The following is a 144,179-nucleotide window of genomic DNA, read 5'->3' as shown; positions in this document are numbered from 1 at the left end:
ACACATGAGCATGGTTTAAGGGGAAATAAATCTGCCAAAGAATCTTCCACTGCCCAGGTCTCCCTGCCCAGGAGTGTCTCTTCAGAGGCAGCCACTGTTACCAGATCCTCATGGACGACGCTAGACATCATGTTGTAAAGCTCACATGAACAGGAACGTACTTTGCACACTCTTTCAGACCTTGACTCTTCACTTAGCAGTATGTTTTGAAGACCACTTTGTATCAGTGCACCAAGAGGGTTCTTATTTTTTCATGAATGGTATTCCATGGCATGGATCCACCATAAGTGGTTCAACCATGCCCCTCTTAATTGATACATATGTTGTTTTGGGTCTTCTATTGTGAAAAATAATGCAGCAGTAACTTTGGGGACACATGGAAGCACATGACAATATGATAATTTCCTAAAATTGGAATTGCTGATCATTTGCTATCTCCATTTTTGGGGTAGATATTGTCAAGTTGCTTTTATGGACGATATAACAATGTACACACCTTTCCTTGTTTCTCTATGCTCACCAACTGCAGAATAGTATCAAACACTGTTCTCTTACGATCTGATCATTGAAAATGTGATCTCTTGATTATGATATACATTTCTCTTATTAGACATATTTTCTTTTTGGGGGGGGGTACTGGGGATTGATCTGGTGATTGTCGGGGGGGGGGGTACTGGGCACTCAACCACTGAGCCCACATCCCCAGCGCTATTTTTTATTCTATTTAGAGACAGGCTCTTGCTGAGTTGCTTAGGGAGGGCCTCACTAAGTTGCTGAGGCTGACTTTGAACTTGAGATCCTCCTGCTTCAGCCTCCCAAGCCACTGGGATTATAGGCATGTGCCACTGCACTTAGCTAGGCACTTATGCTCAAATGCTATTGTATCTCCTTTTCTGAGAGTTTGGTTTTTATAAATGTTCATTTCCAGAATCTTTCTAAGATTGTTAAAAATATTTTTGGCCTGGCATGATGGTGCACACATGTAATCCTACCTACCTGAGAGACTGAGGCAGGAGGGCCACAAGATCACAAATTCAAAGCCAACCTGGGCAACACAGAGAGACCCTGTCTCAAAATAATTTTTTTTTTTAAAGTGGGAAGTGTAGCTCAGCTAGAATGTTTACCTAGCCCATGTGAGGCCCTGGGTTCAATCCCCAGAACCTGCCCCCCATACACACACATACAATTAAAAATTTAACAAATTTTTTTTCTAGAGTTTAATGATTGTCTTTTTTATGTTTAAATTTTGCTGCTTTGGAATTTTGTTTATTTTTTTCATTTTGGGGGGTACCGGGACTTGAACTCAGGGGCACTGGACCACTGAGCCACATCCCCAGCCATAATTTGTATTTTATATAAAGACAGGGTCTCACTGAGTTGCTTAGCACCTTGCTAAATTGCTGAGGCTGGCTTTGAACTCATGATCCTCCTCCCTCAGCCTTGTGAGCTGATGGGGTTACAGGCATGTGCCACCACGCCCAGCTTGGAATTTATTTTGATATAGTTCAAACTGTATTATTATTGTCATTAGTAGTAGTAGTAGTAGTAGTAGTATATTATCCAGTTGTTACAACACCATGTTTTCTCCAGTGATTTGAATGATGCTTTTATATTTATATTAGATTCATTTTTATATGTTTGATTGACTGCTGGACTGTTTTTTCGTTGAGCTGCACTAGACCTTTTAATTAGTGGAATTTATTTCCCATTTAACTTTCACAACCAATCCTGAATTGGACTTCTAGTACTTCAGCTCCCAAGCTTTGCTCATCAGTGATCTTGAGTCCTGTGGCTGACTCTACACCCCATGCACAGGTGGAGAATCCACCATTCAGAGCCTCCTGATGGTCAGCGAGATACCTGGGCTGGTACCACTTCCTCCTCATCCTGCCTCTGTGCTTGTCCCTGCTAGCTCACACCTCCCAGTCACTTAGTCAGAAACTGCAGAACTTAAAAGGTAAACTGTCCACTAACCCACAGCAAATCTTATGGGATTAGTGACCCAAAGTGAAAAAACAACAACAAAAATCCTTTTTAAGGGTTTTATGGTAAAGTAATTGGTGATTCAGTCAGAGTACAGGCCAGGCATTAGACCCAGGACTTCCCATGCATGATTCTGTTGATGCTCACTCCAATTCTATGACATAATTATCCTCACTGTTCCACTTTACAGATGATGGAATTAAGGCTTAGGAAGATAAATAATCTGTCCAGGTTCACATAACTAATAAGAGTGGAAGTGCAAAGCTTTGATGCAGATATGCTCTTGATCTACTTTGATGAGTTCATTCTGTGCTTGTGGGCATTCCTTCCTGGACTTATTCCATAAATATGTACTGAGCACTAATAGTAAGAGAAACCCCATCTCCTGGTAGGATATGCATGAGCTTAGGGAAGGCTTTCAAGTTTATCTCAAGCATATTAACATATGTAAAATGGCTTTGTAAACAGTAAATAAGAGCAAGGGAGGGTGAGGGTGTGTGTTGAGGGAGGTTGGTCACAATGTTCCCATTGGCCCTCTGGCCCCTGGCTCACTCTCCTACCACCCTGAAAGTATCTCTGGTGTTTCAGTGTTGCTTTTATTAAACCTTCAATTCAGCATCATATCCCAAAGCAGACCTAGTCCTTGACCCAGGAATCTTGGAATCTATTGGAAAAGAAAAACATTCAGAAAAATAGCGATCCAATGGTGTTTATATGCTGTCAGGGAGGCCAGCCCCAAAGGGTTCTAGAGTCTGGGATGCTGGTGAACGGGCTCCTTACCACCCCTCATAACTGTGAGGCCAGGATGCTAGTAGTAGGGTTTCTGTAGAGAAGGTCAGATGATTCCCCTGGCACCACTGATTGGCTACTGAGTGGGTGGTTTCTAACAGCAAATGACTTCAGTCATCAGGAAGGAGGAGAAATTATACTCTACCTATTTCTTTCAGTTTCATTTTGTATTCATTTTAAAGTCTACATTCAAAGTCTCCTGGCTCCCACCTTGCTCTCTAGACCCCTGAAGAGCACAGAAATCCCTATGGACTCCCCCAGATCAGAGACTCAGGAAAGTGGAGAGGAAAGAGCCCTTTTTCTAGGAAGAATGAGTGGCTTGGGTGACTTATTGGGAATGAAGTTGTCAATGTGTGACAGGAAGTTCAAAATTCATCTTCTGAACTGGTGGTTCACACACAAACCTCTACCAAATTAGCCTTGAAGGGAGCCATTTCTTGTTGGCCCCAGACTCCTTAGAACCACCTACCACACTGGGAACCAGGTTCCTTTTCAGGTAAAAATTTCTATCCCTTACTGTCTCTCTTCCTTCATGGCCCTGGAGAACAACAAATGTCTAAGAGGCACCAGACATCTCCCAAGTTCAAAATAAAAAATCAAGAATGGGCCTCTTTGAGAAATAACAACTTGGGAATGGAGTGACCATGAATGGGAAGAAAGAACAGTACTAGGAAGGACTTAAGAGATCATCCTCTCTCCCTGCCCCTCCACTCCCCATCCTCACCAGCTCGCTCCACACACAGTTTGCACAAAACCGACTGAGGCTGAGAGGGGAGGAAACTTCTGGAGCTCACACAACTAGGAAGTAGAAAAGTCATTAAATAAAACCCTGGGTCTCAATCCTCCTCCACTAGACTGTCTCTCACAATGGGCTTGAGAAAGCAGCTTCCCATAGGAAGCTTCCCTGGTCCTTTCTCTGAATGGAATGCATTATGATCTAAGGACGAGTAGAAAGTGTCCTGGCCTAGAAGTCAGGAGACCTGACTGATAGAGCTTCAGCAGCATCCCACCCCACAGACAGACCACCCACGTCTGCCCTGGCCTCCTCTTCATGAAGGGGAGCCATGGAGCTCTGAAGTTTCTCCTGTTCAGACTTCCCAGGTTCTGTTCTCCCAGGAGGGCTGAGACCTGTGGTGCTTGTCTTACAAAGGGAAGGGAGGGCACACTGGTGCAGGGGACTACTCGACAAGACTCAGCTGCCATTCTCAGCACTCCTCATGTGTTATTGAATCTCTGCTGTGTGTGCATTTCTTCCACAGCCCAGCTTCCAAGAGGAATGCAAGTTCAGAGAAACCCTCCTGCCCAACAACTATAATGCCTATGAGTCAGACTTGTACCGAGGGACCTACATCGCCCTGAGCAAATATGGACGTGTAAAGCGGGGCAGCAAGGTGTCTCCAATCATGACTGTCACTCACTTTCTTCCCAGGATATAAGGACCCATGAACAGGGGCTCACAGGTTGACAGCTATATATCTATTCTATTGGAATTTTGCACAAGTGAATGATTCCCTCTTGTTCCCCATGACTTCTGAATCAGGCTTATCTTGTGCCTGGGGAGACCTGGGTTTGTTTCCTTGGCTACTTGATCCCATGGCACTTAACTCACCCAAGTGAGGTGTTGCCACCAGCATCTTAGACTAGTGATGAAGCCTGTGCTTTGACCTCACCTGAGAAGAGAAGGTAGAGATGACACTTGTGGAATGTGACCATGTGCACAGGAAAGGGCCAGGGTGGGAGTATGTGTGTGTCAATGTATATCCATACATCTCTGTATATATTCTCAGAGCAAAAGTATTTCAAAGCATCGAGTTTCTTTCCCCTGGCCTCATCGCTGCAGGAATCTGCCTGCAAGAATGTCACCTGTCAAGCCAGAAGGATTGATCTGCTCCCATTCTGCCTCTTTCCAATCATCTTTTCATTCAGAGGCCGCTGACTGCACAGGCGACACGGGTGGTTGGGAGCAGCTGTCCTCTGAGTGCAAAGAGGGCAGGACAAGAGGGTGTAAACTTTCAATGCCAACCAGGAAAAGAGTGATCAGATGCCCCGAGCTTCATGCCTGTGGGGGTTCTAGGGAAACTGGGATGCATCATTAAAGCAAAGGGGTAGAAGGGGGTCACCTTCTTGGAAGAAAGTGGCAGAGCAGTGCCCAGGGCAATTGAACAAGGTCCACTGGAGGCATCAGGAGGAACTGGGTGTTCTGTGGAGAGCTGTTCTGCCTGGAGGACTTCATGCTGTGTGTGCTCCAAGAACAAGTAAGGGCCAGGCTGCCTGCCCGTGACTTTTCCTCACTTTGAACCAGGTCTTATTTTAACCTCAGATGACAAGGATCCTAATAATGGCAACCTCTTTGGCAAGGAAGGGGATGCAAAATAGGGCATGAAGGAAGTAGAGAGGCTTTGGACTACAGATGATAATTCCTCTCCAACCATGTCCAGGAAACTCACCCAAGTTCTCATCTGATACTCTCACTTCCTTCTCAGTCGTCCTCATCTCGCGTACACGCAGCACCCTGGATGCAATAGAATGGGCCCCATGACCTCCAGAGTTTGCCCCCTGACTCCCTACAGTAGAAGAGGAGTGCTAATCCTGGGAGATCATGCAGCCAAGCTGAAGTGGCTCCTCGCTGTACCATGCCTTCTTGCCTCCTGTCCTTTGAGAGTATTTAAAGCAGAGGTTCCCCAAGTGACTATAAATGTGGTCTGCCTGGAGCCTTCAGATTCCTGAACCATTGGAATGTTCCTAAATCTGAAACCAGAGAGAGCTGTATCAGAGTGCAAATATTTTCGGCATATGTGAACCATCGAGTTACAAAATGACCTGACACCCTTTGCTACTCTCAGGGGCCCCGGCCTGCAAGACAATCCCTCATCTGTTGCAAATACCTTCATCTTCAACATACCTCTCTATTCGTAGATGCGTGCAACTATAGATAGATCAGGGTGAGGGATTCTGAGTTGAAGATGGAGGTTGGCAATCCCAGGGAGAGACACTGAACTGGCTGCCTCCTCTACTCTGCAAGGATCAGGGTGGACGTGTACTGGGTAAAGTGGTAAAGGCCATGGCAAGGTGAGCTAAGATTAACAGACAGTAGCGGCTAAGCAGCATGTGTGCATGTAATCAAGCCTTGGATAGAAACTAGAAGGAGCTGGATCTTGGATCGAGTGGAAGGGAGAGGAAATCAGTCCATCTTGACTGTCATAATTTTGAAACGCAGGTCTGCTTGGAGGCAGGAGATCAAGTTGGTTACTTTTTAAGAGATCTTGTCCAGTGTAATCAGTCTCTTTAACAGAGCACATCAGAAATGAAGGCACTAAGGACCTAAGGTGCATCTGTATTCCTGATGGAACTGGGAATGTAGGATGGCTGGATGGATGTCTATACCCATTTTCCATGCTAGGTGTGAGGAGAGGCCATGAAATATAGGTCCAGCCACTATATAGTCATACCAGCACACTGATTTTCTGTGACTGACACCAATTATGAGAAGCTGGGCATCCGGTCCAACTGGTAACCAATATGACCTGCATCATACTAGTTTTTAAGTATTTTGAATATTATCTCTGAATGTACAGATGTATGGCTGATGCTTTTAGATTTTTCTCATGCAAAATAATTCACTTAAGGGCTTTCTCTTTTACTTATAAGGGACTTAGGCTTAAGAAAAGTCCCACCCACAAAAATTGATGAAAGGATATCAAAGGGCATTTCAATCCCTTTTCTCCTGCTACTGTGCACAAAGTGTGGAGAGTTGGTTTGTACCTGGTCAAATGTCCACTGAGTCCCAGACTCAGCTGTCAGCCCCACTGGATTCAAAAGACTGTGGCAGATGTTACGATAGGCAGGGGAATAGAGTGAGCCCAACTTTCTCACTGAGGATGTTCTAAGAATGATTTGGGTCATCCCTCCCCCAAATCCTGAGCAAATGGACCTGGTTTATAGAGTTTTGTAGCTAATTGGACTCTCTTCTATCCTGAACCTTCTCTGGCAGCTCCATGCAAACTTTGGGTTCCAAGAGCCAAGAGGCTGACTTATACCCTCTCCAAGAGCAAATGAAAATGAAGAGAAGAGCATATCTACAAACACTTGAAGATGGACTTCTCAGCTAGGAGGAGTTTAGCTCCAAAGCAAGTAGGGAGTCACAGGACCCTTATAAAATCTCCATCTTCTCCAGGGCAATGGATGGACCTCCTAGGAAACAAGAAAATTCTAAATGTTTTGTTCAAGTTGTTGATTAGGTCTGTGTAATCATTCAAAGCCTTTTAATATCTTTTCTTTTTCCCACTTTCTAAACATTTTTGAAACTCCCTTGAAAAACCGCATATGATTTTGAAATTAATACCTTATCATTATCTTCCACAGCTTTCCCCTCTACCACCATGTCCCACAATACCTCCAACACACACACACACACACACACACACACACACACACACACACACTCTCACACATATATTCAAGTCCTTGGTCAGGGATATTCTAATGGCTTAACAAAGACAAAGAACATTTTCTCTTGTTATCTGATTCAGGATAAAAACATTTCTCCTTTTTAGACATATAGTCTTCTCCCCACACCAACAATCCAGGCTTGAAATTCACTCCTGTCCCAAGTACTATCCTGAACATTTTGAAATTCTCTTTCTTTGCAGGCTTTGGGCCCTTTTCTATGCTAAGACCTCAGATCCTTCAAGTGCTCATTCTATGTAAGTCCTGAGGGAAGGAGGACATGTCATTTCTCTTTCTCCCAGTGTCTGACATTCATGGCCTTTGCTGTATTATGCCACAGTCACTGGGGCAAATGTAGCTACCACATGAGTTGTTGGCCCCCAAAACACCAAATGTCCCCTCTTCCCTTTATTCTCTTCTACTTTTTATGTGGACACAAACTAGAAAACTCCTACATCTCTCTATCCCTCTGCTTTTCCCCAAAGACTCTGGGCCAGCTGTCACTGAGAAGGTTTTCTCTGCCACTTGCCACTCTCAGTCTGCCCAGTGGGTCTGTGGTAGTTGCTCCTTCCTTCCTTACCTACAGGAACCAGCCATCCCCTATGTCACTGCCCCCAAAGGCCCCAAAGATAGGGAGGTTCAGGACAAGGCCCAAAGGACATATACAAATACTATGTGCTTACACCTGAGTGGTCAATTCCTCTTCCCAGAGCTGGAGAAGGACGTGAGTATGCCCCAGTTGGATCCTGAATCTAGTGCAGCATATGGATAGCCAACATAGAACCATTCTTGTATACCTCATTGAACTACTGAAATTCCAGCCCCAAACAGCTGTGTTTTGATGTGGTTTTTCTCTTTCTGTACATCGTTAAGTACCTCAGGCTGGGTCCCGGTGCAAAGCTGTCCTTAAACTTGGGTACAGCGGATAGGAAAACCCAGAAGCTGTTCAGTCATGTGCTTGTGAAATGTGATGCTTCTATTTTTTAATATGTATGTGCTATGCACAAACCATATCATGTTCCAGCAAAAAGTAAAAGGTCTTTTTATACGTTTCTCTAAATTGTTTCACTCCACCCCTCCTATTAAAACTGACAACAAATTTCTGGATTGTGATTGATTTTTATCTTAATTCTCTTCCCTATCTTGGGGAGGCATGGACAGGGAAAACAGAAAGCATAGACCCCTAGTGGTGTTGATTATGAAGGCAGGCAGAAGTTGCGGGGTTCACTTAGACTACCAGTCCTACCTTACAAGTGGGGAATCTGGCAGAGAAGGAGGAAGGAAGCAACTCAAGGCCCCAGGGAGGCCGAATCCCTCTGCCCCTCTGCCTTGTTAAGAGTCAGAAATATGTATTTCTTTACCAATAGAATTCATTCATCATTCATTTGTTCATTTATTCATTCATTCATTGAGAAATACTCTGATCCCCTCATTCCCAAATTGGGCTAGGTTTGGGGGATACATGACTGAACAAAGTAGACACAGTCTCCACCCTCTTAAAAAAATCACCAAGAGCATGTTATCAGTAGATTTCTAAGGCCCACTCCAGAGGCCTTGGATCGATCATATGTGGGGCCCAGGAGTCCCCATGAATAACATGCACACTCAGCAATTCTGACCATGAAAAGCACTATCTAGTGGGAAGCCTGGAAATAGAGAACATTTGAGCTAGGAGAGCCTTTATAAATTATAAAATCTTTTCACAGGTTAAATGAAGAAGATCAAGGAACTTAAGTAACTCCCCCTCCCTTTACATATCCCTTCTTGAATCTCCGGTCATCAGACCTGTGACCTCTCTGCCATGTTCCTGCTCTGGCCAGTCGTATTTCTACATACCTCTCTGCCTCCTCCTGCCACTTCTCGGGTAGACGAACATGTGCCTTGAGCTGAGCAAAATGGGTTCTGAATAAATCTATGTGCTCTTGGAAGAGCTGCCTGGTCCTTTGGCCTCTGCATCTCATTCCTGTATTTATTCATGCAATTCATATTTCTAAACTCCTCCAGTGTGCCAGCAACCATGCTGAGCCCTTGGAATATCACTGTGACTAATGATATATGGCCTCATAGTCTGACAAGGAAGATAGATAATTACAGCAAAGTGTGGTGAATGGCATCAAAGAGGAAGCTCAAGAACAGGGTCCTAACCTTATCTAGGTGGGTAAGAGACTCCATCCCAGAGAAAAATGAGCTCTGAAGGGTGTCAGGCAGGTTTGGGGTAGTAAGTTAAGGCTGAGGCAGGGGAGGAGGAATGCTCTGAGAGAGGAACACAGCAGGTGTTTGAAGGTGTTGCTGAAGGGAGGGGGAAGAACATGGTACCTTCAAGGATCTAAATCGGGGCCATTATTGCAGGTACAGGGTGCAGAGAGCTGGGCAAGATGGGGCTTGAGATGGGTGGTGAGCAACTGCCATGGAGCATCTGGTAAGTGAGGTTAAGGTGCTTGAGTTAAAAAATATGCCATCTCATAAACTTTATCAAATGTTTTGAGTAAAATTACTAAATTACTAAGTTGTGTAAACCATCACAAACATTTTTGTTACTCCACCATGATCCTTCATGCACATTTAATCGTAATCCCCCACCTCCCCTTGTTTGCCCCAAGCAACCACCAATCTACCTTCTATCTCCACATTTTACCTTTTCCAGGTATTTCATAAAAAAGAATCATATAATATGTGATGTCTGGTGCCTATTTTCTTTTTCTGAGGAGCTTGAATTTTAATCTAAGAACAATGAGAGGCCCCTGGTGAGTTTAAGAAGTTAACAGGACCAGACAGGAGTTTTAGAAAGGTCATTGGAACCGTCCCATGCTAAATAACTTGGAGGGATGAGCCTGTGGGCAGGCAGGACAATCAGGCAGTTTCCATTGGTGTGTTCCAGGCTGGGTAAGATGGCGACTGGATAGAGTAATGACAGAAGAGTGGAGAGAAGCCTGAGTGGTCACACTATATTATCCTGGCTTAGAATGCAACAGGAAGCCATTCTCAGAATGAAAACTCAAACACCTCTGTATTATTCAGCTTTTCATTGCTGTAACCAAATACCTGACATAAACAACCTAAAGGAGGAAAAGTTTATTTTAGCTGATGGTTTCAGTTCTTGGTCATTTGGCTCATTTTTCTGAATCGGAGGTGAGACAGAACATCTTGGTGGAAGAGGTGGCAGAGGAAAGCTGCTCAGCTGATGGTGACCAGGAAGCAGAGAGAGGGGAAAAGGAGCCCAGGACAAGCTATAGTCCCCAAGGGCATGCCCCCAGTGACCCACTTCCTTCAACCAGGCCCCACCTGCTTTAGTTACACCATCTCCCAACAGTCCATTCAAATGATTCATCTACCAATAGATCCATCCTTTGATGAGGTCAGAGCCATCAAAATCCAATCACTTCCCCAAATTCTCATCAATGAACATTGCTGCACTGGGGACAAAGCCTTCATCACAAGAAACTGTGGGGCATATTCCAGGTTCAAACCATAACAACCGCCAGTTGACAAGGTGTTCATTAAGAAATAAGGGCTTATTTTTAAAAGATATTTCAACATAAAACTTCAGAACTCCCCCCCCCCAAAAAAAAGAGTTTAGTGCTTAGTATTTTTTTTTTTGAGAGAGAGAGAGAGAGAGAGACGAGAGAGAAGAGAGAGAGAGAGAGAATTTTTTAATATTTATTTTTCAGTTTTCGGTGGACACAACATCTTCATTTTATTTGTATGTGGTGCTAAGGATCGAACCCAGTGCCCCGCGCATGCCAGGTAGTGCTTAGTTTTTTAAGAATCAAACAACAAGATATTTCATTTGTTGAACATTATTATGGAGGTTTCCCTGAAAGAAAGGAGGGAAGTTGATGACCATGGCCATTTGGGAGGCCCAGCTCTGTGGGCAGAGGGTTCTCGAGGCTAGCCACCTGAAGTGTTCATTGTAAATCTCAATAATTAATCATTGTTATTTTTACCAGCCCTGCCTTCTGGTTCTGGGGGATCCCTCCATCCAACAGGCCTGACAAATATCCCCTGAAGTAAGAGTACTTGTTTTCAGGGGCCACAGGCGGTTGCCTCTCTCCTAGAAGGAGTTTGGGCTGCTGGAACAAGGAACAGGGCTGGGGTGACGAAACAACAGACACTGATTTTCTTGTAGTTCTTGGAGGCTGGGCACCTAAGATCAAGACCTGTGGGTTTCGGGTGAAGCCTCTCTTGCTGGCTTCAAGACAGCCACAAACTCACTATGTCCTTAACAGTCTTTCCTCTGTGTGCAAAAGAGAGAGGGCATATGCTGTGGTGTCTCTTCCTTGTCTTATAAGGTCATGATCCTAGAGGATTAGGGCTCTGCCCTAATGGCCTCCTTTAACCTTAATCTCCTCCATAACAGCCTGTTTCCATTTACGGTTGCATGAGGGGTGAAGGCTTCCACGTATGAATCTGGGAGTGGGGGATATAAACATTCCATCCAGAACAGTGCCCCACTGCCCTCTGGGGAAGCCTGAACCAGTAGTGGACATATTTATCAAATCTTCACAAGAAGCCCTAAATTGGAGGCCCTATTCTTTTGAGTCACCTGGTTGATGTGGCCATCTAAGGGACATTTGTCTATGTCATTTTTTTGTCATCATGGCAGGGATAAGGAGTGTGGGGGGCTAATGGCATTTAGTGGGGATCAGCTAGGGATATGGCTGACCATCCTCTAGCAAAAAGAGTTATTTGGCCCTAAATACCAATGATGCCAAGGTTGAGAAATCCTGCTCTGGGAGAGCACCCACCTGATTTGGACTGAAATTCTTGGATGGAAGAACTTCTCGTTGAAGCCCCAGGCAGGGAAGTAAAGGCTGGGGAGAGAAGCTTCAGATGCCACTGTCAAATCCCCCAAAGTCATGCTGGAAACGTGATGAGGCAGAGGGTTATGGAGATCTGTCCAGAACACCAAGTTGGAAGGTGAGAAATCGTAAGAGCCAGTGGAGCAGCAGTGACTGGGGAGAAAGGAAGCGAGGCCGACACCCCACCAGGCTCTCCCTCTTCTTCCTCACTGTCCAAGCCATGTTCTCCACCTCCAGGCCCCATCCCACCTCCATCCCAGGCAAGTAAAACGTCTCTTCAGAACTTTAGCTGGTATCACTCTTACCTGTAATCTTAATGTCATCATTCCACTGTCAAAGAATGCTGTCTGTTTTCCTTTCCTTAAGATTATAACACTGAAACATGTTCACGGCAGAAGATATAGAAAACCCAGTGTTATGTTTTGGATCTTAAATGTCCCCCAAAAGCCCATGTATTGAAGGCTTGGTCCTCGATCTGTGGTACTATTGGGAGGTGGTAGAACCTTTAGGAGTGGGGCCTCATGGAAGTTAGGTCGCTGGGGACATGCCCTGGAAGGGGGTAACTGGCCCTGGCCCTTTCCCTCTGTCTCTAACTTTGCTTTCTGCTACCATGAAGTGAATCAGAACTCCTCTGCTTCCATGTGCTTCCATCATGATTTTCTGCCTCACCCCAGTACCAAAAGCAATGGGGCCAAGCAACCATGGACGGAAACCTCTGAAACTGTCAATCAAAGCAAACCTTTTCTCCTTTAAACTGATTGACTTCAGGTATTTTGTCACAGCAATAGAAGGCTGACTGAAACAACCATAAATTTAAAAATAATCTCATCACTTATAATCCCACTAGCCAAGAGTGCTGCTAAAATGTTGCTGTTTCCCTTCAGTCTGTTATGTATCAAACAAATTTAGTATGTAAACCAAGCACAGCTGAGGGATTTTATTGCAAAGCAATAAAAAGCTTCTCTCTCATGACTCCTTTTAAATTTGCTCAGTCAACTTAGTGTCTCTGAATGAAAGCTTGGGAATTCTCAAGAATAATCTGGACACTCATAGATAATTGCAAAGACATAGGGTCATTTCAAGTTGCAAAACACAGTGGCAATTTATAAATTATAAATATAGGTCACAGAATAATCTACACTTGGGTCTTCATTCAAAGGTAAGATATTTTCCCTCTCCACTCCAGCAGGGATGAAAGGAAGGTCATGGTCACTCTCTTATTTCTTGCTCAATCATCTCCTTCCAACCTCCCTAATACTGTGTCTGCCTGTTGAGGCTGCAGAAGGGAGGCCAGGAGGAAAGGTGAGTAGAGAAGTTATCACCTGAGGGAGCCTGTGATAAGATGGCTTTGTGTTCTCTGGGCCAACTAAATGACTTAAAATGACTCTCTCTTCTTAGGAGCTGCTTTAGATTTTTCAGAGACCCTGCATCTCTGGAGACTTGATGGCTGTAACACCAGACCTCATGCGTTCATCTCCCATGGGGGCTTTTGCCTACTCCTTTCCCGGCCCTTAGAAAGCCAGGAGTCTGCCTGCAGCTTCTCCCTGCACATCCAGCTACCTCTCTAGGCAGGTACTGAAGAGGGTCTCAATCCCCCTTTCTCTCATACATGGCCCACACAAAGTCCCTGGGACATGCAGAAAAGCCTGGCTCCCACAGACTCCAGGAATGAAGACTGAGCCCAGAGCAGCAGCAAGCTGCCCTTCACTCTCAAGTCTGAGGCAGCAGGAGACACACCTCTCCAGTCTTGGAATTTTCCAGGTGAGAGTCACACAGCCACCCTCTGTGTCAATCAAACTCCAGGACACATGCAAAGCCCTGCATGGAATCTAACTGAAGTCCCTCTCTTGGCTTGTGAAGGTATTCCAATCCCTCCCAAAAGTCCCTTAACACATCTTCCTCCACAAAAATCAAATCACCTCTGAAATCTTCTTGTCTGAGCCTTGATATAGGTGAGACTCTTGAGTGTAGGTCCATGATGCCCCTACCCCGTGTTCTATGGCCCTTCTCCATCGTTGTCCATTCAGCCCTGCTCCATCTCTCTCCAGGTTTATCTGTGAATTCCCTCTGAACTCCAATAGCTAAAGGAAAATACGATAGTTGAAATTTCTATGAGTTTCTATTTATTTTTAATTAGAGGGAATTGTGACAAAACAACAATAAATGAGTAAAAAAAATGAACCATAATTCTTTTTTTGTTTTTAAATTTTTTAGCTGTCGATGGACACAGTACCTTTATTTTGTTTATTTATGTGGTGCTGAGGATAGAACCCAGTGCCTCACACATGGGAGGCAAGTGCTGTACCACTGAGCTACAATTCAAGGCCCTGACCCATAATTCTAGACCTGAAAATTTTAAACCCATAAACAGCAGTTAGGGGGATGAAGGAGGAAAATAGGCAACCAATTTGGGGAGAGAGTAATAGAAAACAGTATGAATTATTTTTAACCCTCTTAATAGACATAAATGTACATTTTCCTCAATAACACAGCTATTTATATATATCGTATTATATTATAAAATGTTATGTGTTTCTTGGCTGTCTAATAAAATTATGCTTTGAAAACTAAAGATGTAAATGTTTTATAAAGAAGAATAAATAATAGGCAGCAGGAAAAGCTATATTTCCTGTTATCCAAACTTGTGTAGAACTTCAAGTTTCCCCCAAATTGTTCTTTCTATGACTTTCTTTTAATTTTCCTCCTATGCTTCACATTGTTGCTTATTTATTTATTTTTACTAAACATATTTCTATTATTCTACCTTGGTTCCTCTGTCTCTTAGGATAGTTGTTTCAGCCAAAAAAGGTGTCCAGCCTGCCACACCTGTCTCCCAGAGGGAACCATGAGGGCAACCCCTTAGGAGAGCTGTAGTGCTGCCCCCTTGTGGTTATTTCCTTGCTAATAATGACTTCATCACTAGATTCCAAGAAAGATCCACTGGATACCAATCAGTACTCCCGACTTAGATGCTAATTTTAAAAATGAGTAGATCAGAGTTCTTGCTTGGAGAGAGGTCACCAAGCTGCATGGACAACCACCTTCCAAGACGAGCCTCTTTAAATCAGAATACATTTGAAGTTTGCTTTTGCTCTATTGGGGATTGAACCCAGGACCTTGCATATGCTAGGGGATCTCTTTAACCCTGAACTCCATCTTCAGCCATTTAAAATTGATTTTGAGACAGGATTTCACTAAGTGGCCCAGGCTTGCCTCAAGCTTGTGATCCTCCTGCCTCAGCCTCCCAAGTAGCTGGAATTACCGGCTAGTTAGAATACATTTGAAGTTGCAGAAGAAAAAGTGACTCATTGAAGAAGGGAGCTGGGTCTACAAGGATAAGCTGGAACTGCAAGAAGAACACTTCTTCCTCTTCACAGAAAGAGGAAGAATGGACATTCTAAGCTAAAGAGCCTGAGTACAGACCCCAGTCCAGGTATCAAAATATAAAGTGAGTTGGACTTAGTGGGAGGGTTAGAGTAAGGACCTGGGAGGCAGGCAGGTGGGAGTCAAGTCTTGGGTGTGCCACTCAAGAGCTGCATGGTCATAGGAAGTTATCTAAACTTCAGTTTCCTCTTCCATGACAATGGAGATAATAATAGTGCCTATCTCATAAATCCTTTCATAAGTATTGGATCAACGTTAGTTGCTCATGCGAAGGCAGGCAGGTGTTTTAGAATGTGGACAGAATGGATGGGTGTGCAGGGGTTGCAAGTTGAAGACAGGTCTTGAATGCCAAGCTAAGGAGTTCAAACTTATCTTGTAGATAGTGATGAACTGGTGCAGATTTTGCCATAAAATAGCATGATGGACACCTGTAAAATCCCAGCGGCCCTGGAGGCTAAAGCAGGAGGATCATGAGTTCAAAGCCAACCTTAGCAATTTAAGAATCCCTAAGCAACTCAGAGAGACTCTGTCTCTAAATAAAACATATTTTTAAAGGGCTGGGAATGCGGCTTAGTTGTTAGGTGCCCCTGGCTTCAATTCCCAGTACCAAACAAAAACAAAAACAAAAAAACATAAGCTGGAATACTATTTTAAGAGGAGAATCCCGTGAGGAGGATAAAATATTGGAAACAAGAAAACTTCTAATTCACCAATTAAATAAATAATTATTTTCCACAAATTTCTGGGCAAGTGATTGTGAAGAACAGTGTATAAGAGATGGAGGGAGAGCGAGCGCGCATGCGCGGGAGTCTGCCCACTGAGAGCGCTCACTCTAACAGAGCGGACTCATCCTTTGGTTCACACACAGCAATCAACATCCGGGACCACTGGCAAAGACACCCACAGGGCAGGACGGAGACCAGTCCTGGTAAGCAAGTCACACAGGCTCTTTGGGCTTCACCTTTTTAATGCAGCTTATATCCCTTACCTGCCTACCACACAGAATCAGTGTGAGATTCCAATGAGATGATGTTCTGGAAGGAGGTTTGAGAAGGGTAAATCAGTCTGGAGGAAGAATGATAATGAATTCTTGCAAGGGTCCCTTTTGATGATGGGTTCTTAGTGAGATCTTGGAGGCTGTCCCCCAGAATTCCCTCCCTTGGACTTGATTTTTCCTCAGCTCCACATGGTTAAAAAAAAAAAAAAAAGACTGTTCTTTTATAATAGAAGCAAACAGAGAGCAGAAAGGAAAGGAAAGGAAGGGAGAAGAGGGGGATGTTTCTCTAAGTGCCAGGCACTTTCAGACCTGTCAATCAATGGTTCTCAGTGGAGCCTTTTGGCACTTTGGGAGGATGCCACAACGATTGGGGACACCACTGTCATCAATGAACAGAGGTTGCAGATGAATGCAGGACAGTCCTCCAGTATGAAGAATCATTCTGCCCAAATGTCGTGTAGGTGTAACACCTGCTTATAATTCTGAGCCTAGAATCAAACTCTGCTTTACATAAAGTAGAAGGCATTTTCTCTATCAGTTTGCGATGCATTGAACTCTCCTTCTAGGGTATAAATCCAGAGAAGACTGTATTTTGTTTTGTTTGAAACTCTTGAAGAGCTCACCATTTTGGAAATCACGCCATGTTAATGCCAATGGTGGCAACAAGTTATCAGGAAAACTACAGAAGCCCCCACACCCACGGCAGCTGTCTCCTCTCTCCTGTTTCCTCTCTCTGTCTCTACACACACACACACACACACACACACACACACACACATCCACCTACTTAGTTAACTCTCATTTCAAGTATCAAAAAGACACATAATTTTCAGCTAAGCATTTTCTTGCTCCTCTTAAATCCAGATGTGTTTGTGTGTTTGGTGTAACTAGATACAAGAGTTCTAATACTCCACTATCTTTTAATAAAGCTGTGTCTAGGTGTTTAGACACTGAAATATAGAATATTTTAAGTTACTTTCCTGTTATTTCTCCTACAGTTAAGGCATCTTATTGACTTTTAAAAAATGATATATGTAGGCAAGTTCTATCAATCGTGAGTTTCACTTTAACTAGTAAAAATGCCATTATGAAATATTTCTTATTAAAAGTGCTGTTTGAGAGCTGGGCATGAAGGTACACACCTGAAATCCCAGCAACTGGAGTTCATAGTCAGGCAGAAGGATCCCTACTTTGAAGCCATCCTGGGCAACTTGGCGAGACCCTGTCTCTAAATCAAATTAAATTAAAAGTCTGGGGATAGAGTTCAGAGATAGAAAGCCTGGGTTCAATCACCAGTGCTGATAGATAGATAGATAGATAGATAGATAGATAGATAGATAGTTTGGGTGACAGGGGAGAGAGTTACCATGTTAGCTCATTTAACTAGTGAAACCAAAGCTTGCAGAAGCCCCTGGAGATCTGTGACCACAGCAGATTGAGAACTGTCACTGAAGTATTTGCCCTGTGCCTCCCCAGCCTGGCAACTGCCTTGTAAGGTCCGTCTGAATAGCAGCTAACTCTGTCTGGTCTGAATTTAGCAAAGCCCGGGCACCTAAGCAAGAAGCAGGGAGGCTGCCGAGCAGCTGCCAATCACAATTCATGCTCTGTCTCCAAAACCCCATATTAATCCATGACCCTCCTGTGCTGCTTTTGGGTATGGGGGAAGTTCCCAAATCACAAAGCAAAAGTGATGTTCTCTAGATGGTTCTTCCTGGGGATGATGCACAGGGCTGTGGCAGCCAGTGACCTGAGCTGAGTTGCCTGGGCTAAATTTAAGTGCCCTGGGACCCTTCGTCCCCCAGGATCCCTCTGGTGTTCTGCCCCTCACCCCTGGCATCCTGGTTTGCAAGGAGATGCTGTATTTATAGACCATCTTTCTGAGAAGTGCTACAAGCTCTTTTTGGTGATTAGCTCATTGTGGCAGGGGTGGAGGGCTATGTTCCTCTCCCTGTAAGGCAGAGGAATGATCCCTGAATGGAGGCTGAGAGGCTCAGGCTCCCAGAGGCTCGGCCCACAGTGTGACCTCAACTGAGGCACTTGTCCCTCTCTCCATCCTGGCTGGCACCGACTCCTTGTCCCTACAGCCTGGACATGCAGCAGCAAAGGAAAGCCTGAGTTTTGCCTAGGTTTCCATATTCTTTATGCCTGGGCCAACCCGGATGTGAGCTGGCTGACATTACTCTGGAGCTCTTTATGGGGCCTTAGACTGAATTTCTTTTCTTTTTGTAATTGTGATAAAATATACTTTTTTTTTTTTTTTTTTAAGAGAAGGAGTCTTGACATGTTATCCAGGCTGGCCTCAAACTCCTGGGCTCAAGTGGTTCCCCTATCTCAATCGCCTAAGTAGTTGGGACAAGGCTCAGGCCAACAGGCCTATGGTTTGGGTGTGGGTGGAGTGTTCCCAGTGGGCCCGTCGTGATTGAAGTTTTGGTCCACATGGGGGTGCTGTTGGGAAGTGGCGGAAGCTTTGGGAGGTGAACTTTAACAGGAAGTCCTTAAGGTCATTAGGGCGTGTGACCATTTTGATAGGGGATTGTTATAAGAGGAGCAAGCCTGGCCCCATATGACCTCGTTCTCTCTGCTGCCATTTGAGATGGGACTGTTTGCCCCATACACGGTCCCTCTGATGTGCTGCCATCCGCCACCCTGTCCAGAGATGGAACAAAGGGGGCCTCTCCACTTTGCCTGATCTTGGACTTGGAACCTCCAAAACTGTGAGCTAAAAAAACTTGTTTTTCTGTATAAGTTAGCTGCCTCAGGTATTTTATTGTAGCAACACAACACTGCAACTGCAACAGTCTAGCGGCATCGAGTACACACGAAGTGTGTAACCATCATCACTATTTTTCCCCATGACTGGTTCATTATCCCTGACTAAAGCTCTGCACCCAGTAAATAGTAACACCCCATTTCCCTCACCCCAACCCTACCCCAGGTAACCGCCATTCCATGTTCTGTCTCTGTGAAACTGCCTAGTCGAAGCACCTCATATAGGCAGAATCATGTATTTTTCTGTTTTATTTCACTTAGCATAATGTCCTCAATCCACGTTGTCCCAGCAAACTGAATCAGCAAGCTCCTCTCTCCTTTCCTCCAACCAAACCCTCCCACCAACCAAACCCTCCTTCCTGGAACAGGTAGCATCCCCTCCCACACACAGCATTGGGAGATGCACACTTAGCTTATCGACATACTTTGGATTTCATTGAAAAACCAGCCTCTACCTCAGAGCAAAGCCTGTCCAAGGAAGGGGGCATGACCCTTGTCCTTGGAAAGACCCACAGAGCACTCCTAGGCACATACTCACCCTCCTGAGTTGTTTATCTACAAATAACAGGAGAGATCTGCTGCGCCAGGTGTCCCTGACTCAGTCAGGCTAGGTGGGGATCCATAGCAACCCCCTAGCAGCCACCAATCAGCATGAGACAGGGAAATACCTGGGATGTCAGATGACCCTCTCAGTAGTTTATGGTGTTGGGAAACCATGTAGTTCAGCACGTACTCCCATCGTGGCTTAAACTAATCAGTTCAAATGAATCCCCCTCTTGTACTAACCAATCACCCCTACAACTTGTTCCCGCCAGTGAATGTGCTAATCAGGTTTTAGAGTTGTTTTATGATTTTCCCGCGGTGTGTGATGATTTGCTAAGAGATGCTATGATGTATGTGGGGGTCCCTGCCTTCTCCAAAGAGTTTATAAAACTGCTGTAAACCCTGGGCTCGGGGCCTCTCATAGTCACCAGTTGCTGTGTGCGCGCGGAGGACCGAGCTAGCTCGCAATAAACACCTCTTTGCTGTTTACATCGATCTTGGTCTCTGGTGGTCTTTTGGGGGTCCCAAATTCGAGCATAACATCATAAAGTTTATTTTCAGGATCCTCAAACTCCCAGGCCATGTGTCTTTCCATTCTCCCATGTAGGGTTCCCAGATCTGGCAAACAATCATGGAGAACACCCAGTGAAGATTTCAGATAAACAAAGGATAATGTTTCAGTATAAGTATGTTCCCATGCACTGTCACTGTCTGAGACATACCAAGATCCGTGTGGAATCCCACGGTGTCTGGTGTTTTACCTGCCAGCCAATCCCAAAGCCCCTTTCATGCCCTTTGGAAACTTCTTGCCTTCTCCTCTTCTTTCCCCCATAACCCATCGTACAGAGGTAAATGTTATTTACGTTGATTATCGTAATCGGTGTAAGCAGGGTGAGTCATAAGTCCGTATCTCAGCTCCACACCCAGCTGGCAGGAGAGCAGCTGGTTTCCCTGAGCTTCTTACCTCCTCTAAAAGGAACATCACCACCTCTACAGTGCAGATTTAAGGAGCCACCCTAAATACCTTGACATACCTTTGCTATCACTGGGAAGTGACAGATTCCACTTACCCTAGCCTCATCCAAGTTTACAGGAATTATTTGCTTAAGTAATGGATGAGAACAGTAAGACAGGGCATGTGGGGGCCCTGGAATTCTTAGCCACTCTGGGCAGCCTCCTGACTCTTCTGTGTGCAGTGTCCATAGCTGCCTGGGAGTGTGGGCGAGGAGAGGTCGGAGGACTCCGGGAGAGTCTCATGCACAACTGAAATGCTTCTGTCCCCACTCTGTGTCAAGAATATAGAGCCACAAGGAGCCCTGCATGAAGTCAGACAGGACCCAGAAATCACCCAGGCTTTTTTCTCTGCCACACTGACCATGCCTGACCATGCCTGACCATCCCACCCTGCCACCTGCCCCCCATTAGGGTCTCCAGCAGAGGGAGGAGCAGTAGGAGACTTGCCTGGTCGCCCTGATGCTAAGTCACTTGCTGGAGGCATCCTTAGGCCGGGGCTCTTGGCATTTCTGCTGAAGTCTGGACCATGGAAAGGCCAAGGGCTCAGGGAGGGTGCTCAACCCTCAAGATGGGGACATCTGGCTCAAGGAGCAGGTCCTCAGCAGAGCGTGCATGGGAGGTATTTCCCAGGCAAAGGGACCATGGTGGCTACTGGAGTGTTGGAGGTTTTCACAGGGAGACCTCCTGAATGGACCTCTATCTGAATGGACCTCTATCTGAATGGACCTCTATCACTGACTGACCTTGCCTGTGGGGGCTTTGCCCAGGTTTCAGGGTGGGCCTGGTCTAGCCCCAGGGCTCACAATTCAGGGCCGGAAGAATGAGTCCACAGGAGACACCCAGTGGCCAAGGCCGGATGAGCGGAGGAGAGTGAGAAATTTCACCTTTGAGGACAAAATTTAAGGGGGTGTCATATAATCAATATAAATAACATTTTGGTAAAAAATTTTAAAATAAAAATTAAATGCATAGTACTGCATAATACAAAATGTCCGTTTTGAATGAATACAATAGGCAATCTGATTTTTCCTTTTATGTCAGACCCCATATTATGTCAGACCCCCCATATTATGGCTCTTCAAAGCCTGTTTCTGGTCCTGCTGGCCTTGCCAGTTACTCTGCCATCTCCCCTTTCTCCAGAACCTCTCTGACAATCAGTCCAGCCACCCCCCCGCCACACAGCTACCAGGGCCAGTCCTGGCGTCTCCCCACTCTTGAAAGCTAGCGTCCTGTCAGGCAGATACGGCCTGCATTCGGGTACATCCCATGCCGTGGAGAACTCTTTCTGAAAGGGTGATAGGGAGAGACCCCATTGAACTGTGTGGATGGGCTCACTTCCACCAGGAATCCCTGCTACCCCCATGGCCACCATGATTGGTGCTATGTCCTCCGTGCATTCGGGGCTTCTGGCAGCCTCCTCTTTACCTGTCTGTAGAGTCATTTGTGTATCTCTGACCAAGAAGCTAAATGAACAAGAAGCACTGGGTGGAGGTTTAAAAGCCCACTCCAGGGCCAGCTGGTCCAATGAGCCACCACTTCACCATGGCCAAGCCACCCACACCCCACAGCTCAGATAGGGGACCAAGGCCTAGAATTCAAATCCTAAACTGCCCAGCATCTAGAATTATTGCTCATTGGTCTTCCTCCCTTCTTCCCTCCCTGTCCCTGAATGTGTGAATGTGTGTATGTATGTATGTGTGTGTGCGTGTGTCTCTCTCTCTCTCAAACACTCTTAATTCCTAATACCTGGCAAGGACTATGCTACATACTGGGGATACAAGACTGAACACTAACAATCAGAATCCCTCTCTCAAGAAGGGACTGGCTAATGAAGGAGATGAGAGACATGTACACCCAAATCATGTACCCAAAATATGTCCTCACAAAGAGGCAGCTGGCCACACTAGGGTCTCCTGAGCAGCTGGAAGTGTGGAAGAAGACATCCCTGAGGAGGGGGGTTGGCTATTGGTTGGGGGAGGGGAGAGATTCCAGGTGGTGGAGTAGCTGACTGTGTTTCCCAAAATGTCTATAAAAGTATCTCCCATGTCACAAGCTCTTGCTATCATGTGACATTAGCATTCCCCCCCTGAGCCGGGCACAATGGTGCACACCCACAATCCAAGCACCTTGGGAGGTTGAGGCAGGAGGATCCCAAGTTTAAAGCCAGCCTCAGCAACAGCGAGGCCCTAAGCAACTCAGTGAGACCCTGTCTCTAAATAAAATACAAAATAGGGCTGGGGGATGTGGCTCAGTGGTTGAGTGCCCCTGAGTTCAATCCCTAATCCCCCTCCCCTTCAAAACAATATTCCTCCCCTGGGATATTTACTCTTTCTACTTGAAGTGACTCAAGGTGGCTTTCAAGGCTGTTTCTTAAACAGCAATACAGCTTCCACTTGGGACTTCTGGGATGCCGCCTCCTGAAACTCAGCCACCATGCTGTGGGGAAGCCCAAGCTGCATGAAGAGTCCACGAGTAGGTGTTCTGGCCAACAGCCTCGTGGAGGTCCTGCTCACAACCAGAATTGACCACCAGAAAGGTGAGGAAGCCTGTGAGGTGTCTGCAGCCCCAGCCATTCCCTGACTGCCACCACATGAGAAACCCTCAGTAAGAACCTGAGCTACCCCAGGACCTGTGAGATGTAATAAAATGATGTCTTGCTTGAAGTCACTAAATTTGAGGATCATTTGTTTGGCAGCAATAGTAACTGGAATGAGTGAGAACAAGTCTGTGCAAATGCCCTGTGGCAGGAGAGTGACTACATGGTGTGGAACCCAGGGGAATGGGCCTCCTCTCGGTCTTCTTCAGTATAAGGAGCCAGTCCTGTACCCAACTCGTTATCTCCATTCTGCCCTGCACCTTCTAAACTGGCCACTCCTCTTGTATTGCTCTCTTCTTGCTAATGACACCACCACCCGCTTGGTTTCTGAAGGCGGACTCCTCCTCTTCTTTCCATGATAATAAGAGCCACCGTGGAGAAAGCACCCACCCTGTGTCAGGCATCCTGTGATCATCATTCCACTTAATTCTAATAGCACCCCTCTAAGCACCACTGTCCCTCACACCTTCGCAGCCACAGTGCCCTGCTGTGCCTCTTCAGGCCCCGATGGGGACATTTGGGATGGTGGCAATCATTGCTTAACTCTTCTCCCAGACTTCTCCACTGTTCCCATGCAGTTCACCTCAGGCTGCCACCAGGCCACATCTATAGAGTGAGATCTAAACTCCCTCACAAAGTGTCCTAGCTACTGTGACCAAATGACCCAACCAGCACACTTGTGGAGGAGGAGGTTTATTTGGGGACTCACGGTTTCAGAGTTCTCCGTCCATAGAAGGCCAGCTCCATTCCTCAGGGCTCGAGGTGAGGCCGAAGGAAGCAGCTCACATGATGATCAGGAGAGAGTGCACTAGCCAGATACCAATATATATACCTCCCAAAGCCACGCCCCCCCATGAACCGCCTCCTCCAGCCACCACTCAGTTAATCACATCAGGTTAAGGCTATGATCCAATCATTGTTCCTCCAAACCTTGCACTGTCTCACACATGAGCTTTTGGGGACACCTCACAACCAAACCATAACACAAAGCTAATCTGCTTTTGCAAGCCCTTCACATGTTACCCTTGGAGGCTTTCAATATCCATTCCCAAGCACTATTCACATGGAACTCACCATCCCCCAACATCATGCCCCTTCTAGAATATTCTCTCCTTCCCAATGTACTCTTCACAATTGCAGCTCCAATGTCATTCCCAATGGGAAGTCTTCTGTTCTCAAGGCCTCCAGTCTGGGCCCCCTGCATTCTCTGCACCCATTTCTCACACTGCACTATAATCACCTGTGCCCTTGACAGATTTTCTGACCTGCTGTTGCTTTGAGGGCAGGGACTGAATGTAATTATCTTTATATCTCCAACCTCAAACCCATTGACTGACACAAAATAGGTGCTCACTTAAAAAATTTCAATGAAAGAATAAATGAATAGATGGACATACTGGGAATACATAGGATTAGCTAGAAAAGTAGTTGGAAATTGAATGATCTGAATGAATTACATAGAGGCCTTTTTTTATTTGTTAAGAGATTTAAACAACAAAGTTTTTTGTTTGTTTTTGAGTGAGTGGGCTCAGTCAAACAATGCCTACTGCTCAGGCAGCTCTGGGTTCTGGGCATTGACTAAGTGGACCTCCAAGTTTTCTAGTTCAGGCAGCCAATGCCTCGAAAGCTCTCATCTAAGCCTCCTGAGACCCTTTTGGCTTTTCTCCAGGGAACCCTGGAGGGAGGGCCCTTCCTCCACCGCCTGCTTCTCCCCTCCCCTTACAGTAGCTCTGAGTGATTGGACAGGAAGCTGCTGGGGAGAGCCCTACACACTGCATGGTCGCCTGCTGCTGGCTGGCCCACAAGATAAACATCAGCCCGATTCCTGTCACCTTTGGTCCCGTGCTGTGACTTATCGTAAGCATTTCTCTTTCAGCCAAATAACAGTTCTAGGAATCAGGCAGAACATTGAATCCTTAGGCTGGAAAAAACCTACAGGGTCAACAAGCCTAAATCTCCTCTCATGGTTGAGCATTCCCAGAACACCTGCTCTGCTGTTAGATCTTTCAGGATGTTGCTTACAGCTGCCTGGGCCTCACGCTCTGGAAGTTTCTCAAGCAAAAATGTTCACCCACGGCCAGCATCTTTTTCTATTCAGTTCAGTCCATCTTGGTTGTTTTCTGGGTGAAGGGGCATGCTACAGAGAATAGTGCACAGTCCCTGCACCCAGGGAGGGGCCAATGCATACATGGGCTGGAGGCCAAGCCCAAGAGACAGACCACCTGGCCCAAACCCTGTCTTTACCACTTCCTAGTGGCCTGACCTTGGGCAAGTCAGGTCACTTCTCTGAGACGCAGTTTCCCTATCTGTAACACAGTGAGGTCATTAGTAGCTGCCCATAGAGTTGTGGTATGAATGTGCAGGGAAAGGTAAATACATCGAAAGTGCTTAGAACAACGCCAGGCACACAAAGAACAGCCAATCCGTGGCTTTCATTACAACCCCTTTGGGCATTTGGACAAGTCCAGACCAGTGATGCTAACTAACATAAGTAGCATCATAAGTCTTTTTGCATATATCCTACACTATAGAAAGCAATTTATATTTTATCTCATTCAAGAAAATTGAGCATGAGAGATGATAGCAATAATAATTTGCTACCTGAATTAAAGGTATAGCGCTTAGGATCACCTTACAATCAATCTAATCCAATCCATCATTTTTGCAGAGATAAATGACATTTAAGTGATTTAGCCACATCACATCTCACTACCAACAAAAGTTGCAACCAGATCCTTGTTCTTCTGACTCCTTCACATCATGCCCATTTCCCGGCACCATGAGCATTCCTACACGTACAAGCACTCACGGCCACAGCAGGACAGACAGAGGTTCTGCTGCGGGGTGGGAGGTCCGGCTCAGTGGTAGAGCCCTTGTCCACGTGCACAAAGCCCTGAGTTCCAACCTCAGCACCAGCACAGCGGGGGTGAGGGGGGACATGAAATCCCATTAGAAAGAATCCTTTTTCTTGTTCTTTCCTTGGTGAGAGTGGAAACTCAGAGTGAGGTGCCTCTGTTGTCCAAGGCCTGCAGAGACACTAAAATAAGTCAGACCCCAATCCCAGCAAAATCCACATCTTAAAAGCCCTGATCAGCTAATTCCCACTCAGAGTGGAAACACTTCAAACTGAATTGTACAGAAAAAAAAAAAAAAAAAAGGTTTAAGCTTTGTTAGGAGATTCATATTTTGTCTCAGCCCCGATATTTATTGGCCATATGATTGTGAAATTTGCTTCACTTCCCAGAGTCTCTCCATTTTGACATGTTTCTCTTCAATTCATTTATGCAGTTTACTAAGATCTCACTTCGTATTTCTTTTTGTGATGCTGGGCCACAAAGCCCAGAGAACACAGGGCCTCCTGCTTACTAAGCAAGCACTCTACCACTGAACTACACCTCTAGCCTGCCAAGACCTCATTTTTGATAGAAACCAGAGTGTCAGGAAACAAGTCTTCTTTGATTTATACAGTGGGAAAGTACATTTGGGAGGCACTTAAAAACAATTGGAAAAGATAAAATGCTTAGAGTATTTAGAGTGTGCTTATCTGTCCACTTAGTAAGTATTCAATAAACATGTCAAATTAATCAATTGAAGCCAGATGTGGTGGCCCACACCCATAACCCCAGCAATTTGGGAGGCTGAGGCAGAAGGATTGCAAGTTCAAAGCCAGCCTCAGCAACTTAGTGAGGCTCTAAGCAATTTAGCAAGCAATTGCTAAAATAAAAAAAAAAATTAAAAGGGCTGGGGATGTAGCTTAGTGGTTAAGAACCCCTGGGTTAAATCCTTGGTACAAAAAAACAAACAAACAAAAACCCACAATTGAGTGAGTGTTGGAGTGTTTGATGTTTTGATTCTCTCTGGAAGCAGGAACTTAGAAGATTTATCAATCTATTTATTCAATCAATCTAAAACATACATGAGGTCTCCGTGTGAGTCTAGCTTTGAGCTGGGCACGCTGAAAGGAAGTCGAAAGCTAAGTCCAAACCCTGGAGGGGTTTACAATACATTTATGGAAACAAGACATGAAAAGTCAATCACTGATACAGAGATTGAGGAGTGCCTAAGGAGAGGTTCAGAGCTGAGTGAGATCCCTGTCCAGCGGGTAGCACTGGAGGGAAGTACAGGCTGGGCTTGTGCGTTTGGAGGAGGCTTCTTGGCACACCTGAGACTCGAACTTGCTCCTGACAGGGAAGCAGGCTTGGATGGGAGGCAGCATAGGGGATCTGGGAAAAAATTCTGGGATGTGGGAAATCACTCAAGTATGGAACGCCAGAGAGTCCTGCTTGGCATTCCAACTCTTGCTTTTAACTAGATGGCTTTGGACAAGTTCATTAAGTCTAAGTGTTGGTTTTTCCCACTTATAAAAATAATAGGCACCTTGCCTGGCTCACATCAAAATCCTGTAGACAGAGTGACTTAACAACAGAAATTTGTTTCTTTCAGAATTCTGGAGGCTGGAAACCTGGAACCAGAATGCCAGCATGGTAGGGTTCTTAGCAAGGACTCTCTTCCTCGTTATGTCCACAGAGAATTCTTGTGTCCCCTTCTCTTTTTATAAAAGGAATTAATCTTGTGCTGGGGGCTCCACCCTCACAACCTGATATCACCCTATCTTCAAACACCATCACATTGCAGACCAGGATTTCAATACATGCGCGGGGGAGGGGGGGGGCGTACAAACATTCAGTTCATAGCAATAACAGCCTGATTGCAAGTGGTTGGGAGGATTAAATGAGGCAATGTATATCAATCACAGTTCAAGTGATAACTTTGGCTGCTCCTATTCTGACACTCCAGAGGCAGTAAAGCCCACGTGGGTTCAGAGGTGGACCCTGGCTATCTTGACAGGCAAACACTGACACTATCAGAGCAGGAGAAAAGCTACCCCAGCACTGAAGCTTGGTGGTTGCTGCTCAGTAAGATCTGACAGCAGCTCAAGAGAGCTCAGAAAGTTGGTCTTTACAAAAACAGTTTTATATAAAGTGCCTTGGAGGGCTGGGGCTGTGGCTCAGTGGTAGAGCACTTGCCTAGCATGTGTGGGGCACTGGGTTTGATCCTTAGCACCACATAAAAACAAACACGTAAAATAAAGGCATGCTGTCCACCTACAACTACAAAAAAATTTTTAAGTGCCTTGTATAAAAGGCAGACATCTGGTAAATAGTTTGGGCAGATGAATGATTGAATGGGCTAGGGAATTATTTCTGAGAGTTCCTTGATTACCTGATTAACCAGATGACCCAACCTTTAAAAAACTGATTATGAATTTCTGCCCAAACTACTTCCCAGAGTCACAAGAGGCACATTCATGTGTATACTGCCATATGAAAAAGACTGAAGATGGCAAGCTGGCCCCCAGCCGAAATTAGGATCCCCCAAATCTTTAAAAAAATAAGGGGGGGACACCCTCGACTGTCATCAATGATAAAGTAAGCACAATTCCTCAGTATCCTGCAGTGGTCTCTTACAAACTGGAAAGGAGACTTGTAATGCATATACTTAAGGTGTCCAATAGTCAAAGCACTGAAAAGTGAACCTTCTCATATGGGACCACAAAGGTCATCTGAGTCTGGGTGTCGGCCCTAGCTGCACATTTGAATCACCTGTGAAGTTGTGCCAGCAGCTTTCCATCACCCTGCCGAACACCTGAGATAATTAACTCATCAAAGGAAAGGCTTATCTTGGCTCACAGTTTACAAGGTTCCTGTCCATAGCCAGTTGGCCCTATTGCTTCTGTGCCAGTGGGGAAGCAGGACATGATGATGGGGACGAACAGTAGAGCAAGGTCACTTACATCATAACCAGACACTAAAGGGAGAAAGAAGGGACCAGAGTCTCACAATCCACTTCAAGGACACGCCCCCAGTGACCTGAGGACCTCACACTAGGCCCCACCTCTTAGAGGTTCCACCACCTTCTGTTAGTGCCAATCTGGGGAATCAAACCTCCAACACAGAGGCCACTGGGGGACATTTAAGATCCAAACCATAGCAGGGGCTCTTTCAATATATCAAAATATGCCTGGAGACTACCTGAATCATTTCTGGATTCTGAATCTACAGTCATTTCTGAATCATTCACCTGAGGTGCAGCCTGAGCTTTGTTCTATTTTGCAATTGCCCAGGTGATCTAATGCACAGTCTTGGTAGAGAACAAATGATCTCCGCCAGTTCCCTCATTTTGCAGATAAGAAAACGGAGGCCCAGAAGGGACACATCAACTTGAGGTCACTTCTGACTATGCAGGGACAATACTGCTTTTCAGATCTCACAGGAAGTACATCTGGTTCCCACATGTGAGCCATAAGGCAGTGTGCTGGCGCTGCCCCCGCTAGTCCCCATAATTACCTCATAATGAGCTTCAACTTCCTTTTTGAACTCAAGGGAATGCTGGAACTCTCCTGCCATTTCACTCCTTTCCCCTCTCTGCGGCCTCAGGCTAAATGTTACCCTTCATTTCCTCAAGTCCTCTGCATGTAGACAGGAGGGAAGAATTTGGGACTAATTTATCAATACAAAAAAATCTGGAAGAGTTCAGCATTTCCCCTCTCAGCTAATAAAACGATTCCACCCCAAATGCCAAAGGTTTCAGTCAAGTGTGTTCACAATAAATTAGTTCAGTATTTAAGACTTTCTTCATAATTAGTCCAGATTATTACAGGGTTTTTACGCCTGACTGTTTTTAAAATGACCAGAATGACAGAATCTCTCAGAAATTATCAAATATACAGAAGTCAACACAGCTCACTGAACAATCAAAACTGAGAACAGCCCATGTTAACCCAACACCAACAAAATCCCTCTTTTATTCACTTTAAATTAACTGGTCCTCTTTGTTGGCCTCCATTATGATTTAAATATCTCCCAAAAGCCTGTCCTAAAGGTTCGGTCCCCAGCTAATGGAGCATTTGGGTGCTGCAACCTTCTCATCTCTCAGATGCACAGCCATTAGTTAAGGAGATACCGGATGGATGCTCGGCTATGGAGGATAAAGAAAAGACAAACAGACACACATAGGGAGAAAAAGCTAGGGCCAGGTGGGTGGCCAAGCCCTGGTGAGGCTTGGCTAACTCAGAGCTAGCTCAGCAAGTTTATTATACAGGTTTTATCATTAAAAGTTTCATTGTTAGTAAGTTTCAGCAAAGCAAGCAATCTGAAGGACACAGGACTCCAGAGACATTAGGGTCACCTTGTTTTGCTCAAAATTCTCTATCCCTGGGAGAAGGTGCTGAACTCAAGGCCTCAACTGATAGAGCCATACATGCAGCCTCTCCTAGCTGGTGTTACCATAACTACTGGGGCATCTTGACCTGCACCTTTCCTCAGGCAGCTCCCAGCACAACTGCAGCCATGAAAGTCAGGCCATGATTTAGATCACTGCTCTCTGCAGTTGGGGGCCATCAAACATTAGTAGGTAGAGCCTAGTTGGAGGCAAACTCTCTCTCTCTCTGCTTCCTGGCCACCCTGAAGTGAGCAGCCTCCTTGCCACATGCTCCCACTGCCATGATGTTCTGCTTCACTGTGGGCCCCAAAGTGAATGGGCCCACCATGGGCTGAAACCTCTGACACCATGAGTCAAAATAAATTGTTCCTCCTTTTAAGTTAACTCGGGTATTTTTGTCACATTGACAGAACGCTGACTAATACAGTCTCATACACAGCCTCCATCCTATTGATTCTGTTGAAAACTTCACATTGGCAAATGTGTGCTTCAGAGTATCTTCTAAGGCTTTTTAAAAGTGGTCTCAAAGTTTTGTATGTGTGATTTCTGAAGTTTCTACTTTTCCATAATTCCTGATTCTCTTCATTAGCAAGAATTTATAACCAGTCAGGTTTTGCAGTACAGCCGTCAAAGCCTCTGGATGTGGCCTCTTTTTCCTCTCGTCTTGACAATTCGAGTCCTTCCTGAGTTCCAGAGACTGGTGGACTCTGAATCACACTCCAGGGTCCCCTGCTAACTAGCAGGAGTGGGGAGAGGGGGAGAAAGCTGAAGTAAGGGAAAGGGAGGGTGGTCAGCAAGACCCCTGGCCTCTGCTCCTCGGCATGGCTTTGTTTCCCAGGCCAATTGCATCTGTGCCTGAACAGAAACATTTTCTGAGAAATGATCATCATTGCTGTCCTCCTTCCTGACCAACTTTGGCAGATGCTAGCCGGAAACTAGTCTTTTCTACTCTTTACCGGAATGGTATCCTTGTTGCTCTTTCTGGAAGTTGCATGTTATTTATCCCTTGCTCCTTCTTTGCCTAAACAATGAGCCTCACTCAATGAGCTGCATCCACTCCCTTAGTCCATTGGTTGAGTAAACATTCACTATGTGCCTCTGTGTGCTGCCATCAGTGTCTATATTACGGAGGGAGACGGTGCCCTTGTCTTCTAACAGTGGTCAGTCTTAGCAAAAAGACAACCCAAATAGGGTTGCAGATTAACATGTTATGTATTAGCTGTCTCCATGAAAACATACCCAAATAATTTTGGAACATAAAATTATACTACAGGGACACTATCTCAGTTTGTTCTTTTTTAAATTTCAGGAGGAAGGTAACTTCACCAGTACTAGAGAAGAGTTCTATCAGGTTCCAGTGGTCCTTCTTGTCTTCCAAATTCTCATTCTTTGAGACTCTGCTTCCACTTGAAAGAGAATCAGAAGAAAAGAAATGAATATCAATAAAAAGACAGGGATATGATATGATCTATGCCTACAAAACGATTAAGTATAATTTGGGTAAACATGGACTTTATCTAGCAAATCTCAAAATATTAAAATTTAAGTTTCCCTCTCAAAACTCATAAAAGTTCTAGAAAGTTTTTAAGTAGAAGAGCTACCAAATTGTACACAGGTGGTGAATATTTGGTGTTGCCAAATGTCGATGAAATCAGCAATATGATTAGCACTGAGAAAGAAATTTCAATCAGTTAATGAATGAGTTGCCACAGTGGGAATGTTGGGGGTTCCTGACATTTGTGGCTAACAGCCAAGAGAGTGATGCATCCTCGCCTGGTTTCTGCTGCTTACAGGGACACCAATTAGCTGTGAAAACTCAGACAAGTCACTTCCCCTCTCTGAGCCTCCACAGCCTCACCTGCAAAATGAAGGGTCAGCCTGGCGGAGCTCCCAGTCCCTTCATTATACATTCTGAGAAACCATCTTTTGGAGCTGTTGGGAGAAACAGGATATAGAACTAACCACCCTCAGGTCAGATGTCACAGGGTATTTCTGTTCTGAAAAGAAACCTTTGGTGAATCACTTCATAAAGAATGTGTTTGTCTTCTGCATTGGGGTTTCTGTATGCTAGTTTATAATTTCTTTTATAAACTATATAAATATAAGCACTGAGAAGCTATGAAGTCCACAAAAAGTCAGAGGAGCCTGGGTTAACCAGGAGGGTGTCTTGGAGACGAATCTTACCTGGGTCTGGGAGTGTGAGCCACACTATGGAAACGAAGCCAGCACCATGTGCCCCACAGTCATTAAGGACACAGGGCTCAGGCCAGTGGGTACCACCATCTCCCAAGGATAGCCAGCACAAGCAGCAACCTATTTGATGTCGTGTAAAATGGGCCAGAAAGGACTCTGGGTGTTATGGTTTGGATGTGAGGTGTCCCCCAAAAGCTCATGTGTGAAATGATACAGGAAGGCTCAGAGGAGAAATGATTGGGTTGTAAGAGGCTTAACACAATCAGTGAATTAATCCTCCATAGGGATTAACTGAGTGGTAAATGAAGTGGTAGGGTATGGCTGGAGGAGAGGGGAATTGGGGCATGGCTTTGAGTGACATATTTGTATTCAGCAAGTGGAGATTCTCTCTCTCTCTCTCTCTCTCTCTCTCTCTCTCTCTCTCTCTCTCTCTGCTTTCTGATCACCATTAAGCCGCTTCCCTCTGCCATACTCTTCCACCATGATGTTTTCCCTCACCTTGAGCCCTGAGGAATAGAGTCGGCCTTCTATGGATTGAGAACTCTAAAATCATGAGCCCTAACATAAACTTTTTCTCCTAAAATTGTTCTAGTTAGATCTTTTAGTCACAGCCGCAAACCAACTGGCTGAAACACTGGGCTCCCCTCTAACAGCCAGGTCCATTCCTCTTGCCATCTTGCCCCAAAACTGTCCCACCCATGGACTTCTTGCTATGCTTCATTTTTGTTTAAGCAAACCTGAATGAATGCTTTTTGTCACTACGAGCTGGATTTAATTTGCCTCTTGGAGGGCCCATTCATTTCCAGTCCCTGTGGGACCAGAGTTCTTCACTTCTGCCCTGTTTCATCCCCAACCCCCACCATGTGCTGCAACCCAGATGGGCAAGCCCAAACAAAAGTGACCACAGCTGGCTGTACCTGTTGGTGGAGAAAAGCAAGCAGGTTGTGAGGTCAGAAGGAACCAGCAAGTTTCTTAAACCATCTAAGTTTCACTTTCCTCATTCCTGTAAAACAGGAATCACACTATCAATTCAGGGTTATTGTGAGGATTAAATGTGATGATGAATGTAAAATTATGTAGAAAGTGGTTGGTATTATGTTACTCTGTACTGGAAGACATTTGCATTTTCCCAGAAGTCTGCTGGAGATAGATCCTTGTGGATTTGGACTGAATGTTTGTGTGCCCCTTCCATTCATTTGTTGAGATCTTAACCCCTGTGTGTTGGTGATGGTATTGGGAGGTGGGGGCCTTCTGGAGGAATTAGGTCATGAGGGTAGACCTCTCATGAATAGGACTAGTGTCCTTGTAAAGAGACATGAAAGTCCGCCCTCCCTCTCTCTGCTGTGTCACATGAGGATACAGTGAGTCCTGGCTCTCCCCAGGACCAAAACTGCTGTACCCAGATCTTGGCCTTCCCAGTCATCAGTGCTGTACAAAACAAATGTGTGTTGTTAGCCACCCAGCCTATGGTGATTTGTTACAACATCCTGTGCTGTCTAAGATACTTGGTAGGAAGAAAAAATGAATTTTTAGTGGCCATGTTCAAGAGGGCCAGTGGAAAAGCTTTAGCAACCACAAGATCATGGATTTAAAAAATAAATCATGGCTCTTCTTGGCCAAGATTAGGGTTTCTTAGGCAATATAGTCCCTTAAAATTTATTAGGCTTTCATCATTTCTTCTGGTCGGTTCTATAGCTCGTGAAACAGGGGTCTCCCGATTGAGGTCTTGTGCTCTACCCATCTCCCACTCTAACTTACTAGTTTTAAGACCTCTGCCCAGAGGCAATCCAAATCGTATTCTCAGGCAGGGAACCACCACCTCCAAGCCAGTGCTGGTCACAGCCTGTGCAGGGTCAGGTAGAGACACTTATAGGAAGGTGTTTGAGAGAGGCCTGGCCTCTAAGGTTTTCTTGGCCCTAATGTCTCCTGGAGATAAGATTCCTGCCCTCTTAGCTTTCAGTGGGGCATAAGCTTGTGTTTTTCTCTAATTCCTTTTGTATAAGACACACAGGCCACAAAAGCGTATCCCACACAACCCCAGCATCCTGAATAGTCACCATTTCCCCTAATGCTCTGCTCTGGGTAGGTATGAACGGTCCCAGGGATCAGCTGAAAATGGCTGGATTCACAACCACATAACGCGGGGCCACCAGCTTCTAGCTGGAGCAGCAGGGGTCTTGACTCTCCTTCCTGGCCGCCACACCCCCTCAACTCACCCCATGCCTTATTTTAGGGCCCAGCACTGTGGCACTCTACTTCTTCATGCCACAATCTTTTCAAATGCCCTCTCCAACTCCGACGTTGACCTCGCACCATGAGAGAGCCCAAGTTTGAGGCCAAAGCCCGGCTTGCCTGCTGGTCCCCCTACTTTGCCCTGGTGATCTACCAGCTGCATCCTCAGGCCAGTGGGAAGATAACTGTGGCATTTTCTGATGTCACATATGGACACAATAAGATCTTTCATACGTTTTTCTTTGGGAGTAAGAATTTTGCCAATGCCCCATAGCCTCTCCCAGTGCTTCACAGGACAAAAAGTGGGCTCTGTGTCCCTTCCTAAAGCAATTACCAGAAAAGGCAGCAAGATGGCCATGAGAGCTTTCAAAGTCTGGTTTGGGGCCCTCTAGAGTCTCCGACATTGTTTTCATAAAATGATTGCCTCTCCTCGCACCCCCACCATTTCCTCAGAGTGAGTTTTATAGATACTACGTGATGGGTGATGACACAGGACACCGAATGAAGAAGCAGATGTGAAAATCTAGCTGTCTTCTAACAAGTCAGATATTAAAAAAGACTTGAAAAGTGTAAAATGATGCCACTCTAACTTACTAAGATTTTTTTTTCTTTTTAGTTTTGGAAAATACAGTTATTTTTATAAAAATGTATTCACTGGTTAATACTTATTGGGCTTACTATATCTTTGTTAAATAGTTTTAACAGATGAATGGATAAAGAAATTGTGGTATACATACACAGTGGAATATTATTCAGCCATAAATAAAGATGAAATTATGGTATTTTCCAGCAAATGGATGAAACTGGAGACTATCATGCTAAGTGAAATAAGCCAATCTCAAAAAACCAAAGGCCAGGATTTGCTAAGAGATGCTATGATATATGTGGGGGTCCCTGCCTTCTCCAAAGAATGTATAAAACTGCTGCAAACCCTGGGCTCGGGGCCTCTCAGCATCACCTGTTGCTGTATGTGCGCGGAGGACCAAGCTAGCTCGCAATAAACACCTCTTTGCTGCTTACAAAAAAAAAAACAAAAAACCAAAGGCCAAATATTCTCTCTGATATGTGGTTGCTAACACACAATAAAGGATGAGGGAGGGAAGAATAGAAGTTCGTTGGATTAGACAAAGGGGAATGAAGGGAAGGGATAAGGGATGGAAATAGAAAAGACAGTAGGATGAATTGGACATAACTTTCCTATGTTCATACATGAATTCATGAGTAGTGTAACTCCACATCATGTTCAACCACAAGAATGGGGTCCTAATTAGAATAAGTTATACTCCATGTATGTGTAATATGTTAATAATAATATACTCTACTGTCATGTATTATCTAAAAAGAACAAAAAATAGCTTAAAATGTTCTCAGTTTTACAGTCAAATGCAGAAAATATGATATAATCCACATAAACAAAATTGCTTTGAGTTTCTCAATAAGTTTTAAGATTGGAAATGGGTCTGAGACCAAAAAGTTTCAGAACCCTCACTCAGATCAATCAACACCCAGCCCCTGAGGCTGTAGCCAGCATCCCCTAGAGTTCTAAGGCTTCAAAGGAGGGTTAAATCGGGGTCCTAATGAAATTAGTAAGGGTGAAATAATTACTGAGCAGGAAACCAACAATGCTCACTATAGTACACAATAATTTTTAACTGAACTGAGAAATGAGGTGTTTTGCCCAAGGTCACACACAAGTACTGGTAAAATCAGGTCTTCGGACTACTGGTCGAAATTAGTCACCCTTCTGACTGCCATACTTTCTGCAAAGCCACATTGCTTTCTTGCAAAAGGGCTGAAAGTTATTTAGAATTTCTAGTAAAGTTGGAGTAAGCTGAGCATGCTCATAAAATGCTGGTCAAATTACAAATGGTACAGTCTTTCCAGAAAGCAATTTGGCAATATGCATCAGGCACTTTAAAAATGTTCGTATCCTTTAACCCAGTAATTCCATTTCTAGGAATCTACACAAAGGAAATAATCAGAAATGTGAATAGAATCTACGTATGAGGATACTCATCAAAATGTTATCTTCAATAATGAGAAATTGGAAACAACCTGAATGTCCGATAATGTGAGAATGGCTAAATGAATCCTGATGAATTAAAAATTAGTCACCCTTCTGACTGGCTGTTTATAGTGGCTTGAGATGGGAGATGAGCTAAGTGTGAATATTTTACAACAAACATATATCTTCAAAAAATAATGAAAATAAACATATAATTTTGACTTTGAAAGAACTTAATGACATGGGAAAATCTAATATGGCATTGAGTAAAAAACCATGGCACAGGGGCCTAGTACGTGCAAGGCCCTGGATTCCATCCCCAGGACCACACACACACACACACACACACACACAGCCATGATAAAATACTAGGCATATAATAAAACATCACTAACATACCTGTGGGAAATCTTTCTGGAAGGAACTATTCCAAAATGTTATCATTTGCCCATTATCTCTAGATAGAAGATTATTCGGGATTTTGCTTCCATTCCCTCCCAAATATTCCAAGGGTCTAGAACAAGCATTCTATGCCTTTGTAATTCTGGGAGGAAAGAAGGTTATTTAACGGAAAGATTGGTGAACGGGAGGGAAATGAGAATGTGGCAAAGCCCAACATTGCTGATTACCAGGCAGGGAGAGGGGAGCAGCAGCCGTGGCCCACCTAGGGCAGACACTGTTGGTTGCCTTGCTGGTGAAGGTCAGTTTCTCAAGCTCCAAGAAGTTCTAGCTCCAAGAGAAACACTCCCTTAGGTTCCCTGTGGCCAGAGGTGGTCACGTGGTATACTTCTGGCCAAGGAGACAAGAGCAGAATTTTACTCAGGGCTCTAGAAAGCAATCCCTGCCTTGTTTCCCTTTTATTCCTGACTTACAAACGAATATGAAGGCGAGTACAGTGGCACATACCTGTAATCCCAGGGGGTGGGGGTGGGGGTGGGGGGGCTGAGACAGGAGGACCGCAAGTTCAAAGCCAGCCTCAGCAAAAGTGAGGCGATAAGCAACTCAGAGAGATGCTGTCTCTAAATAAAATACAGAATAGGGCTGGGGATGTGGCTCAGTGGTCGAGTACCCTGGGTTCAATCCTCAGTACCTTCACCCCCACTCCCACCCCACCCCCCAAAAAAAGGAATATGAAACCTGGCACAAGAGCAGCCATCTTTCAAACCTCAGGTAGAAGTCAAATAATCAGTGATGTAAACCCTGACATGGCTTCATTGAGTTGATGAACCACCACCAACATTATGTGAGAAAATACCTCCCTCTGTGTTTGAGCCATTGTGGTTTGCTGCTAATTGCAACCAAATGCATTCCTGATACACCATCAAGCAGGAATGTGGAGAGGATTAAGAGAGACCATGCATATGAAAATGTTTTGGAAATGGTAAAATATTATCACACAAGAGAGATAATGACATCCATCAAAAACAACTAGTGCAAAAGAGAAAAAATTTCTCAAGACAGTTGTTGGGAATCTGAATGATAGATTATCTCCTTTGCGGAGGGGTGGGGGAGTCCAACCAGAGAATGAACCCAGGATGCTTAACCACTGAGCAACATCCCCAGCACTTTTAAATAATTTATTTATTTCAAAAATTTGAGACAGGGTTTCACTAAGTTCCTTAGGGCTTCACTAAGTTTCTGAGGCCGAACTTGTGATCCTCCTGCCTCTATCTTCTAAGCCACTGGGATTACAGTTGTGCACCACTGTACCAGGCAAATTATCTCCATGTTGTAACTGACTATTGGATATAGACATGCAGAGTCAGGGTGTCAGGGTGCACTTCTCTGCATTAAATCTAAATATCCTAACCACATGGCTATAGATAAGACACTTCTCTTTGGGCCTCAGTTTCCTCCATCTGAGAATAGGATTGTTCCTCTTAGCCCTCAGATATTCCATTCCTGTTCTGGCTCCCAGATTCCTGAACTGAAACAGCAGGGTAAAGGGACAGAGTTGCACCCCACAGGGACCACAGCTCAAGTTCTACATCTTCCCCAACAGTGCTAATGTCAAATAGTCTGTTCCAATGTCCCAACAAGTATGTTCATACAGTATAGATGATGTGTCTTGATGTTGTTTCAAATATTGCTGACTGAAAACACTGAAAATCTCTATAGAGAGACACTGTCTTGTGCGTAACTAGAATATTGAATGTGCCTATGGTCTATTTAAAAATGTTCCTATTGCAAGGCATGGTGGTAGAGGCCTGTAATCCCAGCAACTCAGGAGGCTGAGGAAGGAGAATCAAGCTTGAAGCCAGTCTGGGCAATTTAGCAAGACCCTGTCTAAAAAAACATAAAAATAAAAAAGAAAAGGGGATGTAGCTTAGTGGTAGAGCACCTTGGGTAAAATCCCTTGAACCACAAAAACAAAAATAAAAAATAAGTAAATAATTAAAATTAAAATGCTCTTGTTTAAAAACAAAACCTTCCCCTGCTTCAGGTTCTCTTTAGCATTCTGAGATGAAACTGACAGGAGGCGGGAAAAATCCTAAACATCAGTGAAGCACGGCCAGGAAATGAACTCAGAAGCTGTCGTGAAAATTAAGCTTGCAGAGGTCGGATTTTTGGTTCCACTTGAACCCACTGGGCCCTGACCCTTCTCCATATCCTGCCTGAAATGGTCACATGAGAGCTTCAAGAGCTGAGACTATTCGAAGTCCCCTTCCTGGGGCTCTGCCTCACATCTAGTGTGTGTCCCCATTGGAACAATGTCATCCTACAGTCCAACTTGCCACCTCCGTGGCCAAGTTCAAGAACAATCTGTTTCATATTTCCACATGATATAAAAATGGCTGAGGATTTTAAATTTTTTTTAATTGCGGGGGGCACCAGGGATTGGACTCAGGGGTGCTTAACCATGGAGCCACATCCTCTAGGCCTTTTTAAATTTTATTTTGAGATAGGGCCTCGTTCAGTTGCTAAGACTGGCTTTGAACTTGCAATCCTCTGGCCTCAGGCTCCCGAGATGCTGGGATAATTTGAAGATTTTTTTTTTTTTTTAACCAAATGTAAAGAAGTGTTTTAGGATGGTCTGACTTAAAATATCGTACATACTAGGGTGAGTCTTTTCCTGTTACCTTAATATTCAGGGTACAAAAAAAGGGTCCAGAAACCCTTACAATTGAAAGGAAATTTAGATGAGTCAGGGTCAAACACACTCAGCCCCCACCACAGGCTTCAAAAAGGCAGCCAAAGCAGCCCCTCCACCAGATGCCGTGCCCTTCACCTCCCCTCCCAGCAACATGGAAGAAGAGGCAACTGGAAGAAAAGGGAGAAGCCACTGGCCTTTCCTGGAAGGCAAGGTACACAGAGAGAGGGGAGGAGGACCCAAAGGCCCTGAGGCTCAGGGAGAGCAGCTCATATCAGTGAGGTCAACCAGGAGGCCAAACCCCTTCCACTCCCAATTTCACTCCAGGCTTTTGCTACAGAGTCCCAAGGCAGTGGAGATGGACACTACCAAGAGCCAGAGTGCTTGAGCCCTCTGGAGTCTCTAGTTCAAGGTCACTGAGCATTCTTGTTGGTGTGGAGGATTTGTTTCGAAAGTAAGCTCCTGAGGAGCTGAGCACAGAGCCATCATGGCCCTTCAGGATCCCTAGGAGTATACCATGTTGGGGAACAATAGGCAAGCTATCACCAAGCCCGACCCTGCCAGCTCTTTTAGCATAGTCATGCTCTGGGGGAAGTGTTCAGTGTCAGGTGAAATTTGGTTTATGTTTAGGAATCATGCTATATTTTTCAAAATGCAATTTTAAAAAATGCTAGAAGGTGAACTAAGACTGATGGAGTTCCCAGCAAATTCTTATTTCTTACCTTTTCTGACACCAGAGAAAGTTACTTACTTTGTGGAGAAAAGTGGAGAACTTCATTCTGCTTACAAAATCGAGTGCCCATTCCTGATACGCACATTAGGGGCCTTAAGAATGTGGCAAACCAAAACACAAGCATGAAGAATTATAGACAGGGTTTTATTCCACAGGACTGTTCAAAAGAAAGATGGCAGATTATATCAGGTTGTTCAGGGGTCATTGTCTTAATTACTCTGAGCATTAGCTCACCCACCAATGGCCAGTTCTCCTGGGCTCCATCACCAGGACTACCCTGATCTAGTTATTCCTGGGAATAGTCCTGTGCAAAACCTGACAGGCCTGTGCTTCAATCCCTGCTCTGCATTTACTAGCTGTGTTTGACCTCAAGTAGCTCCTCCTTCTCTCTGAACCTCGGTTAACAGTATGATTAGCAAAATTAGGAAATTGTGGGGTGCATGTGAGAAATGCTAATGACCTTATTTTTCATAGCATACATTTTCATAGCATAACATATATTTGGTTACATATATGTGTGTGTGTATGTGTGTACACCAATTATATATATGCAATGTTCTAACCTCAACATCTTCATAATTTCATAATCTATTTTCTTTAAATGTGAATTTTATTGCAACAACATCTCTTGTTGAAACACATTTGTCTAAAATTTACCAATTCCTTCAGTTTGATTTCCAGTCCTTTTTCATCTGTTGAATCCTATGAAGTTTAATTAAGCATTTGTGTTTTTAAAATGTTATATGATCCCATTTTAATAAAAGTATTTCTATTAACTTGTCTACCTATTTTTTGGTCCATCAAGATGTACATAGACACACCAGAATAATGTTCATTCAAGGGTAGATATTTATAGGTAGTGAGTTGTTTATCTTTCTTTTGTGTTTTTCTTTCTTTTTTTCTACTTTGTTCCTTTCACCTTTTTCTTAAAGTATCAGTAAGCACTATTTTCACAAATAATGTTATTCAAGAAAGAAAGAGACCAGAAGGAAGTGCACTAAGCTGTAATCAAAGAATTTTTATGTTCAGAGAGATCATGATTTTTTTTTTAATCCCTCTACTTTTATTTTTTTTAAAGTTGTCCATTTTTCAGATGTCAGCTTAACCATTGTTATTTCTTCCTGGTCCTTCACTGACCCCTCTGTACGGGACCCATTGCCTCACTTTCTCATGGGTCTTTATTCTACCCCTGCGATAGCGTTTATTGTGACATGTGATGTTACTGATATCTTTCTTCCCTGATATGTATTAACCACTTTGAGAGCAGAGGTCTTGCTCCCCTACCAACTCTCTCCCTCTGCCCACTCCCTCTCTCCACCCCCACTCTTTTCTCATTTTAATGCTAAAATACCAAAAGTAACTCTACCCCATATTTGTTAGGTTAACATACATGCTGAAGTTGTATCACAGAGCAAATATTACAGCAGCACAGCAAGTGCCTTTTATTTTCTAAGTTGAATTATTACTTGAATTATTTTCTAAACTTATAAATTGAATCCCCTGACTTACCAAACCCATTGAGCTGTAAGGTCTGTGAACAGTTTAAGGAGGAAATAATTTTTAAATTCAGAATGTAGTCCCTGGCTTCCACTTCTCTGCTTTAAGAAGACAGTCAGACATTGGCCCTATAAGTCCTTCCAAAGCCAAAGTCCCATGATTAGAACAAATGAAATAACTGAGGGTTGGTAGTAATATTTCTCTAAAAATTTTCTTTTTGTGATCTAATAACCACAGCATTTTCCTTTTAAATTTGTTAACTAATTGGCTTGGAAAATCACCCTCTATCTTTCTCCATCATTGTTTTCCCTCACTTTAAAAGAATGCCCACATGGGAGTAGGAAAGACGGTGGAGTGAGATGGACATCATTACGCTAAGTACATGTATCAAGACACGAGTGGTGTGACTCTACTTTGTGTAAAACCAGAGATATGAAAAATCGTGCTCTCTATGTGGAATATGAATTGAAATGCATTCTGCTGTCATATATAACAAATTAGAATATTAAAAAAAGAATGCCCACAGTGTCTGGTTCCATTTTCTCCTTTTTCCATTTGTCTCCATTTATCCTCCACCCAATTCAGTCTCCAATCCTATTCCATTGAAACACCTCTTTGCAAAATCATAAATGGAAGTTTGCAGATTCTTTGGTCCCATAGTTCAGATCTCCTCCCTAAAGCATTTGACATGGTTGATTGGGTCCTCTTTCTGGACATCTTGCTTTCTACCCTCCCATTTTCCTCCCCCCCCCCCCCCATCATTGAGGATCCATTCTGATCTCTAGAGAGAGTCTAAGACTGCTCTTGGGACATGGAATCTGTGGAGGAATGGAGTCTCTTAGAGGAATGGAGTAAAAAACAAATGGCTTCTTCCTCTGAGGGGTGTTCTGATACCAGCAGCTGGGGCTTTTTAATAGGTAAAATAAATTATACATGAAAACAGTTTATGGATTAAATCTTACCACGCCCTCTTTTTAGCCACCAAAATCCCTTTTAGCCATCACCTGGCGCTTGAGCAACTGCACAGGAATGTCTAAGACAGTAGTCAACAATAAATGAAAAGGACAGAAACCCAGAAATATATTTCATATAGCATCCTCCCCCCCCAAATTTTAAAAACCTTTAAGCTAAAAGCAAAACCAAACTAGTCATTACTAATCTTAAGAAGATAAACTTTGTGAATGATGAAAAAGTTAATGAAATGAATGAAGCATTCGCAAATATACGAAAGGGACCTGCACACATCTTAATAGTCCCTTCTCATGGACCTCTGCAGAAAGAGCTGATTACTCAACAGCATCCTGGAAGTCAACTACTTAATGTTGATGAAGCTGTAAGATCAATAGTTCAGTTGTGATACAGTGAGGATGTATCAAATTCCCCCACACCAAAGACCAATAGATTAAATGTTTTAATTTTAAAAGCCCTTTTATTCCTTTCCTTCCCTCCTTGCCCAGATAGAAGCCTACTGGGCATGAGAGTTAGAGTGGAGAAGGAGGTGGCTAGATCAGCTCTGCCCTTTATTTAAAAGTGTTTATTCATCTCCTCCTTTGGCAACTGTGGAGGTAAGACCCCAAGGGTTGAGACCAGGAGGAAGCATGAGGAAAGAGGCTGAGAGGAAGCTGCCTTATCAACATCCCAAGTCAATCATGGGCCTTTTGGACTCAGCACTGGCCAGGCCAACTCACCAGTGTGCAAGCTCCAGCTGAAGGCAAAGACGGTGCAATTCACAGTGGTTGTCTCCTCTGTAGGTGCTTCCTCCACCGCACTTGAAGCTCCTCGAAGGCAAAATGTCTTTCCACCCATGGACCCCTGGATGTATTACAGCATCAGATATGTCAGGCATTCAATGTGTATTCGTTGGATAAACATTCACTTTGCCTCACCTTGAAAGACCTTTATGGGGTGGGAGTGGAACTATGATATGAATGTGCACACATGTGTTTTTTAGAGATTGTTAGATGCTTTAAGAAAATAAAAGGAATGACAGGAAATGTTGAGTAGGTATTACGAGCCAGTTACTTTGCCTAAGAGACATTCTATCTTCATTTTATAGACATGTTCTCTAAGTTCTGAGAGACCGAGTATCTCGTCCAAGATGACAGCCAGTTCTACGGTTCAGATAAGTGTTCCCTAAAAGCCCATGGTTATAGGTTTGGTCCACAGCCTGGGGTGCTATCAGGAGACAGAAGAACTTTAAAAAACAGGGCCTGGTGAGAGGTCTTCTAGTCACTGGGAGTATGTCCCTCAAGGGGATATTGGGACCCCAGCCCTTCCTCTTTCCCTCTGTTCTGCATCCTGGCTGAGAGGCAAACAATTTTACCATACGCTGCCACCATGATGTGCTGCCTCGCCAGAGGCCCAAAAGTAATGGGGCCAGCCAACCATGGGCTAGAACCTTCAAAACTGTAAGTCAAAGTAAACCTTCCTCTTTATGGCATTGATTACCTTAAGTATTTGTTACAGTGATGGAAACCTGACCAGCACAGGGCAAGTAGATGAGTATGGGCAAAGAGAACTAACACATCAGACATGGAGCCAGAGCCCCCACACCATACGACCCATCAGAAGAACACTGGTCTATTCCACATCCCTTCAGGATTCCCCAGCTGGAATGCACAGAAAAGCAGAGCACTGGACCCAGCTCACTGGCTATGAGACCTCCAGTCAGCCAGTAACCTGTTCCAGGTCTCCCTGCTCTTGTGCATAAGTGAAGGTGAACGTACCAGTCTTGCCTCCTTACAGAGTGATGAAGTTCAAGAGTGTCTTTGAAAGACAGCAAGGGAGTGAAAGGTTCTCACATGGTGCCAGGTGATGGTGAATGGATGAATTCCTCAAAAACATAGGGATTCATCTAAAGAAAACATGTGTGCTACCAACACTCTGTCAGGAAGCTGCATGGAGCCCTTGGACTGGGTAGGCTGGGTGGGAAGGCTGCTCTGTGAGGTGAATTGGCCCAATTCTGAGGGAAGAGAGCCCCATGTTATGAAGAAGGAGAAAGAAAAAAGGGAGAGGCTATGGCTAATGGTAACCTCAGTGCTGGTAGAGAAGACAGTAATGTGAACAGAGGTTGAACAGAACAGACCTGTTTCCTGGAGTGGGAAATGTGAAATGTGAAAGAATTGGACGTAAAGAATAATCTGTCGGGCTGGGGATGTGGCTCAAGCGGTAGCGCGCTCGCCTGGTATGCGAGCGGCCTGGGTTTGATCCTCAGCACCACATACAGACAAAGATGTTGTGTCTGCCGAAAACTAAAAAATAAATGTTAAAATTCTCTCTCTCTCTCTCTCTCTCTCTCATTCTCTCTCTCTCTTTTTTTTAAAAAAAAAAAGAATAATCTGTCACTGGGCATGCTGACACACCTGTCACGCCAGCTCCTCGAGAGGCAGGGGCAGGAGGATTACACTTTTGAGGCCAGCCTGGGCAACTTAGCAAGACTCTGTATCAAAACTAAAAAAAAAAAAAAAAAGCCTGGGGATGTAGCTCAGTGGTCAAGGGCTCACCTAGCATGTGTCAGATGCTGGGTTCCATCCCCAGTACCCAAAAACAGAAAAGAAAAAAATTCATCTTGAACTGTACAGCTCCTGTTTCCATAGCAGTGTCACATCTATGCTCATTTGTCCTCATGAGCCTTCAAAGAAGACTGGGCAGAAGAGACTGTCCTTACTTGACAGACAGGCCAATGCAGGACACTGAGAACACGAGTTTAAGTTTACTTGGCCATTCCACAACACCAGCCAAGTGGCACCGTTGGGATTTGAACCCAGGGCTTTGTTTTTATTTTCTACATTTTTTATTGGAGCATCAAAATTGTACATAATTGTGGATTTGCTGTTACATCTTTGTACTTGCACACAATACAGCAGTATGATTTGGCCAACATCACTCCCCGACACGTGCCCCCCTCCAGCTCCTCTTTCACCCCCACCCCACCCCCACCGTCCCTTTCCTCTATTCTATTGATCTTCCTCTGGTTTTCATGAGATCCCCGCCCCCCACCTTTCCTTTCCTTTTTCCTCTCTAGCTTCCACATGTGAGAGAAAACATATGACCCTTAACCTTCTGAGTTTGGTTTATTTTGTTTAATATAATGTTCTCAAGTTCCATCCATTTTCCTGCAAATAATTTCACTATGATATTTTTGTTTTAGTGCTGAGTTCAGTGTTCTTTCCATCAGATCAGACTAAGGGAAGAATTCATTGTTTCATTTACCGAATACTTTCTAGGCACCTAAAATGGATCAGGCATCAGAGATAACTCTGGAATAGCAATAACCTTGAAAGTCACCTGCAAGGAATTCTGATAGGAGGTGATGATAGGAGGCTGAAGTTTAGAAAAGAGACAACAGCAACAACAGTAATAATAATCTACTCTATACCAAGCAGCTCTATGTGACCTCTTCACATGAGATTAAGTATTCTATGGCAGATTATTAAACTCTCCCCACAACTTAAGGAGACTGGTACAATTTTATTATCTCCATTTTGCAGATAAGGAAACTGAGGCTCAGAGAGGTGATGTAACTTGACAAAGATGGCCTGTGTGCTGTGAGGCACAGCTTGACCCAGAGCCCACAAGGCTATGTTAACTCTCAGCCTGCTAAAGAGAAAAAAGGTGCTCCCCAGGGGAAGGGCTGCAGAGCACAGAGCACCGCTGGGTGCCAGGAGGCTGAGCTCTGTCTCCTGGTGGCCACCAGCTCTTCCCATGCAGCAGGAGCATCCTGTCTGTTCCCCACCCCCACATCTCAGCAACTCTGACCTCCAGCAGGCCGAGGGGGTGCCTGCCCCCGGAAGCCCCAACATCCTGCACTCTGCTGAACCCACAACGTGTCAGGCCGCCCGTCCCAGCTGCGGCACACAGACGGCCTGAGCTGACAGGCTGGGGCTGAATTACTGGCCCCTCAGCTAGAAATAGCCCTCCGAGAAGTGTGTGGTGTCTACGTGTCCACAGAGAGGGGAGGAGGCAGGACAGGGGAGCCAAGGAGTCCCAGGATCCTGAGATAACATGAGTCCGGATGTGCAGTGTCCCAAACACCGTAGGCTAGCCCAGGTCACGGGCTCCAGGGAGGTGAGTGGGAACCAGGATGTCTGTTCCCCGACGTGGGCTGCGTGACAAGCCCCAGGCATCCTGAGAGGGTGGGCTGGGTCCTGATGGGCAGCCTTGGAGCGCCAATCAGATTGGGCAGCCTGTGTGGGGACACACACACACACACACACACACACACACACACAAGGTTCCTCTTAGTCCAGTTTCTATTGTTCCTTCCTTGGGCAGAATCTCAGCTTTGGAAGCATGACTGATCTCTCAGACAAAAGAACACAATGGGAGAAGAGGGGTAGGAGCAGTCCGCAGAGCCTGCAGGTACAGTAACTCAGGGCTCCAACCACTGCTGCTTCTTCCTCCACCTAAGGAAGACACATTCAGAGCTTACCTGAGGAGCGCTGTTCCCAGGGCTGCGAATCCCCTGCCTCCTCCCTATCACGGCCCTCTGCACAACAGGTGCCCAGCCTGGTGACTTCAGCACTGAAGATACATTCTTGAAACAGGGACATTCACAGACCAGGTGTCCTTGATAGAGCTTGAATTCAGAGAAAGAAGACAAGGATCACACTAAGTGTGTGACCTTGGTCAAGTCACAAATTGCTCCTCAGTATCTTCATAGGAAAGATGAGGATCCTTAATATGTCGTGGGTTCTGGAGAAAAACCAAGAAGAGACTGCATCTGAGGATGTTCTACAAAGAGCATGCAGCTAGAAAGTTCTTTGTAAATGTGAGACGTGATGCAAAATGGAGATAATAAAATTGTACCAGCCTCCTTAGATTGAGACTCCACTGAGTCTCACCTACACCTTGGCTTTTCACTGAGTGGAACAAACATAACCCCGTTCTTATCACCCAAAGAGAATCTTTTGTGAAGACTTTCATGTGGCTGGGTCTCCCCTGCCTGGGGATACACATTGTTTCATCTCCCATAAGCTGCAGAGGCTGGAGAGGGATTTCAGTAAGGAGGAGGCTGTGAGCAGGAGAGGGGAGGAGGGGAGAAAAGGAATTGAGGCTGCCGCTACTGATCAGTTGCAAGTGATCCTTCACCCTTCACTCTCAAGCTCTTCTGTGATCTTGCTAGTGTCCCCAGTAGAAGGCATCTGAGGGTCCTCTTCTTGTCCAGGCAAAACAAGCTTCTGGTTAGGGAACCAAAGGCGAGTTAGCAATACCACGGATTCTGCAAAGTTACAGAACTCACTCGCATTTCATTCTGAAATGTCTGGTGGGAGTCTGTGTTTTTAGATTTACATTTGAGGAAATTTGTTGGGTTGAGGCTGATATTATAGTGACTTTTAAAAGTATGTAATATAATAATTATATTAAATATTAGATTAAAGAAACCTGCCTTCCTTCCATTTATCCCTCACCTGGGACAGACATTTTAAGCAAGACATGGGAGAGAAACAAGTCTCTTGGGAAATTTAAACTCTTCCAGTCACCAGCAGCATTTGATGATCAAGCAAAACAGGTGAAAAAGCAAACAACTGGAGGGGCTGCAAGACCAGCGAACACTCCACATCCAGACAAAAGCCCCTGGAGGAACCTTAGAGATTCTCCCCTCTCCCCACCTCACACACAATTTCTCCTGTTATTAACATCTTACACTAGCGTGGAGCATTTGTTATAACTGAAGATCACTATTGACACATTGTTATTAGAGCATCTCTACAGTTCAAATTAGGGCTCTACTCTCGTTTTGTATATTTCTTGGTGTTTGACTAATGCATAACACCATGGATCCAAAATAGTGTCACTGCTCTAGAAAATCTTATGTGCTGCAGTTGTGTTTTGTGTGCCCTCTCTGCAATCAGTTCTCCTCATTGTGCAGTGGACCAAGCGTATGTCACAAATGACAGCATGAAGGGATGTCAGGCACATACATCCAGCTGCAGCCCCTAACGTCTTGCAGAGTCATGTTCATTGTGAAAAGCATTTGTGGAGCTCTTGTGGCTGCATCACTGGCATTGGCTGACTTCATGTACTCCTGGGTGATATCTGTCACCTGCATCTGCTGCTGATAGATCCTGCAAGCCTTTCAAGGCTTCTTTCTCCATTGGTATTTTCCCCCCAGTCATCCTCTATCAGATCTCTCTTGCAAGGTTCTTTAGAATCCTTTTTTTTTTTTTTGTATATTTAATCTCACATCTTTATTTTTTTTATTGGTTGTTCAAAACATTACATAGCTCTTGACATATCATATTTCATACATTAGATTCAAGTGGGTTATGAACTCCCATTTTTACCCCAAATACGGATTGCAGAATCACATCGGTTACACATCCACATTTTTACATAATGCCATATTAGTAACTGTTGTATTCTGCTACCTTTCCTATCCTCTACTATCCCCCCTCCCCTCCCCTCCCATCTTCTCTCTCTATCCCATCTACTGTAATTCATTTCTCTCCTTTTTTTTTTTCCCATTCCCCTCACAACCTCTTATATGTAATTTTGTATAACAATGAGGGTCTCCTTCCATTTCCATGCAATTTCCCTTTTCTCTCCCTTTCCCTCCCACCTCATGTCTCTGTTTAATGTTAATCTTTTTCTCCTGCTCTTCCTCCCTGCTCTGTTCTTAGTTGCTCTCATTATATCAAAGAAGACATTTGGCATTTGTTTTTTAGGGATTGGCTAGCTTCACTTAGCAAAATCTGCTCTAATGCCATCCATTTCCCTGCAAATTCCATGATTTTGTCATTTTTTTAGTGATGAGTAATACTCCATTGTGTATAAATGCCACATTTTTTTTTATCCATTCATCTATTGAGGGGCATCTGGGTTGGTTCCACAGTCTAGCTATTGTGAATTGTACTGCTACGAGCATCGATGTGGCAGTATCCCTGTAGTACGCTCTTTTAAGGTCTTCAGGGAATAGTCCGAGAAGGGCAATAGCTGGGTCAAATGGTGGTTCCATTCCCAGCTTTCCAAGGAATCTCCATACTGCTTTCCAAATTGGCCTCACCAATTTGCAGTTCCACCAGCAATGTACAAGAGTACCCTTTTCCCCACATCCTCGCCAGCACTTGTTGTTGTTTGACTTCATAATGGCTGCCAATCTTATTGGAGTGAGATGGTATCTTAGGGTGGTTTTGATTTGCATTTCTCTGACTGCTAGAGATGGTGAGCATTTTTTCATGTACTTGTTGATTGATTGTATGTCCTCCTCTGAGAAGTGTCTGTTCAGGTCCTTGGCCCATTTGTTGATTGGGTTATTTGTTATCTTATTGTCTAATTTTTTGAGTTCTTTGTATACTCTGGATATTAGGGCTCTATCTGAAGTGTGAGGAGTAGAGATTTGTTCCCATGATGTAGGCTCCCTATTTACCTCTCTTATTGTTTCTCTTGCTGAGAAAAAACTAAAAAATAAAATCAATATAAATAAATAAATAAATTGTGTATATCATCCTGATTCAAAAAAAAAAAAAAAGAGGGAGAGACATACATACTGACCTGGAAAGATGGTCAAATAGACTTTGGCATGGACAGAATGTGCGTATGCTAAAATGTATGCCCTCAATGCTGACTTTTTAAAAGAACATCTATCTATTTCATGAAAATATATATATATATGAATTATATGTGTGTGTATAATTATCCCCCAAGTTACAAATATTATTTTACCTTTGTTAACATCTTACCTCCACAGGGTAGAGCCTATATAGGAGATCTTCACCTTCTATTTCATATATTCTTCACTGATTAATTTTTTTATAGGAGATCTTCACCTTCTATTTCATATATTCTTCACTGATTAATTTTTTAAATCAACAGACTGAAAATAATGTGTTTTTTTCCTTTTTTATTTTTCTTTTCTTATTTTCCTTTAAATCCCAACAACACAGAATGTGTATATCAGGATCCAGGATTCTCTTGGGAAAGTCACCCCAAACACCTTCCAGCATATCTCACAGGGCTGTTTTGAGCACCAACGGACAACAGATGTTGTGAGCATCTATTGTAGGTGTGAAGTGCTGGGAAAATGCAAAATCCATTCTGTTCAGTAAACTGCAGGTTCCCTGAAGATCATGGCTGAACTTTTTCATTCTTATGCTTCCCTGAAGATTTTCTACAAGATATTACCATGTAATAGGCTTTGGCTAAATAGTGATGTGTTATTGAATAGGTAGTACATTAAAGCAAGAGAATCTGCTTGGATATAAATAAGTGTATTTTTGTTTTGTTTTTATTTGTTACCTCGCTGGAAAAGGAATCCAGGGCCTCACTGGCTCTATCACTAAACTACACCCACACCCCCCAAAGCATGTTTAACTGACAGGATGACAAGACACGTAAGAATGACATTTTCTGGAAGGTTGCAGCACCTCCCCAGAGAACTTCAGAAAACAAGGAACAACCATTTGCCTTGGATGACTTAGATAAACATCTGTCTGCATGCAGGGACTGGCCAAGGTCACCCCTGTGACAGTGAGGTACTGGTGAACCCTTTCTAACCTGATGGAGATAGATCATGAGAAGGAGAGGCACAGGGCACAGAAGTCTGACAAGGTCTGCCATTGGTGACAAGGTCTTTAGACAGAGTCTCAAGAGAAGACTTTGAGCCACACTAGACTACCTCCCCTCCTACCTGTCTTCTTTCATCTTGATTCCTCAATATTTTTCACCATAGCTAATGATGGTCAAGCCAATGTTACTTTTTATAAATTGTTGTCAAGTCTTTTCATTGAGAAAATATGATCTGGTAGAGATAATATTCCTCAATACCTTCTCAGAGTGGATTCTAAGAAAAAGAAGACAGGAGATGAAGGAAATGGGTGAACTTGAAGGGTTAGAGATCCCTACCATCCCCAATTCATCTTTAGAGCTGGGTCCTCTGAGTGGAAGTGCAGGGCCTGGACCAGAGGCCTCCACACAGGGGGACTCTCCTGAGGTCAGAGCAGGGGCTCCCAAGGCAGGCGGATAGCACATTTGCACACCTGCCCTGGGACCAGCCTTTCTGTTGCATCTGGCAGTCACTGGGAACTGAGGGTGGGGACATCCAGAAGTGAAAATCAGCAGCCTCCTTCATGAGCTTCCTGTTCACATCTGCCATCTGTTTCACTTTGGGCTCCTAAGGTCACAGTAGTTCCCAGATCCTGAACCATGGCCAAGGGGGCCTCTAGATTCAGAGACAAGGAACCCACACACCGGTGTCTTTCTCCTCATACTCTGGAGCTTCAGAAACCACACCACAGGCTCCAGTTAAAGGCTGTTTGTGGGCACAGAGCACTGACCAACCGGGCATGCACTACTCAGATTCCATAGAAAGGCCCATCTTAATCTACATGTAGGCTGGAAACTCTGGAAGGGAATGGGACAGTGAGCAGCCCAGTGACGGGGCCTTGGTTTCTGTGTACTAATTCCAGTGTGTGGTTGAGACTCAGAGCCTGTTCACTGATAAGTACTTAAATATCAGACACTCCCAGGTGGCTCTGCAAGGAAAGGCACAAATAGCTGTCCTTCACCCTGTAGATTAGGTAGGTCAAAGATCAGCCCTGGGATGTTTTGGGTTTTAAAGCTCCATGGGTGATTCTAATGGGAAACCAGGTCTGGAGCCCTTTGGTAGGGAGTTTCAGCCAGGGAGGTGGAAGTTCTGCCTCTCTGCATGCAACTGGGTAACTCTCGTCTTTGCTCTCAACTGTTCTATATTACAAATGCAAAGAATTATTCTGACAGTCTTGCATTTCCCTTTACTCTCTCCAAGTGGGGACTGTCTCATCACCCCCCCTCCTTCCCCAGACCCCCTAGAAATAAACCTACTCCCAGGAAATAAACCCACTCCCCAGGCCACACTCTGCCTTCACAACCAGCTGCTGTGAATTCACGGCTTTTCCTTGGAGGAAAGTCTTTGGAAGTGTAGTGATGGCACAATTCTCTTTCCTAATAGCAGGAGTTCAACTGGTCAGGGACATGTCCCCCATCCACAGTCACCCCAGGAACTCCTTTCTGGACACCTGCACACCCTCCCCTCTGTGCCTTGGGTGCTGGTCAACACCCTGCCCCTTGTACAAAGCTCACTCTCTCCTTCCCCAAAGCACCTTGAGTCCAGCATTTACCCCCAAAATCTCTCCCTTGTGAATGCCCGTGGCATTTCTTACACGTCCTAGTAATTTAGCTCTTACATAGAACATGGCCATGAGCAAAGTTTTTCTCAGCTTAACCATATTGTCAACCTCAGAAGATAAATTTGGTCTACTTTTTATTCCTGTAACACTCTCTCTCCCATCTCTCAGAGAATTTTCTCAGTAGTTGCTGATTGCTTCACAGGTACTTCCCATCCCTCTACCATTTGCATCAGGAAGAGGAAATGCAGGGTTATCAATTGGCAAATATTTCTGAATGATGTGCATTTCAATTCTGAAAGCTAGCTGTTTCTTCATTTAGCTAAACTATGATGCTGTATTTATAAACCATTCTGTGACTTCTATGAAGGAAGTCTGTTTTAGACATAAGCACTTAAATGTTATCCATTTTCCATTTAAACCCTAGAGACAAGCACGTATATGCTAGAGACATACCCTGGGTAAAAATGTTGATTTACTAGAGAAAAGCACTCTGTCTCATTGCTACTTGCACTTACCAAGTGTCATAGCTCTGGTTGTAACATACTGGGTGGGCTTGCACATCTTGCAAAGAGCTAAGCAGAGCTAAGTCAGACCTGGTTTCAGATCCATCCTCTTCCATGAATTAGTTGTGTATTTGTGCAAGTTACTTAAGCCATGTGCTCCAGTTTCCTCATCTCTATAAAGGGAATAATAGTACCTCCTTAAAGGGTTATTCTAAAGATTAAGTAAATTACTACAAGCATTAAAATAGGAAGTGGAAGGATAAGTTCTCGAGCATTTGCTGCCCCTGTGATTCTTACTAGAGAAGCAGCACAGGGAATCAAAAGATCCTGTCCTTCCTCTACAAGTTATTTGCTCAACCGACATCTTCATCTCTTCACAAATAACATTAAAATAGTAACAATACCTGAAGTACCTCTCTCATAGTTTGCAGTGAAGTTAAAATGAGCTAGCTGATTTGAAAATACTTTGTATGATAATTACTTAATTTTATCTGCCTCCTCCATTAGATTGAGACAGGATCATATCTCATTCTCTTTTAATTAACAACAATGTCTAGCTTTATGCTTTATTCTTATCTGTAGTATATGCTCAGTAAAATGAGAAACTGAAAGAATGGCAGTCTCCCTGGGGCATGTTTTTCTGGTATGTGTTCCTGTAATTTGCCTCTCGTTGGACTGTATGTGCTAAGACCACCACCACCACCACCACCACCACCCCACGGCCACAACCCTGTATCAGACACATAGTTCCACAGGACATTCCTGGGAGCATCCTCTGCAAGAAGGCACCAGTCATAGAGCTAGACACCCCGTGTGAACACTCTGCTGAGGGTGCTTCCAGCACTCTGCCCGCCTCTGCTCAGCCAGCAGCCCTGCTGATCCCCATGAGCCTCTGATTTCATCTTTTGCCTATTGGAGAGACCAAGATTACCAGTTCAGTTGCCCTAAATCTCCCAACTAGTGAAACTGAGAAATCGGACCTTGGTATTTTCAGTGACCTCAAAGCCTTGTTTTCCTTTGCCCACTTTGAAATCTTTCCAAATGGTAACTTTGGGTTTTGTGTCCCCGATCCCAGCTCGAATATCTTTCCTGAGGTGGGAGTCTCAGCGGATGCCATTTGCCAGGTGGCGTCACGCATCTCTATATGGATCAAGACACCCACCTGATGCTGCACACACAGAAAGCACTGGGTACATACATGGCAATTGGAGTTAAAAGGACTGAGGAAACCAAAATGAGTAGACTGGTGAGAGATGACCAGCCGAGGAGGCGGGACACTACATGACTGGAGCTGGATTTTTTGGGACCGCTAGCTGCCTTCACATTTCCTGGTGGAAGTGGGACAGGTCATCAGATGACCCAGTGTCATAGATAACTTTTGCCCACACATCACTCACTTTTGGGAGCACTGGTCTGAAATTGAGGGGTGTGTGTACGTGTGTGCGTGCATGCTTGTGTGTGTGTGTGTGTGTGTGTATAACCGTGCCTTCCGTGAGCCTCAGAAGTCTCTGCACTTTCTTCAAATGGTTGATTACAACATAGAGGATGTGGACAGTGGAGTTTTTCCTGTTTGATGTCACGCTGCTACCCTTTAAAAGTCTGAGGGGGAAAGGAGGGGATCCAGTGGAGGATCCTCAAGTCTGCTATTTGCCAGAACGGAGAGGAGAAAGGCCGGCAAGGATAGAGGCCTGGGGAGTCAAGGAGGGAGTGTCAGGTTTCAAACTCAGCACTAGCCATTCAGAAAGCAGCGATGTTGGGGACCCGCCTCAGGCTCCTGGTCTGGGCTCTGTGCGGTGTCTGCAGCACGCGCATCATCAGAGCCTATCCCAACACCTCTCCACTGCTGGCCTCCAACTGGGGCGGCCTGACTCACCTGTACACCGCCACGGCCAGGAACAGCTACCACCTGCAGATCCACAGGGATGGCCAAGTGGATGGCACACCCCATCAGACCATCTACAGTGAGTAGGGGCTTCAGGCTGGGAAGTTGGGAAGTGGGGGAACTCTCCTTTGTCTACCTACAGGGGTGGGGGGAGAGGGGAGGGTTGGGAAAGTCTTGGGCTTGACCAGAGGGCTAACCCAGCCTCATAGCCTCTTTTCCCTGAACCCCTTAATGGTATCTGTAGGCTTTTTGTAAAACCTTAGGGGCTCGGGTGCGGCGGTACATGCCTGGCGGCTCCAGAGGCTGAGACAGGAGGATCTTGAGTTCAAAGCCAGCCTCAGCAATTTAGCCAAGTCCTAAGAAACTCAGCAAGACCTTGTCTCCAAATAAAATATAAAAAAGGACTGGGGATGAGGCTTAGAGGTTAAGTAAGCACCCGAGGGCTCAATCCTCAGTACCAAAAAAAAAAAAAAGAAAAAAGAAAGGTTTGCCACCTCCCTAATTAGTATTTACTAATTTCTTTCAGCATGAATAATTTAGTAATTTGTCTTAACTAAAATACTCTTCCCATAATAGAAACCACTTGCACTTTGCCTTGTCCCAAGATTTAAAAAAATGTACAGAAAGAGAGGCAAGGTATCTAGAAGGAAAAGAAGCCAGATAGATGATCAATAGACACTAAGTTTTAGCTCATGAACTTTGAACAGGGCTAGCTAGGGAGATTATGAAGATTCCTGTATCATTCCAAGGATTGGAATAGATGAACTCAGAGGTTCTTTCCATCTCTGAGCTTCTAGTATTCGGATTTTGTTAAAATTATTAAGAAGAAATGTATCAAAGGCAGATTGCCCAGATACATTGTCTTGGTGAGTCTGACCAGGTATACAATCCATTTGTCCACTCCTCTGTCCATCCATGCATCTGTCCATGTATCCATCCAACAGGTTTATGAGGTGCTTCAATGGTGCCCTCTATAGGTTCTCAGTTCTGGTCAGTGGAGCTAAAAGGGGTCTAATCAGTAACAAATTGAGCTATCTGCAAACTTACTGGCAACATGAGACAACCAGAATGTTTTTAAAGATTGGGTTTGCTGAAAGTTGGATCACAGTCCACAACAGTCTGTCAAGTAGCTGTGATTCAAATGACCGTCCTTTGCTGTGTGCCTAGGTAAGAGACAAAGGAGTGAGAAGGGAGATAAGTATGAAGAAGGGTGTTCTATTTTTGGAGAACATGTTAAAATTACTCTAAGAATTCAGAAAAATACAAGATGATCCAATGTAGTTCAAACAGAATAAAAGAGCAATCAAAATCTCTATTTAAATCATAATTCTTATGAGGAGAATGCACTCAGCACTAGGTGCATTAAAATGACTGAGAAGCAAATGGACCGAATGGACTTCAGATTTCCATGCACATACACACACACACACACACACACACACACACACACAATTGTGTTTAGGTTTGTTTTGTCTGATATACAAGCCACACAAGTGTTGTTTTTTTGGGGGGGAGATGAACACACTAGCTTGGGGTGGGTGACTCAGAGTCAGGGCTACAGAGGGGCACCTACTTTCCCTAATTTATATGTAAGCTTTGGTGATGTTCCATCAGTTATCAGGTGTATTTTTTTTTAAAGGAAAAAAAGTGTGCATTAAGATTAAGTTACCAAGAAAGGAAAGAAGAAACATTAATGCATGTAGATAAGTCTGGTAAAAGATTTTGGATGACATCATTGATAAATGTAAAACAGTGCTCTCCACACTGATGGAAAAGTATGTCATTTTCCCTTCCCAAATAATTACACATTTCCAGTGAAATCTGGTTCTTTTTACTATTGTGTTTTAGTAGATCACTGATTAAGGGTTGAGTATTCAACTCCGCTTTGGGTCACTGGTCTTTTTTTTTTTAATATTTTTTAGGTGTAGATGGACACAACATAAAGCCTTTATTTTCATGTGGTGCTGAGAATCGAACCCGGGTCCCACCCGTGCTAGGCAAGCACTCTGCCACTGAGCCACAATCCCAGCCCCCTGGGTCACTGGTCTCAATAAAATGAAATTATCTGACTATGAGATTCTACCAGCGCCCCTGGGACTCAGTGAGCTGAAGTTAGGGGTCTTCCCCAGTACCTACACACTTGTTCCCTGTGAACAAGTCCACCCTCCTATTCTTCATTAACTTAACTCTGTAGAAACAACAGGAAATAGATGCTCATTACTATTGATTAATATCCCACTCTTTTTTTTTTTCTCCCTGAGGCACTGGGGATCTCACGTACACTAAGCAAGAGTTCTACCACTGAGCTGTATCCCCTGCCCACGCTTAGTTAGTATCAATTCCTCGATCCCAATATTTTTGCTTCCTCCATTCTCCATTTCTTCTGTACTTGAAGCTGAACTACTCAGGGTCTTTAAGCCTTCTTCATAGTTTATCTTTTGAGGAGCTCAAAACCCCTTACATTTACCATTTTATTTATCACATACTGGCTATGAAAGTAGAAATAAGCAGATAATGTTCTACTTTTTAAGCAGAAATCGAAATGAAACAGTAATAGTAACAATTACTTTCTAAATTGCATTTAGAAAGCTCTTTAAATGGGTGAAAACTCATCTCATTACATCCTCAGAAGGACTAGAGGTGATTTAAACACCTCCATTTCAGACATGAAAAACAAAAGTTAAAGAATGTAACTGGTTCAGGGCCACACAGGTAGTAGATAACCTAGAGGACATCTGGATCCCAAATCCCATGCCCTTCCAAGGTCATAGGCATGAGACACCTCCATTGTTGAAATAATGTTCCTTAAGCCTGCCAGGTGCCAACAGGGAGAGCAGGTGACTTCCACGGCCAGAGTGCTTTTTTCTGCTGAAATTTCCCTTGGATGTGTGCAGACTGAGAAAACATGCCTACTGAAAACACAAAAGGGAGAAAATCCATCTAAATTACATTTTCTAAACTTTCACACTGGCTTACATTGGTTTGATTCAAGAGCCTGTGTACCCCACCCTACTCCATCCTAACCCACAGTAGCTGCAGGTTGTTTTCTACTGGAACTGGCCCTGGACCAGGAGCATATGTCCAGCGCTGGCCCCAAGCATCAGACCAGCATGATGATCGCATGTGGGTTTGGCACAAACGGCAGGTCAGCCGCACCATGATGCCCAACACTGTCAAGGCCCTTGGCGACCATTAACCCATTCAATCCTTGTGATAACCTACAATGTGGGCAGGACGGCTGTACTTTTGTTCATTTCACAGCTGAGGAAACCCAGGCTAAAGCAAAGTTACCGGAGCCCACAAGTTCTTAAGTGGTAGAATTGATACCAGAGTCCAAGTCTCTGGGCTCAGTGCCTCTTCCCTGCATTTGATTTTTGTCTTCTCATACTTATGATGAATCCTGCTTTATCATTTAAGTTGGGATGCTTTTACTACTACTGAAATAATAATATTAACAGCAATACAGCAGCTATTTTGAGAATTGAAAATATGTAAAACACTTTTGCAACCACTCCAAAATCATTACTAAGTGTAATTTTTTCCTCTATAGGACTGAAAAGCCATAGGATGGAAAACTACCTCTTATATATTCCTTATGTTTTTCCTCAGAGTTTAACCACAAAATTGACCATACATTTGAGACACATAGACAGTCACCAATTTGGAGGAATTTAAATATCTTCTGTACCTCCCACACCTCATCACACTTTTCCAGAAGCCTCCCTGGAGGCTAACCTTTAGTCAAACAAATTAACTGCTCTTCTTGGCTCTCTTCTGTTCCATTCCTTCTAGGTTTGCTTCCACCCTCCATCCCTGTGTCCCACGTCATTCCAACTTCAGTCCACATCAGGCTCAGTCTAATCATTGCCCAGCCACTCTCCCCAGAGGTCTTTGTATTGAACCCTCACAGGGTAGGAGAGGAGCCCGGGACTTCAAGTCACCCCAAGGCTCCCCCAGAGGCTCCACCACTTGCTAGGCACAGATGATGGGCATTTACAACCTCTCCAGGGGATGTTTGCAGAAAACAGATTCTAATTCCTGGCTGGGCAACCCCCCTTAATCACCATCATGGGGTGGGGGGGCTGTTAAATGAAGTCAAATGAGATGTACACAGAAATCCCATGGTAGGCAAAAGGAAAGATTTGGGGGTTTTTTGTTTGTTTGTTTTTTGACAGGAAATGTGAGACTCTCTAAACAAGCTAGATCCCTGAAAGACATCTTAGCATAAAAATAAAAAAATAACAAAAGCAGAAAGCTTGGGAGGACATGTCCACTACCACAGACATTAAGAGGTATTCGCCAGGCAAGGGGAGAAATAAAGTCCAGGTGGAGAGAGAGAAATGTGTGTGGGGCACAGGAAAAAGAAAGTGGTGAGGGGCTGGTGCTGAGGCTCAGCGGTAGTGCACTTGCTGGGCATGTGAGAGGCACTGGGTTCGATTCTCAGCAGCACATATAAATACATGAACAAAATAAAGGTCCATCAACAGCTAAAAAAAAAAAAAATTAAAAAAAAAAAAGAAGAAAGTGGTAAGCTCCATTGGTCCCCATACAGGTAAGAGGATGAAGTGGGAGGTGAATGAGCAGGGAAAGGGGCCACAGGAAATGAGGGGGAACAAGCAGGAAGGGAGTTATGTGAAGTCTTCCCCACAAGGAGGTTTCAGGAGGTGGAAACTTGAGTCTGTGACCTGAATAATTTTCTCCACAGGTGCCCTGCTGATCAGATCAGAGGATGCTGGCTTTGTGGTGATCACAGGTGTGATGAGTAGGAGATTCCTCTGTATGGATTTCAGAGGCAACATTTTTGGATCAGTGAGTTTCTTTTTATGTTGGTCACCATTTGCAATTATTTCTTTGGCAGAGCATAGACTTTCTAGTTTAAAGGCTCTACTTGCAGTGTCCCTGGGTAATCTGTTTTCACTTAGTACCTTATGCAGACTAAATATCAAATGCGCAGCTGTATGGGGTGGGGGGTGGGTACAGCCTGGTTCTGCCGCCCAGGCTTCCTCCAGTCTGTTCTGCCTACTGTTTCCTACTTTTGCATCTAGTGTGGCCCCCTGAATGTATTTGTAGGTTCTTAAGTTGTGTAAATTCATGCTGCAACATAGATTAGAAAACGTTGAAAGGCCAGTGGTGTCTTCTGTAATCTGTTACCAACTATGACCTTGGGCAAGTCCTCTCACTTCTCCAGTCTCTTCCCTTGGAAAAAGTGAAGTGGAATGGACCACATGATCTGTGATGCTCCCTCCCATTAAAGATCTCTTAATTAACTACCTGTGCCCTAGTGGGGATCTCTGGTCCTTAAGACTGGTAAGCACAGGGTTTCCCAAGTAAAGCTTGCTGTGTAGTCCAGAGGATTTTGAGATGGTCAAAGAGAAGGATTATTTACCCTAGGATTCTGTTACCAACCAGCATACCCACTAGGAATTTCTTGAGAGTGAGGACTTTATTTTGTTCACTGCTGTGTCCCAGGACCAACATCTGGTCAGAGTGGATGATAAACACCGGCTGAGCCCATACAGGCATATAGATCATCCTCATCTGTACAAATACTTTGTGGAGTTTGAGGATTAAGTGGAATAGTATATAAAGGCCCTCATAGGAACTCAATAAAACCTAGTACTAGTAGTAGAATGAGGATTTAAACCCAATTCATATGTTAGCAAGTTCATGTCCCTAATCCCCCAAGGACATTTTCTCTCCATTGTCAGTATCCTCATTCATGTTTGACCCAACACTACATCCCATCTCCTCCTTTCTCTGGGCAAGGAGACAAACACAAGCCAACTTTCAGCCAGAACAGCTCTAAAAGTTGGAAACTTTGGGCGGGGGGTGGGGGTGGTGGTGGTGGGGGGTATTGTTAGCCCTCCCTCCAGAAACTAGGCACAAGGAGTGTCCCGGTTCCTCTCTGGGCCCAGCCCCAGCAAGCCAAGTGCCAGGCCTGCCAGGTCTCAGGCACTGAGTTGTAAGGACCCAGAGCACAGGTTTTCTAAAGACTGGAACCATATTCAGCCCTTGGACAGCTTGGAGTGCATTAGTGGAAATCCCTTGTTTTCCAAGAAAGGAGCCAAGGGAAAGCTGAACAGGTAAAACACTCCCATGCTTCGGGCAGGGTACACAGGCGCCTGAGCCCTTGGGGGCCTGGTGTCAGGCCCTCACCCAGCCAGCCTTCACCCACTGCCCTCTCGCCCCTCCAGCATTACTTCAACGCGGACAACTGCAGGTTCAGGCACCAGACGCTGGAGAACGGCTATGACATCTACCACTCCCCCCAGCACCACTTCCTGGTCAGCTTGGGCCGGGCCAAGAGGGCCTTCCTGCCAGGCATGAACCCGCCGCCCTACTCCCAGTTCCTGTCCCGGAGGAACCTCGTCCCGCTGATTCACTTCAACACCCCGACGCCGCGCCGGCGGCACACCCGGAGCGCAGAGGACGACTCGGAGAGGGACCCGCTGAACGTGCTCAAGCCCCGGCCCCGCATGACCCCGGCGCCGGCCTCCTGCTCCCAGGAGCTCCCGAGTGCCGAAGACAACAGCGTGGTGGCCAGCGACCCCCTGGGCGTGCTCCGAGGCAGTAGGGTCAACACGCACGCAGGGGGCATGGGCGTGGAAAGGTGCCACCCGTTCCCCAAGTTCATCTAGGGAAACCGGAAAGAATCCTCCTTAACCAACCTTTCAGCCCACTCAGCTTTCTCTAAAGGACCCAGCCCCCTTCACACTCCAAGGTCAAGGTGGAGGTGATGCGTGCAATCCCTGCTTCCCTCCATTCCCTTTCCCGCGGGTCCCCTGAGAATCAGCCTTTGCCGCCTGAGTACTGGGGTTTCATTTCCCCCACCCTACACCCCCACTTTTTGGTATAAGAAACCCCAACAGGTAAATGTCCCATTAAAGGGAAGAAAAGGGATTCTAACACCCCCACTTCCCTTCCCTATGCCTCTCCTCTAGCTCAGTCTAGCATTTAGAAAAAGCAGTGGCATGTTGGGTTTTCAAACTTGCATGGTGTGGGCAAGGGGCAATCTAGCAGCTTCTCCAGCGCTCCGTGTTACTTATCTGGATCCTACTGGCATTTGAGTTTGCACACCTTGACATTAAGAGCTGAACCAGGCGAGTTGATGAGAACACTAATTTCAAGTTTTGGTTCTGCCTTGAGTATCTCTGGGGGAAAGGCTATCAAAGGAGACTGAGGCGGGCTGGTCGAAACAACATGGAGAATGCTCCCGGAACTGAAGCAGAAAGCTCCGCCCCTTTGCAGAGTGGCTGCGCTCTGCCTCCCTCTCTCCTTCTACAGAACCAGAGCCAGAGGACCAAGAGTGATTCTGCGCTAGTTCCCGAGTGCCTGATAATTTAGCCTCACCCCTTGGCCCCATTTTTGGCTTTAATGAATTAGGCCGAAAGAATAAGTTTAGTTTTTGGTTCATGAAAATCTACCCCACCTGCCAGGATTTTGCAAAAGGGAAACACATTCACTCTCTCCTAAGAGGCATTTAATTATGCCTCTCCTTGCAGGTTGAGTAGTAATACCTTTGACATGAATTTCAAAAATGTGTCTGGGGAACACTGCAACTGCTCGGGGTTGGACTTTCCATGGACTAAAAAAAAAAACATACAATTTTTTTGTAAGTGAAGTGGAATCAAGGACTTGGGGCAAGAAGTCTAATAACCAGGTTATAGAAGAGGCAGCAGTGGCTACAGGATTAGTTACAGCACTCCTAGGCTGATGGCAGGCTCTCCATCCACTTGGAAGTTCCTGGGGCATTATGTTAAGGGAGCTTTTAGTCCCAGGAGCCCCAGTGCTGTGCTGAGGAAAAATCAGCCTGTCTTTGAGAAAGCTGAGGTGTGCCAGATGGGAACTAATGCTCAGCTCTCATCTTAGTCTTTCCCAGTGACTTGGACTCTTCCTGCACGGTCCCTCTTTTCCTACCTCTATTTAAAATGACCACCTAAAGTGCAGAATATTAACAACTAGATTCGAACTTCTTCCCACCTTTTATTTTTCCTGCCACCTTCATGTACCCAGACTTAGAGATTGATCCATTCTTTTTCCTGATCAGAGAAACACTGGACGACCACTTTGAACTGATGATTTTGAAGGGCTAGTTCCTATACTCAAACTGTGTAGAGCAGCATATACAGTGGGGCGTGGTGAATAATTTCTTTCATGGTTTTCATTTCCTGTTGGGGACATTGTCCTGTACAGTAGCTATAGATGCTTTCTCCTTCCTGATAATTAGATGGGAAATCCCAAAAGGACTTTGGTAGAAAACTGATTGTAATCTCACAAGCTATTGGGGGTTTTCTTTTTGGCAGAGCCAAGGTAGCCCCTGCAGTTCCTTGTGTCCCTTAGCATATGGCCATATTTATTTATTTATTTGGAAGATTTTGCCTTTCACTCTGTATTTATAGATATTTATAAAAATGTAATCCCACTTTTTCCTTCCTTCCATTTAAAAGAAAATAAAATTTCTCTCAGCTTCTGTTACTTTTCTCTGCATTACTACATAAAAGCATGTTGGGATGTGGGAATTAAAGGGTTTATGGGAGGGGAGCATTCAGAAAATCTGGAGTAAGGACAATCGATACAGGTTATCAGAATTTTTAAATATTCAAAGTTTTTTTCCATTCATAAGCACATTTAATTTTGATTCATCTTAATCATTGAAAACAATAAAATTTTATCAATACTGGATTTCAGAGCACTCTAGCTCTAAAGTAGCCCCTTAAAGGAGAATTTCTAATTTAAAAATGTACACTGACACAACCACATCAATACCTCAGTAAACCAGGTGTTTTGCTGTGTTATTCAGCTTTCCACCACTATGACAAATACTGAGATAAAAGATTTAATGTGAGTCATAGTTTGGGAGGTTCCAGTCCATGATCCAGAGGACACCTTGCTTTTAGCTCTTTGGTTGGGGGATAGCACATCAGGGCATGATGCAAAGGCACTCACCTCATGGCCAGGAAGCAAGAGAGGAAGAGGCATCCCTTCAAAGGCACACCCCCAATGACCTACGACCTCCCACTATGCCCCACTTCTGAAATGTTCCACCACCTCCCCAAGAGTACCACAGGCTGGGGACTGAGCCTTCAACACATGGGGCTTTGGGGACATGCAAGATCCAAACTATACCAAATGCACTTAACACAGTGTTACAGTCCTGTGAGATGTGATAGCAGCCAGCAAGGTAGAGTCTACTTTCTCTTTCTGTAGTTAGTGTTCTCAACATTCCTTCTTTAACCTCCTTCCAGCTCTAAAAACCAGGAATCAAAGATGCTTATTACACATCTGAATCTCTCCGTTCAAGTTCACATGGGCTCAAGCCTAGTTGTTACCTGCTTCTCACTTTTAATAATGACTGTGGAAGAACTCAGCATAGAGGGTCACCATTTTGATTGGCATTCAAATGACTTCTGACAAAGTCTACACAGGGAATTTTGTTCTGATTATGTCCCTTTTAAGAGTCTGGGTGCCAGAGTCTTCCATATTACAGAGTAGAGCAAGGGAGAGTCACTAGATAGATATAGGAGCATAGGGAACAGGCTTTATTTCTTTAATCACACAAAACAGACTTATCAAAGGCAGGTTATTACTGTTTCAAAAGCACTTCCCCCCCCCCAGACGTTTTATAAAAACGGATGACTTGGCCTCAGCTTGTAGGTTTTACCCCTCCATGGTATTTCAGAAATAAAAGGGATGGGTCAGGTATTTCTTAACTTTGCTCCTGGATCACGCCACCTGAACACCTACAAAAGTAGGTAGAGCAGCATTAAAATGATCCTTTGGGAATAATCAGACTTTTGCTCCCTCACAGAAAGAGAGTTAAACCTTGAAGAAGAGAAAAAAACAGACTGATTATTTCCCACCCACAGACTACAAGAGTTCCTTTCTTTCCCCATAAATTTCTCCCTTACATAAAGAAAAGAACAGCTGAAGTTTAACTGAAAACAATTGGTGGGGTGAAGACAGGAGAGACTAAGGGAAGAAAAAAGTGAATATATCTTGTGTGCGTGTGTGTGTACATGTGCATACTCTTGTGTGTGGTGTGTAATCAGTTTTATGATACATAAAAGTCTGCGTGATTACCAATCCTTGCTGAATAAAGATATCACTGTAATATAGGTGTTTGCTTAGAGACTTATTGTTTATACAGAACTTTTTTTAACATCTTAACTCATTTAACATTGAATATCACATTTTCATTTCTAGGATAATTGACTCGCCCTCCTGCCAAAATTTATAAATAGAATAAAATACGAGGCAGTCCTTTCAAGCATGGAATAGCACAGGACTATGATCCTTCGGAGAAAGGAGACTCACAAGTTGAATCCCATGTTTCCTAGCTTTCTACTTTAGGAATACAAAGTAGGGAGATGGGTCCCAGGCAGAGTGGTGATCATTCTTACTGAGCTGAGAAAGCAGATGTATTTGTGGGCAGGGTAGCTGGAAAGAGGGAGCTATGAAAAGGGGAGTTTCAGAAGTTGTCATGAGCATTCACTGCAGGTCTTTAGCCAAAAACCGAGCAGCACATACACAGGTGAGGCATTCTAAGAAAGATCACTGGCTATAACACTAGGAGATGGACAGCAAGCTACGCCAGAGACCATACAACACTGAAAAACATCGAAGATTCACCAAGCCAGGTTAAAAGAACTTACTGAGTGCATCGACATTCAAAAGCCTGTCTTAGTCTAAGGCCTAAGCTCTAGAGAAAGGAAATATACTCTAAAATTAAATTCAAAACTGAAATAGACTTCCTCTAATAGGATTGTAATAATAATAATACTAACAAAACTATAAGGATTGGGCAATAATTTAACTGACTGCCAGAACAAAGCTTAATACCCTTTAAAGGAAGATGTCATGATCCAGACTCAATACATGATGTCATCTACATCAATAACAGCAACAAAAACTACACATGAGAAGACACAGGGCAAACTAACCCACAGTCAAGAGAAAACAGTCACTAGAAACCAATCTAGATGTTAGAATCAGCAGGTAAGAACTTTAAAGCAGCTAGTGAAAATATGCTTGAGGATATTAAGAGAAGTCATGATTATAATAAATAAACAGATTGGAAATCTCCACAGAGAAAGAAAAAAGAACCAAACAAAAAATTCTAGAATTCAAAAACAGACTATCTGAAATGAAAATTTTACTGAATGGGCTTAACAACAGATTGAAGATAAGAGAAGAATAGGTCATTTAAGATAAAGAATATTAATATAAACTATCTTATGTAAAGAACATTAATATAAAACTGTCTTATCTGAAGAACAGACAAAAATATAAATTTAAAATAGCAAACAGAGCCTCAATAATCTGTGAGACACTACCAAGTTACGCAACATATGTGTAAGCTGAGCCCCAGAAAGAGAAAAGAACAAAATGTTAGGAAATTAGAAATATTTGAAAATAAGATGATTGAAAAGTTTCCCAAATTGGTTTAACATAAATGTTCTGGTATAAGTAGCTCAGAAAACTCCAAGCAAGGAAAAATACAAAGATCATACTTGGATTGACCACATTCAAACTTCTGAAAACAAAAGAAAACACTGAAAGCTGGTACTAAAAAAATGATACTTAAATATCAGGGAACAACTATAGAGTAATGGAAGAAATAATTCTAGATCAATTTTCAAAGACCATAAAAATCAGAAGACAATGGCATGACACATTGAAAAGGTTGAAAGAAAAGATACCTATTCAAAATTATATAGGCAGGAAAAATACACTTCAAAATGAAGGCGTAATAAAAACTAAGATAAATTGTTGCTAGGCTGAAAATAAATCACACCAGATGAAAATTTAGAATTAAAGAAAGCCTACTAGAAAATTGTAGATTTAAATAATTAATACATTATGTACTTTCTTCCCCTGATTTCTTTAAAAGACTGCTTAAGGCAAAAACTATGATACTATGTTATGGGGTTTATAACATATGTAGATATAAATATATGGAAAGGGCAAGTGAAATGATTTGTGCACATGATTATAACTATATGTGAAAGTAAGACCAGTCTCTAAATGGACTGATAAGTTATAATCCTTATGATGACCACTAAAATAATAATTTAAAAAGAGGTATGGGTAACAAGCCAACAGAAATATTAGAACACAAAAAATATTCAATTATTCCAAAGTAAGGCAAGAAAGGAGGAACAGTAGAACTAAAATCAAATGGGACAAACAGAAGGTTGGTAGACTAAATCAGATCAATTCGATAATGACATTAAATATAAATAAGCCGAACACTGCAACTAAAGGCAGAAATGATCACACTGGCTTAGAAAAAATATCAAACTATCTGCCTATAAAAGAAAGAATGAAAAGATCTCCAGCATAAACAGTGAGCATAAAAATTAGAAACTTACTACATTAATGTCATACAAAATAGGCTTCAAGTTAAGGAATACTGCTATAGAGAAACACTTTGTAACTATAAAAGGTCCAGTTCATCAGGAAGACATTAAAGTCATAATGCTCATGTCCCTAAAAACAAAGAAATAAAATACAGAAAGCGAAACTGACAAAACTGAAAGGAGAAACAGACAAGCCCAAACCTTAGCTGGAAATATATACACACACCCCTCTCCCAGTAATTGATTAAGAAGGTAACAAAAAAACAGTAAGGATATAAGTATCTGAACAACCTTGTTAACTAACTTCATTGAGTTGACATTTATAGACCACTAAATGCAATAACTACAGAATACATTCTCTTTCCAAGTACAAATCAATGTCCATCAAGATAGGTCATGTGCTAGGCCAATAAACAAGTCCCTATTGACTTAAAATTCAGAAGCTCTCCTGCCATTTGATTAGAGATCAATAACCGGCAGACACTTGGAAAATCCTCAAATATGTTAAATGAAAAATAGCACATTTATAAATAATACATAAATCAAAGAACAAAACTAATTATTAATTAAACTAAAATTAGAAAATATTTCTAATAAATGATAATGAAAACATAATACATCAGAATTTGTGATATGGAGCTAATAGTGGTGCTTAGAAGAAACTCTATATTTTAAAAGCTTATATTTTTTTAAAAAAAAAGGAAGATCAAAATCATCCTAAGTTTCTTCCTTAAGAAATTTGGAAGGGAAAAAAAAAAAGGAAATTAGATACCAAAGAAATAGATGGAAATAAATAACATAAAGAGAAGAAATCAATAAATTAGAAAACAAATGAAAGGTTGCTTAAAAAAAAACTAATACAACTGAAAAATCTTTAGCAAGGAATATTAAGAAAATATGAAATGCCAGTATGAATAATAGAAGAGAGGAAATCACCACATATCCTTCATAAATTAAAAAGATAATACGTGAACTTCAAAAATAACTTTATGCTAAGAAATTTGACTTCAAGGAAAGGGATAAATTGTTTAAAAAGTGTGAATCTTACCAAAACTGACACAAGATGACAAAATGGCCCTACATTTATTTAAAAAGTTAAAATAATTACCAAAACAAAAATCCCACAAAGAAAACTCCAGGTTCAGATGTCTCATTAGTGAATTCTAGTAAACATTTCAAATAACACCAGTCCTACCCAAATGTTCCAGAGGAGTAGTGCCTCCCAGCTTACTATTAATTATTATTAATATTATTAATTAATTATTATTAATGACAGAATAAACTTGATTCCAAAAATTGACAAAGAAATTACAAAAAAAATATAATTATAAATCATCCTTATAAATAAAGATACAAAATCCCTAACAAAATAGAGAAAACCAAATCCAACAATATATTAAAATGATAACAATACATCAGGACCAAGTAGGATTTATTCCAAGCATGAAAGGTTGACATTTGAAAGCCAGTATCATTCACATTCACGTTTTCTCCCAATGTAACAAAACAAAGGAGAAACATCACCATCATCAGTCCAATAGATGCAGGAAAAAACTACACAGAATTTAATATTCATTTGTGACAAAACTCTCAGCAAACTAGGGATGTAAGAGAATTTCATCCACCAATAAAGTGCACCTATGAAAAACCTGTAGTTGACATATCTTAACATCCTGATCTTAAATTAGGAACACGGCAAGAAAGCTTTCTTTCACTGCTCCTATGTAACTGTTTTGCAAGTCCTAGGCAATGCAAAGGCAAGGAACAAATGGAATACAAATATCAAAATCTCTCTATTTTCAGACAACACCTTGTCAGTGTATAAAACCCTAAGGAGTCTACAAAGCAACTATCAGAACTAAATTAAAACTAAAAATAATATGCAATGTGAGCAAATTCACTACATATAAAAAATAGACAGGTGTAGCTCAATGGCAGTGTGTGCTTAGCATGTGTTAGGCTCTCGTTCAGAACTCAGCACCAAAGTAAGTAAATAGGCTGTTAAAAACCAGCATGAACAATTGGAAAGTAAAAGTTTAATGTGAGGATTCCATCCATAACAAGGTCACATACTCAAGCACAAACAAAAACATAAAATAATTATGGGCAGATTTAACAAAATATGTATTATGAAGCATCATGGAGAGAAATTAAAGTCATCAATACTTGGGGAGATCCATGATCTTCCTGATTTGGAAGATTCAACATTGCTAGGTCAGAGTCTCCACAGGCAGGCTATTAAATGGACAAGCTGATTTACAATGCACATCAAACAAGAGGACCTAGTTAGTTGATAGAGCTGGCTACATACAGAAATACTTACAGATCTGTATCTGCACATGGTGTTTTAGTCCGCCTCTTCATCCCTGTGACCAAAGACCTGACAAGAACAATCTTAGAGGAAGAAAAGTTTATTTGGGGCTCCCAGTTTTGAAAGTCTCAGTCCATAGATGGCCAACTCCAGTGCTCTTGACTCAAAAGGTGAAGCAGAACATCACGTCAGAAGTGTGTAGAGGAGGAAAGCAGCTCAGGACACGGCAGAAAGGAAGCAGTGAGCTCCACTCACCAGGGACAAAATATATAGCCCAAAGTCATGTCTCCAGGGACCCACCTCACATCCTGACTGCCTAAAGGTACCTCTCAGTTAATTCCTATTAGTGGGTTAATGTTCTGATTAGGTTTAGGCTCTTACAACCCAATTGTTTTACCTCTGAACGCCCTCTCATTGTCTCTACATGAGTTTTGGAGGGAGACCTCATAGTTAAACCATAACACAAGGTTAATAGACACACATATTTTCTTGCTCAGTCAGCTGAGAAGAAGGCTTAAAAGAAATAACACTCAAAAAAGTAATGAGCACACCTGTCACCCAGACCTTGATTTTAATGCCATTCTCTAATAAAAGGAACCAAAGCTTTTTGAAGAAATGGCTGATTCAAGGACTGGGACACAAAATAAAGCAAGATGATCCTGGAGCATCTTGTACTGATGGGAAGTATGGAAGTGCTAAAAACAAAAAACCATCCTGAGATGATGGAGGCAGAGGCCAACTGAAAGAGTTCCCAATGGCTAAAGTGGAACAATCTGAGCAACAACAATAGTATTATGGAATTTTAGCCCAGTATAAAACACCATTCACAAGTCCAGCTGATACCAATGACTGAAAGAATACGTAAATCAACAGGAGAATGAGAGGCAAACCTTCCTTTCAGAGGAATTCTGGGTAATTTCAGTTGTCCTGTGTCCTCAGGCTCTTCTAGACTTAAAGAGTTTCCATTCTCTAAGTCCTCGCTCCTTGAGTGCATACATCTACTTCCTTCCAAGGAATGTTGTTGAAAAAGATGGAAAAATAAGCAATCCTGCTTCAGGGGAACCTGGCAGACATAACCTTACCCACATAACTGAGGCCAACACCAACAATCAAATGAAACAAGTTGTGTTTATAGTGGGCCCCTGATATGATGCAATGAAAATGATCTTTCTTCCAAAAACTCACAATTACAGTCTTAATTCTGGGGAAAACACCAGACAAATTCCAACAGAGACAGCCAACAAAATATCTGGCCAGAATTCTTCAAAACTTCCAGGATCATGAAACAAATAAAACACAAAGAAAATATGAGACACTGTTAAGTCAATTTTTTCTGATTTCATGTTTATTCCCACATATATATAAAATTGTGTATGTGTCTGGTGCTAAAGAGTAAACTCAAAAGTTATACTTACAGGCACCAACAGAAAGATGGGGGAATAGTTAAGGAGTAATAGTTATAGAACCCTGTTATAATTTGGCTCTGAAGCGTCACCCGAAGACTCATGTGTTAAGCCCTGGTCCCCAGGGTGGTACATTGAAAGGTGGTGGGACAGTTAAGAGGTGGGGCCTACAAGGAGGTTTTAGACCCTTGGGAATACACCCTCCATTGGGGGCATGCCCTCAAAGGAGATTGTGGAGCCTGCCCTCCTCTCTCTTTTGCTTCTTGGCTATGAGGTGAGGGCTTTCTTCCTCCACAAGTTCCTGCCATGATGTGTCACCTCAACATAGGCCCAAAACAATGAGGCCGACCATGAACTGAAACTTCTAAAATTGTGGGCCAAAACAAACTTCTTTTTCTTTATAAGTTCATTATCTTAGGTATTTTCTTACAATAACAGAAAGATGACTAAAACAAGTCCCATTCAATTTCCAGGCTGGTGAGTGCCATCTGCCCTTATAAAGTTGATGATTACAGCTGAGTATATTCACCTAGAAGATCTGTTTGGATAAAATTGTGATTTTTTTCCTTAACAGAATGGAGATACATAATAGAAACATTTAACTTAACAAATCCAACTATGTGTAAACGCAAAAATACATATACATGCAAGTATACATAATATAAAAACATTTATTCTAAATGGAATACCCAAACATTGCATCTCCTGCCCAAGTCAGCCATGAGAAGAGCCTGATTAAAGACCCTGTTGTATCCTCACTTAGTATTTTTACCTTCTGTGCTTCCCCTAATGAAAGCCTATAATGTGCTTGGTATGACACTATAAGAAATTTTAGATAGTTGCTATAGTTGTTTGAATATGGAATGTTCCCCAAGGATGCATGTATTGAAGGCTAAGTCCACAGCTTGTGGTGATATTGGGAAGTAATATATCATTTAGGAGGAGGGCCCTAACGGAAGGAAGGTAGTTCACTGTGGAATTCCTTGAAGGGAATATTGGGAGCCTAGCTGCTCCTTCTCTTTCTTGCTCACATTCTTCCTGTGCTTCCTGGCCACCACAAGATGACCAATTTCCTCCACCACGCACTACCACCACAATGTGTTGCCTCACCACTGGCCCAAAAACAAAGCCAACCAACTGTGGACTAAAACCTCTAAAACTGTAAGCCAAAATAAACTTTTCTTCCTTATAAGTTGTTTATCTCAGGTGTTTTGTTACAATGATGGGAAGCTAACACAATAGGAAAAATAAAGATGCCGGGTAAAACAGGCTTTTAATGGGAAAATAGTTCAGTTAAAAAGCATTAAAGAGGAAGCTGTGTAGGAAACTGAAGTTGAGGGAGTGTCCCTTCCCCTTGCCAGGCCTACGGCTAAACCCAACAGCCAGGGAAGACAAGAGAGGGTGAATACACAGAGCACAGAGAATGTTTAGGGCACTGAAAATGTTCTGTATGACACTATAATGGTGGATACATGTCACACATTTGTCCAAACCCACAGAATGTACACCAAGTGAACCTTAATGTAAACTGAACTTTTAGGTAACCATCATATATCAATGACTTGTTATTGTTACAAATAGTGCCACTCTGGTAAGGCATGTAGTTGTTGGGGAAGCTGCACATGGGTGAGGCAGGGGATATACAGAAAATCTCTGTACTTCCTCCCAATCTTGCCATAAACCTAAAACTTTTCTAAGGAAAAAAAAAAATGCAGGCAAAACATTACAAACAAAATGACAAAACCTTACTGAGTAAAAGACCCAGAAAAAATGATCTATGATGTTCACAGATGGGAAGAGGACAGTTCTTCTCCAAGTTAATCTAGGAACCCAGTGTCCAGGTTTGTCTATCACTGGGGACTCTCTGACCTGCTAATGTCCCTGGCTGTTTTTTCAAGTGGCACAGCTGCCTGCTTTGGCTGCCTCCAGCATTATGTTCCTATAGCGCCCCCTACAGTCTGTTGTCCACACAGCAACCAGGGTAAGGCTACTGAATAAATCTGATCCTGTCACTTTGCTCAAAAATTCCCCAGCCTTCCCAACCTGCTTGGGTAAGAGCCCAAGACCTTAGCACAGGCCCCTAGTTGGGAGGCCCACACAAGGTTCCACTCCCATCCCATTCCCTTTTCCAGGCAAACCTCCCAAGCATGGTTCCTCCTGGGGCCTTTGTGCTGTCTGTGGGAAGGTTCTTCCAGAGATCATTAGAGCTCACTCCCCTGCCTGTATATGCTGGTACCACCTCAGTCCTTCCTGTTCATCCTGAACAAAGCTTCACATCTCCCTCCAGGCCCCATTCCCCAGCTTTCTTCTTTTTCTTCATAGCACTCACTGCTGTCTTCCTTAACTCTAAATTCCACAAAGATGAGGACTGTATTTTGAGCTCCTTGCTTCATATTCACAGTTCTTATAATAGCTCTGAGTTCTTATGCTATCCTAGGATGTACATGCCATACTCAAAAAATATTTACTGAATGACTTGATAAGTAAAGAAATGTGATTAAAAAAAATTGCAACTGAAATTTTCTGAAAACCAAATGATTCTAAAATTCATATGAACAAAGGTATACAGATAACACAAAGATGACCATAAAAATGAAGAAGAGGAAGTACTCACCCTGTGAGACATTCAGTTGCAAAACCACAGTAAGACACTGAAGTGGAAATACAGAGCGCTAAGACAGAAGAGTCCACAGAGAGGCACAGATGGATGTATAAGGGAGTGACAATGATGAATCACAGGACAGGAGACTCTATTTTTATTCATTTATTTTATTTTATTTGAGATGAGGTCTTGCTATGTTGCCCACAGTCTTGAATTCCTGGGCTCAAGTGTTCCTCCCACCTCAGCCTCCTGAGTACTGGGGACTACAGGTGCACCATGCCTGGCTAGGAACAGACTTGCAAAAATGCGCTGGGGTGGGCTGGGGTTGTGACTCAGCGGTAGAGTGCCTGCCTAGCAAGTGAAAGGCCCTAGGTTCGATCCTCACCACCACATAAAAATAAATAAAGTTTTGTGCCCAACTACAACTAAAAAATAAATATTAAAAAAATGTGCTGGGGTAACTGTTTCACCCACATGGAAAACAACATAAAACTGAATCTATACTTTATACTTAAAAAAAATAAAATCCAGGTAATTTTAAAATTTGACATTCAAAAACCCTCTAAAAATATAAGGGAAAAGAAAGAAGATTATTCCACGATTTCATCATGGAAAAGGCTTCTTCAAGATCCAAGTGCACACACACATAAAAGGACAAGATATACTGGTTTGACTTGAACAAGCCAATAGAAAACCAGGCAAAGAACATAAACCAGTGAATCAGCAATCCAAGGAGACCGGAACTGTCATTCATTTGAAAAAAAAAAAAAAAAATGCCCAGGCTCATTAACAATCACAGAAAAACTTAATAAAATAGTGAGATACTGTTTTTCACTCAGAAGATTAGCAAAAACCAGTTAGATGGTACCGAGTATTGACAAGATATGGAAGGGAGGCATTCTTGGTACTGCCAGTGGCATTGACAAGTAGCACAGCCACCAAGAAGAGACATCTGGCACAATTTCCACTCTGCACAAGGAGCCAGACTAAAGATTCTTCCTTGTCATAGTGTTTCAATGGAGAAATACTGAAGAGACCTAAATGTCCACTGGTAGAATAATAAACCAAATGTGCTATATTTATTCATGAGAGTACAGTGGTTATAATTAACTAGGTCTATATATATCAACATAGAGAGTGCCCCAACACAGAATAGGTAAAAATAAAGAACACAGACAGCTCGATGATATTTATGTACAGTTCTAAAGCACCAAACAATACTGCTGCCTCGCAGACACGGGGTGAACATGAGAAGAAGAGATGAACACAGACACTCACTCACTGCAGTGATGGCCTCTGCAGGGGAACAGCACTGTGAGAATTAATTAAAGGAAACTCTTCTTACATCTCAATGTAAGAAGGAAAAAAAAAAGAGAAAGGAATTACTTTGGGACGGTGAGAATAAGGATATTATTTGTTCTTTTAGGCTATCATTTCAAGTACTTATTTCTAGTGTACTTCCTCCAGTGCTCAAATTCACACCCTGTTTCCAATCTTGGCAGAAAACATGGTAGTTGTGGACACACCAAGAATGCTGAAATATACAACTTTACAAAAGATTTAAATGATATTCAAAGGAGATATCAACCAAAAGTAATTTTAGCCTTAACTGACAGGTTTAGCATTCATCCTCTTGTAAGCTGAAATTTATGGCACTCAGCAACATGATTACTTAAAGCAAACTACTTGTAAGACACTGCCTTCATTTAGACAAGGACTTTTGAAGGACCAAGCTGATGTCCAAATTAGGTTAGTCAAAATTCCTTTCCTCCAGCGCCATCTTGTGGAAAGCAGAGGTAACTTCATTTGTACCTTCCATAAAAAACCACAGTTGCCCCATGCTTTTCAATGAAGCTCCCTCTAGATTCTGAGGTTCCCACACAGTTGATAGTTCCACTATCAACTGTTCACTTTCTCTGAAGCCTTCCCCAAACTGGAAATTCTTCAGCCTACAGGTTAAAGAAGAAGCAAGTGGATAGTGGTCTTTACTCTCTGAGTCAAACTTTTTTGGAGGACTTTCTTGGCTTCCACTGACTTTGTGTTTTGCAAGATAAAAGAGCACACTGTTCTTTTACCTTCTGCTCAGAGCTTCCATCTGTAATGTGTTTTAGTAAATGATGTCTTAACCTCCTCCCCCAGGTTGCTCTGCACTAATAATCTGCATTCATCTACATTTCAAGCCCTCTTGAAAAAAAAAAAAAATCCAACAGTTTGTTTCTAAGTAAAAGATTTTAGTGTCATTTTATCATTTTACTTTATACATAGACTTATAATGGTATGAATTTTCCATTTAAAGAACTTTTCTTTCAAAATATAACAGTAACTATAAATATGCAATGGGAAATATAAATAGTTCTTTCTTTCAAGACTTGGATGTGATAGTAAAAAATAAACATTATCTTACCAAGAATCAATCAATGAAATAGCCTAATTTTTTCATTAAAGAACAAACACACAAACAAACATTTTTTAAAAGGGGGAAAAAATTTCTATAGCAAGGATGTGAATCCCCCAATTGCAACACTGAGTTCCTTCCATTTATCACTCAGAGATGGGATCAAGCAGGGTGGAAAACGCAGGCTGCACTCAAGACAACATAAGTCAATTCTACATGGCTTTCCACTACTGTGTGATGTGGCCGACATTCCAGAAGAGTTTATAATATGATTTTTAACTATTTCCGAATTAGCACTAGCAAAGGACGGAAATAAAGTAAGCCAAAGGCACTCCCTTCAGAAGCTCAAAACTGTTAGAATTTTGACGCAGATCTAAACTGAGAGTGTTTTGGTCACTTCATTTAGATGATCCTGTAGGTTCATACAAACACACTTCGGTATAGGTTCTTTTCCTTTCTCAAAGCTTATGATGAAGAGACTGATCCCAGTATTGGGACTGACTGACGAAAGTTCAAATTTTCTCAGAGATGCTGGTAAGGAACACTTAAGGTCAGTCAGAAAATAACCAAACAGGCTTCTCATGTAAGCACCATGACTCACGACTAAGACACTGGCCACTAATCCTGGAGCGCCACTGTCGGAATTAACTTCAGAGCTGTAGTTTGTTTCTAAAGGAAATATCTCTGCCAAAGAAGTTTCCAGATTGTTGCTTGGAGCTCCTGGAGAAAACTGTTGCTTTTGATCTGCTTCTTTCATGATTAGCTGACACAGAAATTCAAAAAACTGTTTTCCACGCATTTCCACCTTATAAGGAAAGAAAGAAAATGTGAAATAAACGGACATTAATGATCTCCTGAAAACATAAACATGACATAACTGCCTGCTTTTCTAATGGGTCAATGTAAGGACACCTAAGTAGATGAATCTCAATCTATATTTCCGATCATTCAGTCGGGGCTTTCACAGGTACAAGAAAGTGCCTACCACATTTCTGGAGGCAAACCAGGGATACAGATGAGTAGGATATTGTTCTAATTTCTGACTTCAGAGCACTAGGTTAAGGAAATCTACAAGTGAACAGAAAGCCATAAAATCATGTTCACCAAGAAACTATGTGGCACTTCAATTCAGCTGGAACAACAACAAATCTTTTTCTTACTAAGGTAATAGAGTTTATCAGAAAATTACAAAGATAAAGAATAGAGGGAAAATTATCAATAACACAATTCAAAGATGATGACTTATTAGAAGTGTGAGCACTTGAGGATGTCACTCAAGAGCTGCTGGGCAGCAGTGGCCAGAGTTCATGTCCAGAATGACCTGGCCCTTGAGTGATTTGCTTATTCCCCCTGAACACCACTGCTGCTCGCTACTGCTTCACAAACAATTTTTTCTTAGATGTACCATAAAAGAGGAGGTTTCCTTAAATTCATGATCAGTAATGGCTGCTAACTTAGCAGCAAATGAGAAAGAGAGGATGCCTTAAAAAGGAAAAAAGAAATAACATCATGTAGAGTTGTGTTATAAACAAAGCAACTTTTGAATTGCTTGGCTATAATTCACAAACGTCTAATTTACAAGTGAGTCAGATTCATCCTTTCCGACAATGTTAAGTCCCCCAACTTGGCAGCTCGGGTCAGTGGTACGTACATACCTGGTCTAACGTCTCTCCTCCGGGAGGTGTAAAGAAAGGGCATTCTTCCCCAGCTTCTTTGGCCATGTTCCTCAGGTCACTTAGAGGCTTGCCTTCCGCAGCCCCATATTTCTGTCATGGTCCAACAGACAAAGGTGCCTCAGGTGAATTTGCAAGACAACAATTCAGTTCAGACTTTTGGCCAATTGAGATGGCTCCATGAATAAGCTTAGTTTCCTATATTATTTTAGTATCCTCTCTCTTCCCAATAACAGGAACGTATTCAGTATCATAGGAGGCCATGAAGCCTTAGAAAATACAACAGAAACCTGAGTGGTACACTATGTCCAAAGAGGGTTGTATGGAAGAAGTCATTGAAGCTAAGTAGACGGCGGGGCTTTACTGAATAAATACAAGGTCAGGCTCAGACTCCTGGGCTAGAGAACACATGCAAGGCACCATGCTGACCACCTCCCATCCACACACTCTCTCACTTGGTCTTAATAAGAGAATTCTGAAGCAGGTATAAAAGTATTTCTCCACGTTTATAAGGGAGGAAGCCAAGTTTCGAGGAGGTTAAACAAATAGCCTCACTTTCACAGACAACAGCAAAGTTAAAATCCAAGTCCAAATTGCTAGCTTTCTAGGCGCATGAAGACTGAGCCCAAGCACAGGACATACAAGTCATAAATGAAATCAAAGGGCCAAGAAACATGGGGAAACTACCTCATTAGGAATCCCAAGAATGTAAAAACTAAATGGCACCATTTTTCAGCTATTGCATTGTAAAATTAAAGAAACTGACAACATCAAGTGTGGCTTGGAAATATTTTCTCCTAGACCACTCATGGAAATATAAGTTGGCGTGGCTTTTTGAAACGCCATTTAAACTAGGCAATTTAGAGTTAATATAAGAAAAAGTACACACTCAGCAATGTCCATTTCTAGAAGTATGTTAGATGGGTGTACCAAGAATGAACTGCAAAAATATTTATTTTAACATTATTTACATCAGCAGAAAATCTAGTCACAACCTGGATGCTAATTAGTAGTTGCTGGGTTATATAAATTACATAATATCCATTAAGCCACTAATTAGGTGATTATATCAAGGTGCATTTACAGGCACTGAAAAGCAGTCAGTACACAATAAATGAGAAATGCTAGTTTAAAAGCAATACAAAGAATTCCATTTAGAAAAATGCACAAGCAGGGGGAAAAAAATTAAGAACACACATACCCAAAAATGTTCACAGTGTTTATCTGGGGGTAGTATAGATTTTAACTGTATTTCTCCCCAAGTCACTTTTAATTCCTTATACAGATAATGGGTTGCTTGCATAATAATGAATTTAAAGAAAAAAAACTGTTATACTTTGCACAGATGATGCCAAAAGATCCTCATACCATCATCAGATAGAAATCCGTGAGTAAAATACCATTTTATAAGAATATATGCATGTTTTGCTACGAAGTCAGCCATTCTTGCAATCCTCAATGCCTAATTCATGTCTCCAGGTATATACAAAGCAATTTCTATTACAAAAGGGATCAGTAAGAATTATCACTTGCTTTGATTTCAGAGGAATGGAAACCTTCCTTTATTAAGTATCCTGAGTGCCACCATGAAGCAAACTGGGCACTGAGGCCACAGGGCTGAGCCCGCCTGTGCAGAGACCAGTGTGGTGAGCTGCTGACCAAGGAGCACAATGGAGAAAACGAAGGACACAGGCACACCTGTGGAGATGACTCCTCTGGATGGGGGAATCACAGAGGGTCAAAGCCTGACAGGTGAGTAGAAACTGGCAGATCGGGGAGCAGAGTGGAGCACAGGCCAGAAGTTCATGAGGCTGGCTCTTTTGCCAGAAGAATTTGGGTGATTCAGAGAAGAGCCCGAGGCCCATGATCAGCGTTCCAGAGTATGGACTGCAGGGCTGGGTGGCTATGTGATTGGGGGCATAGACTTGACTTCTGTGTGCTTTGATGTCTGCCATCTATAAAATGTGAATTAAAACGTAAGGTTTTTCAGTCTTCACCCAGTAGGTTACGAAGCTGAATGAATTTGCAGTGCTTGGAAAGAATGCTAGCAGGTGGCAAACACCATGCCAACGCCCAACCAGTACTCTGAGACTACAACGTGAAGTACCAGGGAGGAAGAGAAGGCAAGGAGGTGACAGATGAGTTTACACAGTACCTTGGGACCCAGGTTTAAGAGAATTAGTGAACCGTTCTGCAAAGGATTATTCAGGTTGCAGTTGGAGATTAGGTTTGAAAAGAGAATGCAAGACAGGAAAGAAGAGAATGACTATCACAGGGACTGAGGTAGGAGACGACACTGAGCTGCTCCAGGATGGCAGCAGGGGTTTGCAGAGAACACAGTAGGACTGCCTGTGGTAGGTGGTGGGGCATAAGAGACAAAGAGCAAAAAATCAATGACTCAACCAATAGGGTAAAGAGGAGCAGCCTGGGGTACAGGCAGAACACCCACTGAGCAGAAAACAGGTGCAGAGCATACAAACCAGAAACCCCACAGTAGGCAGTCTGATAGTGAACATGCAGCTCAGGTAAGAGATCTCAGCTAATCACAGATTTGGAAATCATTGGGATTTCACCAACTAAAACCATAGGAGATGAAATTACTCCAGGAACAGAGACAAAGTGAAAAAGGTGGCCACGCCCACTGATGATGCTTTCTCCTACTGTATGATGACAGGTGTGCTCAGGGTTCAGAGGTCAGAACATCTTGAAGAGTCTGAGCCCTGGTTCTCAGGCACAGACTGAGCCCTTTGTGCAGCCTTGACGATGTAGCTCTAAGATCCATTCTTAACAATAACAGAGAACACATGCAAGTTATGGGAAGCCATTCTTTAAAAATGCCCTCCACATTCTGTTACATTTCTGCCCAGGTAAAGAAGAGATTCATGAGGTGGCAGGGATGCTAACGGGCTTACAGGTTAGTATTAGAGAGCACAATAAAAATCAAGACTGCTCTAGGAGACTTGGATTCAAATCTAATGATTTGACTGTATGACTTTGCTACGTCATCCTCAGGAAGACCCATTTCTGGCATACAAAATGGGCAATAGAAAAATCTATTTATACCTGTAAGGGAGGAGTAGGACTGAGAGGTGAGAACTTTTCACCTTTTACTCTAAACTCTTGTATATTGTTTCAAGTTCTTACAAGTGTCTCCTTTTATGATTCAAGAGGCTTATCCCATCTTATGTCATAAAATTTTAGTAATTTAAAAGGTGCTACATACAGGCTGGGTGTGTGGCTCAGTGGTAGAGCACTTGCCTAATATGTGCAAGGCCCTGGGTTTGACACCCAGCAACACACACACACACGTACTATGAGAATATGTAAAAGAATATGTGACTCATTTAGTAGACCCCAGTAGAACTACACTTGATTTTTAGCCACATTATAAAATGAGGTGGCTAGCTGAAATTTTATGATAAAGCATGATGTATAAATACTGCAGTTTGGATCAGGCATGTCCCCCCAGTGCTCATGAGTTTAAGAACTGATAACAAGTGCCAATGTTCAAGAGGTGGGGCTTTGGGGAAGTGACTGGCTCATGAGGACTCTGACCTCATTGGTGGATTGATCCATGGATAACTGAATGGGAGGTTATGGACGCTAGGCAGGTAGGCCTGTGTGGAGGAAGTAGGTTATTGGGGACTATATTTTTCCCTTGGGAACTATATTTTGTTCCTGGCCCCTCCTCTCTATCCCTCCCCTCCCCCACTCTCTCTCTCCATCTTGGCTACCATGAGGTGAGCAGCTTTCCTCCATATGATGTTCTCACTCATCTCAATTCCAAAGCAATGGAACCAGCAAACCATGGACTGGCACTTCTGAAACCATAAGCCAAAATAAATCTTTCTTCTATGTTGTTTTTCTCAGGTATTTGTCACAGCAATGAAAATCTGGCATACACAACAAATAAGTCACTTACCCTTTCTCGAAGTCTTGAATCATATTGTACTGTCATGTCTTTGCAAAACAGGTTATGCTTCAAAATCCCATGCATGGTCTGCAAAGCAAAACACAACTGTTTCTTATACAAATGTTAATCACTATGAAACATCAACACAATACATGACACTTTCGTTAACTAAAAACTATAATAAGATCAAAGAACAAGCAATAAATTTCCTGTGTAAATGCTGCCTCTTGGGCTGGGGATGTCCCTAGTGGTATAGAACTTGCCTAGCATGCACAGGGTTCCTTCCCTAGCAACACAAAAACCAACCAACAATAACAAATGGTCCCCCTTCTGTTCTGCTCCTCCTTTTGTCTCTCCATGACTGACTCTGGTATTTTCTGCTAAACTATCTCTTAGTTCACATGTTAGCAAACTATAGCCCACAAGCCAAATCCAAACTGTCAGCTGCTTTGTAAATAAAGTTTTATTGGAACACAGACACAAGTTCCACAAAGGTATTGTCTCTGGCTGCTTTCACACTCCAACAGTGGGGGTGAACAGTTGTGACAGAGAGCTCAGAGCCCACAAGATCTAAAGTATATATCACATGGCTCCTTATAGAAAAGGTTGGCTAACCTGTTCCATTTCCTAAATCTCCACTCAAGTGTCTAAACTGCTATTTAACATCCATTAGCCTCAACTGCAGTGCTATTTTTGGTTCTAGAATTTGAACTTTTGTTTAAAATTTACTGTTTACAGTTCTCTGCTGAGATTCTGGGTCATCGTTCACCTGTGTGTAACATGGGTGTGTTACTCCTGCGGCTGTTTATCTTTTAATTTTGCTCATTTGTGTCCATGTTTCCTTCTTTCAGTTTATCTGGCTAGTTTTAGTGGACATAAAACACCATATTTGCAAAACTACAGAAATTGTTTAAGTCCACATCTACCTTGCATTTTCATCCCCTCCCTGTAAGTTAGACATTATCATTACTGTCATATGCATGTTGTATTTCTTTGTATTTATCTATGTTATGTGTACCTTTGCCAATTTCTTTGCTCACTGATCTTTTTCTGAAACTCGGACCTTCCTTCTAGAATTATTTTCAATATTTTTTTGAAAATGCCTTGAGGGTCTGTTTGTCTGAACGGTCTTCACCTGTTTTCTAGAAAAAGTTTAAAACCCTAGGTTAATCCTTGCCCTCTCTCAGCATACTGAAGAGGCTGTTACTGACATTGACAGACCTGTAGACAGCCTAACTGCTTGACTAGTGAATGATGTTTGTCTTCCTTATTCTTTGGAATCTTGGCTTGGCTACGATGAATATAGAGGTGGATTTCTTTTGTATTTACCAATTGGGACTGGTTACACTTTCTGGATCTGAGATCCACTGTCTTTTAATGATTCTGTAAGACCAACTATGACCTCTTTGAATATTGCCTCATCCTCACTCTCGGACGTCTCCTCTTGAAAGACATTACAACTTCCCACCATGTTCCTCATGTCTTTCAAATCAGTCATATATGTCGCCCTTAGGTCTACTGTCTTAACAATCATGTCAGCTGTGTGTAATCTGTAACTCAGTATATTCATTGAGGTTTTTCCTAACTTATTCCCTGCATTAAACTGATTTTATCGATACATATTTACAACAGTAAAATACATCTATCTTAAGTCTACAGTTCATTTGAGTTTTGACAAATTTATACACCCATCTAAGTGCCAAAACTTAAAATACAGAAGAATTTTATCACCCCAAAATATATCTTCATACCCATGCCGGTAAATCCTTCTCACCCCTGGCCCAAGCAACCACTGAATTGCTTTATATAACTGTACATCAGTCTTTTACCAGAATTTCATATAAACAGAATCATGTATTATGTTCTCTTTAGTGCCCGGTTTCCTTTGTTTAGCATGTTTTTGAGAGACTCATCCATGTTGATGCATGTCTAGTGTTCCACCTTCAGTACTGAGTTGTATTCCACCGTATGAACACACCACAGTTCATTTGTCCATTTACCTCCTGATAAACACAGAGTCTATTATATGGCTGTTACAAACAAAAGTCCTACTGAACAATGGTGTACAAGTCTTTGTGCAGACATCCGTTCTTATTTCTCTTGGATAAGTCTCTGGGACTTAAACTGCTGGGTAACAATAAGCATATGTTAAACTATTTTCCAAAGTAGTTGGTTTCTTTTACATTCTCACCTGTAATATGTGACTTTTAGATACTCTACAATCTTTTCACATTTTAGTCATTCAAATATTATGTTCAGTGGTATCTCACTGAGGTTTTAATTTGCATTTATGTGATGATCGAGGATGCCAAACATCTTTTCATTTGTATAATTTTTATTGTCTTTGCATGCATCTTCTTTTATGGAGTTCCTGTTCTAATTAAAATCTTTTGCCCCTTTTAAAGTTTGTCTAATTACTGAGTAGAAAGAATTCATATGCACACAGTGTCATATATATATATGTACATTTTCTTCCAATCTGTGGCTTGCCTTTTCATTTTACAAATGGTACTTGCAAAGAACAGACAACTTTTACTCAAATAAAATCCAGTTTATATAATCAATTTCAAATTAGTTTTTGTGTGTGGTGCAAGGTAAGGGTTGACGTTCATGTTTGTTGTGTCAGCATCATTATTGAAAAAACTATCCTTATCTAATAAATTACTATAGGACCTTTGTCAAAATCCTACTGACCAAAAACATAAAACCAATAATTGACTATATAAGGGTAGCTCTATTTTTGGCCTCTCCAATTTTGCTTGAGAAAAAAAAAAAAGTCTTCTTTTTAGTTTTCAAAGTATTTTCAATCTTTATACCTTCAGAATATACTTCTAAAAATTCCTGTACTCACTCCTACCTCCTTTTCCCCATTTTCCTCTCAGGACTCCCAACCAACATGTGTGTTGGATTGTCTGACACTGTTCCATACTTCGCTGAGACTGGTTATCTTCCTATTTTATTCTTTCTTTCTTTCTTTCTGCTCCATAGTAAATTCGGAATGTTCTATTGCTAAGTCTTCATGTTCAATGACCTCTTCTACAGTGCCTACCCTGTTAGTCCATCTTGTGACATTTTTATTTCAGGACATCATACTTTTCATCTCTAGATCAATCTGGTTCTTTTTTTAAATTCTAATTTGCTATATACGACAACAGAACGCATTACAATTCATAATACACATATAGAGCTCAACCTTGTTCCTTTTAAAGATTTTTGGTTTTTATCTTCTATTTCTCTCCTCATTTTTCTTCCTTATTTACTGCTAGGAAGTGATCATTCTGGAATCACTACTGCGTGCCCTGTGTATTCCACAAAATCCCTGCACGCTGACTGGTGGGGACTCACGTGCTTCCCCACCCTCTGTGAGCTCTAGGAATCACTCCACTTTTCCCTCCCCAGGAACCAGTCCCTCCTCTACAGCTGTGTCTTGTTTGTTCTCATGCAGTGTCATTCCACCCATACGCAGATAACAGTCCACCAAAGAAGCTTCTTTTTGGTTGAATTTTTAAAAATTTGTTCATTTTAGTTATCCATGACAGAAGAACGTATTTTGACATATTTAAGCAGACTGCTATGTATACTTCTAGAGTTTTTTCTCTGTCTAGCTCTTCTACTTCTCTGAACCTCAAATTTTAGTCACCTTAATATCCCCAAATTCCATGCTTTCCCTCCTCAAATCACGGGCACCACCGAGCTCTATTTTGTGCCCCCTACCAGAGTCTGGAAATGGCTTTGGACAATCCTGGGGCTCAACTTATTTGTTCCATCTCATCTAGGCATCACAGAGCCACGATATGCCTGAAGTCCAAGGTCTCACTTACTGGATTTTATTTGAGTAAAAGTTGTCTGTTCTTTGCAAGTACCATTTGTAAAATGAAAAGGCAAACCACAGATTGGAAGAAAATTATAAATAAGTGTATTACATGTATATAATATATACATATATATAAAATAACATATACTTTTTTTAGTTGTAGATGGGCACAATACCTTTATTTATATGCAGTACGGATGATCAAACTCAGTGCCGCACATGTGCTAGGCAAGCAGTCTTCCACTGAACCACAACCCCAGCCTCGCGGAGATTTTGCACTTATTGTTGAGTTTTCTAGTTGTTTACACAGGGAGGTAAATTCCAATCCTATTATTCCCTCATAGTTAGTCACAAAAGTCTCCTTCCATTGAGTTTTAATAAGTTGATTTGGTTCTTTTTAATAAAATCTGGGTGTCATTTTTATAGAGATCTGTTCCCTAAAGACATTTATATCATATCACATATTTCTTTATGGAATCAGAATTTTTTTTACTCTGCTAGCCTTTCTATTATCTGATGTGACTGTGGGTTAATCTCCTGCCTGTCATTTCTCCTGGATTTTTCCTGATACCTTATTTTTATTTTTTGTTAAGCACTTTTTTCCAAAGCTCCTCTAACTTAAAAATTAAAAAAAACAAAAAACTAAGTTCAACGAGAAGAAAAGGAAAGAGTTCACATGGAAATGAGAGAGTGGGGAGGAGGTGCTGTTATGTGATTTAATTCCCTGCGGGCTCTGGTGGCAGATCTTTCAAGCTTATACACTTGTTGAGACTTGGGACCTCTTAGCCTAAACCTTCACCCTACACTCACCTGCTTTGCCCGCGTGAGGTCGCTGGAGAAAGCATGAGTAAACCTCACTTTACTCATAAATCTACCAGCAGCAGCCGCTTGTTTAAATCCAGTCTCTGAAAGAGGTTCATCTATTCCTTGTCCTGTGGTGAAACAAAGCATTCAAAAACATAACTGAGGGGTACAGATAAAGCCACAGATAAGAGATCAGAAACTGTGCCTATCTCTATTTTAATGAAAGGTTTCCTCATGCACTTTTCCACACGACTTTTCAGAGAGCCGACAGTACCTACTGTGAAGTTACGCTATGATTCTATCAAGGCTCACAGATTCAAATGTTTTCCAAAGAGTTGTTTGCCTGATGGGAATAAGGTGATGCTAAGAACATCTCGGTTTTAGCTCTTCCCTCTTTTTTGTTTGCCCATGTCCTCATTAGTTGCATTTTATAAATGGTGGCTCTGACCCTACATGTGCTGCTATCATTACCTAAAGTTTTGCCTACAATATCTCCATTGTCCAAATGTTCAATATTATAATGATGGTACTTCTTTCTTCCCTGCCCCCTTCCCTTTCTTTTTCGTTTAAAAAAAAAAAAAAAAAAACACTATGAAACCTACACTTCCTTCCAGAAGAAAAAGCAGATTGGATACTGAGAAGGGATTTATTATTACAGAATAATTAAGTGATGTATGCTTGGCGTGAATGGGCTCATAGAATGCAAGGAAATCCCCAAGGGACAAAGCCGAGCCATCAAAGACACCTGGGCTGAAATGTGAAAAGTGACATGGGAAATTTGGAGTTGCTGCAACATCAGCTCAGGTTGGAAGGGTTTCTGGAGGAGGCCTGCTCATGGGACAGCAAGGTGGGAGGACCAAACTGCACTGAAGCAAGGGGTCCTGGAAGGAGGCTACTGTCATCTCAGGCCAGTGGCCAAATGCAAATCCTGCTCAGAACAAACCACTCACAACAGAGGATAACAAGCTCTCCACTAATTTTAGAGCAAATAATAGTTCAGCCAAAGATTCAACACATACACAAGAAAATAATCCATAATGAATGAAGGAGAGTCATAATAATGAATGAGAGTCAGCAGAAAAAAAGAACAGATTTAGAATCACTAAGAATTCACACACTGAAATCAGCAAAGAAAAGCTATGAGATTAATTATGAATAAGACATAAATGTTATAGGCAGAATATTCCTGGTCATACCAGAAAGATTTCAGATGTGTTGCTCAGAGTAACAGGCATGAATTTATTAGAAGGGATAGGAAAAGGGAGAGAGCGGGTCCTCTCAGGAGAAGGATGGCATGCCTCTCCTACCCTCTGATTATATTGGGGGTCCCAGAGACGTTTCCAGAAAGACCCACCCAGGTCCACCTCTTGACTTTTGACTGACAGACAGCAGGATGACAGCAGACTTTCAAGTTTTCTCTGCACATGGGAACTCTAGGTTGGTTTGTCCTGTGCTGAGTGGTTCTAACTGGAACTTGTTCTTAGAGATGTTATGGTCAGGGGAATTATCCTTACCTTTCAGAGTTCTGGGATTGGTCTGTGGAAGGGTCACAAAATTCTCCCCTTATAGGGTAACTAATGTTTTTATTGGCATTTTAGGCCTGCATTTCTCCTGCAGATAACAGGTTGTTATGCCAGGCAGGGCTGCAGGCAAATTGCTTTTTTAAAAAAGAAACCACATGAGAGTCAGCACACGAGACTCATTTTATAGAATTATTCCCTTAACCTCATGTTTCCACTGCTCACATCTGTCTGGTCCCTACCATAAAGACAGATTCAGAAAGATAAGCAATTAACAGAAAGCATTAAAAACAACCAGATGGCTTTCTAAAAGATAAAATAAATCTTTTAATAAGGAAAAACAGAATGCAAAGAAAAGAAAAAAAAATTCCCTCAGTGGATTGAGCGATGTGGTTGAGGGGAGGTGTAATGAACTCCAAGACAAAGCTGCACATACTACCCAGAATGCAGCACAGATACAAGGAGAAGGAATGTGGATATACTGGTGATGAACGGGAAAGAATGAGAATTCCCCACATGCATTGTTTTAGTTCAGGCTACTGTAACAAAATACCAGAGATTAGATGGCTTATAAACAACAAACATTCATGTCTCACAGTGCTGGAGGCTGGAAGTTCACAATCAGGGTGTCAGCATGGCTGGGTTCTGGTGAAGGCCTCTTCCAGGGTACACAGTGCTGACTTCTCCCCTTATGTGCTCAAATGGCAGAATATAAGAGCTCTTCAGGGCCCCCTTTTTATAATCCTACCCACAAGGGCTGCACCCTCATGACCTAATCACCTCCCAAAGATTCCATCTTTCAGAGATGAAATCTTTGGAGGTAGAAAATGGAGAAAATAAACATGTAAAATGGAAAACAGAGAAAATAAACATAAAGAGATAATGGCTGGGGCTGGGGCTGGGGATGTGGTATCGGTAGCGCGCTCGCCTGGCATGCGTGCGGCCCGGGTTCGATCCTCAGCACCACATACAAACAAAGATGTTGGGTCCGCCGAAAACTAAAAAATAAATATTAAAAATTCTCTCTCTCTCTCTCTTTCAAAAAAAAAAGAGATAATGGCTGAGTTTTCCAAAAATGAGGGAAGACACCCATGTACAGATAAAGGAAACACAATGCATATCAAATAGGATAATTTAAAAAAAAAATCTTCCTAGATAAACCAAAGCGAAGATTTTCGGAACAGTTATAGAGAAAGATGTAAATGTGGAACGCCACTTGACGGGCCAGGACTTCTTCACAGGAACAATGAAAGCCCAAATAAGAATAGATTAACATCTTCCAAGTGTTGAAGAACCGTCCAACCAAAACTGTATGCACTAAGATCACCTTTACCATCAGCCTAGCCACACACACCAGAAAACATAATTCTGGAAAGAAGGTCTGAGATGTAAAAGAAGCGATGAGCAGCAAAGCTAGCAAACACTGCCTGAATGACAAGTGGAGGCAATAATGTCCACATCAAGTGGTTTAAAAAAAAGACTAAGATGACAGACAATGATAACATAAGTTCCTGTATTTTTCGAGAGGGGACATTAACAACGTTATTCTTCATTAGGTGTTGTAGGGTGAATATCCGTGTCTCCCTAAAATTGGTATTTTGGGGAGGTGGGCCTGTGGGAGATGATTAGATTTTAGGGTCAATCCCTCATGAATGTGATGAATGACCCAAGAGAAGGGACAGCTCTTAGCTGGGCCTGGTGGCATACACCTGTAATCTAGTGATTCAGGAGGCTGAGGCAGGAGGATCACAAGGTGGAGACCTGCCTCAGCAACCTTGCAAGATGCTGTCTCAAAATAAAAAGGGCTGGGAATGAACTCAGTGGTAGAATGCCCTAGTACAGAGGGAAAAAGAGAGAACAAAAGCATACTCGGGCACAAGAGCTCTTACTGTCTGTTCTTAGTCGTGGGAGGATGTAACCAAAAGACAGCAGTCTGCAAACCAGGAAGCAGACTGGGAAGACCTTGATCTTGGACTTGGCCTCCACAGCTGTGAGGAAATAAACGTGTGGTTTCACCTGCCCAGTCCATCGTCATAAACTGACTAAAACGGGTATGAATGGGAAAATCTAAAGGCAACCATTAAAAGACCAGAAATGGTGGAACCAGTAGGGAAGGTAAGACAAGCCTGAGAAATAAGGACTTAAGATATAAAAGCCAGTAAGAATAAAGAGGAAGACTACAAAAAGAAGGAGGAAAAGAACAACAAAGGAAAGAAGTTCAAACATATCAGTAACCCGAATAAAGGCAAATAGACTATTACCAGCTAAAAAGATTATGTATATTTTTTAAAGAACTAAGCATCCAACTAAGTTGGGAGAAGAATTTAAAAAAAAAAAAAAAAGAATAAACTAAAAAATGAATGTGAACACAAAAGACTTTTATTCACATTCCACGGTCAGCTTCTAATGAAGTAAGACAAAGGAGCAGTACTAAAGGACAAGGTGGTGGCAACCGATCAAAGCCAGAGAATAACTTGGGTCGAGTACAAGTCATTCAAAAGCAGGTTCATTTAAGTGTCAGATTAGTTGGTCTCCAGAAAAGGGAGTTAAGCACCCTGGGAATGAAAACCAGTTTATATTAACCCCAGGCCACTACCCCTCAAACAAAACTAAATGCTTTTATAATCACAGCACAGAAATAGCAGTTCTACCTGAAAGTTCACTCAGGATATTCTTTAAAAAGCTGAGCTAGATCACAGGACAACTAAAAACTTGGGGTCCATACTAACAGAACTCAAGAGGAAGAATCAGTTCAGAATAAAATAACGAGCACACATGAGAATTAAAGCTCTTGGTTACTATTAAAACTAAAATATCTGAGCTAGAAAATACCATTAACACCAGCCAGAAAACGTCATATTTCCAAATAGGAACCATTTTAAATCTAGACAGTTATATTTTAAGGCATCTAGAACCAATATAACTTTCTAATCAGCTGACTAGGTCTCTTAGAAGCTGAATGTAAAGAGCAATTTGGAGAAGTGGTTTCTGGGTTTTTTTGTTGTTGTTGGTGGTGATGCTAAGGTTTGAACTCAGGGGTACTTTACCACTGAGCCGTCCCCAGCCCTTTTTATTTTTTGAGACAGGGTCTCACTAAGTTGCTCAGGGCCTCACTAAATTGCTGAGGGTACCCTTGAACTTACGATCCTCCTGCCTCAGCCTCCCAAATCACTGGGATTACAGGCCTGCATCACTATGCCCAGGTGAAGAGCTGTTGTGTCCATTTAGTTCAGTCAAGAGATTTATTCCTGTTGGTTACCAGTTGCTCTGATCATATTCTGTGGCTGTTATATACTTTATTTCTGAAATCTCAATCTAAATCAATCCCAGTACAGTGCTGCCCCCAGGCTACCCTACCCACTGAATCTGATTAATTTGCATATCACTTTAACACTAAAGCAGAGATTTAGAATAACAACCAGATTATACCAACCTTGAAGTACTTTCTCTTTGTTCAATCTTGTTTCCCCACTAAAATAGAAAGAAGGAGGAAAAAACTTTAATATCAAGTTATGTCATTTTTTAAAAGAAGAAAACTAGCTATGAAGGGTAATGATATTCATAAAGATCATCTGAATCATAACACACTTCATAATTGAACCTATAAAAATGCAATTCATTCTATAGCTCTAGTGATGAGCTCAAAATTTCAAACTACCCCAAATTAAAATGTACAGACTAGGAATCAATCTTAAATAAACTGCAAGAGTATAATGCTATTTTTAAAATATTTATATATGTGCATACATTATTTTTGTTAAATAATCTTGTCAAAATATATTACTCAAAATTACTTTCAAAGGCAGAACCAAAACATAAAGATCAGTCCTTATATTGCTGACCTTGAACTGAGCAAGGGAAAGGGCATTCGAATGGAATGGGAAAGAAGGAACATTTTGTAGTACTGAACACTATCCTGCAGACCACAGCACACTGAACTGAGGCTTGGACACTACAATTTTAGGAGTTAGAAAACAAAATAAATTCAAACAGCCTTGAAACAATGAGAAGGGTGAGAGGACTAGAAAAATTGGTCACCAGGTAACTGGGGAAATGGAGGTTAGAAAGGAAAGAGGAGAGGGGAGTACATGGGCAAGACCAGATGACAGGGTAGACCAATAAAAGCAATCCTCAAGTAAGTAAAAAGTAGAATCAAGGAGAATTCAGTTAAAACTCTTGTGCTTTAATCAAATGTTTCTTGAGCCATGACTAGGAATATAGACTGAGTCTCTGCGTAGACTCCTGACCATTGTGATCAATGGCTGCTTGGAGCAATGGATCTCAAACTTGAGCCTCATCAGAATTAACTGGCAGGCTTATTAAACCACAGCCCTGTTGCTAGGAACACCTGCATTCACTCATATTAAAATTATTTCTAACAGAAAAGATTGTAAATATTCCAAATGTACATTGACAGGAAGTTGGTTTCCCTAACCATAGCTCAAATAACCATTTATTAATGGTTTCATTAACAAATAAATAGTGATATATCTACCTAATGGAATAATGTGTAGCAAGCAGTGTCTTTGAGAGACTTACGTAAAGATACTAATTAAATAGAAAAATCATGGTATAGAATAAAATAAAAAGAACATCACCTTTTTAGGAAGGAGGGAAATAATATTTGGATCTGCAGAAGAAACACTGGAAGGATACATAATGAAACTAAGAAACAGTCATCTATGGGTGGGGAGAGAACAACAGGGAGAATTGTTTTGATTTCTAAAAATGTTTATTTATTAGCTTACAAATAAAAGTATGATAAACGAAATTACTATACATAGAACTATTTACGCCTTGGCAAAACAAATAGTACTAATTCATCATTATTATCCAGAATTCATTTGGAATCCTAATGGACACAAAAGAGAAAATTAACCTCTACCCTGCAGATGATTCAGAAGCATCCAGGGCAAGTTTGAGGAACTCTGTCATCTCTCACCTAGAAAATGGTGTTATGCATTAGATTCACTTTGTATCTCAACCTCATAATCTTGCTGAGATGAAGAATAAAAGAACTGCTGCTAACGTTACCAAAAATGAAACACCAGTAATTTGATAGTTTTGTAAAGGCACTTCCCACCATCTAATGATTTTGGCAAAAGGAGAAAAATAGCTGTGATGTAATGCGGGACTTCTTTTAGCTATTTGTCAATAAAGACTGCTACAAAACTAACTGTATTATCATAATCACGGCTTTTGCTTTTAACTTGTGTTGGGTATTTTTGCCTTCAAAACACTTTATAAATATTACACAGTAGGAATCCAAAAGTTGCATTTTCCCTAAAACTTTTATTAAAATTTTAGAGCTTTTATTAACTTTACCAAAATTACATAAATCCTTGAAGCAAGTGTTTAAAATTAGTTTGGGGAGTGGAAACTAGATGGATAAAATAGTTTTAACTATTAATCCATTTTCCTTAACCAAAGCTTGGCTTATGACAGAGACAGAGGCGGCAGCTGAAAGGTCAGAGGGATATATTTTGAAGGAGTCAAGAATAACACCACTCATTTTCAAAACTGCAGTGTGATCCACTTCCAAAATACAACACCCAACTCTGCAGGAATCTAAAGACTTATGCCAAGAAGTGAAGTCTTATGATGAGCCATTTATAGGCCCACAAATATGCATCATTCATTTTGTAGTTTATCATACTGTTTTTCACTTAAAAGTTTTTTTTTTAGTCCAGATTTATATTCTGTGGAATTTCTTTAGAAATCATATAAAGCTTAATTTCCCCATTATGTCCTCTTGAGGGATTCAAATCCAACAGACAATACTCAGTTTGCCATACCAGAGAGACAAATCATGGGAAATTAGTATATACTCATTAGTATACATTTTCAGAATAAATATGCTTTATTGTACATGGAAATATAAAACCTTCTGATATTTACTCATGAATACAGCTTAATTCTAATTCCTTTACAATTAATTCACTTGCAAACAGAAGATTTCAAAGGTTAGTAATATAGGGACTTTCACTAGACGGTTTGAGTGGAAAAACACTCATAAGGCCGGGCACAGTGGTGCATGCCTTTAATATCAGCAACTTGGACAGTTGAGGCAGGGTGATCATTAGTTCAAAGCCAGTATCAGCAACTTAGCAAGACCCTAAGCAACTTAGCGAGGCCCTTAGCAACTTAGCAAGATCCTGTCTCAAAATAAAATATAAAAAGGGCTGGGGATGTGGCTCAAAGGTTAAGCACCCCTGGGTTCAATTTCCGATACAAAAAAAAAACAAAACACTTGTAAAATAGCCAACTCGTGATACATTTTTTGTTTATATATAGAGCATCCTGGTTGTAAAGGCTCCCCTCAGTTGACCACCCCAATACCTAGGAACCAATATCACAGTAATATAGCAATTACATATATCTTTATAAAAATATTAAATTGCAGATAATTTAATACTGCTTTGTTTTTTTAATGTCTAAAACATGACTAACATTTAACAAAAAGTAACTGCTGACAGAAGTAGAATAAGAAAGGGCAGTTTGGCTATGCACAGCTTTACTAACTGATCATCTTTAAGTCATCAAATGTAAATTAAATATACTTTATAAAATAAAGTTTTATAAGTCAGTTGGAAGTGAAATGATGGCTTGCAAGTGATTGACTGCAAACAGTAACAAAAAAAATAGTTCAAGGAACCAGGGCCTTCAACAGCCTTGTGTCGGGTGTTCCGGAGCAAGGGCAGAGATGAGGCAGCCACAGCCCTCTTCTCTCACTGGGTCTTGTGATCATGCCAGAAACATATCAGAATGTTGCTCAGAGAAACAGGCAGGAGTTTATTAGAAAGAACAGGAAAAGGGGACACTCTCAAGGTAGGAAGTGGGTCCTCTCAGAGAGGAGAAGGACAGCATGCTCCTTCTGCCCTCCAATTTTACTGGGGGTTCCAGGGAAATTTCCTGAGTCCCGCCCAAAGTCCACCTCTTGACTTTTAGTTGATATCACATTTGCATCAGATTTCCACTGCACAGGATAAAGAATCAAGGCAACTCTGATTACTTTGACCCCTGCTGACTAGTTCTAATTGGAATTTGTTCTTACTGATTTTGTGGTTAGGGGGAATTCCAGTTTTGGAATCTAGTCTGTATAAGGGTCACACAACCTCCACCCCTTTTCAGGGTAACTTGTGTTCTTTTTGGCATTTTGGGCCCGCCCTTCTGCATATAACAGATTGTTGGCTGAGGAACATAACATATTCTGTTGACTTAAACCAGGCAGGATTGCAGGTAAATTGCCTTTAAAAACAAAACAAAACACATGAACTGGGTGAGGTGGTGTGTGACTTAATCCCAATGGCTCAGGAGGCTGAGGCAGGAGGATTATGAGATCAAAACCAGCCTCAGCAAAGCCCTGTTTCAAGACCCTGGGGATATGGCTCAGTGGTTAAGCACATCTGAGTTCAATCTCCAGTACAAAAAAAAAAAAACATGTGGGGGTCAGGGAAAGCATAATGGATCCAGTTTATAAAATTATCCCACTATCCTCATGTACCGCATTTCCCACCACTCAACTGTTTGTCACCTATCAGGAGATGATAATGCCAACCTACATCTGTTGGAGTTTTCAACAATGCTGTGCTGTCATGAGAAATTACATGATAATAATGGTAGATTCAAAGTTGGGAATCTTGAGAATTCTCTTCCAAAAATGATACACACTGGTCCTTTCACTTCAAAGTATGATGAAGAAAGATAAACACACATATAATAATAGAACAAAATTCATGGTGGATTTAGTTGCTTTAAAATTTTCTTGCATTATAAAAATTATATAGTTATATATTATACATCATGAAGTTCCATAAAATTATTCAACTCTTTAACATTTCATTATATTTAACTATGTTGATTATCAAATTTAAAATAATTTCTTTTCCTGAAAGAACCACCAGTTGGTTTTGTGTTTTGGTTTATTTTTTACCTTGTTTTTTTTTGCTCTAAGAACTCTCAAGGCAAGAAAAGGGATGGAGGGGCTGGGATTGTGGCTCAGTGTAAAGTACTCGCCTAGCATGCATGAGGCACTGGGTTTGATCCTCAGTACCACATAAAAACAAAATAGATATTGTGTCCACCTGTAACTGAAAAATAAATATTAAAAAAAAAGAAAAGGGACGGAATGGCTCTGATAATAAAGCAGTTAATCACAGCCCTCCTGATTATTCCAACACCTTTTTTTTTTTCCATTTTCCTAAGTTTAAAATAGATCAAAATTTATTCTCATCACAACTATCTTATGGGCAGGGGAAGAGACTCAAACATGGCCAGTGATACTCAAGTAACCTTCAAATACTAGGACTTGACATAATAATTAAAAAAAAAAAAAGGCAGAACACAATGGGCAAGTTGTTTTGGTTTGAATCCTACCTACCCAACTTGCCACATGAATTTAAGCAAGTTACATGGCCTCTCTGCCTCATTTTTCTCACCTGCAAATTGAGGATGTCAGACCTCAAGACTGTCAGATTCTAATTACACCTTTGCTTGGCAGCTAATAATTTATTAAGAGATGGTTTTTAAGTGATTTCCTATGAAGGCCTTTTTAATGAAGCACTTTTTAAGCAGAGGAAGGGAATGAAATTCACATTCATAAAACTTTGTCTATTAAAAATCTAAACAGGGATCACCTTACTTTTCAAGGGGTGCCTTAACTCAGACTTCCTAACTTCTAAATTTTCAATCATTTGATTGACACTGTTCTGGCTGGATCCAGAAAGCACTCCTATGTTGGGAAAACAAACAAAAAAGTGGCGTTAGTAATCAGGGATCTAGTTCCAGTTTTGCTAACCAATTTAGTTGTATGACCTCAAGAAAGTCAAGAATCCTCCCAAAGCTTTCTAAAATGGGGGTGGGGGGGTGGAGGTGGGGTGATAGGGAAACATTAAAATTTTATGAGTCCTCAAAGGAGAACTTCAGATGATTCCCAAGATTATCTTCCTATAAGGGAAGAACGGGAGAGAAAAGACCTCAGTTAAAATAGGGTTGACAAGATTAAATCCTATAAGAGTTCTTTCTTTATGACCTCCATGAAGGCAGAAACAGTATCTTATTATCCCTGTAATTCCCTCCACTGGCACATAGATAGACTATACATGTACTGTTGAGAACCAATTGCACTTTGTTGAGTTGTCCTTATACAACTTATTTAATTCTTAGATGTTTTCTTCCCCTACCTTATGCCATACACTTTACCTTTCCCCATTTAATCCTCACAATAACCCACAGCAATAGGTACTATCATTATTCCCATTTTGCATATCAGGAAACTGGTCAGAAAGACTAAGCTGGTTATCAGAGGCTCAGGCTTCAGGGCTCTGTCCTGGAGGCAGATTCCAACCCAACTATTTTACTTGAAAATTTTCTGCTCTTGAACCGCACTGAATTACACGTCCCATGAACACTCAATAGGTGCTGAGAAGGAAAAAAAGAGACAATAACAGATTTAGCTCCATGCAATCTGTTATGATAAAAATATTTATTCTGGGTGATGGCGGTCTGCCAAGAGGCTAAGGCCCTCTTTTTTTTCTCTCTCTCTCTCAGAACTGTAATCTCTGGAGAGGAAGGAAATAAATCGGAAATACATGCCCGTGGAGCTGACTGCTCTGGTAAACCAAGAGGATCAGCAGAGTGGGAGAAAGGCAGTAACCGAAGGCAGAGAGCATTAAAAATACCAGCCACGGAAGGGCAATTCTGCAAACTCTTTAAAATCTGCTGGGGAGCAGCAAAAAATGCACAGAAGCCGAGAGACAGGGTTGTCTTTCTTCAGTTTTAGTTCTGCCACTAAGTTAAAGAGAACCGAAATCGTTTACTCAGCTACAACTGCTTTCTCACGTGAAACACCGGAGTGATGATATTTAAGACCTGCCTTCAGCACTCGGATGGTTGTGATCAGAGGGGATGACCCAGACGAAAGAACCTTGAAACATTCCCTTCCAAGTCATCCCTCCAAGGGCTGAGCCGGCAGGGACAAGAGATGACAGATCCATGCTCCTTCCACCCACCCCAAAATACTCGATGGGAAGGGAAAGAAAGGCACCCTGCAAGAGCAGTACTCACTGCCGGACTACGGTCAGGGCGAAGCGCGTCATCCTCACGTGGTTGGGGGGGAGGTGAAGCAGTGGCCTCAGCTCTGCAGCCCAGCCCCGCGCGGCTCCTGCACTGCGGGATCACCTCGCTCACACCACTTCCGCCACTCCACCGGCCGCCGGCTCCGCAACCATAGGCGGAGGCGGCCTCTTGCGTCATCCCCAGAAAGCCAATCAGAGCGGCAGGAGACCTACAGGTCTGAGGAGACTGGGGAGTGGTGAGGCCCCGCCCACGGCTGTGGCGCTTGCGCTCCTGCGCGCGGGTCTGTGATTGGCGCGCAGCAGGTGCGTGGGGCCCCGCCCTCAGATAAGGCTATGGGATGCTTGGTTTGCTTGCCGCCTGCAGACTCAGGACCGAGATATGGAAGGCTGTGATTTTTGGTTGATCTGATTGGAGGCTGGGATGCAACCAGTAATCTTACGGCTGGGCAATGTGGTGAATACCTCACGACGTACAGAGCCAGATTGCATCCTCTGAGGTTTAAACTGTTAATCCTTAATATTGGGGTAGGAAGGTCAGCAAAGTATGCAGATTTAAACGCACTCAATTTCATTCCTAATTCTCCCTTGGCCCTCTTTCTGAGTTCAGTTTCTGCCGAGCCCTGTTTTACCAAAGAATCCTGCTAAGCCAGTTTTTCAGCGTCCCCTTACTCTTGATATTCAATCAAGTTCCTCTTTCTGCTCACCCTTCATTACCTTACTAAGTTCCTTTTTAATGGTTTTCCATCTCCTCCCCCATCCCTTACATCCTGCCCTGGCTGTAAATCTCCTCTGTTGTTTTCAGACTTGAAGTCAGTTTCTCTCCTCTGTTGTAATAGTCTTGATCTTTTTTACAGTGGTCTTGTATAAGTCTTTCTTGCCTTTGTAATAAGTATCAGGTGAATAATTTCTAATGTTCAGGGTCTTGATGAATTACTGAATCTCACTAGCCCTCAGCCATATGATAGATAAACTGGGATAACAGTACCTGGCCATGACACAGGTAAAACTTAATGTTACCTAGTTTACATTGTCTTTCATGCATTTTTACCTAAATACACATATTTGGTAATGCATTTATTTCAAATCCTCAATTATATTTGAGAACATGCGATTAAAAAGAACATGGGAGTAGAGGAGTTAAGTGATACATCAGACAGAGTCACAGGTGCACATTTCAAAACAGTTTCACAATGTATTATATTGGGACTTAAAATTCTGTGGTAGATGGAATAGGTGGACTGCATTATCTTTGCTTAATAAATGAGAAATCTGGGCTGCAGAGAAACTAAAGCAATTTATCTAGGCTCATGCAGCTAGTCAGTTGTAAGTCCTCAAACCTACCTGTCAGAATTATCTACTGGCCTTTTGAATACCAGGCTGAACTCCAGAAAAACTACATCTGAACCTCTGGGGGGAAACCCAGGCATCAATATTTTTTAGTCCCCAGCTGTTTCCTGCCTGAAGAGCTAGCAGTTTTCAAGCAGTGCTCCTCAAACTTGAATGTGCATACAAATCATCTGGGGATCATGTTAAATGCAGATTCTGACGTTAGGCAGTGTGACTGGAGGCTAAATTCAGCATTATCTAACAGCCTTCAAGTAAACAGGAGGCATCTTCAGGATGAGGTTAGAGGTTGGAGGGACAATTTTGAGTGGGGCCCAGAATGCCGGCTCATTTCCTGTGTATAGTAGATTTTCCATGTATGTGTTTTGAATACCTCAAAAAATGACTCAATTCAACAGATTCTTCTGAAATTTTTTCAGTGAAAAATGAAATTAGTTATTTTGAGGGCTGATGCAGGAAATGATCATAGAGAGAAACCACAAAACAGAGGGCTAAGAGGGGGCATGTAGACTGAAGTTATAAAGAAACAAACCATAAATAAGACATGTCTGAGAACAGATTTAGAGAAAAAAGGGTAAGAACAAGCAGTGGTAATGGAAGAACAATGTAGACACACAGAGCCACAGACACAGGAAGGCAAAGAGTCTCTGGTCACTAGTACCTTGAGTCACCATAGTACCAGATACCTTGTAGGAAAGAGCATTTTCTCTTAAAGATGGCCTAAGTAAATTTCTAAAACTTGAATAAAAACATTTCAGGTCTCGTTTAATACAATAACTCTGCAAGGTAGAAGTTGTCATTTCCATTTTACAAGTGAAGAATTATGGCACATAAAGGTTAAACTCATTTCCATCTCTCAAGATCCCGTCTCTTTGGTATCTTTGATATCTGGTATCTCTGATACCAGTAATGAATGTTCCAGGTGGTATCAAAACTATAAGCCATAAGGATATGTACTGGCTCCATTTCCTTAGTTCTTTTGTTCCTAACAAAGTATTCGGAACATAATAGGAACTCTATTAAAAATTTGTCCAATGAGGGCTGGGGTTGTGGCTCAGTGATAAAGAGCTTGTCCAGCACATGTGAGGCACTGGGTTCAATTCTCAGCACCACATATAAATAAATAAATAAAATAAAGGTCTATCAACTATATGTGTGTGTGTGTGTGTGTGTATGAATCTGTCCAATGAATGAATGGGAAATATCCACTAGGATTAGTTTGTGGAATGAGTCATATATCAGAAAAGAAAGCTGAGCCAGGTACTGTGGCACATGTCTGTAATCTCAGCAATATGGGGGGCTGAGGCAGGAGGGTTACAAGTTCAAGGTCAACCCCAGCAGCTTGGTGAGATCCTGGGGATGGGGATGTAGCTCAGTGGTAAAGCAGCCATGAGTTCAATCTTCCACATAGAAAGAAAAGAAAAGAGAGAGGAAGGAAGGAGAGACATAATGGAAGAGGATTCTTTTAGGAGAAAATTATACAGCATCAACTGATATTAATTTTTAAAATTTTCCAAGAAATACACTTTTTAAAGTCTTCGTAAACTTTAAGAATCAGGAAAAAGGACTGGAAGTGTAGCTCAGTGGTAGAACACTTGACTAGCTGTGTGAGGCCCTGGGTTTAATCCCCAGAACTGGCGGTGGTGGGGGGGAAGTATCAGGAAAAAAAAAAAAACAGGTTGAGAAATGAAGCATTTTCAAAATAATGGCCATTATCTTGACATTATTTTCAACAATTCAGGAGCTGAACATGGAGTTCAGCTAAACTTCACATAGAAGCTAGAAACAGCCACTGATATACTTTTGTTGACAACCTATCAAACCACATATACCTTTTTTTTTTTTTAAATGAACAAGGTGCTTCATTGAGGCACATAGTATCACAATATGATGGAATTCTGAATTAAACAGACTAGATAAAGTTATGCTGAGCTAACAGATTAGTCCTGATTTTTTTGTGGCTAAACACATACAAATATTTATTTCTTTTTCATGCTCTATATCTTACATGGATCATAGAGGAGCTTTGTAGCACATAGATATATTCAGGGACTCAGGTTGACAGACACATTCGCTTTTTTATCCCACATTTTTTATTGGTGCCTTATAGTTGTACATGTAGATGGGATTTGTAGTTACATATTCATACATGCATATGATATAGTAATATAATTTGACCAATATCACTCCCAGTGCTTCCTCTCTTCTCTCCTTCTTCCACCCTCTTAGTCACTTTCCTCTACAGATGTCCCTTTGGTTCTTAGGAGATTACTCACACCTTTGTTATGAGAGAAAATATGACCCTTACCTCTGAGTTTGACTTTTTTTGCTTAACATGATGGTTTCTATTCCATTCATTTTCCTGCAAATGCCATAATTTCATTTGTCTTCATGGCTGAATAAAACTCCATTGTGTATATATACCACATTTTCTTTTTTCCATTCATCCATTGATGGACACCTAGGCTGGTTCCATAGTTAGACACATTCACCTTGACACGTGAGTTCATGATTGCTGAGGCTGGTTAAAGCAATGGAGGATCTTAACGTAGTTCTTAGGTGCAATCTGCATTCATTGTCTAGAGCTACCTACGTGGCCCTATCTAACTGCAAAGACAATGAGAAATGTGGGACACACGTGGATAGTTAGCGAGTAGACCATCTACCATGCGGCCTGCGCAATGGTTTCATTAATGAGGTTCTAGGCATAAAGTTAGTTAGAAGAGATCGAAATAAAACACACAGACTCAGTTACCTTATTTCTATTGCCAGGTCCTAGACGGCTCCCCTCTCTGGCTCCGACCTCTAACCGCCCAGCAGGGCAGCAAGGATTACTCAGGGCTAGCAGGAGAGAGAGAGAGTGAACACGCCAGGGAGTAGCCTTTTATTGGGGATAATTCCATCCAATGAAGGTTGAGGGGGGACTGCACTCCAAGGTCAGGGTCAGTGATTGGGCCCCCGGGGTCAGTGGTCAGTCACACCCCCACACGGACGGGTTCTCTCATCAGGAAAGGGCCGGGAAAATTCCGACACAGCCAGAAGCCTCAGACCCTTAAAGGGAGTCGCCCAGTCACGTGTCAGGATGGCTTCCCACAAGACCATGCTTACAATACTGTGCAAACTGGCCTCTTCCCTCAATCATGCAGTCTCCTAGATGATCTTATGCATTGTACAGATCTTTCTTATATCCCAGCTTGGACCTTTCCTCCGAGCTTCTCATTCATTTATCTAATTACCTACTCAACATCACCACTTGGCTCCTTGATAGATATTTCAAGCTGACTTTGTTCCCACAGAACTTTTTATTTTTTTTAAACTCCAAAGACCGCTTTTCTTTCTCATCTTAGCAAATGGCAATACCAGCTACACAGTTGCTCATGTAATCCTTGATTCTTTACCTTAACCTAACAATCCCCATAAAATTCATCACAGATTTGTATAAGCTCACTAATGAAATGACTGCTGGACTTTTACTCTGATTTTCAAATAAAAACTCAACTCCAGTCTTTACTGAGATAAGCCAAGTGTAAAATGTCCAAATTACTTGGAACATGGACTATGGGAAGAGAGTGTAGTTTGGAGTCAGCTTCTTGAGTATTTAGATACTTTCAACAGGGGGACAAAGGTGTAGCTCAGTGGTAGAGCACTTTCCTAGCATGGGTAAAGCCTTAGGGTTTGATTCACACCACTACCAAAAAAGAAAAAAGAAAGAAAGTAAAAAAGAAACTTCAACAATAACTGTGTTAGTCAGCTTTGCATCACTATAACAAAACACCTGAGATAAACACTTATACAGAGGAAAGCTTTTCTTCATTCATTCAGAGGTTTCAGTCCATGGTTACTTGGCCCTGTTGCTTTGGGCCTATAGCAATACAGTACATCATGGTGGGAACATGTTTCAGAGGAAGCAAAGAGAGACAGGAAGGGGACAGGGTTTTAATATTCCCTTTACGGGCAATGTAACCCCAATAACCTAACTTCCTCCCGCTGTGTCCCATCTCCTAAAGGTTTTACCACATTCCAGCATCAAACACGGCCTGAAAACCAAGCTTTGAACACATGGACCTTTGGGGGACATTCAAGATGCAGACTATAGCAATAGTGTGAGATTAACTACAACGTGACCAAATGCTTGTCTGTTGGTTACTCACAGTATGTGTGACATTGATATTCATCTTGTTTATCAGTTTTTAAAGCTGAAAGGTTTTTTCCCCCACAGATATTGTTCTGATGGTAAGACTGAGAGTTCTAAGCCCAAATATCTAGAACTTTAGATCTTTAAAGTGTGCATCTTTGACGTGTTAGGAGATTTGCTTTGTGAATTACTAGTCCATCATCATTGTGCATAAATGTTTCATGTGTATTTGTGAGGAATGTGGTTCACGTATTATTTGGTGCAGAGTTCTATAGATGTACATCTGAATCAATTTTATTATATGGTCCAAAATTTCAATAATATTTCATAAATAATAAAACCGATCTATCCAAAACGTTAAAAAAAAAAAAAAACAAGTTTCATGAACTCCATCACCACCTCCGTCCTGAATCCACCAGTTCTTGCGACCTGCTATGATTTGAATACAGCTTCTCCCCTCAGAAACTCATGTTGACATTAGATTGTGGCACTGGCCTTTAAGAGTGGGTTAAGACATTGAGAGAGACTGATGCTGATCTCGTGGCCTGTACTGGTTACCATGAGAGCAGTGTTATGGTTTGTATCTTATGTGTCCCCAAAGGCCCACATGCTGAAAGCTTGGTCACAGCCTTGGTTGCAGTGCTATTGGGTGGCTGTAGTAGTCGGGCAACCTTTAGGAGGTGGAGCCTAGTGGGAGGATGTTAGGTCATTGGGAGCATGTCCTTGAAGGAGATATTGGGACCCTGGGCCCTCCTCTCCCTCTCTTTTAAGACTTTATTTATTTATTGGTTTCCCAGCTGCCATGAGCTGAGCAGCATGCTCCGCCACAAACTCCCCACCATGATGTTCTGCCTCACCACAGATCCAAAAGCAATGGGCCAATGAATCATAGACTGAAACCTCTGTGTGCCAAAATAAACCTTTTCTCCTTTAAGTTGATTTTCTCGGTTATTTTGTCACAGTAGTGGAATGCTAACACAAGCAAGTTGTTATAAAGTGGGTCAGTCCCCATGTTTTGTCTCTTTCACACATACCTACTTGCCTTTCCATTTTCCACCATGAGTTGAGGCAGCATCAGATCTTCATGAGAAAGCTGAGATGGTGGCACCATGCTCTTGAAATCCCCAGCTTCCATATCTGTAAGCCCTGTGTTATGGTTTGTATTTTACATGTAACTTCTATTTCTTATAAATCATTCTGCCTCAGATATTCTGTTATAGCAAGTGAAAACATTAAGACATAACCTTTCTACATCGTAGGCTCAGCCCCTGTATTAGTCTGATTTTTTATTGCTATGACCAAAATAACTGACAAGAACCATTCAGAGGAGGAAAAGTTTATTTGGGGCTCATGTTTCAGAGGTCTCAGTCCACGGCTCCAAGGCAGAAACATCATGGTAGACGTGTGTAGCAGAGGAAAGTTGCTCAGCTCATGGCAGCTGGGAAACAGAGAGAGAGGAGCCAGGGACAAGATACAGTCCAAGGCCATGGTCCCAGTGACCTGCTTCCTCCAGCTACTCTCCACCTGCCTACAGTTACCACCCGTAGTCCATTCAAATTATTCATCCATCAAATGGATTAATTCACTGATGAGGTTATAGCTCTCATCATCCAATATTTTCCTAAAAGCCCTACCTCTGAACTTTCCTGCACTGGGGACAATGCTTTCAAAACATGAGCTTTGGGGACAAGGATAGTTCTACATCCAAACCATAGCAACCCCCATTATCTCTAGTCTGGGTGACTGTGACAGCCTGTTAACACAGTCCTGCTGTCTGTGTTCTGATACTCAGCTGCCAAAATAATGTTACTATAATCTCACATGTATGTCAATCCCTCGCTGGAAGATTCTCTTGTAAGTTCTCCCTGGAATGAGAATAATGTCCCAATACCTCAAAGGGCTCTGTGACTTAGAACCTCCTGGGATTTGGTCCCATTTGTCTTCATTCCCATCTTCACCAACCTCCAGCCGTGTCTTCTGTCTGTTCCTGGACCATCTCACTCACATGCGTATCTCAGGGTCTTTGCGTTTTCTCTTCCTTCTGTTCACTGAGCTCTTCCCCCAAGAAATATGCATGAAGGACCAGGGCTGTAGCTCAGTGGCAAAGTGCTTGCCTAGTATGTATGAGGCACTGGGTTCTATGCTCAGCCCATAAAAGTAAACAAATAAAATAAAGGCATGCTGTCTACCTACAACTACAAAAAAAAAAAAATTTTTTTTTTTTTTTAATTAGAAAAAGAAATGTGCATGACTGCCTCCTTCTCAGCCTTTAGGTATCAACTCAGTCATGTCATCAAGAGACCCTCGTAGCCTGCCCAGCCTCTATCATTCCCTTTTATAAAACTTAGATCACGTATTTACTCTTTTACAGGTTCACGGCCTGTCTTGCTCCACTAGGACCTATGTTCCTTGAAGGTAGGGACTATCTCGTTCCCTGCTAGTCTCCAGTATCTAGAACAGTGACAGATATACTATAGAAGGCCAATCAAAATTCATTATCATCAGAAATTATGGTAACATTCCCTTATATGTGATTAAGTGGAAAACAAAATGTGTAGGAAAGAAAACTATCAATTTACTCTGATCCTGATTTTTAATAAAACATACGTATTATTTTTTAAAAGACAAGAAAAATGCATTTTATTTATGTGAAGGATTTCTCTAGGTGGTAATTATAAAGTTAAAAATGCTTGTTCTGTTCCATTACTAAAGGCTTTGTTTCTGGAAATATATACATATAAATAGACAAGATGTCTTTCAGGAGGAAAATCATCAAGAAAATGGATAAGGGAAAATGCTTATATTGTTCTATGTATGTGGCCACTCATACTAAGGCAAACCAACCTACTCTTATTGCAATTTAACAGAGTACAACTCTAAATATTAAAGGAACAGTCTTAGTTGATGGATGTAGGTGTTCTTGTGTTTGTTCTATTTGTTTTTATGTCATTTTATGATTCTAAAATAAAGCTCATGAAGACTCACCAGAATGTGCCGAATTTAAAACATTTAATCTCAAAGAAATGGACAGTAGAATAATGGTTACTAGAGGCTGGGAAGGATACAGAGGTTGATCAAGGGGTGCAAGGTTTTGGTTAGATGGGAAGGGAAAGTTCTGGTATTCTATTGCACAGTAGTAAATATAACACAGTAACACATTACGTGTCTCCAAATAACTAGAAGAGAGGATTTTGAGTGTACTCACCATAAAGAAATGGTACAAGTTTAAAGTGATGACTGTACTAGTTCTTCTGATTTGACCATTAGACAAAGTACATATGAACCAGCCCACCACAGTGGCACATGCCTGTAATCCCAGCGCTCCAGAGGCTGAGGCGGGAGGATGGCAAATTCAAAGCCAGCCCCAGCAATTTAGTGAGGCCCTAAGTAACTTAGCAAGAACCTGTCTCAAAAAAATGTATATATATAAAGGACTGGGGGTGTGGCTCAGTAGTTAAGTGCCCCTGCGATCAATCCCTGGTAGCAAAAAGAAAAATACATATGGTTATGTATTTTTACATATGGTTACATTTTTACATATGGTTATGTTTCTCCCTGTCACCAAAACATCGATTTATACCCCATACATATGTATAGTTTTGTGTGTTGACCCAAAGATAAATAATTTTTAAATTAAAAGACTCACCAAAATAGAAACAGGAGGATTTTAAGACTAAAAAAAAAAAAGAATAGAATTGACATCAGAGTAAAAGCTGATTATTTTGGAGACCAACCGAGAATTGTGGTTTTGCAATTACCCAAATTATTTCTAACACCACTACTTTTTTTTTTTTCTTCCATCACTTTTAAGTTGGAGATTGTAGTGGTTTATGCAGACACAATAAAATAGAAGGCCTTGGACTTTCACTGGCAGGGATTTTCTTGCACCACCCACTGTCATAATTGATTACATGCTGGACCCTGATGGAAGAACAGAATCTGTAGGCCAACGGAAAACCACAAATACATGGTAAACCATCTGCTTTGTCCAGCGACTGAGAAATAATAATGTGACCAATGATCCAAGTGAGAAGGGGCTGCCAGTCCAACTGTGCCCAGTGCTCCATCAGCGTGATGTCTGAAGGTGGAGGGAGATTTGTTTTGGCAGCCGCTCTGCCAACATCTGACATCTGTCACCAATAGCTCCCCATTATTGCTGGCTCCCAAAAATCATATCTGCCAGTCAAACAGCTTTTCTGCTGATGGATATTCGAAGGATGCCTTCTCAGCCTGACATACTTCTGGGAAACTCCCCTTTATTTGAATAAACATATCCACTAATCCCTTTTCATGCTGTGCCTTTTAGCCTGTCACTTTGTGGGGGGAAAGAACTCTCCCCAAGCTCAAGTTCATTGCTGCTTGGAAGAGTGGCTGCAGAGTGAAAGAGAGATTATGAAAGTTGTAGGTGCTTAGTTTTACTGCTGAGGTTATCAAAGTAGTCTCCTCCATTAGGACCCACAGAAATGTCACCTCCACCCCCACCCCCACCCCCACCTCCACTCACACCCCCACCCACACCCACACCCCCGCCTTTCTGGGAAAATAACATTTGTCTCTATTGTGCCATTAAAAAGAATGAACAGTGCTTGATGTGTTTGCATATGTTCAGATTAGCTGATTCTTGTAGAAGCTTTCTATGTGTTAGGCACTTTATGAACTCATTTAATCTTTTTTGATAATCCAGCAAGGTTTTTTTTTTAATAATATTTATTTATTTTAAGTTTTTGGCAGACACAACATCTTTGTTTGTATGTGGTGCTGAGGATCGAACCCGGGCAGCACACATGCCAGACGAGTGCGCTACCGCTTGAGCCACATCCCCAGCCCCCCAGAAAGGTTTTGTATTTTATAAAAGAACAAGTAGAGGCTCAGAGCTCATGCAGTTAATATGTGGCAGCCCTGGAATTCAAACCCAGCTTTTCTTGATTAAAGTGAAACCTTTTTTCCCTAGAGCACTCTGGTTTCTCCCTGTCACAATGATGGTGTGTAATAGATAAATGTATGATACAGTCAGTAACATTCAGGCAGGTAGTAAGTATTGGGGGGATGTCTGTTGGAAAGGCTAAGGCTTTTGCTTTGACCAGATCCCTGAAAGAATGCTAAGGGAAAGAAAAGACTAAAATGCTGGTTTCCCAGACCTAACATCTAAGAAGATTTTATAGGACAAAGCAAGGAAAACAGTTAAGATACCACATTAAATTAAGTCTTCTATAATTCCTTCATTTAGAGTTTACAGTGGTTTATGGAAAATATATGATTATTTTTAAAATATACATATCCCTTATCGGAAATGCTTGAAACCAAAAAAATGCTTCAAATTTCTGAGTTTTCTGGATTTTGGAATATTTGCATAGGACTTATCAGTTGAGCATCCCTCAATCTGAAATCTAAAATGCTCTGAAATCTGAAACTTTTTGAGTTTTGTGCAGGTGCCCCAAGTTTTTTTTAAGCATTTTAGATTTTTGGATTTTTAGATTAGAAGTACTCAACTTGTATTGATCAAAATCCCCAGAGGCTCACTGGACTGGCTGAGCAATGACTGGAAGTCTGCACAGACTTTTATTCTCTTCTACTTTTATTCCTCCACTGCTGGTGTTTCTAAGCATGACATTCACCCTGAGTAGTAACTCCAATTACTACTTGGGCAATCATATAAACTGCTTAGATACTGCTGTTTGTCTGCTAAGGATCTATGTGTGTGTGCTGCAAATTTTAGCCTAAGACTTTCTTCCATTGTATGTTGATAGTAAAATTTTAAGGGAGCAGCCAGTGCCCACACACTTTAAACTTTTTAGTGGCTACAAATGTTGGCCCAAAGAATTTAAGAATCATCAATACATAAAAGTTATTATCTGGGGGTGGGGGGTTCTGCAGGCATAAACTGGAGGCTTGAGGCTCACATTCCCACCCTTGGCCTTCCCATCCTAAATGTCACCGCTAAGAAAACCTGAACTGGAAAAGAAGAATAAAATTGTGACTAGTCTGAGAGTCAGATTCTACAGGTGAGAAGTTGAATTTTAGGAGCAAAGAGTTATATACTTGCTGTGATGTTCATACTGACCAACATACTGATATGAACAACTTAAAAGAGGAAAGATTTATTTTGGCCAACAGTTTCAGTTCATGATGGACTGGCTCCATTGCTTTGGGCCTTAGGTGAGGCATGACATCATGGCAGAAGGGTGTGGTAGAGGAAAGCTGCTTAACTCAAGAGGAGGGCTGCGGGAAAGAGAGGTGGGTCAGTGGAGCCAAGCACAAGAAATTCCCTTCGAGGGCATGTCCCCAGTGATCTACTTCCAGCAACTAAGTCCTACCTTCTAATTTCCATCACCTCCCAATGATCCATTCACATGATTAATCCATCAGATGGATTAATCCATTTCCTTAAAGCCTCACCTCTGAACATTGCTTCACTGGGGACCAAGGCTTCTGCACACGGGCCTTAGGGAGACATTTCATATCCAAACCATTGCACTTGCGTAAGATTTCACAAGCTGAGGAGCACAGTTACATGTTGATAAAGCACTTGTACTGGGAGATACCCGAACAGAATTACTGCGAAGGACAACCAAGAGATGAGGCAAAAATGCTGGGGAAAACCGGACTACCTCCCAGTATATACAACTACTATAAACTTCTTCAAATAGGAGGCCTTTTTCTTTCTTCTTGGGCTTTGTCCTCATTAAAGGTGATATTGACTCTGCTGATGAATTAACGAGCCATGTCATTATCCAGTCACTCCACCATACCAGGTCTCACTTGGTCAGCTCAATTCTCATTCAGCAAAATAGAAATAAATAAAGTTGCCCAGTGCAGTGGAAGATGCATGATATTTTAAGTCAGCCACATCTGAATTCCAGTCCAAGCCAATTCCCTTCTGCAAGCTGAGACTCCTTGCCCAGAGTTGAACAAACAGTGTGACCTTCACTTCACTTAGCTACAGAGTCAGGAATCACTTTCACCAGAAGGTCATGAGGATTACATGGGAGGCTTGTGCAATCTCCTAAAACTACAAGATGCACTTCACTGCTAATTATCTAAGCCTCCCTTATCTCAGTGTCATAAGTTGGCAAGATGGAGTAGCTAACAGATTAGTACCTGTCTGTAAAATTATTTTTTAAAAAGACTGAATTAAGTGCCTGTCTTGTACTCTGCTTTAGCCCATGACAACAGCTAACACTGATCAAATACTGGCCATGTGCCAGGCAGGCACTGTTCAAGCTCCAAAGTGAATTAGCTCACTTAATTCTGACAACAATCTTAGAGGAAGTGTGTTAGTCAGGGTTCTCAGAGGAGCAGAACCAACACGATATGGATAGGTATGATTATAAAAGGGTTTTTTTTTTTTTTTTGGGGGGGTGTTCCATAATCAGAGGCTGGGTAGCCCCATAATGAGAGCCAGAGAAACCAATGGTGCTCAGCCCTGAAAGCTACAGCCTCAGAACATGAGGGACCACTGATGCCGCTCTAGTCCCAAGATGAAGGACTCAAAGCTCCCTGAAGAGTCACTGGTGAGAGCCTACACAGAAGTGCCACAGTCTGGCTGGGGACACAATCACGAGCCACCACACAGCTTGTAGATTCAAACAGCAACTCTTTATTCCCGAACTCACACCAGCCGTCTACAATCACGTTCTGGGGAAATCCAAGTTCTCTGCCCAAATCCACCTCCACTGGGCATCTGTCTCCCAAAAAATACTGTCTGAATCCCGTGAGAACTCAAGGGGAACTTAGGCAGCAGGATACGCCCTATTCCCAGCAGGAATAATCTTAAACCTTAAACCTGGAACCTAAACCGGGAACGCCCTAATCCGCCTTGGTCCTTGAGCAAGGTCACCTACATTCAATGTCACTGCAACGGGGTACGCTGGCAAGGAAATTGTCATACCTACTTGGCTAATGGCTCCCAGCACAGAAGTGCAGGAGAAGCTGGTGTCCAAGGTCTGCAGGAGATGGCAGCAGCCGAAGATGCACCTGCCCAAGAAGAATGGAGCTTGCATGTGCTGTGTGTGGGCTTTCTCCTTCCATGTTTGTTCCATCTGGGGCCCAAGTCTATCGTACAGTGCCACTCACATTCAGGGCGGGGCTTTTCCCGTTTGTTGTTCTACACTATCAATCATCTCTAGAAACACCCCCCAGAGACACATCCAGAAATTTCCTAGGTGTCTCTTCGTCCAATCTAGTGGACCATTAAGATTAACCACTGCAGGAAGGTACTACTATTATTTAACCCCATTTCACAGATAAAGAAACTGATTGTGTTGAGTTGCTGGGCAGCCAAGTAACTGTGCCCAAGGTTACCAAGCTGGTAGATGGACTGGGGATTCCAGAGCAGGTGGCCTTCTAGGGTACTTCTTCGTCTTCACTGCCTTAAGCAGCAAACTGTGACTTCTTGTTTGTCTCTGCCATAAGCTACTGAGATCTATGAATGAAGGGACCTGGTGACTAACAAAGTTGGTACTAAAGAAATTTTGTCAATTGAGGTGCTCCATACAAACACCTGGCCTGTAACCAGCCCTCATCTGTAGAATGAATCTGCAGTGCTCAGGAGCCCCATGTGTGAAAAGAGATGGTAAAGAGTAATGACCTTGAAGGGATGAGTTGATTAAGATAGTGATTTGTACTTTTTCAATGGATCCGGAAAGCTCACAGACATATCTTTTCATGGGGTTCTTATGGTGCCAGGAGAATTTAAAAAATGACTCAAAAACCAAGCAAAAACAGAAAAGGTGACCTTTAACCCACCCTGGCCTATCTGCAGACCTCGGTGTGAGGCTAAGCACTGCTGAGCTCTGTCCTGGGTTATCCAATGACTGACAGAAACACACACACATAAAGAGATAAAGGAGAAGGGAGAGTTCTAGGGCTGCGTCCATTCTCCAAGATTCCAGATTCCTCCACTTGGGGTTTGCAGAGGTCCTACTTCATAGCCACAGGGTTAAGACAACATCAATTAGGCTGTGGAGAAGTATTTATGCAGGTTGATGGGGAGCGGAAGGGAGAGAAAAAGGAGTCAGTCAGACTGCTAGGCAACAAGCCCTTGTTGCTTTGCAGGCCTGTGGTCTCCAGGACTCAGATTTCCCAAGAGTAGTTAAAACCCTGACTTCCATGGGAAAGCCCTCATCTTATATTGGTAAGTAAGTCCAAAACAATTTCAGTCACTGTGGGAGTCAAACCAATTATGTCTGCAGGCTGTGTTTGGTCTGCCCGCTGCCAGTTCCCATCTCCAGATTAGCCACTGAAAAGAATCCGACAAGGTGATGAATTGGAGCACCAGCTACCCCAGATGGAGTCAGAGTGTGATCTGAAGTGACCAGAGGACACGGGAGGATGTGCTGCCAGGTGTGCATGGGAAAGTCCTGACATTGGTGCAGCAGGCTGCCCTCCCTCAGGAGTGCCATCCCGCAGGTGGGCTGCAGGGGGTGTTCTGGGCACAGCCATCCTCTACCTGGTTGCCTCTGTGTCTCTTTGTAAATTGGTTTCCTTCTGTGGCACCCGTAGTGTCCCCTAGTGGACTTAGCTGGGAAGCACCGCTGGGAACCTAACTAGAGTGATTTTCCACAATGGTGGGGGCTGAGGGCAACCAGTTGTCGCCAGGGCCAAAGCACATCATCACAAACAAAACCGAAGGTGCATTCTGAATAAGCATACCCTCGCAGCTTCAGTGGGATAATTAGAGAGTTTGGGAAATAAGTTGAGCTTTGTCTTACTGTTTTCTCAGGCGGCCCAGTTCTGGTTGACTGAGCCTGTGGTCAGAGCTGATGAGATCTGCCCATCTCCAAGGGGAAGGCCCCAAAAGAAGGCCCCCCAGACAGAGTGCAAGCCGCCAGTTATCTTCTAGAAGTTTCCAGCCTTTTCTGTTAAGCCTCCTGGGAGATTAGGTAGGTGGTATACCCAAATCAATGTCTGTGGCTGGGTTTATCCCATCTCATGAGGGTAACATCTGTGTTTATAGTGTTTAAAAGCCATTAGATTGTGTGTGCTTTTCCAGCTGCCTATTTGAATATTTTCCCTTCATTTTAAAAATCAACTTTTCATGTCTTTATTTTTGGGGAAAGGTCAAACTCTGCTTCTACTGGTTCCAAACCACATTGCCCTACAAGAACATTGTAACTAGAGTGCTTTCCTAAATATATGCTCCAGGAAACCTGCCCGTCTCCTCAGATAGCGACCCCCTCCCTGAAGCATCGATTCACCCCATATTCATTGACATATTTGGGATTTGCTGATCCACCTCTTTGCCTATATGTTCTGTCTCTTCATGGAAAGTGCATTTTTTCTTTTTCTTACTTTCTTCTTCACTGAGGATTGAACTCAGGGCCTTGCACATGCAAGGCAAGCACTCAGCCATGAGCTGATTCCCCAGCCCCAATGGGGCCTGGGCTGTGTATTCACTGCTTTTCCTCGAAGGCCAGGGTAGGCCCTGCAAATGTGTTGGTGCCATGGACACTGGACTTATCCTCCCCCTTTGAACCTTCACACCCACAGCCAATGGCATTTTTGCTGTAGTTATTGCTGGGCAAGTGGGAGAGAAGTAATCTGGTGTCACATTCGGCTTTTGAGGATTTGCTTCATGCCAGAATGTTGAGAACACCACCCCCAAGCCAACTGGAAACTCTTACGTTCCTCTGCGGACTCAATGAGAGTTCCAGAGCTCTGGAAAGTTGTTAGAAATACGAAAGCACTCAGAGGGTACCCACGAAAGCTCGTCTCAAGTTTGAGGTTTTTCACGTGTCTCATGGAAAGAGCACATACAGGGCAGTGAGACGTGTCGCTAGCCAGCTGTGTGGGCTGCAGCGCTTGCTGTATCTGTTCTTGGCCTACTGGAAGCACCCATTGCTCTGAACGGAGAAGCACAGTGGTGTGGCTGGATGGCCTCTGGGAGAGGGAGTGCCATTAACAGACAAAGCACTGAAGGTGTAGAGTGAACAGATGAGGAAGAGGTGGGAGAGAGGTGCCATGCTCTACAGTAGGTCATGCCCAAGAGAATTCCAAGGATGAAGAAGAGTGGCAGTCAAAGGCCCTGGAAGTTCCCAAGAAGCCAGCAGACTTCCCTTGGTAGAAATCCACCCCTGGTTGTCCAAGAATGGTAGATGTCAACAAGAAATGACAAAGGGAATGTCTAGCATCCTTATAACCTTAACAACCATATTGCTGTGATTTGAATGAGCTCCCCCAAAGTTCATGTATTGGAAACGGAATTGGTATCCGGAGGTAATTAGGATCAGATGGAATCATGAGGATAGAACCCCCACGATGACATTAGTAGCTTTTTAAGGAGACCAGAGCTAGCCTGCTTGCTATCTTACCAGTGATGCAAAAAGGAAGCCCTCACTAGAGGTTAAGCAGATGCCAGTATCCTACTCTCGTATGCCCCAGTCCTCAGAATCATAATTAAAAAAAAAAAAAAACCTGTTCTTTATAAATACTCAGACTCAAGGGTTTTGTTACAGCTATAGAGAATGGGCTGAGACACATATTAAGTGAAGTTTCTTGAGTTCGACAGGGAATATCTTAATCTGGACTTCCCCAATGAGCAGTTTGAATCTTACTGCTTGCAACTCAGGTTAGAATTAAACTGGAAAACAACCTTTAATAGCTAGAAAGAAAATGAAATTCTATAGTAATATCAAAATGGCTATTCAGCCACTCTCTTCTGAATACCCAGCACTTGTCCTGGGAAAAAAGCTGGGTTGAGAAACTGAAGTCCAAGGCCAGCTGGGACTAGGACCTAGCCATCCCTTTGCCAAGGTGTAACTCACCAGCCTCCACCAAGGGCAGTTGTAGCTCAGGTCTCACATGAGGGATGCAAAGATCAGTAATCAGATGAGAGCCACTAGGGAAGGAGCCACACAATGGGCAAGGGCAGGGGCAGGGACTCCCCAGAATCTGGAGATTAGCATTGTAGGTTTCTGGCATCCAAGCCACTCCCAGCCAAGAGCTGGCGGTCATCAAGAGCTATTACCTGAGGCCCAGTGATAACATCAGTGACTCAACCACCTTATCAAGTGGACTGAAGCTTCTAGTTTGTAATCTGGTTGCATGGGTAGTTGCCCCCCCCCCCAACAAAACAAAACAAAACATGTCAACAACTCCTTGTTCTGTAAGGACACAGAATCACATGTAGACTATCTTTCAGGTTAGGACTTGGTTTTTTATGCCACTATCAATTGTTGCAAGACAGGTATATTCTGGTACAAGTCAGGTATACTCCATTCTTAGGACTGCTAGCCTATAAATAAGTTGACAATGGCCACAGAATTTATGTCAAGGTGAGTTTATTGTCCAAATAGCATAACCTAATTGCATCCAAAACCAATTTCAAATCCATCTTCAAATCCATCTTTAAACTAGTCAAAAGAACAGGTTATTACTTTTTAAAATCACTTAACACTGAACAGATAAGACTGCTTAAAAGGCAGCTGACTTTTATCATGTCACCATCATAGCCAATACATTTTTTTCCATACTTCCTAAAACACTTTTTTTTGTTCACACTCATCATGCTACGTTAGCACTTTCTAGCATCCCGACCAAATAAACACCCACACCTCTTATAGAGTACATTGTGAGAGAATAACATTGACTTGATATGGCATCACACTCGTTTTAAAGCAAATTAAAAAAAAGAAATAATAATCCAAGACAAGAAACTATATCAGAGAGAGAGAGAGAGAGAGAGAGAGAGAGAGAGAGAGGTCTGAGGTACATGGTACAAGGGTAATGAACATAATGGAAAAAATCCAATGGCCTGGTGGAGTTGCTGGGGATGTAAGAGTTGGCCAGCAATAAGAACTACTAAACCAATTAAAAATAAGAAAGAAACTTTTTTTTTTTTCAAGGACAGGCACCTGTCAAAATATATTGGACACTGTAATGGCTACAGTCAGTAAGGCACTTTTTTCCCCAAAGTGAGCTGCAGGGAAAGGATGCACCCTGCAGCTACAGTGTAGCTGTATACATCTGCTGATGGCTTCTTAAAACCTGAGCCAAGAACAGGGTTGACAGCCCAGCCAAGTTCAAAAGCAGAGACGCACAAGTGTAGGAGGATAGTTCTGGCTGAAGTGACTATTCTGGGTTGTTTAGAATCCAGAATCATCAAGAGTCACGGGGTCTGGGGAAGTCATAAACATCCTCTGAGATCTTCCTACCCTATTTTGTACAAATGGACGACTGCACCGCAGCTCTTGAGAATTGCTCCAAGTCCGCACCAGTGTAAGCTGTGCTCAATCTATACCTAGAGAGGGTTTGTTGGCTGACGGGGACTTCACTGTCTCAGCATCCATTTCCCTTTTAAAGCTATTCCCAAGGATGGACAGTCTCAAAGATAAACAAAGAGGAATCCTTTTGGCTTAGAAGTTAACCTGCTTACTCAGACTTCCTCCTACCTCCCATTTCCACACTACCAATATTACCTGCTTGAACTAGAAAATTAATATTTACAGGACATAAGGTGCAAGTCTATCTCTTCTCCCAGCGCTGTCTTCTGTGGCCCATGGAGAGAAAATTCCCCTGCCCTCTTTGAGAAACTCATCCAAGCCTGCCCTAATTGGAAAGTCATCCAGCTCACCTATCAGTCCTATAGCTCCCAAGGCTCAGCCAGGAGAGACTGTGGGAAAGCCCCAGAGCTCCCTCTGAGATATCACCTATCTTGCTAGCAAAGGGATGCAGAGTGAGGCAGGCTGGGGAAGCTCCACGGACGACCCTGCCCTGGCTGACAGAGGCAAGATGGACCCTCCAGTAGAGAGCACGCAGACCAAGGGTGCTCATGACTATAAGACATGTTGTGCTCTTCAGTGGGGTCCTGGGACAGTTCAAAATGAAGAAATCTCTAAGAACAGCCCCTCTGGAAGGAGTTCGTGCCTCTCAGCACACGGGACATTCAGCCGAGAGAATCTCCCCCTTGCGTCCTGCAGGATTCCTGGCTGTTATGAACCTGCATGGAATTTTCTTATGCTTAGCATATATTTTTGGCATACGAAGGTCTCTTCCCCTTACAATTTGGTCAAAACAGGGAAAGGATTAAAATTTGGCAGGCTGGAGGAACAACTTAGTCCCCACTGATGGAGGAAAAACAACAAAAGAGGAATAAAGAAGAATAGATGGCAAGGTAGGAAAAGAATAAATCTGGAATCCCTTTATCGGGTGGTGAGAAAGAGGGAAAGAAAGGTAGGGGGAAAGGAAGTTCAAATCAATTCATGCGGAGAATTGAACCCCTCTGGGACAAAAACTCCTACCAAGGAGTTGAAATCCAAAAAGGGGGTTCCAGTTACTTAAATGAATCCAGGATTCCTTCTTTTGTGTCAGAAAAGCCAAACAGCCCCATACCTACTATCACAGTAGGCCCCAAGGATTGGAAAGGGGAAAAGCTAGAAGTGTCCAGTGTCACCTGGGCTCAAGGAAAAGTGGACAGTTACAGACTGTGGGTAGAGTCTCAGGGCCTATTCCTTCCTTATCTGTCAGGTCCTGTCCTTTGCTGCTTTCTTTGTTTAAGACCACGGTTTGGTCGTTGTTAAATGAAAGTACACCTTGTTTCCTCATTGGGCTTCAAGCCTCCTGGTTCTAGGGGACAGCTCCCCATAGAGGACTGGCTAACTACTGGCTGCTCAACTTTCCTCTCCAAAACTTCTGAATTCACCACCCACTGACCCACCAGAGATTCCCTCTCATTTCAGGATTGCATTTACTCACAAAATCCTGAACCCTCCACGACACACTTCCCGAGAGACTGGATCACCTGGAATTCACCTCGACAGAGAAGCAGCCTCCTCGCATCCTTTCAACTTCCAGCCCTTACTCGTCATACCTGTTTTTCCCATCATGCCATTTCAATGTGATTCAGAACCTGCAAACCATCTAGTGCCACCAAGGGAGAGGACCTGGCCCCTGCACAGTGCTTGCCTGCCACAGCCAAGAACAGAGGTGAGAGAAGGAAGCACCATAGATACCGCCAGCCCTAGACTCATCTGCCCACAGATTCAGACCTAGGAGAACCATGGAGACGATCTTACTCCTGGGGGGGGGGGGGGGGGGGGTCCATGCCAGGGAAGGGGAAAGACAGAGGAGGAAGTGAGAAACTTCCAAGATGAAGGGGCCTTAAGCAGACGAAGGCCCTGCTTCTGAAAGGTCTACAAGAAGAGGATCTCCAAACAGCCTGCTGGAGTTTGTTTTCATTGTTTCCTGATACCTGGTGCCTTGTGGGAACCGAGTTCCTAGTCCATTGCATGAATGTTCGGGTTGAATGTCTACCGTGAGGGGGAGGGAGGGAGGATCCCTTGGTTCAATGTATTTTTTCCATCATGATGAGGATACCGGAGTCAAAATGGGAGCCTGGTGACTTTCAAAACTGAAAAGGTCCCCAGGTGTGAGACCTGGGGGCCAAATCTTTCCTGCCTTCCTGAAGGGGCCTTCGGCTGCCCCTCCTGCCTGCTCTATTCCTCACGAGAGTGGGCTCCCAAGCAGAAACTGTACGGTTGTGAGGTATTATGAAAACAAAAAATGTGAACCATTGTCCTTTGTACTTATTGATTTTTGTCCAGTAAACCTGAGGTAAAGAATATTCTGTCTTTGAAGAATGTGATCAGAGGAAACCAAACCAAACCCCCCCAAAAAAAGAAAAAAGAAAAAAAAAAACAACAAAAAAAAACCAACCATGAATCTGCTACCCGAAGAAAACAAACTATGGAAGGGCTTTTCCAGTACGAAGAACTCATATCTCAACCACCTACTTCAGGACTTGGAATTTAAGCAGTAAAATAATATATTATAAAAATGTTTATAAAATAGCAGCACACTCTGTGAAACATTACAGCTAGGTACTGTTAATGTGAATAAGGATGAATGATCTCAGCTTTTTAGCAGCGCAAAAAAAAAAAAATAACAATAAACTGAATGAAATAAAATGAAAGATAAGAGACCCTTAGATGTTTCTCCATCTTCAACCCTCATACTATGAAACAAGGCAGAATCTGCACATAATTCTTCAAAGTAGCCCTGTTCTGATTTTTTTTTTACTTAAAAAAAGACAAATCTTTTAACAAATAGCTTCATTACCTGTCAATTACAATTGTGCAAAAAAAAAAAAAACCCTCTGCTAACTGAATGCCTCTAAGAAGTGGAGGGGGGGAATTCAAGTACACTGAATACAACTTTGCAATAAAATTAACAAAAAAACAGAAAAGGGAACAAAATGCCACACCCTGATGTTTGGCTGTCTATGTCTTTGCACCAGCAATTAACTTTCATGTCCAAAGGAGAAGTATATATAGATGGGAATTCAGATCCTTCTATGCCATCAAATGGTAACAGACCTTTGTTTTTAGGCTTTTCTGAGGAATGGTGTGATGGGAATGTTAGCAGAAAGAGTTGTCTCTTGAGCCCTGGCAGGGGTACTAGAACTATGTACCAGAAAATGCCAGATTCCAGAAATGAAGAGTAACCGGACTTGGGGCAGGAAGGGAAGGGGCAAAAAAGAGAAGAGGGAAGGAGTATTCAGCACGATTTGCATAAACCATCCCATCTATCCCCCGGGAACAATTTTTCAAAGTGCTTTGCGAATGGAATGGTTTATAACAATGCTAAGCTGTGGACCAGACATGCCAATCAGCACCAAAAATTATTATTTTTTTTTTCTAATAAGGGATGCCAAGGTCACCTCACCCTCTTCCATAACATAGAAGATTCCATTCTAGATCCCGCCCTTGGTCTCCATCTGCCTCCATTTCAGATGAGTTTTGGTTATGGACCATAGCGAAATTTCCTCATTAGATAACAATATAGTGGTGTCTGCAATGAACCATGTTTGGAAGAAGAAGCAGAAAGTCACCCAACACGAAACCCAGGAGCCAATCACCTGTGTCCAACTGGCAAAACCCAACATCTCTTTTAGGTAGCAGCTACTGTAGGTAAGAGTAGGTAACATAGAGATCCAACATTGCTCCTCTCTTAGGAACATGTGGTTAGGCGTGAAGGTGCTTCTACCTCCAAAATGGTCCAATTGTGTTGACAGGTTGCTTTGTACCCCCTCCCCATCATGCTTTCTTGTTTCTAATTCCTTCTTGAGTTCATTGCTTCGCAATCTAATCATGCCATAAATGGCATACACAGTTCCTTGCGATTCCACTAAAAGGGGCACATGCACTAGTTCATAACATGTAAAACAGAGTCTTCTCTAATTTGTTCCCATGTTGCAGGCGTACATATTCTCTAGCTACTTTGTAGGTTTTCCTGTAAGCATTTTACTATTGCTTTTACATAATCAAACGATAACTTCGCATATACAAGGGATTCCCTTATGTTGTACTTTGAATAGGCACCAAATGCTTTTTAATTATTCTGTTTTTATAGGACCTTTTTCTCTCACTTCTAAAAGATCTTTAAATATGATCTAGGTGGGGGCAGAATTTTATCCTAAAACACAAAGAACAAAACATAACCAGAGAGAGGGAGAGAGCAGGTGATGAACGCGCCTCTCTCCCTGGGCCCGAATGGCAGCCTCACAGGTCGATGTCCCGCACGTCCGTAGGGGTGGTGGCTTGGTCCAGTTCATCCTCCGTCTTAGATCCATCACGCTGTTCCTGACGGACCTGTTGCAGGCTGTTGAGCAGCACAGCCTCGATCTGCTCCTGGCAGGCCTTGAGACAATCCTGGAGAGGAAAGGGGTCCAGACCAGAGCTATTAGGAGGATGAGCAGGGCACGGGACATTATTTCAGGAAGGCACACACAATTCAACTCACATCACTCCAGGCTCGTTTTCCAGTAGAAGTAAATGAGAGATGCTCGTGAAATTCCATGGAACCTCAGATCTCCAAGCAGGGAACTGGCTGGAAATGCATCATCTCCCTTAACCCAGACCAAGCTAATCACGACCTACAGGAGCCTGCGTGATTTCAATCCTGAGAAGCACTGGCCTAAGATGATGGTCCATTCATAGAAGGGCATCGTTGGTCATCAAAGGACCAAGTGGGAAATCTAGATGCTTTCTACCTGGGGAAGTTGGGAGGCGGCAGAAGCCCACCAGCAGTGCTGTTATTAGCACTGCGATTAGTTTCTCGGTAACTGAGAAACAGATCAGAAGGGAAGTTGGGAGACTGCACTGTCCTGACCCTCACATAAACTGTGTAAGTGCTTAAAAGCAAAATGAAACACAAAAATTCTGGATTTTCTGCTTATTTACCACTCCCTTAAGGCTAACAAAAATACAATACAGAATGTTTACAAAATTCAGGACACTTGAGCTTGTCCAATTTGGGAATAAGCAAGAATTTGCAGAGTTGTTTTTATTAGTCTATATTTGGTAGGGAAAATCTAGAGTGAGTCCGTCCAAGCAGAAGCTTTAATAGCTGGGCAACATGGAATGCAAGGGCCAGTCACGGCTGTCACTAGGAAGGGAGTGTGGTTAGTAATACTAGCTGGGGTGTGAGCTGAAGAAACTGCTCTTGGCAGTTATTTTCCAGCCTCTTTCCCCTGCAAGACTGCCTCTCTGTGTTTTCTGAAGCAGCACGTGTGTATAGAAAATACCCTAAACTGCACGTCCTCATGTCTTTCCACAGTTTAACACACACGTCCCTTTTGTCTGTTTCCCTGTGCCATTTTCGCCACCTAGAGGTTGCTATTTTGCCAAACACAAAAGCATTATCTTTTTTTTTCCCCCAGAATATCTAAAGTAAAGCTGGAATCCAATACTAAGGAACAAAGTTTCCATTATGCCTCAACTTCCCTTTCCTATCTCTCATCAATACCACATTTCAAACTGCAGCTTTTAATAAAACTTAAAGACAAGGAGGGCAGAGGGCAGAGATGCGATATCACCCAGAATGCAACAATTAGGGCCCGATGAAGGGTTATTTGCAGGCAATGGTCACGTTATTTAACTACTCTGATCTCAGTCTCTCCATCTGTCAAATCAGAATGACGAAATGCTCAAAGCAAAACAGCAACTGAGGCAATATATATATATGAAGTGCTAAGTAGCAGCCCAATAAATGAATACTATTTATTATACATAACAGTGAATCAGTCCTGGAATCTGAAAGAATGCTCCCTCCTCCTCCTCCTCCTTTTTTTTTTGTGGGGGGAGGTACTAGGGATTGAAGGGGGGGGGGGCTGAGTCATATCCCCTCCCTTTTTGAGATAGGGCATCGCTATGTTGCTGAGGGCCTTGCTAAATTGCTGAGGCTGACCCCTTGTGATCCTCCTGCCTCAGACTCCCAAGTCCCTGGGATTACAGGCATGTGCCACCATGTCCAGCTCCCTTTTTTTCTCTGGACAAGGCCTCACTGTGTTGCCCAGGTTGGCCTCCAGCTTGTGATCCTCTTGCCTAAGTAGCTAGAATTAAAGGAGCATACCATGTCCAGCCTAGATTTCTTTAAAATGAGGTGTGGATTAGCATTTACTCAAGACTGGCTAAGGATGTGCTCAGAACAGATGGGGCTGAACTAGGCCAATGTGGCCTAACTGTGGGGCTCGCTGTGCATGCTCAAAGCTGAAAAGGCATCAGGAACTGGCACCAAGGATCTAACATCTCTTACCTTCTCTGTAAGGTAATCTTACATCTCCCAGTCCCATTCCCTACCCTGCCTGACCCCCTTCACTAGTGGTTAGGAGTCTGGGTGTCATGGGCCCTCTGTTGAGCTCTTCACTGTGTTCCTTCCCCAAGGCTCATCCAGCAGCCCTGAGTCCACAGGTCATGACTTGCTCAGTGGAAAAGACTAAAAGCATGTTTCTAGGGGTACTTGCATTTCAGCAGAAGGTATCTGAAAATGTTAAAGTCTTATGATCTAAAAATAATCATCTCAAATGAAGAATCAAAGCTAATGTGAGGGCTAGCATAAGGTCAAAACTACAGTGAGATGTCCCTCAGGAAGGTCGTCCTACATTACATTGGTAAGTGCAACACCATTAGTTCTTCCTCTGGAGCTGAAATAGATAGTTCTTGCTCCATCTGAGCACCACAGGAAGGAGCTGATTCGTGCTTTGAGGTCAGGCTGCACGGCAACACCTCTTCAAACCCTCAGATCATGGTTGGAGGGGATGTTCACCCCAGCAGTGTGAGCTGGGGCTGAGACCAGCAGCATCCCATCTCACCAGCCCCCTTCCTGTGCACGGTATTATTTTTTTCTTCCTCTTTCTTCCTTGTATAGAATAATCAGTTGAATCTGGGAAGTTAGTGTGTGATGTTCCTTCACTGTGCAGGTACTCCAGGAAATGTCAAAGGGGGTACTTTAAAAATGTTTTTTTCTAGCCAGCCGTGGTAGTGCTAGGTGTGGTGGCACATGCTTGTAATCCTGGCAACTTGGGAAGCTGATGCAAGAGGATCACAAGTTGGAGGCCAGCCTTAGCAAGACCCAGTGTCAAGAAATAAAAACAACTAGAGATGTAGCTCAGTGGTAAAGCACCCTGACACTTTAAATATTTTCCTTTTTTTTTTTTCCCCTGGGAGGCTAAAGGAATGAATTAGAACAACTCCACGCCATAGAGGTAGTAACTATATATTGCCTACAACTCTATACTTGCCCATGGGAGACAAAGCTCACCCACAACAAAGCCTCAAAGCTTTTGTTATCTAAAGAAGATGGCAGGATTCTCAGAGGATTTAAAGCGTGTGTGTGTGTGTGTGTGTGTGTGTGTGTGTGTGTCTGAGAGAGAGAGAGAGAGAATGTTGCAGTGGTATCATTACCTGCAACTGGACATCACATCCCAAGAGCCACATTCTTGCCCAAAGCAGGACAGGAGAATGCATGGGATGGGGTGGGGGAGGTGGTGATCAGAGGAAGAACCCTGTCCCTAATCCAGCCATACTGCTCCTGCTGGGAGGCCAACCTGAGTAGAGTTACAGTGTTTCCAAAGGGGAGGATTCTCAGATGACTTACTATAAAGCCAGCTCCAGCAAAAGTGAGGCGCTAAGCAACTCAGTGAGACCCTGTCTCTAAATAAAATACAAAACAGGGCTGGGGATGTGATGCTCAGTGGTTGAGTGCCCCTGGGTTCAATTCCTGCCCCCCACCAAAAAATCATAGAACTGGAGAATTTGGAGGTTCTAGTGGTTCTTGGAGAGCAAATGGGCAGCGAATTGTCCGGCCAGGGAACCAAAGCCTGGAGAGGTGAAGTGGCTCGCCCTGTGGTGACATCAAGTGAGTCTGGCTTTAATAAGGGCCAGCCTCCAATTCCAGTGTATTCTTCCTAGACTTCTGTTTCTTCTGGGCTCTCAGTAAGGACAAATATGCCAGAGAACCTCCAAGAAAGGGAGACATAGCCCAAGGGAGGATGGCGACAGCGCCTCCAACAAAAAGATGCTCCGTGCTTGTGAGGTGCCATGGCTCTGGGATCTCAGCTTCGTGGCGGCCTCCAGAAGCACCAGCCATTGTACTAAGATGCCCCAAATTAAGCTGATTAAAAGGAAAGCCATAATGCTCGTCTGTCAGCCTGGACAGGTGGCACTCCACAGCGCTGGAGGTCGGGCACCCCTCCAACTCCTACGATGATAGGCCCCCTCCCCTGGCCCTCTCCCTTGCGCCTGCCCCCAGCCCCCAGCCCCCAGCCCCGGAGCCCTGACAGCAGCGTTTGTGATCTCCAGCTCGTTACACGGGCCTCTGACTTCCTCTGCTTGCTGGCTCGAGCTCCGTGCCCTGCACCCTCCTCTGCTTCCATGAATGGGCTGACGGAACTCCTACCACTAGCCCTCAGTGGAACTGCATCACTCCATTGTCACCACACACGCACTGCACTCAACAGGGGGACAAAGGGCTGAATGAGCCCCAGACCCATGGCCAACTCAGGCAGAGACAACTTAGGAAACTATCTCATTCTTCCTTTCTTCACAGGCTGTTTGGCTTATTTCCTTGCATACCAAATGAGGCCCGCAGAAATGAGGCGGGGAGGGAGGCAGAGGCCCCCACTTGTATTCCCCCTCCCCGCCCCCAGCTTGCCCTCCAGCAACTCCTCACAAGGTTCCTGACCACAGGCTCTATACAGCCCACAAAAGGCACCGTCACTTGGGGAGAGGCCTTGGAACAAGGTGCGCTCTGAGCTTCTCGCCGAGGGGAGGAGAAAACCTCGAAGTGGGGACCCCACAAATGACCTGGAGTCACAGGGGGAGACTTCCTTTCACTACAGGCTAATTGCTTTTTAATTGCTCACTGACAACCAGGGTCTTCAAATGCCAGGATGACCCCAAGGAAGGGACATGCTGGAACCTTCTCTGGGCAGGATTTAAGAATGTGACAAAGAGTTTTGATGTAACTGAGATAGAAGAGGGTAAATGTAATGGCCAGATGATTAAGAGTCTGTAGCTGTTCTGATAAACATCTCCTAGTCATCTCACATCTCCATAGCCAGAGAGCCTCCATGCCACTCTTTAATGAATGAATGAATGTGTGCCATTTGGTGTGAAAATTAAGTGACTTGCTCTGAGATAGTCAGGTAATGTTCAGAGGACCCAGACTTGTAACATACCAATATCTAATCACAGTCTACGTCTTATGTCTCTCTGTTTCTTTCTGAAAGACACAGGGACACCAATGAATGAGAAACATGCTTGAAATGCATCTGCCTCCCTTTTGTCCTTCACTCCTTCCTTCCTTCCTCCTTCCCTCCCTCTCTCTCTAGCATCACTCCCCAATGACTCTGCCAGGGGCTCTGGATAAAGAGCTGAGTACAAGTTGGGTCTTATTCAAGAAGTCCTATAGACAAGGGGACGGTGAGGTAAATGCTGGCACGAAGCGCAAGCACAGTGCCCAGGGGACGGAAGAGGAACCCCGATTCTGCGGGGGCCCAGGATGGTGGATCCCTCTTCTCAAGCTTACCCTTGGCAACAAGAGCCTCAGCAGAAGTTCCCCCCGAAACGCCAGCCTCGCTCGCTTGCTCGCTATGGTCTGTTTTTAGCAACTCTTATAACTGGAAGGAAAAAGTACTTAAAATATACCACCCTCTGAGACTTTCCTTCCCTGTAAAACTGTCAGGCTTCTCACTCAGCTTTCTCTTTGGAATGGAGCGTTCCGGTTTATTTTAGCAACCAGATGGAGCAACAAAGACCCGTTTCCTCAGAGCTGCATGGGTCCCTCCTAACCAAGCTAACTGCCGCTGGCCAGTGGCAGAGAAACTTGTCTGGCCACTTCAGATGAATCAGGGGGACCCACTTTCAAAAGTCTGTTTCCTGGAAAATTTGTGGCCTATCTCCCAAAGTGAGAGCAAACTCCGTAAGTTTGAAAGGATCATAAATAACAAGGTGCATGGGGAGTACTGGACTTGGGGGGGTGGGGGGTCAGGTGGCAGCTCTTCCTGAGTTATGTGCTTGTGTACTAGGGAGCAAGGTGTGGTCCAGGGTGAACACGTACTTGACTTCTCCAAGGACAGCTCAACACGTCTTCAGAGCACATCTTAGGTTGCCACACACACACACACACACACACACAATGTGCATGTGCTATGTACATATACAAATTATTGTGGTAAAATCCACATAACATAAAATTGACCATTTAGACATTTTTCATCATATATGGGCATGAAGTACAGCTGTGCCATCACCAGAATGCTCCATCTCCAGAACTTGTTCAACATCCCAAACTGAGACTCTCTACCCATTAAATACTAACTCTCCATTCTCCTCTCCCCGCAGGTCCTCAATTCTACTTCTATCTAGGAATTTGATTCTTCCAGGTCCCTCATGCAGTGTTTGTTTTCTGTGCCTGGTTTATTTTACTTATCTGAATACTTTCAAGGCCCACACACATCGTAGCATATTATCAGAAGGCCATTTCTTTTTACACGCTGAATGATATTCCACTGCCTGTCCATACCACATTTTGCACTTGCATTTCAAAGACGTTTTCTGTCACCAACTTCATATAGCTAAGAGGCCTGAATTTCTGCATTAGGGCTCCTGAGTTCCTTCCTCTGAATTGCTGCCCTACTGCATTTATGGTTCTTAACACACGTTTGGCATACATTCCTCTCGAATCTTGACTGGGAAGGGTTTTGCATACTGTCCTTTTCTTGATTCTCTGTATAATCACTAAGTTCCTTGAAAACCGGAACGTCATCATCTATTTTCCAGGCCCCATTCGCACACCTGCCCCCAACTTCTAGCACGGTGCCTGGGGACCATGCCATGCTCATCTCTATACAGCCTGCAACAACTGGGCCTTCACTGAACCCTTCCAGAAATGAATGGACAGGAAGTGCTCGAAATACACCACTTCTTCATTCACGGCAAACAGAGCTCAGGAAGCAGAACTCACCTCCCTCCAAATGCTAATGCGTTCTAAATTCTAGTCCTTTCATTCTCCTTCACTCTGAACTTCAGCTCTTCAGAGAACACAAGCTGATGGATGGGAGGAGCACTTAGCACTCAGGAAGCTGCTCATACACAGTGCCCCAGCCCAGTGCCCAAAGCCCTAACCTTCCCACTAAAACACCCCTAGGGAGAGAGTGAGCAAGCCACTGGGAGCCAGAGGGAAGCTTGGAATGTTAGAAGTCTCAAATTTTTATCTGAACTAATGGTGCAAATTTTATATTCTATTAATGATGTTCATGCTTGGTTTTTAATATTAAAATATTAATCCCCAGTCCCACTGTGGAAAACAAGGCAGGGGCATACAGCCCCAGTTAAGAAACCCGGCACAGGCCCTTTACAGAGATGAAGTGCCAACTCAATGCCGTGATTTACAGGACAGCTAAGAAGGCCTTGCAGGCATGCAGCCCAGCCCTAGGGCTGACTGGAATGGACCAGTTGCATGGTATCTGGAAATGGCAGAGCTTCCCCAATACGATGACATGGCAGACTGGTTTGCAGTCACAAAAAGAAGACACCACCAAGAGCCTCAGTGGCAGCCCCCAGGAGTGACTTCTGTCCATGTGACTAACAAGGAGAGATGTGGGAGAAGACCTGGGATGGGTGGGGCGGTCAACCTATCAGAGCCAGTCTATAAATATCCGAAGGAGGTGACAATGCCTGGGAGTCAGACTCCCGCCCTGGACAGTTTGTCTCAGGGCGCTGAGGAAAGGCTGGTCTTCCATGGTTGGAAGTCCATGACGACCTGAGCAGGAGACATTCAGAAAAGAAAAGAAGTGGATCATTTCTAGAAATGTGAAGTTCTAAGTTCTGTCCACGATTTTTCTCTGGGGGATAAAAGAGCACCCTTACACTGCACTGGAGGGCTCTTTGCAATCTAGATTTTACAGGTTTTGGAGCTAGCATCTTAAAGAGAATATTTAAAAATTGGTTCAGACAAGGACCTAGGGTTTGATCCTTCGGGCCCTTCCCTACCTGCCATTTTCTTGGGAGCTGGCAAAAATAAATGCCAAAGCCAAATACAGGTGGGTGGGTCGGAAAGCCAGCAAGCTGCAGCCTTGGGCTCCAGGAGGTTTAACCTTGTGCTCAGTGTCCCTTGTGGAGGCAACAGTCACAGGCCTGTAGATCACATGACTTAACTCAATGCATTCCCACACAGGGCATTCTGAATTCCCCTAGAACATCCGGAGGGTGTCATCGTGAAGTTCCCCTGCATTCCTGAGCCTCTCCATGGTGATGCACAAGGGCCTCAGAGCCAACACCCCTCTCTCCAGTTGCCTTTCAACCAAAGACCTTTTTCAAACAACAAGATCACAGGAGCTGCCGCAGGGGCGGAGCCTGACTTTCCAAGCTGGAGCCAGGGCTGGGAGGTTTGGGCCCCCCAGCTCGGTCACTGCCTCCCCTGCCTCTGGGTCCTCTCAGAACCCTCCTGTCTCGACCCTCCAGGACTGTAATTTCCTTGCCGTTGAAATCAGGGCCTTATGGAACCCTGGTCTGTCTCAAACCCTTTCTTCTAAGGAGTTCCCAACTCTGGCAGCTAGAAGCAACAGCCTCTGGGCTGTCCACACAGAAAGGAAAGATGCCTATAGCTAATAATAGTTTGTTTAATGTGTACAGCACTTTGTCTTTTCAGAGTGCCTTTTAAGCCGTTACTATATTGAACAAAAGGGAAGTAAGAGATGGGAGTGGGGGAGGTTTGTCAGGGCTGGACGCCATTCTCGCAGGGACGCCTCCTGTGCCCTGGCTCTAGCTGGGCCTTCTCCCTGTGTCTCGCCATCTCAGTGCGTGTGAGCAGCCGGGAAGCTCTCCACTGCTCAGTGAGGCGGCCAGACACCGTGGACATAAATGGAAATGAAGTAGTAATTCAGACACTGAGAAGCCCACACCATAAAAAAATTTAGATAACAACCCTCCCCTAGTATCAGCTTGCTGAGTTTTTGTCTGGGTTTTATGGCAGTGGTGCTTCCAAACCTCAAGGGACCTCACCTGCTCTATTTCATATGACCTTAAATGTTGATCTCAGAAAACAGATCATCCCTAGCCTGCACACACACACCCACACCCACAACCCACCATAATCAAACCAATGGCCTCTTTACAGGGGCTGAGACACCTGGTCTTAACCAAGCAGGCGGCTGCCACCTACCACATCTGTGTTGGTGATCTTGGCCAGCAGCTCAGTCAGGGCATCACAAGTCAGAGAGCTCACTTCCTCATCCTGCTGGAGTCCACAGATGGCTGCTCCCACACTTCCAGTTGCGATCATCGATGGCGGATACATGGCGAACTTAAAGTCTGCAAGAGACGACGGACAGGAGGTCAGGGGACAGAAAGACCCAGGAGCTGGAAAGCCAGCTGCCCAAGTGGCCCCTGGTCCACGGCACATTCTCCCTCAGCTCCTCCCTTCACAGCAAGCCCTCTGTCTGACGCAGTATGGCTATTCCAGATTTTAGATGGGAGACTGAGGCGGGGAAGGGCGAGAGCCCATCTGAGTGCACCCAGCCAATCAAAGAGGGCCCACCGTCCTAGGTCCCGAGTCCCACAATCTCATGTGCAAGGTACTATTCTTGGCCCTGGTGGGGGCCTCAAGGTGAATGAGACACAATTTCCTCTAGAGGGTGATGGTGGAACAGAGCACAAGAGGTCCGGGACTGCGGAAAATTACCCCATGTGCCCTACAGGTGGGATAAGTCAAGGGCTCTCCATGTTGGAAGGAGGACCAAGAAACAGGTGGGAGAATCAGGCAAACTTTTATGAAGAATGACAGTCCTGTTGTGATCTTACCATCTCGCTAATATGGTAAAAAAAAAACCCAAAAGATTAGTTTATAAATACAAGTAAACGAAGTGAGAGAAGCAGCTATGCAGAAGATGGGGTGCATGGCGGCCGAGTTTTACACCGTTCTCAACTTCTAGCCCCACAACAAGAATCCATGGGACAACAGGACAGAGGACTTGAATCAAGCAGCCAAGATTAACCGCTGCATCCCAGTTAAACCCCCTCTACTTCTGGCTCTCCAAGAGCATAGTCAGAGGATGATTCTATACCCCAGTGGGGCCAGCCTGGGACTCCAGGCACTCATTGTCCCCTTGGTACTCCCTCAGTGAGCTAGGTGACTATGATCTAACAGCAGGTCAGTCCATCAAGGGGACATGACAAAAGCTGCTGCCTGTTACAGCTGCTAACAGCTACCAATACCACCCACAATACCTTCCACATCTTTCCTGTTTAATTCATGCATCAATCATAAAAAGGTGCACAGAGGTATAACCCTAATGCTAAGACTTTACATTGCCCTACCCCTGACTTATGGTGTTAGAGATTATAGTTTGATTACTTAGTCCTGGATTGCCACAACCCTTCCAATGGGCCATCTCCAGCTAGCACGAGTCCAGTGAACTTACTGTATGCAGAAGTAAAGGTGCATGTGGGGTGGGGGCGCAGAGCAGAGGGGAAGATGAGTCACACTGTATTGCCCATGTCAAAGCCCATGTCTCCCTAGTATTTCCCCTTCTCTCTGTACAATGCTCCATTGTAAAAGCATATTCTATGGAAACACTTTTAGTGGGGAGCCCACTGCCACAATATCAAGTCTGTACTCTTAGACACACTGGGGATCAATGAACCATGCACATACTTCCCCTCCCATTTCGGCTGAATCCCAGGAACACCATGCTAGCCTGGTGGTAAGTCTGTCTCTCTCCCTGGCTCTCTTTCCTTTGCCATTACCATTCACACCCCGAGGGCCCTATATTATGGTGTTGCACCCAGCGCCTACTGTCTGCCAACTCCGCCTGTGCCTTCTCTATGTTCATGGATGGTGTAACCCTGCCTCCTGCTCTGCTGTAGGTCTCTTCCACGTGGGTCACAGGAGAGTGTTTCTCTGCCCAATAACCTCGTTAGCTTCCCCCTGTGACATTCAAAACACAGAGGAGGCAGCCGGCCCGTGGCCCTCTGCCCATCAAGGCCCTGGATGAGAGCATCTGGCAGGGAAGGGGCAGGGAAATATCTCTGGCCCTCCCTTCCCTCTGCCACAGGCCACAGACCAGGAAGCACACACATCCGTGCCTATGTTTGTTGTCCCACTGCTAAGAAAACCCGTTACTGTTAAGCACATGAAGCCACCAAGGATGTGTGAATTGTCCTGGGCTTCAACAGGTGCAAGACCTACACAGGGGACTCTACGTTCAGTGCTAAGGGTAGTCCTCCTGGGAACAGTGCCTGATGGAGTCTTTAACAATGTGTTCTCACCATTCCAGGCAGCATGGATGACTCCCCCAAATGTAAAACACTGTTTGTGCTCCAAAGAAAACACCAGTTTCTTAAACTTGGGCACCCGCTCTTTACACAGCAATACAAAACAACATGGGGCTTTACAAAAGGCTAGGTATGTACTCCAGGGAAATGTCTAAAGCCACTTTTCTCATCCGCAAATAAGGATAACAATTATACCTACCTCGCAGTGTTGTTCTGAGGATCAATTAAAATAGCCAGTGGAAATCACAGTGGTAAGCCTCCATCTCATTATCACCTGCACTGTTCCTGCTCTTGGAACTTTCTGTGGGGTTGCGAGGGGCTGTTCTGGCTGCTGCAGTCTATCAAGCATCTCATGGAGTAGGGAGAAAGGCATCCTAGGGTTGCAGGCGGATGCAGAGAGCAGGCCAGGCATGATGAGGGCCAGAAAGAATAAGGGCTCTGTGCTTCCCAGAGAATCTTTCACTATCCAGTTGAGTGTGTGTCCCGGAAATGACCTCATCAAGCTCCCAAAGCCTCTTACTGCTTTGTCGGGAGTGGCAAAAACTAAGGCCCCACAGGGGAATGGAAAGAGCCTATGATGAATGAAAGACTTAAGTTGGCAACTCTATTTCCAATACATTCCACATTCATTTCAGTGTTGGTCACCAGGAGCCAAGGGGCAATGCCCGCATATGAGGAGCATCGGACTTTACCTCCTCCCTCTTGGTGAGGGGGCAGAGGCAAAGGACACAGATTAAAGTTTCCCTGGTTCTTCAGACAAGCACTAAGGGCTGCTTCTCATGCTGATGGTGGTGATGGTGACACATCAATAAAAATGACCTAAAATTCACCAGTTTCAGAAGTCTTCTACAGGTGAGTGGAAACCTTGAGAGGTTAAATGGTTTGTGTAATGTCACTCACTGTAAGGATTGGGCCTTGGATTAAGATGGACATCTTTGGACTCCAGATCCAGAGCTCTGTATAACTTACCAGAAGTTGAACAGCTCCTTGAGTGTATCTCCCGGATTCAGGGTACTTTTATATCAGAAGTGGAAGAAAAGTCCAGAAGAAGAGTCCTAGCTCAGGAGTCCAGGGACATGGGTCTTAGTCTAGCCGTGGTACCTGCAGGCTATGTGATCTCATACACATTGCTTAACCTCCCAAGAGGAGGTTAGCTATAGGAGCTACTGGGTTCTTAGGGGTCTCCATAACCTGAACAAGGGCCATGAGAAGTGCTCCATATTCATCAACTTGGCTATAGATTCTGTGGTTCTCCTCCCCAGCAAGTTTAGCACCAACTATTTTAGCTATGGTTGCAAAAAACATCTTGACTACTATGCTCTTCTTCACCACTAGGGGGCGAAAGATATTTGTTCTAAGGCTAAGGAGACACAGGAAACCAGGTCTGTGTTTCCCCCCCTCCTTCCTCCCCACCTCCTCCAACCTGCAGCCAGGTGGAAGTTTAAAGGGCCAGAACCCAGGGTACTCATTGGTCAACCAATAATACCAATGACGTCATTCGGCACACAGTCATCGGCCACCCCCAGAGTTCAGCACACCCTGTCCTTGTGGGGCAGGACTGTCAAGACAAAATAACTAATTATGACAATTTCACCCCAAAGCCTTAGGTGGGAGGAGGAGGAGAGAGGTCGAGAAGCACTCATTCATCTTACAGCCAGATGGGAAGTGAGATAGTCAGTGTCACACTTCTGTCCCACTTTTGTCCCCACGGGGGTGTGCTTACAGAAAAACTGAGACTCCCAGTTCAACATGCCACTTCCTCTCAGCCCTGTGACCTCTCCACTGTGGAGGCGGAGGCAGTTCAGAGGCTCAGGATGGAAAGGTGAGTTTCAATTCTTTCTTCTTGGCAACCATTGAGGCAGATCTCCCATTCTGGATCAAGGGCCAAGTCACTGAACTTGTTTGCTGGGTCGCCACAGCCTGGCCACAACTTGGGGAAAGAAACTATTGAAGCATCTTTAGTTAAGACTGGGAAGATTCAGAAAGCACAATGGATTATCATATTCACCAAGGCTCAGACCTTGGGAAGGCCTTGGAGGGGCTACTTGTGTGTGTGGCATAAACTCCTAGATGCAACTCCTTAAGGTAGGCTCCTAGTGCAAAAAGAGGGGGACGCAGGGTACCTGGGGAGGCAGTGACCTCCTCCCTTGCACCAAGTTCAAACTCAATGTCATTGGCTCTTCCAGACTAACTGGGACTGTCTGTTGAGCATGATATGTGGGAAGAATCTCCCAACACCTAAGTGCTATGCTAGTCATCTCAGATGGTCTTCTTTCCTCGATTGCTGACCGGGGAGATCTGACATCAGAATCGGGCAGCTTGAGGCTGTCTCTACCCTAGAAGCCATTTTGGCCATGCAGAAAAGGGAAGGAGGGCACTTCTCTGCCTTACCACCATCTTACCCCCAGAGTCTGATAAAGGAAGACTGACAACCTGCCACCCTTCCCCGTGGTCCCTGTGTTCTCCTGCGCCCTCTCGTCCCCTTTCACACACACATGCGCTCTCCATGCTCTCTGCAGAACCACTGCCAGCTCTTTCACAACCAACGTTTCCCATAAACTAGCCACACAGTCTGAGGGTTGGCCACCTACCATCTTTCCAGGACACCCCTGTCCCCACATGCAGCCATGGGACTCCGAGACCCTGGCCGCAGGTGCTTCATCAACTCCAAGTCAGAACGTTCCGGACTGGGTGAAAGGGGCACATCCGTGAGAGCCTGATGCAGGCTAGCAGCAGCTCAGCCGAGGGGTGTGGTGTCCCCCACCTTTTGTTAGCCTGCTGCATGCCAGGCACAGTCCTGTGTACTCACCCATTTTCCAGACCCTGACTGCAGGATATGGTAGCTCCTCTCCCTGGGAGGGGTTTCCTCCAAGAAAAGCAGCGCTTGGTGTTTACAGACCATCAGGCCAACTGCCTGCCATAAACCTCTATGCAGCGGGGATTCTGTGTGACTCAGTCACTTGCACAAACTCAGGGGCAAATCAGGGAACAAGTACCTAGTGAGATGGGCCCACCCATCCTTTCTATACCTATACCATCCTTTCTATAGCTTCTGAGGACCTCCCTCCGCTCCGATCTGTCCGTGGCTTAGGACTTGACACACGGTTCTGATTTGGTTGGAGGCACACTTTCTCCGATTCTTCCCCACTCTCTGGCCAAAGCGAGCTCAGGGCCCCCAAAAGGCAGTGTTCATGACACTTCATTTCCCTTTGGACCTCTTTCCTCTGTCCCTGAATCCCAGGCTCCCTATTATGGCCCCAAAATTGGCAGCCACCCCAAGGATCTGGGCAAGAAGGCCAAGAGTGGGGGATGGGCTCCCCAATTTTAGAGAATGGGCCTATGGCCTATTCAGAATTTGGGGACCTGCCCATGTTTGGCTAATTCTGCCTAGCACCTCTGCCTGGATCAGACAAGAGATCAGAGAGGAGAAAGGGGTGAACAGATCCCCAAAGATCTGTCAGTCAAGATACAAGGTCAAAGCAGAATTCTGGCTATCAACAGCTGGGCAATGGGGAAGTTTAGGGTCAGGGGTCAGCTGTCCTAGGGCCTGAGAGAAAGGACTAGCTGACCCCTCCCCCACGGAGATTCATGACAAGAGAGGAAAGAGACAGCAGAGCCTGGGAGACAAAATGACAGGTCAACGAGGGACTGACCTTTAGGGCCCACACCAGACAGCAGGAGACGGAGGCAGGCAAAGAAAGGCTGCTGCCCTCCAAATGGCAGCACTGCTGAAAGGGGCTGGTGGGGGCCTGCAGGATCTGTCCCCGCTGATTCCACAGGAGCTCAGGGGACATGTGCAATGCTATGGGGCCTGATTGGGGTCTGGAAGAACAGGACTTAAAGAAAATCAGCAAATCCTGTGCTCTGGATTCAAAAGTAGAAGATTTGGACTCTTACACTCAAGTCAGCAAACACAGAACTCATGGGCCCTGCTGGAACCAGAGGAGGGAGGCTGGAGGAGTCATAGTGACAGATCCACCTTAGCTGGAACAGTTAAAATCAGAGTTAAAAATCAGGGAGGGTGGCATTTTTGGAATTAGTACCTTGGCACATTCTCCTACATGTCTGGTTGCACATACATCCTTTCTGATTTTTAATTTTCCTAACCACTCTGCAAAAGCTATAGGATGATGTATCAACAGGCATGTTTTGCAGATGAAGTTCAGAGAGGTCAAATAGCCTGTGCAAGGTCACTCAGTGATAAGTAACAAAGCCTGACCTTTTGACTGTGGACAAAGAGCATATACACTATAGCACGTTATATAATCATCTGCACAAACTCATGAATAACATGTAACAAGATATTAAGAGGTTCACCCTAAGTTCCACCTATACAACCCAACTACCCCTGGCAAATTGAAGCTGAACCTCTCCAAACATTAGCTCATTACCTAATGTTTCTGATTGTGAAAAATATGAACTCTTGACACCTCTCCCCTGGGTGGTTAAGCTTCCAGGGTCTCCTACCATGGCCATTAGCAAGAAAAAAAAAACAACAGTGCAAACGGGCCAAGGGTCAGCTTCATGAGACACCTTCAAACCACTGCCTTTAGTTTCTATTAGGAAAATACAAAAACTATGTATCAATCAGTGGGATCCCCAGTGTGGATGGAAAAGCCAGCTGCAATTGCTGTGTTAAAGGCCACAGCCAAAATCCAGAGGCAGGGAGGGCACTAGAACCTAGGCCTCAGAAAGGCTCATTCCCCCACCCAGCAGAGGCAACAGCAATAAATGCCCACAGTGGAAAGGGAAAGAATTCCTTTCGTCTCCCTCGCCACTATCAGCAAAGGCCGCACATTTACCTTGACATTGCTCCTTTAACCTGTACTTGCCCCCCCCCCCCCAAATTTCCTCTTGGGCTTATCTCCAAGCCATCCTTTTCCTCAAAAGATTAAAGATTTAAACACAACCAGTAAGCAGTATACATAATCTTCAAAGAGCACTTTAGACACCATAAAGAACATTTTAACAGGCACCGATTTTTTTCCCCTTACCACACCTGTCATAAACCATTTATGAGTTTAGCAGAGAAAAGAGAATAAACCAGCTCCGATAAAGTTAAAGAACAAAGAACTCAAGAATGAAACCTGGGACTCTGGGTTGCTCAAGACTCCCCCCTCCGGGAAACACCCCAACTGGCATGAAAGTTAGGATCCCCTGCCCCAGGGCATGCCCTAATGGGCTCTTCTCCCTCCCTGGTTCCAATCTTTGAGCCTGGTCCTTACCGGTGGCACACAGAGCGATGAAAGTCTGGGCATGTTTGCGGATCAGAGACAACTTCTCCCTCTGCTGGGGCAGCTTGCGTAGGATGTGCTCAATGAAGTCATGAGGGGTGACAGCAGCCAGGTTCCACTTCAATTTGCCCAACACCACCAATTCCCACTCCTGGTGAGGAAGACAGGGAGAGGACAGCGGAATAAAAACTCCGCAGGCTGATCTGGTGTGTGTGGGAGCGTTGGGGTCCAGACCAGTGTTAATGATGCTCGTTAGGATGGGGCTGCTAAGCTGTAAGGGGGTCTGTTTGTCAGGATGCCCTGAGAGCTTTGAAGTTGGGATGGCTCTTCTTTGCTGCAAATGTCAGGCTCTGTTGCCAAGATTCTATTTTCTTGTAATTCTTTTCCTCCCTAGCTCCCCGCACTCCCACCCAATCCTGACTTCCATGAAATGCTGCTGTCTGCCCACCCAGAAAGTTGGGCCTACCATAAGTTATGGCCAAGGACATTGTAGCCCTTGGGAATAATTTATTGCACATCTCTATCGCTGGATGGATAGTCTTTTAAATCCTCATGGAAAAAATGATGCCAGAAGATACAACGTAAAATAGGCTTCCTTGGCCCAACTCTTTGGTGATCAATTAGCTGGCTTTTACCTGGTGCTAAAAAGTGCTGTTTCTTTCTTTGCTGGTTTAAAAAAAAAAAAAAAAATTCCCCTTGGACACATCACACAGAAAACTTGGGGATATGACATTCGGTCCTTTCACCTAAATGTTGCACAGGTCTTTGCCCCCGTGGCTAATGGTCATTTGAAATCCCATTTTGCAGATGGAGGTAAAGTGGGACAAAGCGGAGGTGTCTGTCAGGGTGACAGAACCCCTAAGCCAAGTTCCGGGATAATGGAAACAAACCTGTCCTTTCTGGGCCTCTTACCAGCAGCCCAGCTAATGAAAAATCTTGTGACTCTTCAAGATACATGTGGGAAATTGTGCTCAAAAGGAAATAAGCCCAAACCAAAACTTAAAAAAAAAAATACGTGTAGTCAGAGGGAAAATATGCCTATCAGTCATTTTCAGAAGAATGAAGGGCAGGGACCACCTCCCCAGTGCACAGCTCTCTCCTTCACTCTGAGAACACTGAATTTCTTGCATTCGTTAGGCCCAGGAATAGATGCTGAATCAGAGCACCAACTGGCCATGTGGCCTGCAGCGATTCCTTTTCTTTCCCTGGGCCTTAGCTTTCTCATTTGTCAAATAGGTGGACTCTTCCAGATCCCAACTTCTGGGATAGAGATGGGAGAGTTAAAAACAAACAAACAAACAAAAAACACGTTTATTTGGGACAATATAAATTAGCTTGGATAATCCTAGAAAAATTGGGTATCCTGAAGAATACGTCCAGTCTCCCAAATGGAAGTTTCATTTTTTTTACCCCTTGCTCTCTCATGATTTAAAAACAAAACAAAACAAAACAAAAAAAGCTGGTCCCCAATTCTGATCACTGTGTTTCTTCAGAAGCTTTGAAATCTCCCCTGGCTTTATGCAGAAGGTTAGGGTAAAAACCTATCCATGACCCAGTAGGCAATAACCAGCATCTTCAAAGATGACTTGAAATCCCAGTCTTTCCTCCTCACAGGGAAATGCGAGGACAAAGCACTCGTCTTGCACTATTATTAAAGGAAGCAGATCGCCCAGAAAAAAGCACCTTTCTGGGCCTCTCCGACCAAACCAGAAGCAGCTGAATTCTGGCAGCGGTTCAAAGGTGAAGTCATTCATGCCCCTCTGTACATTCTCTGCAATTCCTCCCCCAACCATGTGCATGTCTGCCACTAGATGGCAGCATAGCCCCAGAAAGGAAGGCTCCTCACAAAGAGCTCGGTTCAAGAAGCCAGACTTAGACTTCATGCAGGCAGGCCCAAGCCCTGCCAGTAAGGAGAGGAGGGGGCAGGAAAAGGGGGGCCCCCTTTCTAATCCGGGCAGAAAAAGGTGTGCAAACCATCCAAGGTGGACCAGTGGACCAGGGAAGTATGATTCCGGTACTGTTGCAATATTGCCATCTTACACATGAAGCTGTAAGGGGAAAAATATTAGATTTGGTGGGGAAAAGGCTCCCTGGAAGAAAACCAGAGCCAAGACAGGACCCCCTGGGGCTGTAGAGAGGTCACAGTTCCATTGGAGCTAAGAAAACAGGCCTCAGACTCCTACAAAAGGCCAAATTTTGACTTTACTCAGAAATCAGTGTATTGAGATTTAGTGATCAGCCACTATATGTAGGTATCTTGAGACTTTATCAATATCTTGGACATTACCTTTGACCTCCAGGTTCTTAGGAGACACCCTGCAACACATTCCTATCCTGTGAACACATTCCTATAATGGAAAAATCAGGCTCTTTTCTCAGTGTTTGAAAATTTGGAACCTAATTAATATATTATCAGTTAATTAAGATATCACACACACACACACAACTCAAATGAATTTCATCAACACAAATTTCAATGAGGATCTTATTGGTAGATCACAGATGTAGGTTAAGTGCTTTGGCTCATTGACTGGCACACAGTAGGAACACAAAGGATAGCTCTCTCTTATTCAAAGAGACTTATCCGTATGAAAACTCCAGTGGTGGATTTATTCAGGATCCTAGGAATTTGATTTGGGACTGGTGAGTGGAAGGCAGAATGTCAGGCCAGAACAGAGCAAGAAGGAAAGAGTAGAAAGGGAGGCAGGGGACAGTCATTACCAGCAGCTCCTGGGGCTTGATGGAGTTGTCGGTGTAAATGCACAACTTTTCCGCGGTCAGCGGGATGGTTTCTTTGAGCTTGGAGGCCAGAAACATGCAGACAGCACCCAGGAGCTGCAGATGGGTCTTCGGAGTCGGAACCCCAGCCAAGAAACGGTCCAGGTAATTCATGGCCAGAGGGAAGACTTCCTCTTCACACTTCTGTTCCTCACAAACCTATACAGAGAGTGGGCAAGGGTCGGGGGAGAATGAAAATAGTATCAGAAAAAGAGAAAAAGAATGAAAAAGTATCGTCTATGGAATCAACAAAAAATTAGTTTTTTTTTTTATGTAAGAGGGGGAGGGGAGTAAAAAGTGTGCTAAGAATAAAGAAGAGAAAACTGGGATAAAATCCGATAGGTCACCCGTGCTTGGATATTCTCATGGAGCCAAAAAAAGGGGGCGAATTTAAGAACCAAGACCCGGAGGCAAAGAACAGCTCAGCTGCCGCCCGAGGCTCCACCGCGCTCCCCTTGGCTCCGACTTCTTTGCGCACTCTAACTCACTCACTCTTTTTTGGATTTCGTCATCTTTTCAAAAAATCAATAAAAATATTCTGGAGGCTCCGGGGGTCTCCTTCTTGGTCTCATTCGGATCCCCAGACCCTGCTCTATCATTCCCGACAATTGAAAAAAATGCCGGAGGGGGTCCCTGCGCCCCAGGGGCCGCTATTGGGGGGGTGGGTGGGGAGAGGTGGGGAAGAGCGGGGGAGGGAGGGGAGGAGGAAGAGCGCCGCAGCCGCGGCAGCTGGAGTCGGAGGGGGGGACGATTTCAAAAAATAATTAAAAATCGAGGAAATATCCTAGAAAAGCCCTTTTGGCGTGAAAACCCCAAAGAGGATCCAGGCTTCCCGAAACGGAGGTTTTGGGTGACAGGAAGGTCTGTATCTCGACCCCTGGGGCTTTGGATCCCGAGGGGAAACTTGAAGGAGTGAAGCCGCGCGGGAGTGTCCGGCTGCGGCCCACAAGGGCAGAGACTAGGAACGTGGTGCCCAGTTGGAGGAAAGACGGGAACAGGGAGCCCCGGGAAGAGGCACTGGGGGGCCCTGACCTCTTATTTAGGGGTGCCCCGAAACTCCCCCTACACACACCTCCTCCCTCCCCCCATCCTACCCCACCCAAATCTCCGCACTGAAGAAGCTGGAAAACCAAACTGTAAGTAATCTTTGTGAGTTGGGGACTCGGGGGAGAGGGCAGGACTAGAAGTGGGGTGGTCGGGATAATGGGGTGCTTAAGGGAGCGGGCGACGTTTTCCAGCCTTTCCAACTGGAGTTTGCAAAGCAACATGGCGAAACCACGGCAGGTCCAGAGCTGTGCATACGTGGGCACACAGTTTGCTCGGCAAAGATCCCGAGCGAGGGTTAAGAAGTGGTTATTTTGGGTTCCCCTAAAACACGCGTTTCTTTAATGCGACTTCCGGGGCTCCTGAATTCCCCGTTTCTCTCCTCCTCCCTCCTCCTTTTTCCCTCCCCCTCCCCCCAGAAGTGCCAACGCGGAGTCGCGACCACATGCGGGGACCCGAGGCTAGGACGAATTTGCTCCGACCTTTTGGGGGGCTGCCTTTTATTGTGGGTCGCGATTTTCCCTTCTTCATGGCACTGAAAATAGCCGCCGATCGGCAAAAGACCGGTCGGGATGGGGGTGGGAAGACGAGGAAGCCACATGCAGGCACAAGCGCGCGGGATGTTTCCCCCACCCCCGCCCCAGGACAGCCTCGTTTCTCCTAGATTTTCCTCCCCCTCCCTCTCCCTCGGTTAATCTAGCAAGGAAAAGAGTTGCAGCCACGCGTCTCGCCCAGAGGCGCGGGGTAACCTCACGCACTGTAGCCTGGAGGCCCGCGAGGGGGTTGTCCTCTCCCAGTTTGGGTCCCTGCGTGGGGGGCCAAGAATCCAGGTGGGGCTGTGGCTCCTAATGAGCGTCGCCTGCACACCTACCTCCAGCATCCAGGTAGCCACCATCCTGCGCATGTATGGCTGGATATCCTTCTGCACGCACTTGAAGTAAGAGCACTGAGGAAGGTAGCGCTCCTCGATGGTGAGCAAATTCTGCAGGACGCGGTCGTCCAGCAGGTTGCGGTCCGGCACGGCCCTGCGGACAGGGTCCACCTCGCAGCACAGCAGCTCCATGGCCAGCCGAGCGACTCGTTCTCCTGATTTCTCCGACTGGAAAAGTTTTATTTTATTTTGTCGGAGGGGGAGGGGCGTGGGTTCCCCTTACCTCCTTCCTTTGGCAAAATCGGGGGTTTCCGGGGGAAAGATGAGGGCAGAGAGAGAAGCTGGGAGAGAAGAGAGGAAGGGATGGACGGTGGACGAGCAGAGCCTCAGGGGCTGCCTAACTCGCACCGGTCCTCGCCTTCAAACTCGTCTTGCTCTCCCCAGCTCGCTCTTCTCTGCTCTGAGGCAGTGACGCAAGCTGGCTGGGCAGTTAGGTCTCCTCCCTCTGCCTCGCTCCCCTCTCGGGTTCCTCCTCCCCTTTCCTCCCCTTCCCTGCCCTCCCGTTCCTCCCCCTCCTCCCTCCCTCCCTCCTTTCCCCTCTTGTTATTAAGGAGAACAGCAGCTGGCCCGACCTAACTTCAAACGCGGTCCCCCGCTCCCCCCTCACCCCTCTCCCTAGCTCTCCCGGGCCCTCTCCCTCTATCCAGTCCCGCATGCCAGGGGCCCCGGATAGGGGAACCCACAAAAACCCACTAATTCCTATTTATTCCCTCTAATGTCACACATTCTGTAGGTGTACCAATGCCCAAACGCGACCCTCCAATTTTGGCTTCAGATTTGATCCTAATATTCCGGCCCACGTATTCAAGATCTAGGAATGGAGGGTAATTTTCTTGAAGATGGGGTGAACTCAGACAATTTAGAAATAGATCCCATACGTGAAACATAACGGGGGGGGGGGCGATTTTAGAAAATAGCAACCTCTCATACCCAAAGATAAAGGTTATGTCCCTGAAGTTTGTGTTCCTGGTAACTTCGAAGCTGTTTCACAAGCCCGATTAAAGGGGCCAGAACAACGTCTCCCTACCCCCAAGAAAGTGTGTGGAGAAGATGAGGATGAAGGAATGAGTATCAGGAAGGGGCTGCTTCTCTGACTTGATAGAATGGGATCCTTGAGCAGAAACTTTCGTGTTCTTGGGGGCACTAGGGCACCACTGGGAGACGCAGCGAGGCGCCCAGGGCTGCCGCAGGACGGGGGCAGGGCTCTCAGCGGTTCTTCCGCGGCGGGTGGCCACGCAGGAAAAACCCGCTTCCTCGCCCCTGCATCTGCTGACAAGCCGCCCGAGGTGTCTGCGCAGAGCGTGGCCACACTGATACAGCTTTCTAGGAAATAGCCCGGGAGGGGGAGGGGAAGGCAGGGGAGAGGGGCGAGAGAGGGATTAGGTTTGGCTCCCCGTTGCTCCCCCTGCGCAAACAACGCCACCCCTTCCTTTTCCCGGAGGCTTCAGCCCCCCTCCGGATACTCGTCCTGCATCCTCGCCGACCCCTCCGGGTTCACGCCTCTCCTGGCC

At 43.6% G+C, this 144,179-nt stretch overlaps 4 protein-coding genes across 6 annotated transcripts in view; 2 read left to right on the top strand and 2 right to left on the bottom strand.

The window, feature by feature from the left end:
* The window catches only part of Fgf6 (fibroblast growth factor 6), an 11,286-nt gene extending 7,078 nt beyond the window's left edge, over window positions 1-4,208 (top strand). The window contains exon 3 of the mRNA XM_027951290.2: window positions 4,032-4,208. Coding sequence (XP_027807091.2) covers window positions 4,032-4,208 — 177 coding nt within the window. The remainder of the gene's footprint in view (window positions 1-4,031) is intronic.
* Window positions 4,209-30,333: 26,125 nt separating this feature from the next.
* Window positions 30,334-98,770, bottom strand: Tigar (TP53 induced glycolysis regulatory phosphatase). Of its 3 annotated transcripts, none has more exons than XM_071610337.1 (6): window positions 98,642-98,770; window positions 92,010-92,047; window positions 87,063-87,184; window positions 82,448-82,525; window positions 47,724-47,870; window positions 30,334-31,947 (listed from the first exon to the last, which is right to left on the bottom strand). In XM_071610337.1, the coding sequence occupies exons 1-6, from the start codon at window positions 98,671-98,673 to the stop codon at window positions 31,924-31,926; spliced, it is 441 nt and encodes a 146-aa protein (XP_071466438.1). In that variant the 5' UTR covers window positions 98,674-98,770; the 3' UTR covers window positions 30,334-31,923. The 3 variants fall into 3 exon arrangements, with proteins under 3 accessions (XP_071466438.1, XP_071466437.1, XP_027806964.1); XM_071610336.1 differs by lacking the exon at window positions 30,334-31,947 and adding an exon at window positions 43,589-44,104; XM_027951163.2 differs by lacking the exons at window positions 30,334-31,947; window positions 47,724-47,870 and adding exons at window positions 69,557-77,657; window positions 78,508-78,618.
* Fgf23 (fibroblast growth factor 23) lies at window positions 55,651-62,420 on the top strand. The gene is made up of 3 exons (XM_027951007.2): window positions 55,651-55,861; window positions 60,488-60,591; window positions 61,977-62,420. The coding sequence occupies exons 1-3, from the start codon at window positions 55,651-55,653 to the stop codon at window positions 62,418-62,420; spliced, it is 759 nt and encodes a 252-aa protein (XP_027806808.1).
* A 17,622-nt stretch (window positions 98,771-116,392) lies between the features above and the next one.
* Window positions 116,393-143,094, bottom strand: Ccnd2 (cyclin D2). Its single transcript, XM_027951247.2, has 5 exons — window positions 142,609-143,094; window positions 140,637-140,852; window positions 137,907-138,066; window positions 130,571-130,719; window positions 116,393-121,776 (listed from the first exon to the last, which is right to left on the bottom strand). The coding sequence occupies exons 1-5, from the start codon at window positions 142,798-142,800 to the stop codon at window positions 121,627-121,629; spliced, it is 867 nt and encodes a 288-aa protein (XP_027807048.1). The 5' UTR covers window positions 142,801-143,094; the 3' UTR covers window positions 116,393-121,626.
* Window positions 143,095-144,179: the final 1,085 nt, after the last annotated feature.

The sequence above is a fragment of the Marmota flaviventris genome, chromosome 3 (genome assembly GCF_047511675.1).
Source record: "Marmota flaviventris isolate mMarFla1 chromosome 3, mMarFla1.hap1, whole genome shotgun sequence".
Lineage (NCBI taxonomy): Eukaryota > Metazoa > Chordata > Mammalia > Rodentia > Sciuridae > Marmota > Marmota flaviventris.
Note: the sequence above shows the minus strand (reverse complement) of the source record. Positions and strands in the feature narration are given on the sequence as shown.

Coding starts and splice junctions, on each gene's coding strand:
- Tigar (XM_027951163.2), bottom strand. CDS start 98,673: ATGACGCGCTTCGCCCTGACCGTAGTCCGGCA. Junction 78,619..82,447: donor ATTCAAGACTTCGAGAAAGG/GTAAGTGACTTA, acceptor GGACCATGACAG/AAATATGGGGCTGCGGAAGG. Junction 77,658..78,507: donor GAGGAGAGACGTTAGACCAG/GTATGTACGTAC, acceptor TTTCCTTATAAG/GTGGAAATGCGTGGAAAACA.
- Ccnd2 (XM_027951247.2), bottom strand. CDS start 142,800: ATGGAGCTGCTGTGCTGCGAGGTGGACCCTGTCCGCAGGGCCGTGCCG. Junction 140,853..142,608: donor TGGCTACCTGGATGCTGGAG/GTAGGTGTGCAG, acceptor CTCTCTGTATAG/GTTTGTGAGGAACAGAAGTG. Junction 130,720..137,906: donor CATCGCTCTGTGTGCCACCG/GTAAGGACCAGG, acceptor CGTCTCTTGCAG/ACTTTAAGTTCGCCATGTAT.
- Fgf23 (XM_027951007.2), top strand. CDS start 55,651: ATGTTGGGGACCCGCCTCAGGCTCCTGGTCTGGGCTCTGTGCGGTGTC. Junction 55,862..60,487: donor ACCCCATCAGACCATCTACA/GTGAGTAGGGGC, acceptor TTTTCTCCACAG/GTGCCCTGCTGATCAGATCA. Junction 60,592..61,976: donor GAGGCAACATTTTTGGATCA/GTGAGTTTCTTT, acceptor TCGCCCCTCCAG/CATTACTTCAACGCGGACAA.